A 142270-nucleotide genomic window follows, 5' to 3' on the forward strand; every position below is an offset into this window, starting at 1 on the left:
AGCCTTGACCATCTGACATTTCCTCCAAGCCTTGCTTCTGCCCTGTTTTATTATTTACCTAGCTGCCTTTCCGTAGCTTGAAGAAGTCAATGGTATTTCTGACAGATATGATGGTTTTTTCTGTGAAATGGTCAAAGTAACACATAAAGAAATAAAAACTGACTTTAGGATATGTCAGCCTTGACCTTCAGTAAAGGCCTGACACCAGTATTTGTGGGGGGTGGGGAAGGACCGTGATTGGAGTGGAAGTGAGTGTTTGGGTTCAAGGCCAGAGTCTTCTTGGGTACATTTGACTTTAGGTGCTCCATGCCCTTTGGCTAAAAGGGGGGACTGAACTTAGGGACTCTGAGCCCGTCCATCCCCCAATTCTGGAACCTTGAGAGTCCAAATGCCCACTCCTCAGGGTGGAAAATGGGCCCAGTGTGCCATCCCCTCTTCTAGCATTCAGGCCCCAGGACGTGCCTCAGTGTACCAGTTGTTTGGTATCCATCCAAGAGCCCCACACCACTTTAGCTGGACTCCTTCAGGGACAGGAACCCCCACACCACACAGAGGAGGACAGAGATGTCAGGCGTGGAAACCAACTGGCTGATCTGGGACTGAACCAACCGTCGTTCCCAATCTGTAGCTGCTACTGAACACTTTTTGTTTATTGCTACGTGTGATGAAGAGGAGATGCACACACCACAGCACTCACATGGAGGTCATGGGACGTCGGTGTGGAATCGGTTCTCAAACCTCAACATGGCACTGGGATTCGAACTCAGGTCGTCGGGCCTGGGCAGCAAGTGCTTTGCTGAGTGCTGAGCCATCTTGCCAGCCCCTACTGCTACTTTTTAATTTTTTTTTCAGAGCAGCAGCATAATACTGAGTAAGTGCATTGTTCTCACTTTACAGGTGAACAAGCCATGATTCTGGATACCCTCAGCCCGAAGGCTTTACTGTACAGGACCTATAAGAAGCCAGGCAAATGGCCAGCTAAGAAGCAGAACAACGGTTTGCCTATCAGGCTATCACACACTGTCTGCGTGCTGATGGCCCCTTTTGTAACTCAATTTTCTCATCTGTAGAATGGGAGTGTTTGTTCCAGAACCTCTAAGATCCCAGATGGGCCATTTCTAGTCCAGGTCCACACCCAGAAGCCCAGACCAGCATAATGAACTTGGGTGGGTAGGGGCAGGTGCAGACGTGATGGTCCAGCCAGGGGTGGGCGCAGCCGCCAGACACACACAAACAACCAAATAAATCGGGCCAAGGAACTCCTAATCCTTCCCGGCTGTGGCTGCTACTGCTCACAGGGCCTGGAAGCAGGGCACCGCATGGCCAAGAGCTCGGTCTAGCCAAGAGACTGGAGTGAAGTCGGGCCATCATGACTGCCTCTGCTCCCGCGGGGGATGCGAGAAAAGGCCCTCCGGGCTGGTGACTCAGACCTCCCTGACCCCCTCCTGGGTGGGCACTTTCCAGCGCCTATGTCTATTTTTAGAGCTGGCTCCAGGTCTGAGCACAGAATAGGAGGAAAGGGGGTGGAGGAAGCTTGAGACACCAGAGCCTGAACAGCTCCTCCTCTGGGGCTCAGGCCTTGAGGCCCTCCAGCTGTCCACCTAGAAATGGTAGAAGCACGGTGGGGGGCGGGGGAGGCGAGAGAGAGAGCGCGTCATCACCTTTGTAGAGGGTGCATTGCAGACACAGAGATGAGTCCCCTTCTCCCCTCCCACCAGGCCTGGCAGTTCCAAAGAGCTGGGTGTGGCCTCTGTTAAGTGGGGCCAGGAGCTTCCAGTTGCTGAGGTGTCTGTCTATTGGACTGGAGGCAAGGGCTGGAGGGCCTCTTGTGACTGAGCAGGCTAGAGAGCAGAGAGAGCTGCCAGGTTCACAAACCCAGATCCCACCCAGCTGTTGACCACGCCCCCAGCCTTACTTTAGCCACGCCCTTACTGACCACGCCCCCAAACGCTTTTGACTTCCCTTAGGGAAGGCGAGTCTTCCTCTCCGGGACCTCACGCTAGGTCCTGCCTCCAACTTGACCCTGCCCACCCTTGGTCAACTTTCCTCCCTGTCCCAAGGTTTTCGAGAGTCTGGATGCCGGGGGCTTGGGGCAAATGTGAAAGGAATGAGCGGCCACCTTCAACCCCTGCCCCAGTCCCTCCGCCCTGCATTAGCATCGGGGGTGGGGGTGGGGGATAGGAAGTCAGCAGTAGCCAGGTCACTGGACACCTAAGGTATAGGTCGCATCTGTTTGAGCCAGACAGACTTAGAGACTGGAGGGGTTGAGACAGCGCTGAGCACAAGAACAACCTTGTACAGACAGACCCGGAGTGCCACAGGATGGCACTTAGGCAGTGAGCGGTCTTTAGGCCAATGCCCCACCACTAAGCTGAGACCACATTTCTGAGGGATGAAGGGAGCTGAACGCACGTGGGACCTGGCTTTTGGTAGGTCCAAGTCGAGGACCATCCTTCTGGGGTGAGGGGCTGATGGTGGGAGGCGGAGCCCGTTCTCCCGGCACCATCTAGTGGGAAATTGAGGAATCGCGGGGGACAGATGGGGGGCGCTAAGCCTCCTTCCTCTCCCTCGATGCTCTTCCAGGACTTGCATATCACCCTTCTGGGGGATATCCTCATCAACAGGGTTTCCCTCACTGGAAACAGGAGCCATTCTCGTGGGTGTCTTCCAGCTCCAATCTCTGTCTCTTGTTGCTCAGGATCACTTCCAACCTGCTTTTTGACTATCCCAGCCACTGGTCCCTGAAGCACCTGCCAGCTGCTGCCTCTTCTCTTACTCTTGCTTCTGCTATTCCTGATAGACTCGCAGTGTTTCTACAACAGAAATCTAGCAGTGTAACTCTCGAGATTAAAACATCCCTATGGTTTCCCAGGGTCCAGATAAACAGCACACTTGGGACTTAGTGGCCTCTTGCCCATTAGCCCCACCTTCTGTGGACTTCATCCGTCTGATGGCTCCTTCTGTCTTTCCATCTCATTTGACCACTCCCTGAAATTGTCCTAGTCCTTGCCATTTGGGGGGGGGGGCATGAGTTCCCATGGCCCCCAGCACACCTCTGCTTACAGAGCAGTCTCCACCTAGGACTCTGGCTGCCCGTCATTCTGCAGGACAGCTTATGGAGACATTAATTGCTTTGCTCTTCCTGTCTCCCTCCTCCCACTTCCAAGCTGGTAGCCAAGGTCTTTGATTTTCCTAGCCTGGGGGAACTGTGCTGGGTAGCACACAGTGACTGCTTGAAAGTCTGATGGCTCCTGCCTACGTTTGAAAAAGCTAACCTTCTGGAAGCAACTGTGCCAGGTGTTCTCAAGGGATGAGCAGAAGAGGACAAAGACAGAAGAGATTGGCAACCAGTTGCCCAGGGAGCAGCAGTGTGTGTGTGTGTGGCTGGGCAGGTACCGTGAGTACAGATGGATGTCCTTGATAAATGACAAGATCTGAGGGGTGGTAATGCACCTGGGGAGACTGGGGCCTGGGTATTGAGATGCTGGCCTCACCACCTCCACCACCCCACCCCCCACGCCCACCAGGGGAAGAGCTGGGTCAGCAAAGCTCAAGAACCCTGCAGGGACCAGCACAGCAAGCCTCTCCCTGCGGCTAAGGTTTGCCAGGGCAGGAGGCAGCTCCTCCATGATACAGGCAAGAAGCATCAGATCCCTGCACAAGCCTATGAAGGAAGGGGAAGGGGAGGGAGTTCAGTGATGGTTGAGATGGAATTTTCTGCAAACTCGCAGGGCAAGGCTTAGAGTGAATCAGAGTAGAGGAGGTTTTAAGAAAATACACACACTGGGTGTTTCTAGGGCCAAGATTCCTGCCTACTATGCCTGCCTGTGTGCATCTCAGATACAGAGATGAGACCATGTGTGTTTCGTTCAAAATTGCCATCTCAGGATCCAGCGTTAGGTCTGGCTCATAATAAGTGCTCAAACTTTTGTTGTTATTGTTGAATTCACTTTTCCTCAGTCAAGTAAAAAAACTCAAGTCTGTTTCAATGGAGTACACAAGGGTACCCCTATGTCCTGCAGTGGGATGCATGAGGGTGCCCCTATGTCCTGCAGTGGGATGCATGAGGGTACCCCTATGTCCTGCAGTGGGATGCATGAGGTACCCCTATGTCCTGCAGTGGGATGCATGAGGGTACCCCTATGCACTGCAGTGGGATGCATGAGGGTACCCCTATGCCCTGCAGTGGGATGCATGAGGGTACCCCTATGTCCTGCAGTGGGATGCATGAGGGTACCCCTATGCACTGCAGTGGGATGCATGAGGGTACCCCTATGTCCTGCAGTGGGATGCATGAGGGTACCCCTATGTCCTGCAGTGGGATGCATGAGGGTACCCCTATGTCCTGCAGTGGGATGCATGAGGGTACCCCTATGTCCTGCAGTGGGATGCATGAGGGTACCCCTATGCCCTGCAGTGGGATGCATGAGGGTACCCCTATGCCCTGCAGTGGGATGCATGAGGGTACCCCTATGCCCTGCAGTGGGATGCATGAGGGTACCCCTATGTCCTGCAGTGGGATGCATGAGGGTACCCCTATGCCCTGCAGTGGGATGCATGAGGGCACCCCTGTACCCCGCAGTGGGATACATGAGGGTATTCCTATATCCTTGCAGTATAGTACACGAGGGTAACCCATAGTCCTGCAGTGGGATGCACAAGGGTACCCCTATAGCCCTGCAAATTAACTAATGTGCAATGCCCCCCTTGGCGCCCACCAAGCCTCCTGGGGTCGTAGCCCACCTCCCTCCCAGCCTGTCTCTACTCCCGCCCTCCATGCAGACTCCTCTCCAGCCAAATGGTACTGTTTGTAATTCTCCAAACTTGCCAGGTTGTTTCATGCCTCCATGCCTTTGCTTATGCGGCATCTCCGCCTCTGGTGCCCTTTCCCCTCTCTCTGCCTGCTGAGCTTTCAATTAGTATAAGTTCAGCACAAGTCTTCCCTTCCCTGTCTTCTCTAACAATGCCCCCCCACACACACACACACATACACACCAGCAAGGCAGAGCAGATCCTGCCTGCCTGCTCTGGAACTGATTGTCCATACCCGTGCCTGTCTCCGCCAAAGGCTGTAGCCTGGGCTTCTCTGGCATAGCGAGTCCTCTGTGCCTAGCATAGTGATGCAGCTTCCTGTCCCCCTTGGACTATTGGTGTGACCTCAGCATTCCTTCTGGCCTCTGTTTCCTTCTCTCTGCCAATGGAGGGGATGGAACTCAATGGTCCCTGGGTTCCTCATTTGAACTTGGCAGTGATGGCATGTAAGACCCAATTCACCTGCATCCCTGCAGGCCAGCTGAAAGCCGTGCGTGCTCAGACATGCAGATGCACATAGCCACCTGGGAGCAAGCCCCTGCTAAGCAGTTGCATGTGACCCACACATAAAAGTATGTAGTCCTCTGGATGCAGGTGCTTGCTTGGACCTCCCAACCCCCCATCCCCAGTCAGCTACTAGCCTTGACAGTGAAAAATTCAGAAGCAGTCAGGGCTGCCAGTCCAGCAGCAAGTTAATATTCAAGGAATGAGCCTTCTGCAATAGGCATGCCCCAAGGCTGGTGTCCTGTGGGGCTCCCCTCTTCTGAGGCCTGCATGGGCTTTGGCCTCTTACCCCACCCACCCCAGCTATAGACCCAGACAGTCTGCCAGTAGCGGGCCAGCCACCAAGACCCAGACCCTTAGTTCCATTTGCTTTCTTCCTTCCCAGTGTCTCCTCAGTCCTTCATTTAGGATTGTCTCAAATTCCTCCGGTGTGCCAGGCAAACAACATTCGTGTCAGCGACTATGACCCTGTTCTTTACTCAGGAGCTCAAAGGCCAGTGGGGGAGACAAGAAGAACAAACTAGATATAATTTCACATCGAAAGAAATAGTACTAAGGAAAGAGTAAAAAAATGATTGATTCAGGACCAGTGGAATGGCTCAGTGGGTAAGGGCATTCATTACCCAGCCTGACCTCCTGGTTCAGTGCTGGGGCCCATATTGTGCAAAGAGAGATCTGACTCCCACGGGTTGTTCTCCGATCTCCACACGCACATAATGATATGTGCGTGTCTACACACACGTGTGTGCATGCTCACACATGCACACAGTAAATTACATATATAATTGTTATTATTGTTTTTAATGATTCTCAGAGGGAAAGAGATAACCACGGCCCTTCTGGGGAACACTGTAGCTGTCATCAAGAGTATGTCAGGGAGCTGGAGGGAGCTGGAGAGATAGCTTAGTGGTTAAGAATTCTTATTCTTACAGAGAACCCTGGTCTTGGTTCCTAGCGCCTGCATGGTTCATAACCATCTGTAACTCCACTTCCAAGGGATCCAGTGCCTTCTTCTGACCTCCATGGGTACCATGAAGGCATGTAATACACATTCATACACACAGGGAAAACATTCGTACACATAAAATAAATGAATCTTATTTATTTATCTTAACTTCCTTACTAAAATTTTTCACACGATTTATTTTGATCACGTTTTTCCCTCCCCCAATTCCTCCCAGATCCTCCCCACTTCCCTACTCACCCAACTTTATGTTCTTTTTCTTTCTCTTTCTTTAAAAATAAGCAAAAGCAAAACAAAAATACAAGAAACACATAAATCCTACAGAAATGAAAATAAAAATAAACAAGAGAAGACCAATAAGACAAAAAGATGCCCAAACAAAGCAAAATGACACAAAAGTCTACAAAAACACCATTGAGTTTGTTCTGTTCGGTCCATCTGCTCCTGGGGGAGGAGCCTGCCCTGAAGTGTGGTTAATATACCCAGTGAAACTCCACTGGCCAAAACTGACCTTTCCTTTATCATAAGGTACCAGTTGCACATACCTTCTTGGTTAGGGGTGGGACTCTGTGTTGGCTTCACTGTCTCAGTCCTGGGACTCTGTGTGGTTTGAACTTGTGCGGGCCTTGTGCATGCTGCCAGTGTCTGTGAGTTCACATGTGCATCAGTGGAAGACACTGTTTCCGTGAAGTCATCCATCACCTCTGACTCTTACAATCCCTCCACCTCCTCTTCCACAGAGATGCCAGAGCCTCGAGGGAAGGGCTTTTATGAAAACATCCCGTCTAGGACTGAGTGCTCCAAAGTGTCTCACTCTGCACATCGTCCAGTTGTGGGTCTCTATGTTAGTTCCCGTTTACTACAGGAAGAAGCTTCTCTGATGAGAGCTGAGTGAGGCATTGAGGTATGGTGTAGCAGAACGTCATTAGCAGTCATTTTATTGTTCTGTTCCTTTAGCAGAATAACAGTATTAGATTTTGCTGCAGGCCTACGACCTGTCTATTCTCAAGCCCTTGGCCACTTTAGCAGTGTTAGGTATGTGTTCCATCTCATGGAGTGGGCCTTAACTCCAACCAGAAAGTGGCTGGTTACTCCTGCAACCTGTGTGCCACTGTTCACCAGTGAGTCTTTGCAGGCAGGTCACAGTTCTAGATTAGGGGAATTGTAGGTGGGAGATACTGATGATCACCTTCCTCCTCTGGGAGTGTGCAGAGTACCATGAATCCAGTAGGAGTGAAGCTACTGGTTAGGCACAAGCAAGCTTGACTTCTCTGTGGTCAGTAACATATGTAAGTGTTGTCTTCAGCATTAGGACTTTACCATCAGGTTGTGGAGAGTAACTAATAGCCTTGGCTATTAGTTAGTCTGTGATGTTTGGAGTTTCCATGGAGCCCTTTTGGCCAATGGGTTACAACATGTAACCCATTCCTGGCACTGGAGGTTTAATTTGGTGGCATAAGATGTCCAGTTGGGGCAGAATCCTCTTCTTTTATTTGGTGGCTCCATTTAGATTCTTTTCTAGATGTAAATATTTTATGATGCTTCTACAGCATTAGGTTTCTATACGGTTTTTCAAATGCCCTTTAGAATTAGTTGTCCCTCCCCGTATTCCCTCATTTACCCCTTTCAACCATCCCCTTCCCTATCTAACCCATCTAACCCTAGTTTCCCCTTTGTCTCTCTCTGACAGTGGATTCTATTTCCCCTTACTTGAGAGATCCTCTTCTCTTCTCTAGTCCCTTACTAAGTAACTAGCCTCTGTGGTTATTCAGATTGGAAGGCTTGAAATCTAACATCCACATATAAGAGAAAACAAATATTTGTCTCTTGGTGTCTGGGTTACCTCACTCAGGATTTTCTCTAGCTCCATTCATTTACCTGAAGATGTCATGATAATTTGTTAATAATAACTAACAGTTGAATATATTCCATTGTGCAAGTGTATCACAATCTCATTCTCATTCATTAGCTGATGGATATCTAGGCTGTTTCCAGTTTCTGGTTATTGTGAATACAGCAGCAATGAACATGATTGGACAACTGTCTATGTAGTAGGGTGTAGAGTCCTTTGGGTATACACCCAAGAGTGGTATAGCTGGATTTTGAGCTACATCAATTCCCAGCTTCCTAAAGAACCAGCATACTCATTTCCATAGAGGCTGTACCAGTTTACACTCCCACCACCAATAAATAAGTGTTCCCCTTTCCCTGCATCCTTGCCAGCATGAACTGTCATTTGCAGCAAATGTATAAAAAACCAAAGGATGGCCTGAGCATCGTGACACACACCTGTAATTACAGAATCTGGGAGGCTGAGGCAGGAAGATCACAATCAAGGCTACCCAGGGTTCCAAAGTATGACCTGTCTCTAAAACAACAAAATATCAGGAAGCAGGGCAAAGGAAGAAGTAGGAAGTCTTTGGAGCAGAGGCTATAGCAAATCCAAAGGCCTTGGCAGGAGACAAACCGTGAAACAAGTTCCAGGAGCCGCTAAGGGAGCCACAGTTGGGTCTGAGAAGAGCAACAGACACTGCTGAGCAGTGGTGGTGGGGACTGACTCCTGCTTGGTGAGTGAGAGAAGGCTTACACTCATTCAAAGAGCAATCTGAGGCCCCTGGAAAGACTATCTATGGTTTTCTCCAGCTTCCTCACCTTGATATCCTTCTTACAGACTATACCTTCCTCATCTTTATGTTTCCAACACCCCACTTGTGACCCCGCACAGACAGTGTTTACCAGATGGCCAAGTCACATTCTCCTAGCCCAAAGCTTGACTAAGAGGCCCATAGTAGATCATCGGAGCTATTGAGTCCTTGGATAGCTCAGGATAGGGGTCATCTGGACCAGACAAACACGTGTAGATGTCCTATCCGTTTAGAAGAGTCTGGCCTTTCCATTCAGAACCATAATGAAATCACACTAGTGCGTGAGGTGTAGCATATCCACTTATCTGAAATAAAAATAACCTCTTTGGGATTTTCAATAGTAAAATTTGGATATGTTCATCAAAGAGTAATTTTATACATTGTGGTTGCCTGGCTGACGAGTTTCAAGTTGGACACAGACTGCCCACCAAGTCACCCAAGGCTAGGTGGCCCTGACAATGCCCTCAGTGATACGGTATTGCTCTGAGAGGCACAGCACACCATCTGATCCACAGAAGTGATAAAAACAAAGTGGAGGGGTTGGAAATGTAGTTGGTAGAGTGTTTATCTCACATACAGGGAACCCTGGGTTCAATCCCCAGCACCACTTGGTAACTCACACCTATAATTTTAATACTGCGGAGGCAAAGGCAGGAAGGTCAGAAGTTCAAGGTCATCTTTTGCTACCAGGGAACAGACAGACATGGGTATGAGCAACCAGTTCCAGAGCAGGAGGGGTCCATGTAGTAAGATCAAAGCCCATCTGGGCTACATAAAAGCCTGTGTTGGTGTGCAGGGGAGAATAGCCCAGCCTTAAAGGGAGCCCTGCCTTTGCTCCAGCTTCCTTTTCCTCTTTCTTTGTTTCCTTGTTCCTCCCCCACCCCCCACCCCCACCCCGCTTTTGTTTTGTTTTTTTTTGGTTTGTATGGTTTTTGTTTTTTTTTTTGTTTTTTGTTTTTTGTTTTTTTTTGCTGCTGGACTGGGTTCTAGGATCTAGAGACAAACCCTCATCTCAGGGTCTTCATGTGGGTTCCGACAGCATCACATAACTGTATATGGACCCTAAGGGAATTAGACCCAAGTCCCCAGCTAGGAGAAAAGCTGACACACCCCCAGGCCCCTTCCCAACCTCATTGTCCTCTCAGGAAACCCCAAGTCCAATGCTGACTCTCAGTGGAGACAGGAAGCAGGGTGTCTCAGAACAGCACCCCATACAGGCCAGGCTCTCCCAGCCAACTCCAAGCTGAGCTGAGCCTCCACTGTATTCTAGCATCCCACCCCAGAGCAGGCAGTGAGTAGGAAGAGACAAACAAGCCAGAGGAAGCGGGGGTGGGGGGTGGGGGGGTGCCGATCGATGGCATTAACATGGTGCCCAAATTAAATATTGACTTTCCTGGTTGACTCTAGGGACTCCTGGATTGATGGCTGGAGCTGTGCAGTGCCACCATGGTGGTAGGGGACAAACCAACCAGGAGTAAGCACTATGGGAAGCTGAGCTCTGTGGGGAGGATGCCCCTGGCTCTTGCCTGTTTAGGAGGTGCAGAAGCAGGAGCTATAGGGTATTGAACTTGTTCCTCTTCTGCCTAGGCTTCCCTGTGGAGCCCAGCGCCCTCCTCCCACAAGCCTTAGACCCCAGGCTTTATCAATTGCCCCAACCACAGCACTCCCTTCCTCCCCTCTCCAGGAACTGTGGCTGGCCTACAGCCTAACCAATGAGCTTAAATCGATCTCTGTGATGAGCCCCATTACTGGGCCTCAGGACCCTGCCTCAGCATGGTAGGGCTGGTTATTTCTCATTATGTAGGAACTTGGCAGGGAGTTGGGGGCGGGGGAACAACACCCTCTCCAGAGAATTCACCTTCAGCATCTACAGCAGGCCCTGAGTGTTCTCTCGCCTTTTCAAAGCTTTTCATCAAGAACTGTCTACATCACTTTCATTTCTTGCCCTCCTACTTGCTCAACAGCCCACTCCAACTCAGCTCCCTGCCAGGTCACTGTCTCTAGCCCTCCTGAGTTCCAGCCCTGTGTGTCCAAGTGCCTACTTTCTCCTGATGTTTCCCCCCCTTAAGTATGCTAAAGTTAGCGTGTCCAAGGCCAAATTCACGATTGTCTTTCCCAAAGCAAGTATTTATTTATTTATTTATTTATTATGTATACAGTGTTCTGTCTGCATGTATGCCTGCACATGAGAAGAAGGCAACTAGATCTCATTACAGATGATTGGGAATTGAACTCAGGACCTCTGGAAGAGCATCCAGTGTTCTTAACCTCTGAGCCATCTCTCCAGCCCCTGAAACAGGTCTTCTTGGGCTCCTAAACCAGTGATATGGTGGGTAAGAGAGAAGCCTGAGAGCCATCACTCCTTTCCTCATCCCATCCACAGGAAGGGGCACACACACCAGTAGCAATCTCTATAAAGTCTCCTTCCTGTGGGTAGCTTCCTTGCTGGTCCCTCTGCAGCTGCCCCCGCTCTTCTCCCACCCACCCAGAGAACCCTGTTAATACACAAGTTTTGTCATATTGGGCCTCTCTGTTCACATCCTCCTTGGCTTCCCACTCAGTCCCAAACCCTCAGCGGGGCTCCTCTTGTCCTACTGAGCCCTATGTGTCTTCAGGGATTAAGAGGTTAGTGATTTCACTGGAGCCTTAGGAGAGCGAGAGGAGGGATATGGAAGTACTGGGGACTGGCTTTAGAAAGCCCCCATGAGGTAGCCAATGTGAAAACGAGAAAACAGAGTCCAGAGGCAGAAGTCACCAGCAACTGCCATAGGTCTTCCCTCAGGCCACCTAATTTCCTTTTAATTGGTACCTAATGAAAGAAAATTGAACCCAATTGAGTTTTAATGTGTGTATTCAAACACCAGCCCTAACTTGTTTGCTTTCTTCCAGGACCTGGGGTTTCAGGTGATAGGCAGGGAGAGGGCTGGGAGAATGGGTACCCTTCCCCACCCCCAAGGCAGGCAGATCCCAGCCTGCAGGTGTCCTCTGGACTGTCTCCTACTGTCCCACATCACCTCTTCCCATACCCAAATCTCCAGGACACCAGATTCCATGAACACTGACTTGGAACCTCCTTCAAGCTGGCACTGTGTTAGGAACTTATCAACGCATCACCTCCTGGGATCCTCCCTGGTCCCAGTGGGGCATGTCACAGTAAAGTTCCTCCTTTTCAGAGGCTACCATATGGACTTGCCCAAGGGTACTGTCTCTGCTCTGCCTATGCTATGCTGCACCGTGTAACGAGCACCAGCCACATGTGGGTACTGTCTGAGCAGAGTGTATTATGGCATTGAGATGTGTGGCACACAGTCATGAGTATCCAAGAATGAAAAAGAAATATGTGAGGTAGAGGGTTGTGAGTTCAAGGCCAGTCTGAGTTATGTAGCAAGACCCTGTTCTCGCTAAAAATAAATAAATAAATAAATAAAGGCAAACTTCCGCCGGGCGTTGGCGGCACTCGCCTTTAATCCCAGCATTCAGGAGGCAGAGGCAGGTGGATCTCTGTGAGTTCGAGGCCAGCCTGGTCTCCAGATCGAGTGCCAGGATAGGCTCCAAAGCTACACAGAGAAACCCTGTCTCGAAAAATAAAAAAAAAAAAAGCAAACTTCCTTGATTTGACTTTATGTTTAAAACAGAAGATGTTTAGGTGAGTTATAATGGCACATACCTGTAATTCTAGCACTTGGAAGATGAAGACAGAAGGATCAAGAGTTCAAAGCCAGCCTCAGCCTTTTAGCAATTTTGAGACCAGCCTGAGCTACCTGAGACTAGGTCTCAAAATAAAGAAATAATTGTAATATATTGTGTTAAATATATGGTTATAGTTACTCTCACCTTTTTAAAACATTGTCTTTTCAGACAGAGTCTCATTTTTTTGTCCTGGCTGGCCTCAAAGTCATGGTAATCTTGTACCAGTCTCTTGTTGGGGGATTACAGGTATGAGCCACCATGCCTGGCTTAACTTAAAAAAAACAAAACATTCTTTAAATAGCTATCTGAACACTGTAGAAAGGATGTATCATATCCAGGGCCTTCTCTCGGTGGAAGTAGGTGTGGTGTGTCTGCCCTAGAAGTGCCCCACGTCTGCAAGGTAAAGAGAGTGGCAAAGCTCAAGGGGCAGGAAGTCTTGCCTGTATGTCTTGACCTAGGAAGTCCCTTCAGCACCATGGGCAGAGTCCCACTTGGGGTCCTGAAGACCCTGCAGAGGTCCAAGGACAGCTAAAGGAATACTGACTGCCTACAAAACATTCCCCAACTTCCCTCCTCACTCCAACCTCCCACCACTCAACACTACCCAAGCCACACGCCCCGCTGGTTAGAATGCTTGCCTAGTATGCACAGGATCTGGGTTTGATCCCTTTAAAAACCTGTAGGGTAGATGAGGAGCACAGGGCTCAGCAAGCTCTATGAATTCTGTCCTCTTTTTTTATCTAGTTTTTGGTTCTTCAGGACAGGGTTTCTCTGTGTAACAGTCCTGGCTGCCCTAGAATTCACTCTGTAGGCCAGGCTGGCCTTAAACTCACAGAGATCCTCCTGCCTCTGCCTGAGTGCTGGACCACCCCCTTAAAAATTCCATCCCCCTTAAAAATCTGCTTAGGTCTGCTTTCTGTTCCTTGACTGAGTACACATGCCTGAACCAGGTGGATGCACATGGTAGCCATACTATGTGATCATGGCAACAGTAATAATGCACACAGGCAGTAGGGGCCCAATGAGTGGTGTTCGCTGAGCCCAAGCGCTCAGGGACAGCATCACAGACAAGAAGAATGGAATTTTCCAATTCAGTAGAGGCATGGCGGTGAGAGAAATGTCAGGAGAGACGGGAAATAGCCATGTCCCTGAGGGCTTTGCCTTGCAGGCTGATCCTCAGACCACACAAGGCATTTGTACTGGGCAATGGACTGCCAGCTCTATGTTGCCATGAATGTGAAGAATTAGAGATGGAGGCAAAAAAACAACACACACACACACAAAAACAAACAAACAAACAAACAAACAAACAAAAAAACCATGAGGATGATGAAGGGACATTCAAGCCCAGAAAAGAAATGCAGAGTGTCAGAAGCCAGTGCAAACAGACTGGCTATCAGGCCAAGGATGGGAGCATGAGTCTGGCTGGGCAACTGGTTTGAGTGACAGTTTGCTTAAAAGCTCCGGCCTCACTCTACAGCCTCTCCCTGCAAAACAAAGGAACTTCAGACAAGGTCCAGTCACCTGCCGCGGTCATAAGGCAGACCTGTGCCTGCGGAAGTAGGGAGTGGGTGTCAGGCAGGGGCACAGCCCCAACCTAGCAAAGCTCAGCCCCTGCCCATGGATCTGGTAAATCTCAAAACTGCCAGGAGCCTCTCCTGGCAGCTATGGCTGTTGATGGAGCAGAGTCAGCAAGGTGGACCCAATTTCAATGAGAAGAAAGCAAGCATGGGGGCAGGGGATTGCACCTCACAGATCAGCCCAGAGAGCCCACAGGAGGTGACAGCTGGTTCAGCCCAGGGCTGGAAAAGAAGAAACAGGAGCAGAGGGAAAGGCTGTAAGAAATCCATTAGAGGTGGCAGGGGCAGCTGAGGAGGGACTGGCAAGGGTGTGATGAAGCAGGATTTGTTGGCACAGGTGCAGGCATTTGTGCAACCCTACCGCCCCCTTCTAGGAACAAGCTCTCCTCCCCCCATTTGGAGACTAGTTTCCCTCACCAGGGCTCCTAAAGAGCTGCTAATCACAGTGCACAGGACCAATCAAATTTTTCCTTCCTTGGACGTTTTCTAATTGGAATTCAAGAGAAAAATTTCTTCCCCTTTGGGGCCAAGGCAGAGTGATGGCAGGGGGAAGTCTTGTTTGGCCCAGGAGGTGAGAAAAACTGCCTAAGAGAATGGAGCAAGCAGGGAGGGAATGAAGCACTCTGAGACTCAGCCCATCACCACAGCCAGACTTGTACACCCGCATCTGTCCTTGCCCTGTATGCATATCCCTGAGTGAGCGAAGCTCCCCTGTGTCAGTCGCTGGCACTAACCTCCTCCCCACCACATCCCAGTTAGTCACTCACAAGCTGTGAGAGATTGGTTTCCTCCTCCCTCCCCCAGCCTCCCTCGGTGGCCAGGGAGCAAAGCCAGTGTCCCTGGTAAACTGGGGAAGTTGGGGAGAATTCCAACTCTCTGAGCCTCGGTCTGTAAAACAGGGAACTTAAACACCTGTCTGGAACTCAATCGATGCCCCAGCAAACACTTTGTATAACTAAACACTGGGGAGAGGACAAGGTAAATAGGGCTAGGAGCACAGTCCTGGGAGGACTCTGTTCCCACACCTCCTCTGACCAGGACCTACATCAGGCAGGGTTCCAATGGCACTGAGAAGCCTGTGATGAAGCCTACAGAGTGGAAAAAAGTGTTCCACACCCTTCCTCCAGCCAGTCTGAGGCCATCAGCTTCGATAACCCACCCCAGCGACCAGCCCTTTCTTCCTGTATTCCCATCCAATTCCCAACTCCCAATTCCCACGGCAGCTGCAGCTGTTCCCCCCAGGGCCTGGATTTGTGTCTCAAGAGCCCCCTAAGGGTCCAGAGGTGGTCGTGTTACTAAATGACCAGGCCGGCAAGCAATGCCTGTGGCCACTGCTGCGTCTTTAGCTGCTGCCTGCCTGGAAGAATAACAGCACGCACCACGAGACCTTCCACGTGCTGATCCCGTGCCCTCTTGTACTGGTGCCCAGGAGCTCAGATGCATGAAGAATACAATCCAGCAGTGAGCCTCAGAGCCACGCCCTCCAACACTAATTCAGCCTTGCTTTTCCACGCCAGAGGATCCATACCACGCCAGAAAGATCCACCACGATCCAGCTCCTCATAGCTCCACCGCCACCGCCATGAAGGTCAAGTCTCAAAAAGCTGAGCTGAAATGCTCCCTCTGCCAGGCCTGGGTGTGAACACAGGCTCTACCTTTGACCGTGGCCCTGAACACATTACTTCTAATCTTTTAACTTCATTTTGTAACCACATTTGTAACCACAAAATGTGCACACTTTCTAGCATGGGTGCTTCGAAGAACTGGGGACATGTGTGCAGTGCGCCTAACACTCACATAAGATCCTGTTCCCTGACTATAACCCAGTGCAAGCAGCCTGGGCCCTGCCCCAGTGAAAGGCAGCCATGACCGGGACAATCAGTCACAGGGTGTCCATCCCACATTGTCCCCATCAGGTAAGGGGTGTGTATAAAGGGAGCCAGGGCCAAAGTCAGGTTCAGCATGCAGCTAGCCCCTCTCAGTCAGGCCTGGCCTGACCCCATTATACAACTAAAGAGCTGGAGGGACAAAGCTGGGGTCCCAGGACTGGGCTCTGCCTAGGGGCAGCAAACAATACAGCAGCCAAATCCACAGAGTGAAGTTTATTCCCAACAAAGTTTCCCTCCCCCCTCCCCAGCCCAGGACAGGGACAGACAGGCTGGGGCAAAGAGGCTCCAGCAGGTGGCTGAGGGACTTCTGAGAACAAAGAGGGTCCTGCCAGTCTGGCTGCCCCCAGCCAGGCTGAGTCCTCTGCACCTCCTGCCCAGCCTCGGGAGGGGGAGGGGCGCTGGCTCCTGGTAGTTCCAAAGTGGAGTGTGAAAATAGATATATATTTCTGTGCAGTGGGCAGTCCGGTGTGGCACTCACACCTCTGTCTGGAAGTCACCGTCTGGAGGTTCTGTGGGCTCCCAGGCTGCTGTCCGGTGCAGGGCCAGCCGTTCTCGGGGCTTGGGGGGCAGTGAGCCCAGTGTCATGGATTTGAAGGTGCTCCAGCTCTGATGCCTCCTGTGCTGAGACAGGCCAGGGCGTTCCCCAGGGCTGGGTTTCTCCTGTGGACAGAGCAGGGTGAGCCTGGGCTCCCCTCGTATCCACTGTACACAGCAAACGAAGGCTGTCCCAGGAGAACTGAGACTGCTCCAACATCACAGAGTAACCAGCTATCAGGCTAGCTTCTGACCCTTATTGACTGCTACTGCAGTGGTGTTCCTGAGGTCATGTCTCCTGTTTACGTACCCTTCTTTTCCAATTGTGGGGGACCCTGTTAGTGTGTTTGCTCTCCACGGCACCTTCCCACCCCCATGCAACCCTAAAACTGATGCTTATGGCAAGCAGGCCCTTGGTGAGGCAAGCTGCAGTTACCCAGGCAGTGAGGCGAGCAGGACAGGAGCCCCTCAGAGCCTACCTCACCCCCTAGCCCAGGAACACTTTAGCAGGACATGTACCATTCTGCCCAAGGATACACTGTGCCACACCTCCTTCTACCAACAGGGACAATGTGTCAGGGCCCCACCTCAGGGACCATGCACTTGGTGCTGTGGGCTGGGGCAGCAACAGAGGGACCCTCACCTTGCCTGAGGACTGGCTACGGTAGCGGTCAAAAGTGTGGAACTTCTGGTTGAGTTCGTGGTAGAGTTCCGAGTGCCGTTTCCGGGTGTGCATCACCTTCTAGGGGTCACTTGGGTGTCAGAGGAGTGCTCCTCTGGGCAGCACTGTAGACACCCCTCAGTCCCCTCTGCCCTGGGCCTGCTGGCCCCTCTGGGGCAAGGCTAGTGTGTATTCTCTCTCCCTTTCCCTCTCCCTCCTTGCTCTCCTCTATTTCTGCCCCAGAGCAATGGGTGTGGACGGTGGGGAGATCCCAGGGAATCCAGAGGCTTGGTGGCCCAGGACTGGGCTCCACAGTGCAGTGGGGCTTGGGGTACTTTTAGGAATCAGCCATCTGGGGACACACCCAGCCTTCTGGGGACACGCCCCTCCCAGTGCCAGCACTCACCTCAAAGTCCAAGTCTGAATACCGAAGCTTCTTTCGCTACGGAGCAACAAGCAGGCCATGAGAGAGGAGCTTTGCACAGGGGCCTTTGGGCCCCAGGACTCTATGACACCTTCTCCCACCCAGACCTTAGAGTTGAGAATCATTATCTTATGAGTTAGCCCTTGGGGTCACAGCACAGCGACAGAGCTCTGTCATACATATCTGTGGTGCAATGTGCTGCTGGAAGCACACACAGATGTAAACACAGGTCAGCTGTGAAGAGGCAGGGATAGCACCATGTAGGATCATACAGCCCAGGCTTGTTCGGTGCCCTGGATTCTAGCCTTCTCTCCTACCCCGAGCTCCCTCCCCTCTCCTTGGAATCCTACACTTGCCCTGCAAAGAGAATGTTGGGCTTTCCATGCCCAGCCTATCTGCCCCAACCTTGCCTCTTTTGACTCACCTGGCCAAGACCACCTTCAAGGCCCCAACAAGCTCGGTGACATCCAGTGCCACTCAAGACCTCAGAATCTTAGAATGCTGGGTTTGGGAGGCCTCATGATACCCAAGCCAACTGTCTCAGTGAGATGGGGAAACTGAGACCCAGAAAGGGAAAGAAAAGGGACTGGCCACTCGCTCCAGACCCTCAGAAGTGATGTTAAGACCATGATGTGGGTTTCCTGAGATCCAATCTGAAGAGACAGCTGTCGGTGACTCATGCCTTTAATCCCAGCACTTGGGAGGCAGAGGCAGGTGCATCTCTGTGAGGTCAAGACCTGCCTGTTCTACAAGAGCTAGTTCCAGGACAGCCTCCAAAGCTACACAGGGAAACCCTGTCTTGAAAAAAAAAAAAAAAAAAAAAAAAAAAAAAAAATCCAACCTGACTGCACTCTCTTCATTTTTCCTCCTACCTTCTGACCTTCTCTGCCTATTTCTCCATCACGAAGCCCTGCCCCATCCCCAGCCACGTCTCTCTTTCTACAGGTAACAGCTCCGCTAGCCCTACCCACAGTGCTCCAGAGGCATAGCAGACCCATGCCCATACTTCCCCTGGGCTCATACTATTCTGGACACCATCTTTGACCCTTCAGGCTCCTGCCACATTTATTACTACCTCCTACACAAGAAGCCCGCCCGGCACTGGTCCCTCCCCAGTGGTCCAGCCACGGGCAGGTGTCCACAGAACAAAGCCTACCCCAATGCTGAGCACACTGCCTCCCCATCACTGATGTCATCTTTTCTGTCTTTGTTAACGCCTTCCTGTTTTGTTGCCATCTGTGGCGGGAGCAGGCACCAAATGTTCAAGGAACGTTTTAGGCACAAAGCTAAACTTGTGACCCCTCTAGCTACTAACTTGTGTTTGTAGAGGACAGAGAGCAGCTTTTCCAAGCTAGTTCCAAGCAGCTAATTGTGTATAAGCTGCAACTTCAACCTCTATCCTAAGCTGGGTACTAAGCTTCTGAGCTTGGGCAATGAAGGAAACTGAGTTCTGGGGAGGGGCTTGGTACCCTTCTGTATACAAGAGGGACCAGGAAGACAAGTGGCTCATGGGCCCAAGGGATGGAGGTTGGCGAGCCAACCTCCCTCCAGTTAGAGTTCTAGAATGTCCTAGAGTTTGACTTTGGGTCTCTACTAATATGTGTGTTCCCAGAGATGGTCTGCAGGGGGGCAGGCCAGAGGAGACAGAGGGGCTTCCATTTTCCCATCAGAAGTCGAGGGCAGCAGTCAGAGCCAATTTCGGATAACAGCATCTTCCAGCTTCCCAGCACTTCCTACTTATTCCACACAGAAGTACAAGGCTTGTATCATTCCATTCTCCAAACAATACTACACAGGTGCCATTCCCACTTTGCATACAAGGAGGCCAAGGCCCAGAGAGACCGTACAATGTGCTCAGTATCTCCTTGCTGGTCAGTGAGTCCAGACCACACTCATGTCTGCGTGCTGCAGAGGCCCAGGCTCAACCTCCTTCTTACCAATTGGGCACCTGAGCCACGGTTGCCTTAATAGAGGGTTCATCCTGACCAGTCACCCCAGAGTGGGCAGAAGAGCACTAATGAGTGAATTCATGAAGTTTCACCCATTTGAGGCATTCAGACACCCCAGAGTTTCCTTGGAGCTGAGCTCTGTGAACCCCAGTAGGAGGAGGGATGCACACGGTATGAGCTCCCAGTACTGCTCTGGGGATGGATGACAGCTGTCCCTTCCTGGCTGCAGCCTATGACTTAGACACAGTCTCAGGCATACAATAGGTAGACTCCCTCCCCACTCTCTACAGCCCCTCACCTCAAGGGAGCCCAGCTTCATGGTGGAGCCAGGTACTGTACGGGGCATGGTCCGGCTTCGTTCCCCTGGCTCAGGTACTTGGCGGGCGCTGGGTGTTGGTGGTGGTGGTTGGAAGGTCATCCCATATGGGTTCTGGAGAGACCCATAGGCAGGGCCCAGCCCTAGACCTGAGTGCTCCACAGACAGGAAGCTGGGGTAGCCTTCAGTGTGGGCCACTGTCTTGGCAGCCCGCCGGGGAGTCCCCTCAGGCCGGGCCCTTGGGGCCTCCTCACCCCCTGTGCCCCCACCACCAGGCTGCAGGCTCAAAGTCCGCCGGGGCAGCACCATGTAGTCCCCCTCAGAGCCTGGCTCGCTTGGTCGTAGCCATGTAAGGTCCAACTGCCGCAGACCACCCTCCCCGCACATGTACACAGGGTTGGTCTCTTGGGGTGGTGGTGGCTCCCCTAGACCTGGTGAAGCTGCCATGGGCACTAGGATGTTCCCAGGCAGTGGTGAGAAGCTGAGGCCACCCTCAGGACCCACAAGACAGGACTTGGGCTCCTCATCCTCATCCAGGGACAGGCGGGACAGAGTGCCAGTGATGGTGGACGGGTTGCAAGTGTTGACCTCCTTGAACAAAACTGGAGATAGAAGTGGGAGAGATAGATAAGCCCTAAGGAAGAGACCCTGGGATGCTGTTGCCCAGGTTTGGGTGGGTACTAAGCTTCTGAGCTTGGGCAATGAAGGAAACTGAGTTCTGGGGAGGTGGTTGGTACCCTTCTGTATACAAGAGGGACCAGGAAGACAAGTGGCTCATGGGCCCAAGGGATGGAGGTTGGCGAGCCAAGGCTGAGTTCCCATGAGTGCCCTGGTACATGGTCTAACTTCTACTCCACAGCCCCAAGGCTGTCAACAGGCCTTGCTCTACCCTGTACCCCAGGAAGCATATACCTTAGAGAAAGGTCTGGAAAGAGCTGCCACGGAAAGCCATTGAAGAGATGGAAGAATGTAGCAGCCAACATATGCCAAGGCCCCTACTGTAACCGTGATGTCCCCTCATTCATGTAGGCCCTAGGCCTTCTACCTGCCCCAGACAATGCTATGTTCTCCTTTATAAGTGTGTGTACAGCCGAGACTTAGAGAGGGGAGATTTTTGCCCAGAGGCAAGTGGTAATTGGCCATCCCAGATGTAAATCTAACCTGCCCCTGGCTAATATCAAAGCAGGACATTGGCAGCCTGGTCCCCATCAGGGCTGCTATGACACAGTATGGGGCTCCTGTCATAGCCATGCCTAAGGCTTTGTGGCTCAACCCGACAGACTCACCTGTCTGACAAGCCAGGTCCACATCCTTTTCAAAGTCTGACTATAAGTCGAGAGGGAGAGAGAGAGCAGGTTGGCAGAGGGAAGAGAGCCGTGTCAGGATAGGGGAGGCTCAGGCACCTCCCCCCACCCAGCTCTTCAGTCCTCTATGAGGGTCCCCCAACAGAGCCTCAAACTGTAAGGAAGAAGCTGAATGAGGGAAACCTTTGCCCAGTGCCACCCTGTAGCCAACAGTGGAGTCTGAATTAAAACCAGGCTCCGTCTCCTTCCTGTCTCAGATGGGATGGGAAAGGGAAGGACCTTGTGTCAGGAGGGGTCTACCCAGGCCTCCTCACTCACCAGGATCTGCAGCTGCCCATTCTTGCACGAATCAGGGGAGTCTTCACTCTCATCGGCCCGACACACACCCATCTGGCACTTTACCACGTCCTGGACCTGGGAACGGGAAGGACCTGCTGGGTCTGTGACCTCCATAATACCTCCACCATAGTGGGCTGGGTGTCCCACCCTGGGTAACCAGAGTAGGAGTAGGAAGAGACAAGCATTGAGCCTGAAGGTGGTGCCAACTGGACTGGGATATTGGACAGGGGCTAAAGAAGGCCCAGGCCTTCAAGGCTGTCCAAAACAGACGTGCCCACACCAGGGGCCTGAAGCCCCCTGGTCACCCTGTACCACACAGTGGGGAGAAGCCAGAGTCCAGCACGGGGTGGGCAAGCAAGAAGAGCCGAGGCACCTCCCGGCGCAGGAAGCAGTGCACAGCAGTGATGACAAAGCCTTGTGCAGAGTTGAAAACGGCGAACAGCGCCTGGAAGAGGACCGAGCGGCGGTCTGTCATGGCCAGGACAGCAGACATCCAGGTAAGCGCCAGCAGAGGCAGTACCACGCAGGAGCTCCAGAGTGAGGCCCTGAGAGGGACAGCAGCAGAAAGTCTGTCAGAGTGACACTCTGCAGGACAGGGTGGCAGGAGCCTGGGCTCCTCAGCTTGGGGAATGGCAAAGCCCCAAACTCCAGGATCTTAGGAGTGTTTCCAAGCAGAGAGGAGGCAAGGAACTGGAGGAGAAACAGGACAAAGACAGAACTATAGGGCCAGAGCAGGGGCCATGAGAGGTAGGAGGGAAGGACACATAGACACAGTGGGACCCAGCAGAACAGAGGCAATACTAGGAAGCAGGGGTGAAGAAAGAAGAGACAGGAGGGAAGCGGGGCAGACAGAGGCAAACACGGGGAGCTTCAGGCCCAGCTTGCACAGAAGCATCTTGGAAGCTTTGGAAAAAGACCACTGGCCAGAACTACAATCCCAAAGACCCTAAGACAGTAGGCTGGAGAGAGAAGGAGAGGAAGAACAAAGAAAGATGACTGCCACAGTGAAAGGAGCGAGACAGACAGACCCCCAGACAGGAAGACTGAACAGGTAGAGCATGTGGAGGACACCACAGCACAAATCCTTGCAGAGAAGATGGGGTCCAGCCCTGCCAGGTTGAGGCCTGGAGGAACCTCTGGCTCCTGGTGGTTGCTCAGAACCCAGGGCAATAGGATCATAGCTGGGTCAGAACCAAGCCTATGTTTTCCTGGACTCCATGCAGAGACAAAAGGTAGACAGGCCATGCATGGCCAACAGACTGATCTCCATCCCCAACAATTGCTATAGCCCATGAGGAACAGGAGCTGGAAGCCCACTCTGCCCTACCCCCAGGACCCCAGTGGAGAGTCAGGCACAGCTCCAGACAGGGCAGGGTGGTAACCATTCTGCAGAGACAGCCAGAGGCTAAGGCAGAAAGATGGGCAGGCAGGGGGCCAAGACCTATCCTGTGAAGAGAGGTTCATGGCTGTTGAGCCAGGCAAGGTGGGGGTGAAGGCACAGTGTCTCTGAAACCCTGGAGGAGGAGCCAAGAGCCAGAGAGGCTCTAATCACAGTAATAAGAGCTGCCATTGATTAACTAGCAATTCTCTGCCAGGCCCTCCACTGAACACTTTACATAGATTATTTCAAATTGTGATCAAAACAACTCCAACAAACAGGCCTGGGGACTAGTCTCCCAATTGACAGATGAGGGGACTGGAGTGTGCCCAGCTGGACAGGGAGAGGGGAGCTGGGACACAAATCCAGCTTGGTGGACAGACTCTGAGGCCTACACTTTGATCTGGTTCAGCAGACTGGGCACAGGGAGGTGGTGGTCCAGAGCAGAGGATGCTCACTGTTCCTTGAGTGTCATGGAGCCCTGCAATGATGGCACAGGTCCCCTGAGGCGTGTGACAAGGCTGTGCCCTCTCTCATTAAGGTGACTCAGGTGGACTTCCAGTCCTGGTAGGAGGTTTGGGCCTGCGGCCTTTCTACTCTTGCATATCTGGGGTCTTAAGATTCTTAGCTGCAAGGTTGGGGTGTCAATTGTCTTCCTCCATGACTCTGTCTCTGATTGTGAGGTTCAAGGCCTCTGGAATGTAAGGCAGATTCTACAACACCAAAGAGTGTATTTCCGTCCTTCTCACACCCTCAAGTTTCTGGTTATTTATTCTAAGGTTCCACCACTTTAATCTGAAGGCTTTAATAGCTCAAAAATTCTAAGGGCCTAGGATTCTTAGGACCTTCAGGTTGGTGGTGAGAGGAGGAGTCTGCAGCTGTGCCTGTATGGATAATTAAGCCACAGCAAGGACAGGGACCAGAGGGAAGGGCGAGCAGGGCTCTGCAGCACCTTGTGGAGGGTGTCACTCCTATCGCCTTCAGCCACCTCAACCCTGAACTTCAGAGAGCATGTAGCAGTTAGGAGGGCGGGGGCAAGGCGAGCTCTCCAGGGCACTGGGCTGGTATCCCTCCCAATCCCCACCATGGGCACTGCCCTCCCATTCCTTAGCCCCTGCCCGCCCCCACCGCCCCCCCAGGGGGCACGACTAACATGGCATTCCTGGCCGAGGCTGAGCTGAGCAGGGGGCTGGGGACCGCTCCACACGATGAGCAGGGGAGGAGCAGGCTGGCCCAGGGGCACCGCTCCGACCTCGGGGGATGGCACAGACATGGGAGAAGGGGGAGACACATGGGAGGCCGGGAGATGGGGCAGAGTGAGCCCCGAGAAGGGTGGGAGGGGAGGGCAGATGAGAGAGAGAGAGCTGGGTTAGGGTGGGCGAGGGGCTAAAGCTGAGCACTCGAGTGCCCACCTTGCCTGCAACCCTTGATGCCCCAAGGTGGGGGAGCCTGGGTTGGCATGAGCAAGCCCTGAGTCTCCGAGGTGCACTCGGCTCCCCCTCCCTGCTCATTTCCCGGAAAGGCGGAGTTGCAGAGACCCTCCCCTTACCCGGCCCTCTGCTTCTTAGATTTGTCTGACACGCCATCTCGAGCCATGAGCTTGTTGAAGACGATGATCCCGATGAGCATGTTCACCTGGGGGCCCGGTGGAGCCAAGTGGGAAAGACAGGATCACCAGGTGCCCTGGGGCAAGGACACCCCCAGGGGGCAGCTGGAGGCCAGGGACAAGGCAGAAGGAAATGATGACCCCCTGGGGCCATATCCCTCCCTGGATGCTTGAAGGGGGCACGTACCAGGACAATGACTGCAGCTGGACCCACAAAGGCATAGAGCAGTCCACCCTCTAGGGAAAGCCAGCAGCTGGGAGAGGAGAGAAAAGAAACGATCAGACACCCAGCAAGCCCTTCTTCCCTTCATCTACCACCTCAGGCCCTAGGCGGCCACGCCCGCCCACATCTCCATCCAGCCAAGGAGAAACACAGCCGTGTCTTAATGAGCCTGTTTCCTCTCCCACAAAGATTTCCATCAGGCCCCCATAGAAATAAAAGTAAGCTGACCCCTGAGAGCAATGGTGCTTAGAACTGACCCAACCTAACGTGGCCTTTTACAGCCAGGGAAACTGAGGCTCAGAGAGAAGAAAGTTTACCCAAAGATCTTCAATAACACAGGTCAAGGCCTCAGCCTGAGAAGACCTAATGTCCAGTCCAACTCCCCCAACAGACCCACAAACCCCTCCACCCCCACCCTCGCCACAGGAGGTACACGTACTAGCTGGATGTACCGTATCCTTTGGTGCGTGTAAAGCCAACAGACACAGCCACCACCAGGGCAGGCAGACCTGGGGAGTGCAGGGTCACAGGTGAAAAGGCTGCAGGTGCTGGGGGGGGACCCCTCCCTGTTACCCTCCGGCCCGGCTGCCCCCATCCCCAGAGAGCTGGACCAGTGTCCAGGTAGCACCTCCCTGACTTCCCCTGCCACTCCAGGCCCAGCAGCAGAGTCCAGCACCGGCCTTGCTCACCCCAGCCCAGGCAGAGGAAGCGCTTGCGAACCAGGCGGGTGCGCATCCGCCCGATGACAGCCAGATAGGATTGCCAGGCCTCTGTAAGCACCCAGCAAAAGGAGGACAGAAAGAAGAAGTGCAGGAAGGCAGCCGTCATGGTGCATACGCCCTGCGGGGAGAGGTAACAGGAGGGAGTGGCCCTGAGCAGTGGCCAGGGTGGGAGCTGCCAACTTCCCACACTGACTGCTGGGCCCAGGCGCTGCCTGGCCAGCCGCCTACCTGAGCCCCTCCCCCCAGAGCCCTGCCAGGCACCCCCGCCTTCCTGCACCCACACACAGCACGACACGGGCCTGGTGACATGCACACAGCACTAGGCATCCGGGGAGGCGGGCAGGCGGGCCACCCACGCACAGACAGGAGCACTTGCCACGTCATGGCCGAGCAAAACCCCACACCTGGCTCTCTTAGTGCTGGCACTGTACAGAGAAGGCCAAGGAGGGTAGGAGGGACAGTCAGCATGGAGCATCCGCAAGCAGATGGCAAAGGAGGACTCATAGACAAGAGGGGGGTCTAATGCCTCCCGCCCAACACACATGCACCAGGCACTCATGCACACACCCACTGATGTATACAAACACTCATTACTGAGTACACACACACCAACGCCTTCAAGTATGCCTGCACACTACTTCACTCTCTCTCTCTCTCTCTTTCTCTCTCTCTCTTCTCTCTCTCTCTCTCTCTCTCTCTCTCTCTCTCTCTCTCTCTCTCTCTCTCTCCCCAACTTGGGACTGAATACATCCATATCCACCCCTCAGGCCATCCATACAAACATCTACCCTCAGGGTGAGAGAGATGGCTCAAGTGGTTAAGAGCCCTGGCTGTTCTTCCAAATGACCAGGGTTCAATTCCCAGCACCCACATGGCAGCTCACAACTGTCTGTAACTCCAGTTCCAGGGGATCTGACACCCTTGTACAGACATACATGGAGGCAAAACACCAATGCACATGAAATAAAAATAATCATAAAAAACCCCACCCTCACTTGCAGGCACTCTCTACCTTCACCCCTCCTTTGGTACCCCTCCCCACACACCCCCAGGAGCCTGCACCTGCCTTGCTCAGCACCCGGGACTGGCCCACGAGGATCAAGATGTTGGAAGCCAGGATGGACAGGCAGAAGTTCAGCAAGATGATGGAACGTTCTGATTTTATAAACCTGACAGGGCACAGTGGGCAGAGGCAGAGGCATTGGCTGCCTGCCTACCCTGGATCGCTGGCCACCTCCCATCCTGCTCAACATCCAACTTACCTCCAGAAGGCTGCATAGATGGCAAGCAGTGTGAGCAGGGCCATGCAGGACACTGCACAGCCGATCACCAGGGGAACCGAGGGAGCACCTGCCAGCTCCAGGGTCTGTGGGAGATGGGTTGCTGGGAGATGGGGTTGCTGGGAGAGGGCAGGGGTAGGGCACCCAGTCTCCCCGTCTGATGCAAGCAGGCATGCGCCTCACATGCAGAAGGGCACCGAAGTATTTACACTCAGTCACCCACACTCTTCCAGATACAAACCAATGAACACACATGCCCACATATGCACACATGCTCTCACTCACCCACCGCCATATACTCCTGTGCGGGCGTCATGACTATGAACAACACCAGGCCCCCTTCCTCATGCAATCCCACGAGTATATCTGTGCAGAGCCACATTTGGGGTCACCTAGATGCCTTGACCAGCCCAGGCACCTGTCCCCTACTCACCAGGTCCTTGGGTGGTTGAGCCAGAACAGCAAAGGTGGACAAATGCTGGCACTGGCAGCGGGTGTGGGCTGCCTGGGTCTCCAAGGTCTGGCAGCTCTCAGTGTTCCAGTCCCCTGAGCTGGCATCTCTTGGATGAGGGAGAAGTGGCATGAACCTAGGGCCCATGTCTGGAGCCCCAAACCCAGTGCTGACTACTGCCCAGACTGGTGAAGACCAGGGCAAGGCTACATTCATGAGATGACAGCAGAGAGCCCCAATATGTGCTCTTGACCCCTCAGAACAAGGATGGCACCAAGGAACCCTTTGGCCTTCTAGGTGGGAGACCATTTCTGATGATGAGAGGGTCTAGGCTTGCCCCAACTCACGCTCTCGAGTAGTCCCAGCTGGCACAGTGGGGATCGGTGGTGCCCTGGAGAGCAGAAGACGTGCAGTCTAGGGTGAGTAGGGCACTGGGACTGGCCGTCATCTAGCCTAACACAGCAGCTCCCACACAGGTCAGACCCAACATCCAGCACAGACCACCTCCCTGAGATAGGCCTCAGGCCCTATGTGGGCAGATATCTGGGTCCCCACCTGGTGCCTCACTCACATTGATGATATAGGAGAGCTCCACTGTGATGAGGGGCTCGGCTGGAGGCTGGGTGGGGGGACGCACAGTCACTGTCATCACCCGGGAGGTGACAGCAAGCGGAGGCCTAGGGGACAAGTAATGAGGTCAGCTCCTGCTAGCAGATGTCCAGACTTAGAAACTTTAACCTGTCATGGCTGGGGGCTGCCAGGGCCAAGGTCCAAGGGAGGGTACAGAACTTGGTAGGGCCCAGCACTTAGTTTGCAAAGTCCTGGACATCAGCACAGCCTCTGGGAACTGCATAGGTGTTTTGTTTTTCTGTGGATTTGTATATGCCTATGTGCGTGTGTGCAGGTGGGTGTACATGTGTATTCATGAAGACAACCTCAGGTGTTGTTCCTTAGGTACTGTCCATCTTTCCTGCTTAAGACAGGCTCTTTCACTGGCCTACAACTTTCAAAGCAGGCTAGGCTGGCTGGCCTGCAAGTCCCAGGGATCTACCTCTTTCTGCCTTCCCAGCACCGCAAGTGCATTGCCAACATGCCAGGCCGTTTTACATAGGTCAGCAGTTCTCAACGTGTGGGTCATGACCCCCCAAAGACCATGAAAAAAACAGATATTTACATTCATAACAGCAAATTTAGTTATGAAGTAGTAACGGAAAATCATTTTATAGTGGGGGGGGTCACCACAACACGAGGAACTGCATTAAAGGGTTGCAGCATTAGAAAGGTTGAGAACCACTGTCCGAGGTCCTGATGCTTGCACGGCACTTTAACCTAGGCTCTCTTTCCAACCTTGGGTGACCATGTCCACAGCCAGGCATGGGGTCCCTCCAGGTGCGTGGGTGCAGGTGGACTCACCTGGGGGGTGGCAGGATGAGGCCGAGGGTGCGGTACAGCACAGCACCAATCACAAAATAGGAGGACTCATCTGGGTCAGCTGGGAGAAGGCGCTGGTGGGCGTGGCCTGGGCCAGGGGGCACCGTTCCTGGGCCCCTCCCCCTGCCCGGGCTGCCTGCTGTAGCTGCCCCAGGTGTGGCTGGCTTCCCTGGGGAGGACAGGCTGAGCACCTCCTTGGGTAGGAAGAGGCGATCCTCCGAGTGCCGCACCCAGTCCTTCATGCCCCTGCGGCCGCGCATGGGAAATGTGATGTCACTGGACACTGCTGAGATGGGCTCTCTCTGAATGCTGATCACTGCAGTGGAGGGAGGGTGGGCAGGGCACACCAAAGGCAGATGGGTAGACAGAGGAGGGGGGCATCCGGGGGAAGAGACAGACAAGAGGGCAACACACACCAGGGAAGACACACGGAAATTAGAACCAACACAGACGTGAGGTACACGGCCAGAGAGAATGGAGCGGAGGGGAGGAAGACGCAGAAAGACAGGAGCGTGGGATCACATGGAGGGAAAACAAGCCTGGTAAATAAAGGAGCAAAGCAAAAGTGCCCATCAATACCACCCCTCACCCAGGGAAGTACGGTCCTATGGTAACCGGTACCCGCCCCCCTCCCCGGCCTGCGGCCTTGTACCCAGATTGTCCGTGACGATAAGAGAACTCTGGAACGCCTTGAGGGCATCGCCCACCAGGTGAATGAAGTCTTCCACAACACGCAGCAGGTGCACAGAGCCAGGAGACACCTGGGAACAGAGAGGGCATGAGGGTCTGAGGCAGGGGTGGGTCAGGACAAGAGAAAGCTGGAGGCCTAGCCCCTCACCTGCTGAGCATCATCCCACTTGTCCTTATTCTCAGAATCCACCATAAAGCTCACCACCTGGAAGAAACGCTGGGGAAAGAGGGATGGGTCAGGAAGTGCGCCCCGCCTCGTGCCCCAGCAGACCCTGCCACTGTGGAGTAGTACCTGCACATCATCAGCGGAGGGGACATAGGTGGCCCTCTTGAAGGTGTCAGTGACATTCCTTAGAATGTCCACAGAGAAGAGCAGGTCCCCGCTATAGTAAGTGCGCCGTGCCAGCAGCTCCTGCAGGCTTCTTACCACCTGTGACATGCCCTCCCCTGCCAGCATGCGCTGGCCCTTAGCCAGGTGCTCCCGAAGCTGCAGACGACATACGTATGGCCCTGTCATTGGAGCATCAGAACCGGACACTGTCTCCTCCCATCTACCCACTAGGTGCATCCAGGAAGAGGGTATAGGAAATCAGAGAGACTCCCAGGAGACAGTCCGAGGAGGAGTCAGCAGTGATTTAGGAGGAACTCAGATGTGCAAATGTAGAATGATAAGCTTTTGGAGGGGTGGGGCTGAGTACCTGTCCCTAAGGGGCCTTGAAGATTCTGAAGCATCACACACAGGCTCTCTCAAACACGAGCTCTCAATGCAAACACACCACCGTTACCCAATTTGGTCAGAAACGTGTACCACAGGGCACATTTGCTGATACCATCCTTACTCCGTGCAAGTCCTGGGCTAGGAACTGGGGACATGAAGATAACCTCAACTCCATCCCTGCTTTCAAAGAGCTCCCAGTGTAGCAGAGCACACTTAATGCATTCTTTGTTTGTTTTGGTTTCTTGAGAAACCAAATAGGATCTACCTATTTAACCCTGACAGTCCTGGAGCTTGTTATGTAAACCAGGCTGGTCTCAACTCAGAGGTCCACCTGCCTCTGCCTCTCCAGTACAGGGTTAAAGGCATGTGCCACCATGCCCAGCTTCAATGCATTCTTAATTCTTCGTGTCTAAGAAGCTCAGGATGGGAAATTGTGGGTCGGAACCCAGAGGTATGTACCAGGGATAGAGAAAGATACCTGAGAGGCCCTGACATATAAGTAGGAGTTTGCCAGACAAAGAGAAACACAGCATATACCAAGGTATAGAGGAATGAACGAGCCTTAAGCTCATGCCACCCCCTACCAGGACTTGGGACACATCGTTTGGCTTCCCAACACAACCGAGCACACTCACTGACAGGTACAGGTAGCGGTATTCATGGGAGATGCAACGAGCAAAGCTGGGCAGTCCCCAGTATGCCACGCCCTGTGCACTGAGGAGACAGCGGCGGCTAGCAGACCCTGCAGAGAGAGAAGACAGGGATGGGCATTAAGGCTGAGCTCTCACCTACCCCCTGCACATCTCAGGATGCAGACCCAGAGGTGGGCAGCAGGGACGGCGGGGCAAGGATCTGCAGGGGCAGCTGTCCACCCTTACCCGAGGCGTTGGGGGGACACTTGTTGTAAATGATCTCGCCGGCCGCCGCCTTTTTCCACGTCATCAGCATCACGTACTCATCTCTACACATCTCGTGGAAGGCTACGGGGAAAGCACAGGGAGTGGGGCTCAGCTGGGCTCACAAACAGGACCCCAGCCCCAGGGCTGAATAAGCCATACCTGGACATCTCTTCTCACTGCAGGGCTTCACCTCCTCTCCTGTGCCCTCACAGGGGTAGCCCTGTGTGCCGGAAGCCTGGCACATGCGGAAGCGGCGCTGCCAACCCGTGTCACACGTCTTGGAGCACAGGCTCCATGCGTTCCACGGCCCCCACTTGCCATCAGTGGCTATGAGGAAAGGAAAGTCTGAGAGGCCATAGGGGCCTCCAAGGCCAGGGCTACCACCTGCTACCCTCACACCAAGGACTCACCGGGGCATTCGAGATTGCTGCAATCACGAGTGTCGGTCAGGGCACCTGTGCACGTGGCCCAGGCTGGACCAGCCACACTGCACTTCCGGCTGCGCTGCTGGGTTCCGTTGGCACAAGATGAAGAGCATGGGCCCCAGGGACCCCATTCTAGCCACTGGCCTTCCACTGCATGGGAGACACAAGCAGGGGTGGCCGTTGAGCAGAACCTGGCTGGTTAGTAGGGATACAGTTCCACGGGGAGATGGCAGAGCCTGATGGCCACTCAGAGTTGGGCCAAGTCAGACCATCTGAGCTGGGCATATGAAAGGGTCTGGAGTGAGAGAATGGTGACTGGGCCTCTTTCTGCCTGCCTGTCACCAGCTCCAGGAATACATGACACCTCTTCACAGCCTAAGGGCAAGCCTCAGAGGTGAGTTTTTTTGTGTGTGTGTGGGTTGTGATGGTTGATCTTTTCCTACACATAAGCCCAGCATTGTGTTCATGGTACCATGGACACCAAAGTGCTGTTTACAGCAAGGGCATCTGATGGCATGGAGGAATGGGCACTGGAAAGGAGGCCCTTGTGATGGGGTCACAGTGTGCCAACCCCAAGTCAGGGCTGGGTTTCACCACCCATTGGTTGCTAACAGATATGCTTCTCCAGTCTCCCCATGCGTGGTCAAAGTTATGGGAACCCCACCCTCCTCCCAGGGACGGGGCACTAGACCTGACTGCCTCCCCTAGGTCTCCCGATCCCCCCACCCGGCTGGGCAGCGCCTGCCTAGAAGCCCCTTGGCGCTACTGACCCGGGCAGGCGGCCATACTGCAGAGTTTAGTCTGCAGCTCGGGACCCTCGCAGGCCTTGCCGCCGTGCTGGGGGGGCACGCAGGTCCGCATCCGGCTCCGGGACCCCCGCCCGCAGCTGCGGGAGCACAGGCTCCAGGACCCCCACTCCTCCCACACGCCGTGCACTGCAAGGAAGCACGTGGCCGGTGGCTGGGCGGCACCTTGGCTCCGCCCACAGCCAGCGCCTGCCCATCCACCCACCAATCAGGAGTTCCGCAATTCTACGACCACTCCTTATTGGCTCCGCCCTGGATTCTGTTGCCAGGGACAGCCGGCTTAGGGTCCCAGGATAACCACCCTTTATGGGGATGTGGTCCCAAATCATACAGGGCAGATTCTGTGGACACCCCAATAGGGTGAGCAGGACCAGCCTGAGGAGCCAATTGCCTTCCTCTCCTGGGGGGGACAGGAAAACCCAGGAAAGGATCCAAGATCCATCCTTCTCTTCCCTTCCCACCCCCAGACCCAGAGCCTGAGTCCAACAGGGCAGGCCTGGGGCAACAGAAGTGCCCCCTCCCAGCCCCAATCGCATAGACACACAGACAGACACGAACCTCTACATAGACACTGACGACACAACAAGCTCACAAGCGGGAACACAGCTTTGTCCCGGTGCTCCACAAGCCCCTGCTACACCCCCGAGAACCGAGAGCCTTCTCCAATGAAGCCCTACTCTAAATCCACTGCCAGCGCTTCACCCCGGGGAAGCAGAGAGCAGAACTGGTTGACACTGCCCTGTCACCAACTGACCCAGACAGACATGCATTTCCTCAGTACCTGCCTGAAGTACCTGCGCGTTCAACTGATTTCAACCTAATGGTCTATCAGAGGCCCCCAAGGGAGTGGAAGGGGAACCCGGAGCAAAGTGGGAACCATCAGGGAAGGCTTCATTTTCAAAACAGAGTGGCATCTCTCTTAGATCTAAGGGCCGGCTGGATGCTTTAGCCAAGATGGGGGAGGGGCAGGGAAAGACTAAGCAAATGCAGAGAGCTAGGATGCTGCAAGAGGTGCTGGTGAGGTCAGGACTAAGGGAAAGTGGAGGAGGCAATGTGCAAAGAACAGTCTTGACTACCAAGATGGAGGCATCAGGGAAGCAGCACGCCAAAAGCAAACCCCAGATGTGGTCTGATACTTCCATAACCCCAGTGCTTCATGCCAGGTTGGCACTGTGCCTGGGTAAGGAATGGGGAGTGTGTGTGTGTGTGTGTGTGTGTGTGTGTGTGTGTGTGTGTGAGAGAGAGAGAGAGGGGGGGGGGCAGGCAAGTTTGTTGAAGGCAGGGAAAAGGTAACCAAACATCTAGGGGAGCTGTAAGCTTTGTGTCCTGTCACAGACAGGACCTGACTCCGCTGGCAGATGGGGCAGGGAGGAGGACGCCTACCTGGGCAGGTGGCTGAATTGTTGCAAGGCCGGGTCTCCCGAAGGGGCCCGCTGCACAGGGTCCCATAGGGGGAGGACACGCAGGAGCGGGTCCGCACCTGCAGACCCTGACCACACGTCAGGGAACACACGCTCCACGGGGACCACTCCTCAGCTGCCGGGTCGCCTACGAGAGAGGGACAGCGTCGGCGGCAAGGGACACCTCCCAGAGAGTTGCATGGGAGCATGGAAGGATCAGAAAGATGGGAGTAGGCACCAAAGGGACCCTCCTACCCTAACCCCAAGTGGCAGGCTCTTTGGAAAACAACCCATCCCTACCCACAGGCTTCACATGGCAACATAACTGAGCTCCAGGACATAGACACAGACAGGCACACGCCAGCACACATGCCACCAGACGCCACAGTCGGGCCCCGCCACAGAAGAAGGGAGGCGGGCCCGGGTTACCTGTCTGCGCCATGTATAGCCCAGGCTCATCTGCAGACCTTGGCCACTGGGTTTTCACCTTCGGTTCCTCTTCCGGCTCCTCACCTGGAACACGGAGGTGGTGGCAAGGGGCTTAGCAAAATCCAGCTCAGTGCTGCCACCGTAGTACAGAGGGCAGCCTTGCTGGTCCTTGGCCCGAGGGCTTGGAACCAACTGTAGGCGATGCAGAGAGAGCATCACATTCTGCCCCCTGCCCCACCACCACCATTTTACAGATAAGGAAACTGAGGCTCAGAAGGCCACAGGGGACTCATAACCACCTTGCCCACCTCTTGCCTCAGCCGGATGGGCCGTGATCAACATACTGAGTTCTGGCGAGGTGTCTGTGCTATCCCAAGCCATGCCCACACCTATCTCCTTAACTCTCTCCCTGGGAACATGTGACTGTCATCTCTGTTGAGAGGTGAGGAACTAAGGACTAGAGCAATGGCTTGCCCAGAAGTACGCAACCCATTGAACCTGCAGCTTGACAGTTTCTCCTCCCAGGACTGACTCGAAGCAGCCCGGCTGCTTGAAACCTGCTCTTAGGTCACAGTTTGCATGGGGTGAACCATGGGCTTGGCATTCAGCCTAGAACAGTAATGGACCCTAGCTCACCTGAGATCTGGGGTGGGGCGGTATGCTCAGGCAGAAGCCTATTCCCCACAGACCCTAGAGGACTGGTCTAGGTCTTGGCAGCCCCACTGGGCCTGGAAGCTTGAGCCTGCCCTGCTTTTGGCAGCAGCTCCTACAGTCTGTGCCCCTGCTGCAGTGTCCTCCAAAGGCCTATGTATTTAAGGTTTAGTCCTCAGTTAGACACTACTGGGAGGTGACACTATTGGGTAGAGCTTAGAAGGTCTTGTGGCTACTGGGGACAAGAAGGGATAAGTAGACCTTTGTCCCTTCTTTGTCTCCTTTTCATTCCTAGCCATGTGATGGTGGCATGACACATTCCCATACCGACGTGCTGTCCTACCATAGCCCCCAAACAACGGAAAACAGACTGAATCCTCCAAGCTATGAGCCAAAATAACCTCTCCCACAAAGTAGATAACCTTTTTTCTTTATAAGCCGATCTCTTGAGCCCTTGTTACAGTAAAGGCAACGCTGACAGTCTCAACTGGGTCATCAGGCGAGGACAAGCGGGAATGCACAAGGGAAAGCGACGCCCATAGTGGGGTCTCTGGACAGATGACTGGAAAAGCATGTAGGGATAGGGCTCAGCCCATAGTGTGTCCCTGACTAGAAAGACTTGCTCTCCTTTCCTAGATCTCTTTCTTCAGTTTCATAAAAGCTGGGTCAGCACCAAGCAGGCACTGTGGCCTGAGAGCTGCGCTCTTCCTGCCCCCTGCTGCTCGGTCAAGCCACTGCACCTGAGGGAAAGCTGACCAGGCCAGGAAAGTAGCCACCTTCCGAAAACGCACAACCTGGGTGTGAACTGCCTCCAGCACTGCATCCAGGGCTTGCTATCACCATCAGCCTCATGGCCTGAGTTACTTCCCCTAACTTCTGCACCATCGGAAGCGTGGGCACCACAGGGGCATCACTGGATCTCACAGCTCACAGGCACAGGGAGCTGACACTAGCCAGCTACGAAGCTCGGGGCAGTCCCTTCCTACCTCCCATCCCGACTTTCTCTGGAAAACGGTGCTTGTAGCACCCTACCTTCAGGACTCCTGACGGTAAGCCCCCCTCCCCTCAGGAAGCCCAGCTGAAATTGCGTGAGCTGTGGCATCGTCTAATTCCCCGCTGCCCTTCCATGCTTCCTAGAGCCCTCAAACAGTCTCAGTCTGCGCTGGTTGTTTTTTGTCAACTCGGCACAAACCTCCCAGACATACAAGAGGAAATCTTAATTGAGAAAATGCTTCCATCAGATGGGCCTGTAGGCTAGCCTGAAGAGCATTTTCTTGATTAATAATCGAAAGGGGAGGGCCTGGCCCACTGTGGGTGGCCACCCTGAGCAGGTGGGTTGTATAAGAAAGCAGACTGAGCTGGGCGTGGTGGCACACGCCTTCAATCCAGAGGCAGGAGGATCTCTATGAGTTCCAGGACAGCCAGGGATATTCAGAGAGACCCTGTCTCCATAAATAAATATAAATAAATAAATAAATACGAAAGCAGAAAGAGGAAGCGACGAGTAAGAGCTCACCAGTAAGCGTGTTCCTCCATGCTCTGCAAGAGTACCTACCCTGACTTCCTAGATATGGACAAGCTAGGAGAGGAAATAAGCCCTGTATCCCTGGAGTTGACTTTGGCCACGATCTCAACCACTGCAATAGAAACACTAACTAAGACACCATCTCCTACAGCCTTCAGAGGTGCTGGAGCCAAGCCAGCAGCTGTTCAGTCCCCTTTACCCAGCTCTTCTGACACACTTGCTCCGCCATCCCAGCCTAGAGCCTTGTGACAAGCCACTTTCTCCACGCCCACTCCCAGGCTGCTGAAGGCCCTAGAGGGAAGCCAGCTGGCCCTGTGACAGGTTTGGGGCTCTGCGTCTGCTAGTCACCCAGGCTTTTCAGAGGCCCTTGTGGGCCTCATTCTTTCCTCCTTCCCCTGTGTGGTCCCACTGGCTCTTATCCACTCTCCCCCTCAAGCCCACCTCATCCACTCCTCTAGCCACAGACTCCTTCACAGGGAAGGGGGGAGCTGGGGCACAGAGCCCTGACTTGTGGCCACCCTTGTCCACCTTCCCAGAAGGCCCCATCCATTCTCTGTCCCTCTTGCAAGCATGCCCTCAGCAACCTCCCCTTGTAGCAAGTGACTGACCCAGGCCTTCTCTGTTCTAGGGGGCTCTCCCTGCACCCCCCCCCACACACACACTTTCTCCTCTAGTGGCTGCTGCCACTTGGCTTCCATCCAATCCTACTGAGTGGTCCCCAGCTGACACTCCACTTTCTCACCTGCCACTCACTTCCTGGCTGGAATGTCACCTCCCCCGTGGATCCACCGCAGTCTTGCTGCCGCCGCCCACATCTTTCTATTGAAACAGGTCTTGACAAAGTCATCAGTGTCCTCACTGCTGATAAATCCTGGGGACACTTTGCAGGCCTCATCTCGCTGGACCCTCAACATCGTTGGCCCCGTTGATCTTTCCTGACCTCTGCCTCCTTCCTCACCTTACTCTGCCAGTCTACCTGCCTGTCACTTCTCACAGCAGGCATCCATGCCTTGTGCTACCACTACCACAATCGCCCTGAAAGCTTAAGGAATCCCTCTGAGCCAGCACTCCCATCATCCTGCCCAGACCCTGCCTGCCCACCCTCCACAGCTAGGTGACCTCCTGAACCCTTCACGTCAGATCCTATTCAATGCATCATCTCCAACCTCTCCTCTCAGGTCCTCACCTTCTTTACTTAGAAAACTCTGACTCAACCTTCAAACCCTCATCTCCAGTAACCTCTCGTCTCAGAAGCCTTCCTTATTGGAAGATGCTCCCAGGCAGTAGCTGTTTCCTTTCCTATGTCCTTTTCATCATAGATGGTTCCATTCCCATCTTTTTAATTATTTATTTTTATGTGTATGGGTGTTTTGTCTGCATATATGTCTTGTGCACCTGGAGGCCAGAGGAGGTTGTCTGGTCCCCTGGTACCAGACTTTTAGACAACTGTGAGCAGCCATGTGGGTGCTGGGAAGCAAACCCAGGTCCTCTGGAAGAATAGCCAGTGCTCTTAACCACTGAGCCATGTCTCCAGGTTCTGGTTCTATCTTCTATCTGCAATGCCCACCTCTCCTTTTGAGCCTTTTGAAGTTGTATGTAGTTCCCCCCAAACCTCATGAACACCAGCCCCCCACTGGGACCACCCTTAAGGCCAGCACCAATCACAGACCATATTCTAGAGATACTGTGCAACTGATCCTAAGTGCCATAGAACACTCTGGGTCCTGCTCTGATTACACCTTGTGCCATCTCTGGGTCCCAGCCTGGCATTCAGTAAACCACAACTCAGGTCATGTCAGAGGCCTTCTGACCTGTGTGTTGTGGGCTTGGCTTGCTCCCTGTGGAGCCCACGTCCCCCAACCAACTCACCAGCCATGTGCTGGCCAGCCCCGTAGTAAAACCAGTGGTGAGCTAGTGGCTTCTGGAGTCTATCCTATTTGAAATCAGATTTCCCAAACCTAGGTTTGGAGTCCTCTCAATCTCCTTAGCTGGGCCAGATTGGTGAAAGAACGAGCCTGCAGCTGCACAGCTGGGGCCGATTCCTGCAACCTTCCCTTTCCTGCACTGCCTCACCTCCCTCAGGAGTAACCAGCAATTCATCTCCCCGCTCGGGAAAGCCAGTTGTCCCTGAAGGGGACAAAGACAGATAAGACCAGCTGGCATTTGCTGCCAGGAACATCTATTCACCATGCATGTGCAGGCCCAGAACACGACAGGTTTATGGTGAGGCTGAGGCAGGCAGATTCCAAGAGGACAAAGAGGACCCAAGAAGGGGGTTTGTGCCCCCATGATCCCCAATGTCCCACCCATGTGAGCGTGTGTGTGTGTGTGTGTGTGTGTGTGTGTGTGTGTGTGTGTGTGTGTGTGTGCTTGGCACGTTTGAGTGCAGGTTTGTGCATGCCACAGCACACATATGGAGGACAGGGACAGAGGACAACCACAAGTGTAAGCCCACACCTTCCATCTTGTTTGGGACAGGATCTCTTGTTGTTCACCACCGAATTTGCCAGGCTAGCTGGCCAGCAAGCTTCTGGAGTCTTCTATCCCACCTCCCACTTTATTGCAAGATCACAGGGATTACAAATATGTCCTACCATGCCTGGCTTTTACACAGGTTCTTGGACTCCGAACTCAAGTCCTCTGGCTTGTATGGCAAACACCACCCACCGAGCCATCTCCCCAGCCCTACAATGTCATTTATTAAATAGTTCCAGGTACCCATCACCATGCACTCCCCAGTACCTCACTCAGTCCCCTTGGGGTCAAGTTCAACCACTTCCCTAATGAGGAATGAGAGAGGCTGAGCGGGGCTCACCGCCAGGCCTGCCTGACTTGGATTTCCTCTACAGAACGGCACTGCCCTGACAGGAGGATGCTTAGCCAGAACCTTCTTGGGTTTTCCTGCCTAATGCCCATGGGGCAGGTCCTCACCTGCCCATGCTAACCCCCTCCCTGAAACACTACCCCCTGCCACCATAAAGGCCTAGCTCTCCTCCGTGGCTTCCAATGACACTTTGGAATCCCTCTCCAGCCACATGACTCCCCTCCTGAGGGGGCCTTCAATAGCTCCCCGCTATTATGTCTGCACTATAAACCTCTGGCTCCTGTTGGCTTGGCCAGTCCTGTTTTCACCTTCCCGCCAGATAATCCAGCACATAGCCAGACTGGACCACCGAGAAGGACACTGATTCTGGAGCTGAACAGGTGTGAGTATGACTTGCAGCTCTGTCTTGCTGTATGCTCTCAGTCAAGTAACCTGATCTCTCTGAGCTTCGGATTCTTCAGCTAAATGTTAAGGATAACGCCTACCACGCCTCCAAAGAGAGAATTAGAGATGTGGACTGTCTAGCGCACAATTCAAAAGGGACACTGTACCCCTTCTTATGGGTCAGTCACACAAATACTTTATTCTCTCGATGCTTCTGTTCTCTCCTTGCAAAAATGCCCTTCCCTCCATCTCAGTCTGCCAAGTCCATAGTAAATGTGGCCTCTTCCAGGAAGCCCTTCCAGACTGGCCACACAGGAATTTGGGTGTGCTGACTCCCTTTCTGTGGCTTAGTTCTTAGATCATCTTACACTAGCTGTCAATCTCCTGTACCCACAACTCCCATGGCACCACAGTCTCGGTCCTCAGTGCCCTCTGGCATGGAAGGCCTAGACTCCAGACAGCCACAAGGAAACCATCCAGTAAGCACAGGCCAGATCATCCTGGGGGTCCCTCCATCCCAGCCACCAGGGGCTACTCTCAGCTCACCTTGACTCCATAGGCAGGGGCTCTGTTGCTGGACTACAACAGCCTGCTATGCTGTGCCCCCAGGTTCCACATGGTTCGGCACCCAAGACCTCTATGTTATGAGTGTGTTTTTAAAAAACCAACCATAATAATCACTTCCTTGGAGAGACGGCTGTGGTTTCCAAAGCAAATCCTTCCCAAGGCTCTCAGTACCCTTCCTCACACTGGCCCCAGAGCCTTGGTGGCACAAGCTAGCCCCTGATGTGTCCTTCCATGCCTGGCTCCAGGGGTTCAGAGAAGGAAGTGAAGTGGCTTTTGAGAATTCCAGGCTCTCCCTGCAGCCTGATATAACTGGGTCTCCCTATGAGGCCAGGTACCTGCCAGGATGCCAGGCCCCCTTGGGGATCCCTCTTCCTATGAACCTATGAACCCAGACTGCCACCTGAGCAGGGTCTCTGCTACTTCCCCATGTGGTCACATCCTCCTGGAGAGCCAGGACCACAACTGATTCAACCTGTCTCCTCCACAATGCCCTGCTTCTCGCTCCCTCCAAGCCACTAACTAACAGGATGAGGTCCACAAGCAAGGCACATCTTGCTTGGGATGGCATGGGGCAGCAGTCAGAGCCCTGGTCCTGGCTCCCTTCACAGCCAGCAGCTCTGCTCCCTATAGCTCTTCCCTCCACGTGATATTTCACACTTCCGCCCAGGCTGCTCCCTCGGCTAGCAAGGCCCTTCCAGGGGCCTTCACAAAGTGCCAGCAGAATGACTGTGGTGGCTGGGGCCTTATGGACAAGGGAAGTTGCCCTTTTACCTCTAGGTGTCTTCTAGAACAATTTGCTGGTTTGTTGGGACAATCCTGTTGGTGCCTGTTGTCTTCCTGAAGGGCATAACTCCTCCTGGTTACGTCAAATGCCCTTCCAGCTGCACTAAGGATAAAGTCTCATGAGCCCCAGACTTTCACACGTATCCACCCAGTGCCAATTTCTCTTTCTAACAAATGAAGAAGCAGGAGAGCAGAAGGCTAGAATTTAATACCACCGCTTTGTTTTCACTGTGGTTGTTGCTTTTGTTATCTTCTCTTTCGGATAAGTGATAACTCTTTCCATTTGTGATATGAAATCTCTTTTTAATATATTAAATTTAAAAGGCAATTCAATTTAAGGAGAAATTTCACAGGCTAGTGAGTTCCTATTCACTCCTCAAAACCCACCTCGGAGTCACCTTCTTTACCTAACTTCCCACTCCTTCACAGCTTGACCCTCTGCTCTCCCTCCCCACCCTTTGTGAAGACCAGAAACTAAATTATGATAACACACCAACTGTTTACTGGCCTGCACTGTGTTTTAGTGAGTTCCAAGGGTTCATGTATAGAAACTTAGTTCCCATTGTGAGGTATTAAGATGGTGGAAATTAGCCAGGCGGTGGTGGCGCACACCTTTAATCCCAGCACTCCGGAGGCAGAGGCTCATGGATCTCTGTGAGTTCAAGGCCAGCCTGCCTGGTCTACAGAGTGAGTTCCAGGACAGGTTCTAAAGCTACAGAGAAACCCTGTCTCAAAAAAAAAAAAAAAAAAAAACAGTGGAAATTTAGAGCCAGGCATGGTGACACAGGCCTGTAATCCCAGCGGTCTAAAAATGGAGACTGGAGGACCAGAAGTTCAAGGTCATCCCCAGCTGTGAGTTTGAGGCCAACCTAGACTACATGAGACCCTATCTCAAAAAGAAAAAAAAAAGATGTACTCAATTGGTAGAGTACTTTCCTAGCTTGCACAAAGCCCTGTCTTTAATCCCCAGCACTGCATAAAACTGGACATGGTAATCCCAAAACTCAGGAGGCGGAGGCAGGAGGATTGCAGTTCAAGGTCCTGCTCAACTACATAGCAAGTCTGAGGCCAGCCTGAACTACATGAGAACCTGTCTTAAAAAGAGTAGAAACTTGACTTGAATATAGGATTATGAGGAAGGTTTGGGGAGGTCACTGGGGTTAGTCCTGGTGGCTTTATACAGATTGAGAGATGTCAGGTACAGTGGTGCACACCTTTAATCTCAGCTATCAGGCAAATCTCTGTGAGTTTGCGGCCAGCCTGGTTTACACAGCAAGCTCAGGCCTGCCCTGGCTTTAACAAAGAATGGATTAAGAGAGAGGAGACACATGGTCCCTCTCTTGCCATGTGATACTGTATACTGCCTAAGGTATACAGTATTCTTGCCAGCGAGAAGGTCATCACCAGACACAGGCCCTTGACAATGGATCAGAATCATGAGCCAAAATAAACCTCTTTTCTTTAGAACATGCCTAGTCTGTGGTATTGCAACTTTAGTAGCAGGAAAAGAAGCTTAATGGAGCCAGGTGCCACACTGAGCTCTTACAGCTCTGCAGGGCATAGCTCTCCTATCCTCACTTCACAGATCACTTGTCCATGTCAGGACAGGGCGACTTCAGTCTGTGGTCTTGAATATCACTGTATACCAGCAGCCACTCTTTAACACAAGAGTACACAAAGAGTACCTCCCTCCCCTCTGATCTCACTCAGAGCCAGCCCCAGATTTGGCAGGAAGTCCACGGATAAAGACAGTGATGAGGGGTGGGTGGTGGTGGTACATTTCTTTAATCCCAGCATTTGGGAGACAGAAGCAGGCAGATCTCTGTGAGTTCAAGGCCAGCCTGGTCTACAGAGTGGAGTTCCAGGACAGCCAGGGCTGTTACACAGAGAAACCCTGTCTTGAAAAACCAAAAGAAAAAAATTAAAAAGACACAGTGATGTGCATGAGGGATTGGCAGGCTGTGTTGAAAGGCCTGAAAATTCTGGGATGTACTGACAGGACCCCTGGGCTGGGTCTTTCCCACTGTGTAGAGGGAGGACCTGCCTTCTTACTATGGGAGCCTTAGGGAAGCAGGTAAGACCCCATTTCCTGCCAACTCAGAAGACCGGAACTTGAGCCCTGAGGGAGGGAGCTTCCTCACTCTCAGGACTGGTTGGGGCAGGCTGGTGTTCTCCCTAGCAGCTACAGGGTGGTGATACACATGTCTGAGACCTAGTAGGATGGGAGAGATCTGGTCACCAAGGGTGGACGGTAACCTGGGGAGGGGAACACTCAAGCAGAGGTAGGGAGGTAGAAAGCAGGGATCTAAGGACAATGAGGGGGTCAGTGAGCGGGCAGGAAGGAGGTGGAGGGAGGGCTGAAAAGAGTGACGGCTGTGCCCAACAGAGGGTTCAAACACCAGGGAAGGGGTGCTTGGGTAGAGCTGGGAGCTCAGGCACTAGGTTGGGAAAGATCTGGGGTTCCTGAGGCCTTCTAGGAGGGACAGTGACTTGTTCAAGGGACATAGTGGCAGAGGCAGGATAGGGATCTGAAACCACTCTTGCCTCCCAGGAGTCCACAGCCTCCCCTGATGGCTAGGCCTCAGATATGGAGTACAGATGACGGGGAGGGTGGAGCCGGCCCAGGAGGGAAAGTGCCCTGAGGGAAGAGAGTTGTGCAGCAGAGGAGGGAGGAAGTTGCAAGGGGGAGGGGGGGCTTTTCCAAGTGTCACCCAACACAGCCATCCCTGTGTACAAGTGGCCCCTAGCCCCGGAGGATTCGTGGGCAAGCAGGACCCAGCAGCAGCAGCTGGGCCCTGCAGTGGGCACCAGTTCTGTGACTCACCTCCCAGCTCTGGCCTCAGCCAGCCTCTATGCCAGCCTTCTGAGAGCTCCTTCCTGCCTGCCTTCTTTCTTCCTCTCCCCACACTTAACAGATTGCGGCAGCAAGATGGCACAAATTTATGGCTCAACTCACCAAAAATAACAAGAGATCTATCAAAGGCAGTTTGCGTGAAATTAACAGGCGCCTGTACCCTCTTGTCAAACGCACTCAGCTCTGAGGCGGGCCAAGGCACCCCAATGCCCCTAACCTCCTTATCCTCTGGTGCCACCCTAGGTCCATCCTGTTTTGTCTTCTGCTGACTCCTGTCAAGGATGTCCCAAAGAGGGTGAGCCCAGCTTCCTTCCCTGCCCCAGTTCCTGGCAGAGGGTCTCTTTCTGCTCACCATCCCACAAACCTTGCTCTCTGTCTGGCAGCTCCTTGTGCCAGCCTATCCTGAATTCTAGGGTGTGGCATAGAGGATGGTGTGGAGGAGGCCCAAGGCCTTGGTGAGAAGAGCAGTGTGTTCTGAGCCCTGACAATGCCTCTGACCACTAGACACGCCCTGACACGTGAAATGAACTGAGTCATGTACCCGCTGTCTCTCACACCAGAAAGGTTGGGCAGGAGGGAGGAGGTGGCAGAGCGGAAGAGCCTTCTGCCTGCTTTGGGGAGAGGAAGGGGCTGTGCCAGCCAGCTCTGGGTACCAGTATTCTGGGTAAGTTCAGCTCACTTATGTCAGCTGATGCTACATCCCCCATGCCAGCTCTCCACAGGAGCCCTCCCTGCAGAGCAACCACCACCTGAACAGGTGCCAAATGGGGCAAGGGGCAGAGCACAGGCTGGGCCTGAAAACAGCTAGGACCTCCTGATCAGGAGTCTCTGCTCCAAGAGCCTCAAAAACAACCACCCATCCAACCTCCATCAGTCTCAAACTCAAGGGTCCTGGCAGGGGCTCTGATAATAGTACACTTTCAGTCACCAACCCTTTCTGACTCCTGAAGATGCCCTAGCTACCAACCAAATCCTGCTTCCGGCTTCAACCAAGCCCAGCTGGCTGCTCCTGGCTCTGTGCTCCACATGGCAGCCTGCCCAGCCAGTGCCCATCCAGGAGGGCAAAGCCTTGCTCCGTCCACTCCAAACCACTGGGCTGATGGACCACAGGCAAAGCCAGACAAAAGAACCTGCCCTTAGCTGAGCAGAATGGGGGAGGCCCTACAGAGTGACAGCAGTGGTGGCCATGCCGGAAGAGCCATAAACCTACTGATATACGCCTGGCGCTCTCCGCTGATGTTCGACAAAAGAAGCAAAATTCAATTTCTTCCTGCAGGCACTAAATCCCAGGCCAGCCTCCAGGGCCCGTAACCTGCCCACGGCCTGGCTGTCACATGGATGGCTTCATCGACCGCTGTTAGAGGCCAAACTAGCCTGGGAGAGAGGCCACAGCAAGGCCACTGGGTGCTTACTGTGCCCATGTGGGCACGATGCCACATGTTTTATGGGGGAGGCCAAGAAGGTCCCCCTGTAAAGCACTGGGAGAGGCCACTGTCATAATCCCCTTCTAACTAATTCCGAGACACCTCCCAGTTTTACAAAGAAACCAATGCCTTTGTTAATGATGCTAACAATCAAAGACAGTGTCCAGCCCCTGGGCTCTACTCTCCAAAGCAGGGATACGGGAAGGCAAGCCCTCCAGTGACCTCACATGAGGCTTCTTCCTCCTGTATAAATACTCAGTGAGACCTAGATGCACCCCCCATCCTTTCCAGGGTACACCAGCATTCGGGGAAACTGGGGCCCAGAGAGGCAAAGACCTACCTCTCTCCCATCCACCTAGCTTTGGTGCCTGTTCCCCACTGACCCCTAAGTCAGTCCTTGGCTCAGCACTGGTCACCAGGCATGGAAGGCTAGAAGCTGCAGGAGGCAGGGCAGTGGAAGGTGCTCGTGGCTGTGAAGCTGGGGAGGGCGTGAGCGCAGGCAGGCAAAGGGACTCGAGGAGCTTCTGCCCAGTCAGCAGGAAGCACCAGCAGCTGGCGGCCTTGGTCTCAGAAGACATGGGCCCAGTGGGGGAGATGGGACACTGGGAGTCGAGCCAGCCCAGCCCTCCAAGGCATCTCAGAGCCGGGGCCTCTTCACCCAAGCACACTCTTCCTCACCTCCTTCTGCCCTGACCCTGGGGCACTGCCAAAAATCACTGACCCGTGTGGGCAGGAACATATCTCTGCTCCCTGCCTACTCCAGCTTCCAGGCAAATTTGTCAACTCACAGTGCCAGGGTCTGCCATGGCCACTCCAGCTTTGGGTTTCAGTGCACTCTGCTGGGATGCCCTCACCCCTCCTGTGGCCTGTCACCTCCTCAACTGTTCTACAGGTCTGTGCCCCTGCACCCGTCTCATCAGGGAGCTCCCCTGGCCAGATACTAGAGCATTCTGCACTCACTCATCAGCATCCCACTCAGGTAAAATCTGATTCTGATGACCTTTACATCTGGACAGGGCTGAGCACAGAGGTGACATCCATGAATGACTCTGCAAATGGCTGGGACTGACCAGGATGGACACCAGCAGACACTGTCGGTCCCCTCGATGCCCCCACCCCACTCAGACCCTGCTCACACTCACCATATCTCATCTCGGTGGTGAACAGGTCATTGCTGCTCCCCGAGTGCAAGTCAGCCTCAGCAGGCGGGGCCGGGCCCCCAGGCACGAGGGCATTGGATAAGGTGTGGGCAGCTGGAGGCCCTGGAGGTGTGGTGGTGGCAGGGCTGGCCCCGGCCTCCCCAGGGCAGCTGCACCCTGGCTGAGCAAAGCCACAAGCCCTGCCTGCGGCCCGACCACACTCTTCACTCCAGCGGCAGAGCACACCACAGGTGAACTGGCTGGAGTTGTTGTTGTTGATAAGTAAAACCTCCACAAAGCGGAAGGCTAGGGCAGCAGGCGCTAGCAGCCGCGGGGCCTCTGAGGGCTCAGCCGACAGGCACAGCTGCACAAAGTTCTTGTCGAAATGCAGAAAGGTAAAGGGGCCTGAGCCACCACACAGCTCCAACCCCGAAGCTGCCTCCTCCTCCTCCTCTGGCCGCCCCACCTCTGATTCCGCCTGGGCTGCCGCTTCCTCCGGACCAGGCCGCAGGCAGGTAAAGTTGACCAGGTAGTGGTCCAGGGGCAGCAGGCGTGGGGCAAAGTGGGCGCACACCTGCTCCTGTCGGTTGAAACGCAGATAGAGGGAGTACTTGGTGGGGTCAGGGTTCTCCAGGGTCCAGGAGCAGCCCGAGGCGATGGTAGGAAAGAGGTCCTGCAGCGAGAAGGCCCCGTAGAGCACACCCGAGGCCAGGGCGGAGCAGGCACTGGGGGCGGGGTCGAAGGCCGTGGCCAGGCGCAGGGACAGAATCACAGACAGTAAGAGGGGACAGGCTGGGGTCATCCTATGTCCCTTGCCCTGTGGAAGAAAACAGAGGTCAGCAGAGCCCCGGGTCAGTCAGCAAGTGCTCTGAGGTGCTAGTGTCCAGTTGCAAGCAGTGGGCTGGTGGTTCTAACCTCGTTCTTTTAAGTCATGTGGGTCTGTCTGTGTGACCTTAGACCAGGCAGATGACTCCTCTGTGCCCTGGTTTTCTTGCCTGTAAAATGGCTGTGCTTATCTCATGCTATCCTACAAAATTACCTATCCCATCTATCCTACAAGGGCAATATGAGGTAACTTAGGGAAGAGTTCCAGGAGGCTTGGAATCTTGTTCCTAAGAGCCTTGGTTATCACTACCCCCTATACAGCCCACCAACCAGAGGTGTCTGGGCCTGACAGCTCTGCCACCCTTTATCCTCCAGAGCTGCTGCTCTCAGCCAGTGTGTCGTGATCAGCTGTGAGGAGTGCCGTGTGTAATCCAGCAGTCAAAGTGGTGATGTTTGACAACCATTTGCTGTTTTATAAATCAGTGCAATTCAAGGTTATTCCCGGAACAATGTTCTCACTCACTCCCTTCCCTGAGCAAGAGAGGAAGAGTGGAGTTTCTGCCAGGTGCCAGGAACTGTACCTAACCCTGCCATGCCCATGGAAGAGACGTTAGTGCCACCAGTGTGGATGTCATGGGTACCGCTGCTATGGGAATGAGGAGAGGAGGCACCAGGCATCAGCCCAGCTCAGCCAGCCACTTGCTGGCTGGGTGAGTCTCATGAACCTCAGTTACCTAATCTACAAAATGGGCACAGGACTTCCAATCATAGCCCCCTCTTCACATCTTTTCCACAGGATCAGCTTCCAAGGCCCGGCAAAGGGCCTGCCACCCTCAGTAAGCTCTCCCTGTGGCTCATCTCAAGGCCCAAAGAGTGAAGCCTAGTCTGTTGGCTTCCTTCGCTCAAAGTGCTATGATCAACTGATCTCCTAGCAAGTGTGAATGCACTCCTGGCATATGGGACCCAAGAGCCACTTTGCAGGGCACTGAGGCTAGAAGGTTGCAACCACCTTCCTACCCATCAGACCAGAGCAGAACCACTGACATTCCCACCCAGCTTCTACCCCAATTCCCAAAAAAAGCAGACTGGTACAAATCTAGATTAACCTCACTCCCAGGCAATTCTAATGCAACCACACAGCCTCCCTCCTCCTCCCTGCGGCCACACAGCCCAAAGGCCAGCATGGACCCGTCTAATTCAGGTCTTCCATGTTACAGAAAACATAAGGCCACCTGCTCAAGATCACACGAAGATGGACTGGTTAGGACTGGAATTCAGGACCTCAACTCCCCATCCCAACCCCACCCGAGCTTCTTGTGCCTTCCCTTTGCCTATTGCTTGGGATTCAGGACAATTGAACAAGTGATTCCTTCTGGGAAGTCAAATCACAACCACAGGACAGCTCATAGGTGTGGCTAGGTTTTCTAAGATACTGCTGCTCCCTGGGGACAATTTTCTCCAGGACTGTTCTAAATAGTTTCAAGAGCAGGGGACAGGAATCAGAACCCAATGCTCCAACCCTGCTGCAGCACGCACAGACCTTCCAATGCGACTTTCCCACATGGGGCAACTTTCCGGCCTGGGGTACCTCTGAGCCCAAGTCCCAGTCCCAGACATGCACCTGTCCTTCCTCAACCCTCCTGGAAAGGATGGAGGCATCACCAGGCTCACCCACTGAAGAGGAGCAGCCTCACCCTCCTCCAAATACCAGCAGAAGCCAGAAGAGGCTCCTGTCTCTGCCCTACCCTCCTCTGCAGAGCTGAAAAGGCGTTGGAGCCCTGGCCTTCCCCCTGCAATCATGTCTGTCCCAAACTATTCAGCCCGCCCAGGCTGCCGCGGCAACCAGCAAAACCAGCAGCTGATGATGAGTGACATCCAATCCCCCCCGCTGCCCCCAATTATTTTTAAGCAGGCTGCAAAATTCAGGCCATGGCTGCAGCTCAGCAGAGGGGAGGTGGGGGCTCATTATAACTGGCCTCCCTTCCCCCACCTAGAGCAAGGCAGGGATCCTCTTCCTGGTATATACCTCCACAGACCTAGGCTTAACAGACTTGGGCCCAGAGACACACACATACACAAAAGCATGCATGCACAGACGTGTGTGCAGACAAGCATTCACAGTGTTCTCCACAGGAAGACACGCATGCATGCAGGTCTGCGACAAGCTCGGCGTTGTGACCTCATATGTACACAGGGTGCACACACCACACACACACAGTGAAGTCAGACCACTGCAAACATACAGAGATGCATTCGTTCCCACGTGTGGACACACACAGGTGCTTGGCCTCGGCATGGTATATGACAGCTAAGTATTGGGCAGGACTGCCTCTAGCCCCATCCCTGTGTTTTTAAAGCTGGGGCATCACAGGGCCCTGGTCCCATCTCCTGGACCTCTGCTGCTCCCAGTTCATCAAGAAACACTAAGTCTAAACTGGTCCCTGCCAAGGTCTGGCTTCTCTAGAAGGGAGCCACCTGTACACACTGGCCAATCCCCAAGTCCACTCAGGCTCCTTCAGACCCATCTCGGGATTTTACCTTGCCCTCAGGGTATGGCTTCACGGCTCCATAGCTCCTGCTTCGAAGTGGGATAGAGGATGAGGGTAAGCATTTTACCTTTCTACCCTTCTTCATATTAAGGGAAAGACTCAACTGAAGCTGGCCCACAGCCATGGCCTTATTCAAGATCTTGAAGTGTGTGGCTGTGGCCTGTCCTCCGATGGGTATTGACCCAGAGCCTGCTCCCAGGGAGGGGTCTTGAAAGGATCCCAGCTTCCCAGGCAGCCAAGTGCTTATTAGCCATGCATAACTACCTGGGCCTCAGTTTCCCTCTCTGGGGAATATGGAGTGTCAACACTAGCATCAGAATGGCACATGGCTTCTTCTCCTGTAGCCTCCCCAACACACAGCCCACCCCAGGCTGAAGGGCTCTCTGTTCCTGGTCTCTTAGAGCCACACAGACACTCCTCTCACCTAAGGGAAAAGGCCCTGCACCAGGGAATGCTCTCTGAGTTAAGCCAAGAGTGGCATTGTCACCTCAAAGCCCAGGAAGACCACAGACCCTTCCAAGGTACAAGTACTAGAAAGTAGAGGCCAAGGTCAGCTCTAAGGCAGAACTTCAGGGGTCAGAAAAGGCTGGGGAAGAGGATCAGAAGGCTTCAGGACCTTTCCGGGTTGAGATGGGAGAGGAGCTGCCTGGAATAGTTTCAGTCTCAGGGACCCAGGCCTCAGCTAAGCCCCCATCCCACCCCCCGCGCGCGCGCGCCCCAGAATTCCCAGGAGTTTCTCTCTGCCTAGGTTCAGGGGAGAATGGGGATCCCCGAAGACCCCACAGGCCTGCCCAGCCTCGGGGCATATATTCTGCACCACAAAAGGACCCCAATATTTTCTCGGCAGCTGGAGTGGAGGGTGAAGATCGGCGGGGGTGGGGCACCTCCGGGCGGCCTGTCAGGGGTTCCCCGGATCAGGGATCAGATCGACTCTTGTCTACCAGGGGCCAACTGTGAACTTGGACACTGGGTGGAAAGTCGGGAGCCCTGGCCCTGGGCGGGGGAGGGGCGACGAGCGGGGGAGGGGGTGCGGCAGCGACGAGCACATCCGTCGCGTTTATCCACCTGGCAGCTCCAATTCGCGCGCCCGTCACTCATCCTCAGCCTCACCGGTGCCTGCCACGGGGCCTCCGGGTCCCCTGCCCGTGCTCCGAGCTGGGGGCAGGGCGCTCGAGGACCCCTCTCCAAGAGCTCTGACACCCAGTGAGCCGCTCACCCTCCCTCCCTCCAACCTCTCGAGCTAGGGGGGCGGGACCGAAGGAACGGGCGACCCGGGTGCGGCCCTCCCGGACCGATGGCAGAGGGGGTCGCTCCGGAGGCCTGCTCGCACACGCCGAGGGAAAGGCTAGATGAGCAGACCGGGACGAAGGGCGGCCCCCGGGAGCGCGCGGGTGGCAGGGGAGGGGGCGGTGACTCAGCCGCCCTCCGCCCGCCTCCCCGGAACTTTGCAGCAGCTGGAGCGGTTGCTACAGGAACCGAAAGCTTTTGTTCCCCAGTGTCAGGGCTGCCCCGGCGGGAGGATAGCTCGGAGGTTGCCACTCCCGGATGGAACCTAGGTCGGGCCACACCGCTAGAAGATGAATAGCCGACCAGAACGCCACGGGTTCGTGTCTTTCCTCCTTCTGCTAGCCCTTCACTGAAGCACTCGCATCAACGCTAGGTTTGTCCAAACTCCATGGCTTGCTCAGGCCAGGTTGCCCCTAACTCTGACCCGCAGCACTAACTAACCTGGAAAGTTCCTGACAATGTCTGATCGCCAAGGGTTGGGAAGAGGGAAAGGCTCTGTATCGCAGAGTGGTTGGTTTTCCATGTGGGCCACCTCTAACGGACTGCCCACCTTTGAGCGGCTTGTCTCTTCGGTACTGATTCCACTTCCCTAACCTCTTATACTTGAATCTAGACCTCAGAGCCCTTGGCTTGGCCTCCATTCCTGCCCCTATGACCAGGGAGGACCAGATATTGCAGAACCAGAGAGGAAGAGGAGGAAACTAAGTCACAAGCTTCCTAGACCCTTCTGGGGTGAGAGGGGTTAAGGTATTTTCTGTCTTTATTATTCTGAAGGTTATAGTGAAGGAAGTAAAACTGTTATGTGTTCCTCCTTACGATTAGTAGTAGCTAGGGCCCTGACCTTGGCTTTGAAGGGAAACAGCACAAGACATCATTATTGAGTATTGATAGGTGCTCCATAGTACAATCTGATTTCACTCCCCAGCAACTCTATGGGGCAGTGGTTACTGACCCATTTTACAGAGGATCAACTGAGGCTCGGAAGGTTAAGGAGCTTGGCCAGGTAACACAGGTTTTGAACCCAGGTCACCTGATCAAAAGCTGAGTCTCAGCTACTTACCTCCAATGGCTGAGGGCTGGGAGGAAGGGAGGAGACCAGAAACTAACTAGAACCTCCCTTTGTGTTACAGAAATGCCCACCGCTGACACACACCCTAAATGAGACCTGTCCCTTTCTGAAAAGAGATGGGGAGACGACAGAATGAGGGAGTGAGGAGGCAGAAGGGGAGAGAGGAAGATTCCCTCTGTCAGTCTTGGTCCCTCATCTCCCCACCGACATCTCCAGGGCATACCCTGTGCGGTGTCCATGCTGACCCCCACTCTCCAGGTGCCTGTTCTGTCCCTGGGTCAGGTGGATTTGCTCACAGCCTTCTTCACGCCCAAGCCGGATAGAGTCCACCTTTGCCCCTATCTTGTGAGGAATGTGATGGGGGTAGACAGTCAGAAGCTCCCTAGGGACACCTACTCAAGCCCAAGAAGCGACCAGATCATGCTGAAAACGGGGGCTAGTCCAGCTGTGCCTGCTGCTCAGAGGGCTCCTGGCTTGCTGCTGGGATGAGCCCTCCATCCAACACCATCCCTCGCCATCCCCCAAGCACGTAGCCTTAGAACCAGCGTTTGGGCACCTGGCCTCGCCCACCAACCTCATCTCCCCAGGGACTTCCCAGCGTCAGTCCCGCAGACACCTAACGCTTGGGTTGCGGAAACCCGGGGCTGTCCGCGAGAGAAGGGGCGGTGGGTCCCGGGCTGCGGGCAGGGGGCGCCAGAGGACGCCCAGGGGCCGGGCAGGCAGCTGGCAAGGCGGGCAAGCAGGCGGCATCTCTCGGCCCGGGCGCCCCTCCCCCGCGCGGGCAACAGACTGGTCGCCGGTTCTGCACTGGCCGTGGCGCGGAGGATTTCCCGCGGCTGTGCCCTCGGATCAAGCCGACTGCGGGAGTAGCCGCCAACTTCACAGCCTACAGCCCCCCAAATCGTGCCAGCCCCCAGGGTTGCAGAAGAGTGCGTCTGGTGCCTGGCTCTAAGACCGGTGGTGGGAGGACAGGGATGGGGGTGCCGGGGTGCCGGCCAAAGACGAACGCGGGAGTCCGCTGAGGGTCCGAGGGAGACCTCGGCCTGAGGAAAGGGGCTTGGAGGAGCAAAGGGGACACGGCCCCAATTCCAGGCTGAGGGGGAGGGGACTTGCAGCAGAGATTGGAAAGGGAAGGCGGGACTCCGGGCAGATATGGGGGAAGGGGTACTCGGGGCAGAAATAGAGGGGAAGCATGGTCGCCGTGCAGGCGCGGGGGAGGGCAGCAACAGACATGGTTGGGGACCGGAACGACTACGGGCGGAGTGGAAGAGAGGTCCAGAGTCCGGCGGCCAGACTAAGGAGGGGAGATGGGGGAGGGGGACAGCCGAGCTGCAGGTTGGAGAGGGGCTCGAATCAAGACCGGGGGCGCACTGCCGGGATCTTGGCCGAGACAGGGCAAGACTCGCGAGGGCGGTGTGGCAGTCTGGGTCAGGATTCTAAAGGTGGGGGACTTTGACATAGACGGCAAGGGGTCGGTCCAGGCTGGGGGAGGGGGGCAGCAAAGGGGCTCGCGGGAGACCAAGGGGGCTTTGGCCCAGGGCTGGGGAGTCCCTTCTAAGACCGGGGTTGAGTGAGCGCCGGACAGACTCAGCTCGGGCCGGAGAATTGAGCAGAGATGGGCAAGCGGAGCACCCCGAGTGCGGGCTGGTGCGGAAACTCGGGACCGCGCGCGAGGGCTCGGTGCGGGGCGAACCGGGGTCTGGGGCCGAGCACTCACCTGGGCGCCGTCAGCAGCAGGAGCGGGGGCCGGCACTGGTGGAGGCGGCCGCGGGGCGCAAGTTTGCCATCCCTAAGGCGGGGGCCGGGCCGGGCGCAGGGCAGCTCGCCGCAGCCGCGCCGAGGCCCGAGGCTCCGGCTCCGCCGAGCGGCGGGTGCAGAGCAGGCGCCGCGGAGCTGCACGGGGCGCGGGCGGCGCCGGGGCGGCCGGGCCGCGGGCTCCTGCCGCCGCCGCCGCCGCCGCGCCGCCGTCCTCGCCGCGCCGCCCCCGCTCCCGCCCCGAGCACCGCCGCCGCCGCGCCGCGCCGCGCCGCGCCGCCTCCTATTCGCGGGCGGCGGCCGCAGCCCCAGGCTCTGATCGCCCGTGCCGCATCCTCCTCTCTGTCTCCTAGCGCCGCCGCTGCCACCGAACCGGATTCCTCCGGCCGCTCCGGCCGCTGCCCGCAGCGCGCGCCGGGCCGAGTGACGGCCGAGGCGGGACGCGGCGCCTGCGCGGGCCAGGCCCGGGAGGGGCGCGCGCCGGGCCGGGCGCGAGGAGCCGCGGGAGAAGGGGCGGGGGCGGGGGCGACGCGCGCCGCCTCCTGTTAAAGGGGGAGCAGCGCCAGCCGAGCCAAGCGCGCCCTCCCCCTCCTCACCCTGGGCCCCAGGCGCCGGCGCGGGAGAAGCCCGGGGTAAGCCCCCGCCCTGCCCGTGACCGCCTGGACCGCAGAGTGAGCCTAACCGCGATAACCCCTCCAGAGATACCCCAGGCCAGTGGCGTGTAGCGCAGCCAGGGTCTCCCGATCTGTGGAGGCTAAAGCATTTTCTCCCCCTCCCCAATATACAGTGCACATTGCGTGTCCCTGTGCATGCAGGTGCCACTCGTGCACTGAACTTTGCATATGCATACAGGTGCCCTGCGTGTACACTGCAATATTGCCCGGCTGGGTGCATGCAAACGCTGCTCATGTGCATAGTGCATTGACATGAGCTCGGGTCCTGAATGCATGCTGCTTCTTCCCTGTGCCTTAAGAATACTGTGTGTGTAGAAGCTCACAGGTGCCATATGTGTGCAGAACGCTGTGGGTAATTCGTATGTAGAAGCAACACACGTACCCCGCAGCGTGGCATGTTTACTGCATACTCTGGTGTTAATCGCTGTAGTGTTGCATGTCCCTAGGCACGGGGATGTTACACGTGTGCAGTATGTTACATGTTTTCCCAAGTCTCTTCTCCCACAAGTGCCTTTCTCTGTGCCAGGGGCGCCCCCATGTTGCATCTGTTTATGTAGAAGCCACAGAGATGCACAGACCCACCCCATCCTGGCCATGTGCCCAGGAACAGTTGGGTGGGGCCTAAGCCCACAGGGCTCAGGCGGTACCCAGAGTGATGCCCGTGGCTCAGGGCTCTAGTCAGGAGGCTTGTGGCCTGGGCGTGTTGCCACCAGGAAGGTGGGCCGACTGGGGACACACCACAGCAGCCAAAACAAGTAGGTTAATCCTATGACTCTGGCAGAGAAGCCAGCAGGGGGCAGCTTTGCAACGAGGGTGGGATGATTTCGGGACATACTTTGGAAGGTTCACACACGTGGAGGGGCCCGTCCTGTAAGGACAAGGTTGTCCTCAGCCCATTCATTGCTAACTACACCTTTCCCCCTACAGACTGTCACCTACAGACTGGCAAGATGAGGAAAGCCCACATCTTCCCAGATGGGTTACCAGAAAGAGGCAGAGAACTTCCCTCTGTCCCTTCCCGCTGAAGCAGTCTGGTGACATTTGTTGTGAGTGATTGGGAGACATTATCGACTTTAATGGAAGGAGGTAATAAGGGGTGATGAAGGAATCTCACCAGTCACCTTAAGGGAATTTATGAGGCTGTGTGAAGTAGGGAGGGGGTCTGGGCTTACACCTTCCCTTTCCCTGTGGAAGCCCTGAGAAGGCCAATGCCTTAGGCCTAGCACTGGCAGGCAGAGCTCCCAGATTCTTGCCAGGCACCCTCAGCCATACCCTGGCATAGTTAGAAGGCTCGGTTACCACTGTGAACGCTGAACTAGGCAGTCATTGCCATCTGCAAAGCTTTGACAGCCACTGGATACCGCGGGAAATCCTGGGCTCCTTCCTTATTCCACTCCTGGGAGAAGCAATAGAGTTGATGGGAGCCTTGAGGAGGTGGACAGAAGTGGGGAAAGCCATCAAGACATGGACTGCCCACAAGGATGCAAGGACCAATAGTCTTCCTGCCCTCCAGAGCACGAGCCCCTTCCTCTCCTATACTGAGCCCGTCTCCCTCTTTATGAATATCCATGTCATTTGCATGCTAGAGAAACACAGGCAGGTCTCTTACAGATGTGATGCAGCTGGATGTCTAAAGCCACCCTCTTCCTCTGCTCTGAGAGATCCAGCTGGGTAAGGGGTGATGGGAGGGGCCGCTTCTGGAGAGATAGGGATGTTATTTATCTGTTTCTTTGTTCCTTGATAGTGTTATGACTTCTTGATCCCAAGCACTAGGGGAAATGTGATGAAGGACTGTTAAATCGTTGATACTCCATACCCTAGGGACTCACAGGGCAGACTCACAGGAAGAAGCTAGGTAAACTGAGTAAAGTCAGTGGGACTTGTCAGCAGCTATACAGAAGCTGTCTGGACTAGGACAGATGTTGGGAAGACTCTCCCTGTATCAGAGCTTCTGCCACCTGCTTTCCCAGGAGTCCCTGCCCTTCCAGACTCACTCTGGTGATAATGCCACCGCCTGCCTGCCTGCCTTGCCTGCCTGCCTGCCCGCCGCCCGCCCAGGAGGACTTGGAGTAATTACAAATTGTTTCCATATTCAAATCCAGCTGGTTGAAGAGAAATTACTTCTCTGAACAGCCCAGGCGGGGGTGAGAAGAGTGCATCTTAGCCCCAGGAGGGACACCCCCTCCCCCAGGGAGCCTGGGGCTGAGACAACCTGGGAAGAGACACCACGCAGAGCTCAGTAACAGACAGCTTGGGCAGAGTGGAGGGCCAACCCTCTATTCTTACACTCTGAGCAAAAAACAGTGAGCCCAGCTCTTGTGTCCCATGAGGGTCTGTTCTTGAACCTGTAATGAGATGAAGGGGGCCAAGCACATGTGGACAGTAGGGAGCTAGTCTTCCTACCCTGATCTACTGCTATGCTGGGTGACCTTGAGAAAATCCCTTCAGCTTTCTGGGCCTCTGTCTTCTCATCTGTGGAACAGTGTAAAGCATACACCATCTCAGCCTAGGGTCCAGGAAGGTCCGAAAAAATGGATTAGCAAGTACTAGGGCCTGAGGAGGGACCTTTTTACAATAATAATCTTATTTGCAATTAATTAATATTTTTGTTAAGAATAACCACTACCAATACCCCAGCTAAGAGTCAGTACACCGTTAAAGCCAAGGCCATCAGGGCAGCTCATGAGAGGACGAGGGTCAAGCAAGGGAGCTTCCTGACCTCACCCGCCTGGCCTCAGCCTCGCCTCCCGCTGGGCCAGAGCTGCTATGCTTCGTTGCCCTTTAAACAGATGAGAAAATGTTCTTCTTCCTTTCCCAATGATTTATTTGGCCCAGAGCCTAGGCAGGTTTCCTTACAGCCGATGAGACCTAGAGTGCCCCTCACTCAGCCCCTGCTCACCCTTTGCCACTCAGCCAGGCATCCCAGGGCCACTCATGTCCAGGACACCAAAGTCTTCTGCCAATTCCACAACCACATGAGACACCTTTAAGGAGCTCACATGTTCCCCAAAATACCCAAATCCGTTCAACAATCTCATCCCCAAGGTCTGCCCCAGCGCTCATGTTCATAACACCCCCATGCTGTGTGTGTTTGGGTGGGGGGTGTAATAGGTCCTGAAGAGCTATGCTATGAAAGGCAGACTGTCTGTCCTCTTGCTTGCAGGAAGTCCTGCGAGTCTAACTTAACGGTCTTAGGGTTCATGGGTCATCTGGGCTAGATGTTTGTCATTTCCTTGGTGTTGGAGACTGGGGAGAGAAGGGGGGAATTAGATGCTCCCTCACCAAATCCTCCCAGAGGCTCGATGCCTGGTTGTGTGCCGTGTATTCTCACAGTGTGTGCATTCTCTGGCCCCAGGGGTAGAAGTCCTTTAGGGTCCTGGGTGATCATCTGTGTCTCAAACTAGAGGGCAACTGTGAGAGACTGTAAAGCCTGGTACCAGGCAGGTTTCTTTTTAAATTATTCATCCAACAAATACGTTTTGAATGTTTGCTGTCTTCTAGGCACTGGGAACCAGCCTATCAGCAAGTTCATGTCTTCCTCTACCTCCAAAATTATCCCCAGTGTACCCACTCTCCACAGCATCTCTGCCAACAACAGAGTCCAAGTGTGCGGACTCTCAGACCACACCCCTGGGTTCCTACTCCTACCTCCCTCATGCCAGGACACTCTCTCAGGGCCCACTGAACCACTTCTTCAATGTAAACACAAGTGCCTCTTCTTACAGTTCCAAACTATGCATGTCCTTGTCCCTGTTGGCCTTTGCAGACCCATCCTCCTCCTCCCACTCCACATGCCCTGAGCCCCAACTGGTCCCAGTTGGAGCTCATGTTTATGGAAATGTCCGAGCTATTCCCTAGCAGTTCCCATGGCTCACCCCTTCTGATGAGCCTTCATGTTACTTTCCTGACTACCCCCATTGTTCATATCATGCCTCAGTTGAACTTTCTTGGTAGCATTCATCACTCTGAAATGTACTTTTTTCTTTGTACATACATTCCCTGTCTCTGTGCCTATCAACTGTAAACGGTGAATCCCATAATGGCAGGACATTGTCTATTCATAGCTGGATCCCCTGACACCCAGCAATACACCAGGCACAAGGTGGGTACTCAGGAAGTACTTGCTGAGTGACTGAATGATAAAAGAGCCAAGACAACTGGCTCCACCAGAGCTTTTGAGCTATGACCCTGGACCCATGCTCCCCAGACATAAATCTTCCTTTCTTGTGGGATGAAATAGAAACTTCCATCTGTCACTAACTGTGTGATCCTAGACAGGTCACTTATGTGCTCCAAGGCTCATTTTTTTCTTCTGTAAAATAGAAATAATGACTTGGACTTATCAGTCATAGAGATGACAAGGACAAGGTGCCTAGCATGGTGCTGTGCCCAGGTGGGCTCATCTGTGTGACTGTAGGTTCCTTTCAGATTTACTCAAGGCCCAGGGTTGGCCTAGATTCTGAGGACATGGAAATGACCCAGAATTTGGGTCCTAAATATGACCCCTTCCTAGTGCCCTCCACAATAGAAAGACCTAGCAGCTGGACCCATAAAGAGAAGAACCCAGGGAAGCCCAAGTGTGAGACACCAAGTGGGAGCTGCCAGCATGGTTGTGTTCTGCACTCGATCACTCTCTCTCTCTATCTCTTTCTCTCTCTCTCTCTCTCTCTCTCTCTCTCTGTGTGTGTGTGTGTGTGTGTGTGTGTGTCTGTCTGTCTGTCTGTCTTTCTCTCTCGTCTCTGTCTCTGTGTATGTGTCTGTTTGTCTCTCTTGTCTCTGTGTGTCTCTCTCTCTGTGTCTGTCTGTCTGTCTGTCTCTCTCGTCTGTCTCTGTGTGTGTGTGTCTATCTCTCTCATCTGTGTGTGTGTGTGTGTCTCTCTCTCTTTGTGTGTGTGTGTGTGTGTGTGTGTGTGTGTGTGTGTATGTGTGTCTCTGGTGTGTCTCTCTGTGTGTGTATGTGTGTGTGTGTATGTGTGTGTATGTGTGTGTCTCTGTGTGTCTTTGTGTGTGTGTGTGTGTGTGTGTGTGTCTCTGTGTGTATGTGTGTATGCACTAAGTCTGTGTTCTTTTCCCTGCAGAACCCTCCTCTATCCTCTCCCCTGCAGGTCTGTGATGAAACACAGGCATATGACTAAAATGCATCCCCTAGTCCCCCGATCCCATTTTTCTGGTCTAGAGGGTACTCGTCTACTTATGTTCTCACCCATTGCGCTAGGCTGGGGTCAGGAATCACACACAGTTCCTCAAAGGAAGCAGCCCAGACATTCTCTTGATAATTTCTTCCCCTAGTCTAATCCCACAATTCCCTACTTCAGGCCTTAAGGACTGGCCCTGGTAACCATCCCGGGCGTGTGCTGAATGCGGGGAATACCATGTCCATCTGCACACAGCCCCAGTTACACACAAACCCTGCTCTGTCCACACAAACCACATTCACTCAGACTCTGAGTAGATAGATATACAAACCCCAGCATTGTACACACGTGTTTTCTACACCACATATACAACACAAACAGGAAAAGGAAATGCATGGAAATACAAACATAACACACACAGAGAGACACATAACACACACACAGAGACACAGCAGCAGATCTCAGAGCAAGAAGCAGCTCCTGACGTACAAGGCCTAGGCAGACACACACAAAGATTGTACCCAGGCACACCATACACACACAGATTCTCCCCCTACACATTGACGCACACAACCACCCACTCATGTACCCGCAGCCCCACTCACTCCCACTCTGATATGCAGAACACGGGATTAGCCAGGCACTCTGAGCCCCGCCCCCTCTGACCATAACCTTCAGGAACCTCTTCTCCCTCTTCATTCCTTCCACGGGCCTTACCCCCCAGCCTGGAGCAGACTATCCTAGGGATGGTGGAGAAACAGAAGGCCCACTCCTTCTCCCAGCAGTGACAGCAATACTCCAAGGGATGAATGTCCTCCTGGGGTGTGTGGGTGGGGTGTGTGGTCTGGCTTGCCAGGGAAGTGTGTGGGCGTTAGTGGTCCTGTACCTTGTTCTCAGTAATCCTCACCAGCTCTGATCACCTGTCCTCAAAGCTGGTGGCCAGCTTCTTCCAGGATCCAGTGCCAGGAGTCAAGCCCTCCAAGGCTGTCACCCTGAGGGAGCAGGTCTTCTTGGGAAGATCAACTCTAATCCAGAAATAAATCGTTTTCCACAGCTGGTGCTTGGTCTGTCCTCTGGGGGAGGTGGCAAGGAGGACGAAGGCAGGGCAGGGCTGAGGCAAGGTCTTGCACAGACCCTGGATGAGGCAGAGACATGGTTCCTGTCTGCCTCAGTCTCTCATCTGTGAAATGGGGTGGGCATGGAGATTTCAGGGTGGGCCTGAGGTTCTTTTACGGTAAACGAAAAGCATCTGGCCTAGTGTCTGCCCCAGAGGGGTTCAGCAGCGTGAGCTGGTGCCCTGACTCCCTAGGTGTCCCCACCCTCCCTCTCTGCCCATTGTGTCCTGCTTGGCACAAGCCCATTTGGCAGGATCCAGATGGTACAAAGCCCAGGGGAGAGGACTCAGGGCAGCCTAGACGGATAGATGCATCAGTTCCCCAGGCCTGCCTAGAGTCCCTGTCCTTCTGGAGGGAGTCTCCTGTCCCTCCCTGGACCAGAATCTGGGAGCTGCTTCACAGGCACCTCCATCCCCTTGCATGCTCACACCCCTTCCCTCTGCCTCTGTGTTTATCTTTCTCTCTGTGTCTCTGTCTTTGTCTGTGTGTGTGTGTGTGTGTGTGTGTGTGTGTGTGTGTGTGTGTGTGTAGACAGTGTTATCGGGTCTTTGTGTGTTTGGCCTTTGGTAAGTCAGGGTGTGGCAGGGATCTGATATATCCAGTGGGTTCAGTGTACACCTTTGCCAGCTTCATTATGTGTGCTTCAAGATGCAAGCAAGTCTCCAGCTTCCAGGGGGGTCCACATATGACACTATTGGTATATGCCTGAAGGTTCGTTCCTAGGTCTGGGACATGAGTACATGCATGATGTGTGTCTGCAGATATGCAGGGTAGATCTTGATTCTTACCTTCAGGGATGTGTGGAACAATTCTCTGGGAAGCACCCTCCCTCTGGGGCTGAAACCTCAGCCATGACTGGCCAGCCAACATGGTTAGCTCTGCACTGGCCTTCCCCAGAGGTCCCTTTTCTGTGGGAACTCTGAGGCAACTGGACAGCAGATTGGTTGAAGGTCATACATTAGAGAAGACATCTTCTTCTCTGGTGTCCCGCACCTCTTCCTGCTCATAAAGGGACCCACCCCTGGGGCTGCTTGCACCCCATGCTGTGCTGGATCTCCCCTGGAATGAATTTTAATTTCCACTTCTCAAGGCGGGCAGACACAGTGAGCTCTGAGCTGCTAGCTGGGTTGGCAGCAGGGGTGCTGGGGCTGACAGCAAGGCCACGGGGTGGAGGAAGGGAGTGAGGATTTGAATTTCAAAGGCAGCTTGGGCTCCAGTCGCGGCTGGGTGGGCACGCTGGTTAGCTGTGTGTGCATATGTACCCATCCATTGGTGTGCCTACAGATGTGCATTTGCAAATGTGGTGTGTGTCTGGATGAAAGCTTGTTTGTGATTGCCCCTCTGTGACCCTGTGTCAGTGTTTGCATGGGGCAATGTGTCAGTGCACTGAGACCGAGAGTTTGTGACCTGCCAAAGGGATGTTCCTGCCAGCCTGTTGCATGTGAGTGGTGACTCTGGGCATTTGGTCTCTGTGAGTGTGTCAGTGTCTTTATGTGCTCCTCTTTAGAGTCCTGAGTTCATGCTGGCACATGTCTGTAGGCACGGATGTGTATGCTGTGTCCCTGATCCAGTGTGTTTGGCCTCTGTATCACTGAGTGTATCTCCAAGTGTCTGTGCCAGTGAGTGTGTGAGTGTGCCGTGGGGTTGAAGACCATGGAAGTACTGGAACAAGTACAAGAAGCGGCCAACACCACACTCATCACCGCCCTCTCTGGGCACTGAATGGATACCAGCCCTGGGCACACCCCTCCTCCAGGGGCTGGGAACTGACCCATGGGTACTCAATGGGCTTTTGGGAGGCAACAGCCGGAGAGGATGGGCTGTTAGTGGGAGGGGCCCCTGGCACTTGTTTCTCCACCTTGCCAGCTGAGGGCTTGGGGGCAGCTCATCTGTCTTAAGCAATGGGCCTTCACTGCTGTTAGATCTTTGCTGACTATGACTATGCTGGAGACTGCATAGACAACACAGGAAGGACCACTCGGAGCAGACACAAATCACCTGTGGGCATGTGCCCAGAGAGAACACAGCATCCCCAAGCACTGCTGACAAACTACCCAAGAGTGCAAACACACACACTCACACCAGAAGACTGGGGCCACTCTATGTATACACTTCAGTCATTTGATACTCACCCACCCACCCCACCCCTGCCCCAAGCAAGGTCTGACTGAGTCTTTGAGGAAGAAGAGGGCCAAGGCTCAAAGTCCCAGCAAACAAGACAGCCTTGAGTCACTCAACGGCCCCTCCACTCAGTCATGCTCTGTCCTGGGCCTTGGGGACCCGAACAAGGGATGGAAGCAAGGGCAGATCCAAATCCAGCCTTTTCTATAGGGTATCAATCCACAGCTAGACACAGGCTAAGGGCAGGGGCTGCCTCTATGTAGGAGCCCCCAGAGATCTGGCTGGACCCATTGAAGGAACATCAGAATGACCAGGAACAAGAAGGGAGGCCCTAGAGATGGAACAGTGGCTTCAAGTCTCCCTCCCTGACAGACCGGAAACACTTGGAGAAGAGGGAGAGAGTCACTGCTCCCCCGAGGGCTCAGCACAGGGCTGGCCCCTAGGCTCTGCTCTAGAAACAGTCACTGCTTAGAGAAGTTCTCAACTTGTGGGTTGTGACCCCTTTAGCAAGTCTCTGTCTCCAAAAAAATATATATTTAAGGTTCACAATAGTAACAAAATTACAGTTATGAAATAGCAACATAATTATTTTATGGTTAGGGATCACCACAACATGAGAAACTGTGTCAAGGGTCATAGCATTAGGAAGGGCTAAATGAAGGAAAAACATGAACATACAGGGCCACAGAAGTGAGGGAGTACTAAACAAAAGACAGAAATTGTACACCCGGCTCTGAATGCTGAGTGTGTGTGTGTGTGTGTGTGTGTGTGTGTGTGTGTGTGTGTGTGTGTGCGTGCGCGAGCTCGCACACGCACATGCATTTGGAGGAGTCTATACGAAGCAAGGTTCAACAGGAAACACATTATGGAGGGCCTTGTAAGCAAAACCCAAGGTGGGCTTTATCCTGAAAGCAAAGAAGAAACTACGAATGGTTTTGGACAGAACAGGATCACAGTCAAATTTGTTTAAAAGATAGCTCGGTAGACAAAGCACTTGCAAATATGAGGATTAGAACTCAGATCCCCAGCATCCAGGTAAATGTTGGGTAGGCATGGGAGCCCGTCTGTAATTTCAAGCACCAGGAAAGACAAAGCAGGGCTCCTAGAATAAGCTGGCTAACTAGAGTAGCCCTCAGTTGCTCTGGGTTTACCTGAGAGACCTTGCTTCAATGAGCAAAGTGGAGAGGGACTGAGGAAGACGCCCACTGTCAGCCTTGGGCCTCTCTATGCATACGAATACACATGTATCCACAAGCACATATCTGCCCACACAAACACAAACATGCATACAATCAAACACACAGACACAAGAAAAAAAAAGTAAAACAAAAATTTGTTAGGAGACAAGTAGAATCTGGGTGTGGTGGCGCCCCTTTTTAATCCCAGCACTTAGAAGATAGAGATAGATGGATCACTTGGAGTTCCATGCCAGCCTGGTCTACACGGAAAGTTCTAGGGCACACAGAGCAACATAGGAGACTCTGTCTCAAAACCAAACAAAAAGGCGGTTGGAGAGTTGGTGCAGTAAAGAGTTGGCTCACAAGTGGAACCTGTGTGGTAAGGACAAAGGAAAAGAGGCGGGAGAGATGGGGCACAGGGAGCTGCCTGGGGAAAGTTCTTAAGGAAGCTGTTTCTGAGAAGGTGACATCTAAGCTGACACCTGAGGGAAGAGAGGAAGGAAGAGCTGTTCAAATACGGGGAAACGGCAGGTGCAAAGGCCCTGGGGAGGAGTGTGCCATTTACTCAGATGGGGAAAGGCTGTGGGAAGTCGATCTTTCTATTTTGGACTTGCTGCATTGAGGCATCTTCAGGACACTGAAGGGACAGTGACCAGGAAACAGCCGAGATAGGAAAGTTAGGACTTAAAGAGAAAGGACTCCTGGGCACTGGTGCAGAGGAGAACTTTGGGGACAACAGTGACTGGAGGCAGAAGAGTCGATTGTGAGGAGATGGGTTGCTCAGGCGGGGACAATGTAATTAAATGATAGGACCAGCTCAGCCTCTTCCAATGCCCTTGGTCTGCTGAGAGAGAGAGAGAGAGAGAGAGAGAGAGAGAGAGAGAGAGAGAGATATGCAGGCCAGGTTGTTGACAGAAGACTCTTTCTAGATGGCCTCCAAGGGGCCTGCTGCTCTCATCCCAGCCATCAGAGCCAGTCTGCCTACCAGCTGAAGCAGATTCCCATATAGTCCCTGTTTCAATTGCTCTCAAACCTTGGAATAGGGGAGCCCAACTGAAAGTTAAGAGGTCTGGCCTCTAAGCCTGCTTCCCCTGCTGTTGGTATTTGGGGTGATACCTAAGCCTGACCTTCCAGCCAGAGTGTGATCAGGACCTTTGGGAAGAGGCCCTTGTGTTCAGATGGGTCCTGTAGGACGCTGGTATCTGTTCAGGGACGACAGACAGCTGGGGAGCTCTGTTCTGTAGCGTTTGCCAGTTCTCATGGTACCAATGCCCAGGATAGACAATTTAAACCACCAATGGGAAGCCAATTGCCTGCATGGCTCCAGAAAAGCTAGAGAGCAATAGTGCCAGGCCGAGAGGCGTCAGCTCCAGCTCCTTCTCCAAGACCCTTTCCAGAAAGATGGGGAGAGGCGGGGAGCCTGGTGTTTAGACAGGGAATCCACCAGTTGGCAGGGGAGGGAGGAAAAGCTAGGTTCCTGGTCCCAACTTCTCTCTCACCCACACCCCAGGGAGAAACTCCCTGAACCTCATGGGCCCAATTGTTCCTCTAATTCTAACTACTTAGCATCTTTGCCAAGCTCTGTACCTAACCTATTAATGGGGGTGGGCCCACTTCCCCTGCCTTTGGAAACAGAGGCCAGAAAGTCAGGGTTCTTAACCACCCTGGCCCCCAGCTATGGTCGCTGTAGACTAATAACCTGGACGCCAGACCCAGCTCTGCCACTAGCTCCCAGGAGGTTCCCTCGCCCTCAGTTTCCCCATCTGTAAGATGGGCAGCAAGTGCTGTCATCTCCAAAGCCGTTTCACCTATGAGATGCTGCCATTTCTACCACCCTTTGCTCAGCCCCGATGGCAGCTCAGGGACTCTGCTCTCAAACATGTCCCCAGCCTCTTAGACCCTCCATGTTGTAGCGGCCCCTCACTGCCTCTGGCTCCCCAGGCTCCCCGATAAGGGGCCCAACTAATTACATTAGGATTTCATGCCAATTAGCAAACAATTACACGGGCAAATTGGTGCCTAATTTGGAGCAGTAACAACAGCTCCATTGGCTGGAGAGAAAGATGGCTGCAGATGAGACAGTTCACCCCATCCTGGCCCTGAGGACCCTGGGAAGATGGAACTTTCCATCACACCCAGACAAGGACTGTGCTCTTCTTTTAGGGACACTTAAGCAACTGTTGGTGATGGTTACATTGTCCACCCAGGCCTGTGCTAAGAGAGGAAAGAACTGAACAGACAGGGCAGGCTTCATGGAGGAGGTGGGGCGGCAGGAGGGTATATGGCCTGGGTGGGGTTGGGGAAGGGACAATAATGAATGTGAGCAGAAGTCTGGACGCTGAAGTGAGTCAATGCACTCAACATTAATGGGGACACAGTGGGCCAGAGTACAGGATGGAGGGGGCGAGACTTCAGAGGTCTCGAGGAACAGCTGGAGGACATTGCTACAGGACATTTTCTTAGAGGCCTCTGGGAGCCAATGAGGGTTCAAAGGTGGAGGAAGGGGCTGTGCAGACTCGTCTTGCATCACCAGCAATCATACAATCCATCCCCAGACTCATAGAACATGGTCTAGTCTCCCATCTTACCATCTCCACAGCTTACCAGCCCTACCCAACCTCTAGAGACCATCACTGTGCTTCCCCTGCTACACACACTGGAGAGTGTGTGTGTGTGTGTGTGTGTGTGTGTGTGTGTGTGTAAGAGAGAGAGAGAGTGCAAGTGTGTGTCTGTATGTGAGAGACAGAGTGTGAGAGAGTATTGTGTGAGTGTGTGAAGAGTGTGTGAGTATGTGTGTTTGTGCGCATGTGTGTGTGTGGTATGTGTGTGTTAGAGAGTGTGTGTGTGGTATGTGTGTGTGGTGTGTGTGCATGTGTGTGTGGTGTGTGTGTGTGGTATGTGTGTGTGAGAGAGCATGTGTGAGTGTGTGTGTGTGGTATGTGTGTGTGAGAGAGTATGTGTGTGTGTGTGTGTGTGTGTGGTATGTGTGTGGTATGTGTGTGTGGTATATGTGTGTGAGGTATGTGTGTGAGTGTGTGTGTGTGGTAGGTGTGTGTGGTATGTGTGTGTGAGAGAGCATGTGTGTGGTGTGTGTGTGTGTGTGTATGTGTGTGAGTGTGTGTGTGAGAGAGAGCATGTGTATGTGTGGTGTGTGTATATGTGTGTGAGTGTGTGTGTGTGGTTTGTGTGTGTAGTATGTGTGTGTGTGGTATGTGTGTGTGAGAGAGCATGTGTGTGTGTGGTGTGTGTGTATGTGTGTGAGTGTGTGTGTGTGTGTGTATGTGTGGTATGTGTGTGAGTGTGTGTGTGGTATGTGTGTGTGGTTGGTATGTGTGTGTGTGAGAGAGCATATGTGTGTGTGTGGTATGTGTGTGTGTGTGTGGTATGTGTGTGTGGTGTGTGTGTGAGAGAGCATATGTGTGTGTGTGGTATGTGTGTGTGAGAGTGTGTGTGTGGTATGTGTGTGTGTGAGAGCGTGTGTGTGTGTGTGTGTGTGTGTGTGTGGTGTGTGTGTGTGTGTGTGTTTGTGGTATATGTGTGTGTGAGAGAGCATGTGTGTGTGTGGTGTGTGTGTATGTGTGTGAGTGTGTCTGTGTGTGTGTGTGTGGTATGTGTGTGAGTGTGTGTGTGTGGTATGTGTGTTTGTGAGAGTATGTGTGTGTGGTGTGTGTGTGTGAGAGCATGTGTGGTGTGTGTGTGTGTGTGGTATGTGTGAGTGAGAGAGAGCGTGTGTGTGTGTGGTGTGTGTGTATGTGTGTGAGTGTGTCTGTGCGTGTTCGTGTGTGCGTGCGTGCGTGCGTGCGTGCGTGCGTGCGTGCGTGTGTGTGTGTGTGTGTGTGTGGTATGTGTGTGAGTGTGTGTGTGGTATGTGTGTGGTATGTGTGTGTGGTATATGTGTGTGTGGTATGTGTGTGAGTGTGTGTGTGTGGTATGTGTGTTTGTGAGAGTATGTGATGTGTGTGTGGTGTGTGTGTGAGAGAGCATGTGTGGTGTGTGTGTGTGTGTGTGTGTGTGTGTGGTATGTGTGTGTGAGAGAGAGCGTGTGTGTGTGTGTGTGGTGTGTGTGTATGTGTGTGAGTGTGTCTGTGCGTGTTCGTGTGTGCGTGCGTGCGTGCGTGCGTGCGTGCGTGTGTGTGTGTGTGTGTGTGTGTGTGTGTGTGTGTGTGTGTGTCTTGCCACAGAGTGCATGTCGTATGCGGAAGTGAGAGGACAACTCTCAAAAGCCGGTTCTCAACTTCCACCTCACTGAGGTGTCTCTCTTGTCTCAGTTGCTGTGCTGTGTCCTCCAGGGTAGCTGGCCAGTGAGCTTCCAGGAGAATCTCCTGTCTCCACCTCTCATTTACCCATTAGAGTGCTGAGACAAACGTGGACTATGGCATTAGGCTTTTTATATAGGTTCTGGGAATCCAAACTCAGGTGATCAGGCTTGCACGGCAAGCACTTTTACCCACTAAGCCATTTACCCCCACCACCACCAACACCACCCCCGCCCCCACACTGATTCTTACCCATGTCACTTCAGGTCCAAACCCAACTGTATTCTTCTTTGGCTTAAATCCCCTATGGCTCCCTGGTGCTGTCAGAATAAAGTTCAAGTCTTCACCCTCTGCATGGCTGATTTCCACCGTCTGACCCCGAGGGACTTCCAGCATTCCCCTCTCCCCACCTCCCATCCTCTCCTGTGCCCCAGGAAGGATGCCATGTACAAATGGGGCCAGGCCCATGCTCCCCTTCAAGCCCTTGCTGCCCCCATACCCAGGCTGTTTGCCAACAGCACTTTCTCGCCAGCAAGTGAAGCTTCCTGGCCCCTCCTCCAGCTACACCCGCTTCAGCAAGGTCCACTGGATCTTGGTCACTGTGCAGCTGACCTGTGTGCTCTGGGCTACCCCAAGTCCCTAGAGTTGAGCTGTTCAGGGGCAAAGTGTGGAGCTAATATTATTATCTCTGATGCACCCAGCATTAAGGACAGCAAGTGACTAAAGAAGACAATGAGGGGATGAATCTCAGAGTGTCCTCCTGAGGACCATGGGGACACTGAGGCAGAACTCCAGAGAAAATGTCACAGTCAAGTTTCACTTAGAAAAGCCAGGGCAACTCTCAGCCCTCTGCCCACCCCTGCCTCCAACCCCTCCCTCTAGACTTATTCCTGAACATGCTCACAAGCCTGCTGGAACCACTTCCTCTCACTCCCACCCAGACACTTTCACCTCAGTAAATACAGAAGGAAAAACAAAAACAAAAACTCTACAGGGCCTGAGGAGATGACTCAGTAGACAAAGTACCTTCTGTGGAAGTTCGAGGACCTGAGTTCAGATCCCCAGCACACACAGGAAAATTGAGTGGTTGTGGTGCTTCCCCCCCACACGGGATCCCTACAATTGAGGATCCCCAAAAGTCACAGCAATTCCCCTGGGGCAGTGGAAAAATGTGAACTGCGGCATGAAGGACTGTGGGCAGCCTTAAGGAAGAAACTCTTGTCTATCTTAGTACTTAATGGTTCTTGGAGGAATCGCCAACAAGCGGCCGGGGGGTTGGGGGGGGAGAACACAGCTAGAACACAGACCTTCCTTGAAGCAGGGGGATGACCCAGCTGACTTTCCTGAGATCTTGGTTCTCTCACTTGGGGGGCTACTGCTCCATCTCAGGGCCCATCACTCACGTTAATTACCGAGAAAAAGCCGATTTCTCCTCATTCCCAGACTCAAAACGACAGTATCATTAGGCTGGTAATGTGCAGAGAAATTGTGCGTGTCTGTCTTGGAACATGTCCTGAGCCAGAATGGGTGAGGGCACCCTGGCCGAGGTTTGCCTCCAAGATGTTCCCTGTGGCAGAGGGCCAACTCCTCAAGAGATGCTGTGCCACCCAGGGAGAGGTACTCTCCTTCTCTGTTCTGTGGGCACCAAAGATAGTAATTAAATCCTTCCAGCCAAAGGCTTAGATGAAAAAGTACACAACACACAAAAGCTTGTTGATTTCAGCAGAGCTGCGCCTGGTTTTACACAAAGACATAGACCTCTTTGTCTCAGCTAAACTTGAACTGAGGCCTGATTACTGCCACAGCCTTTCCAAGTCATGCCTGCCCATTTTCTCTGCACTCCTGACCACCTCAGACGCAAGAGGCATTTGAGAACCTTCTGGCCTCTGGAAGGGAAGAACTAGCTATTCTTACACCTTGCTTCCTTACTGGGGAAGCCGTATCTGTGACTACTACTAGCACAAGCAGTCTCTCCCTGCAACACTAGCTGCTGTTCACACACCTATTCCTACATTCAAACCTGCTCAACACGTGAGGAAACCCAGGCCCACATAGGTGGAGGGAGTCATCCATGTTCAAGCCTCATAGCTAAACTATTCTGCTGGCAGAATCTCAATCACCTCTGTCCACCAGGTAATCCAGGAACATGGTGCCCCTCCTGCTTCAGTCCTCGAGCTGAGGAGGGCGTGGCTGAGGCCAGGAGAACAGATATAATTACAGTTCCTATGTGCTTGCCTACTAGGGAGGAGTACAAAGGGCTTGTCTCACCAGGAGCCAAAGAAATGCAAATCAGAACACAGTACAATACCTGTTTCCATCGACTGAAATTAATACAGGTTTTGTTTTTGCTTTGTTTTGTGTTCTTAAAGACAGCTGCAGTGTCGATGAGACCTGAAATCCAGGCACTTAGGCTCTGTGGATGGAGGGGATTTAGAACAACTTTCCTGGAAGGCCACTGGGCAGTTGGTAACAAGAGCTTTAAAAACCTACAGATCTTTTCACCCCATTAGTCTGCTTTAGGGACTCAATCTAAGAATTAACCAGAGATATTTAAAAAAAAATAAATAAGAGAGAGCCAAGTACAAGGATATTCAGTGCTGTTATTTATAACTGTGAAAAATTATAGCTGACAAAAATGTCTATTGGTGGAGGGCTGGTTAAATAAATTATGATCCATCCATATAGAAGAATATTATGCAAACATTAAAAGTCATGTTTGAAGAATCTCTAATCACCTGAGGTGGGGAATGCTTGCTGTATAGGCAAAACAAAGCAAGAAGCAAAACTGCGTGAAGGGAAGGGCACTGGTTGCACAAAGAAAATAGATAATCAAATGAAGGAAAGTCTGTAAGAAATGAACTCAGTTGATCTGAAAGGATTAAGGGTGATTTCTTTGTTCCAACTTATACTTTTATCTTTCCTCCAAATCGTCTACAGGTGTCCAGTGGAAATGTCATTAGAAATCCATGCAGGCTGGGGAGATGGTGGTGACAAGCGCTCACTGCTCAAGCACAAAGGTCTGAGTTCGAGTCCCAGGAATGTACTGTAAAAAGCTTGGTGCAGTGGTACCTGCCTGTATTCTCAAAAGAAAGGAAACAGAGACCAGAAAATGCCTGGAGCTTGCTGGTCAGGCAGGCTGCCAAGTCAGGAGAGACTCTGTCTCAAAAAACAAGGTAGAAAAATAAAATAAGAAGAAAAAAAATAAGATAGAGAGCCATTAAAAAAATACACCTAGCTCGGCGGTGGTGGCGTACACCTTTAATCCCAGCACTTGGGAGGCAGAGGCAGGCGGATCTCGTGAGCTCGAGACCAGCATGATCTATAGGAGCTAGTTCCAGGACAGCCTCCAAAGCCACAGAGAAACCCTGTCTAGAAAAACAAAAACAAACAAACAAACAAAACACACCTGATGTCACCTTTGGTCTCTGAACACACAAACACGCAAGGCTGCACACACACTGCATACACACACACACACACACCCTTGACCAGGCCTAGAATTTCAGCTACTCAGGAGGCTGAAGTAAAAGGATTCAAAGTGCAAGCCCTGCCTAGGTTACAGGGGGATTTCAAGACCAGATTGGGCAATTTAGTAAAAGTGTATCTCAAAAAAAAAGAAAGAAAATTAAAAAAGGACCGGGGGTACAGCTCAGTGATAGAATGCACAAGGCCCTGGGTTCAATCCCCATAAAGAGAAAGAGGCACAGACATTGTATTCGGACAGAGGGAGCCAGTCTGTAAGGAAACCGCGAGTGGGAACAGGTGCCATCTACCCTGAGTCCCTAAGTGAGTAGCCTTGGCTAGCACAGGAAGGTTCAGTGTTCTAGGCAAGGTGGTCACGAGCAAAGGCCCAGAGACAAGAGCTGTCCTGACCACTCCTGGAAGCCCTCAGTAGCTCAAGCGACAAGAAGCTGGGAGAAGAATCTCGAGTGGAGAGGCCTAAAGGCCAGGCTGAAGAGGCGCATTTGGCCCTGACAGAAAGTCAAGTGTGAATGGGTCTTGCAGGGAGTTGGAAGAGTGCACAGGGATGTGAGAGATGGGTGTGACAACACATGGAGCCTCGAAACCAGCCTGAGTGAGAGTGAGGTGGACTTGGTCTGGCTGTGGTGGCTGAGAGGAAAACAGGAGGGGCCTCTGGGACACTAATTACAGCAGCTTTGACAAGATTTGGTGATTGATTGGAGAGGGGAGCTGGTCTGGGGGAGGAGGGCTGGGCCTCTGACTGACTGTAGCAGACACTTACACACAGACACATGCATGTGTGCATGAACACAGTCACTCGCTCCGAGGTTTAGTTTGCACACTTGGAGCATTCCCCCTCTATCGCTCCCATATGGAGAAGACTGGAGTTTATGTGGTATTTGATAACAGGTCCTAGGAGAAGTTAGCCCTGTCACCATGTCCTGCCGACCTCTGGCTTACTCTAGTTACCTCTGTACTAGGGACTCCTCTCTCCTTCCAACCTACAACCCCAGAAGGTGAGGGACAAGGCAGGGACATTCCCAGGAAGCCATGGCCAGTTCCCCACCTCAGCACACACACACACACACACACACACACACACACGGTCACACATGGGTGCAGGGCCATAGAGACAAAACAGTCGTCCACAGGGACTCTGACAGTCAAGTCACAGGCTTTGATGGACATCCAGGGAAAAGCCCAACAGAGGCCATCACACAGTCACACACACCACTGTCACAGCCTCCACATAAGCAAAACCAGCCTAGGTCTCACACACAGGCCATTGTGCTCTGTCAGAGTTCCCAAGGTCCTCCCGTCCGTGCCACCCCGCCCCACACCTGCTCCCCCCCCCCATCAAGGAAGATAGGACAGAGGGCTGGCTGACAGAGGGGCCAGCACAGGGGGACTGGCACGGAGACCTGCAGCCAAACGGGGCAGCCCAGCCAGGAGGGAGGCCTCTGAGAAGGGTTGCCACGGCAACAGGCTCCCACAGAACCAACCAGAGGCTTCAATCCTCGGCTCTTATTTTTAGAAGTTGGGCCTGGACTGGTTGGGCCTGCCAGGGGCCAGGTTCCCACAGGCACAGACACCAGCCAGAACCTCCAAGGGCTCTGGTAGACACTGCCCACATTGGTCTGCTTCCCCAGGGTCATGCCCAGGGGAGGGGTTTCTTGCTTACCTGTCTTCACCCTAACTAGTAGCCTTCTATCAGGAGTACCTTTCACCCTCTGGTCCCAGCGAGGGGACACGGCCTGATGACCCACTGCACTGCGCCTGTGGAAGACTGCGGCTTAATTTATAGTGTGTCAGGGGAAGGAAGGGCCAGGGACTTGGACTGATTTATATAGTAAAATGGGCAAGGCTGTGGGTGTAATTGGGTCTGAATGAGTGTGTTTGTGTGTACTTAGCGGGGATTCTTCTACCGTGTATGTGTGTGTGTGTGAGAGAGAGAGAGAGAGAGAGAGAGAGAGAGAGAGAGAGAGAGAGAGAGAGAGAGAGAGAGAAATTCCCTCTTCCACAAGAAACAAAATTTGGAAACACCACTAACTGGCACTCCTACCATGATCTGGTAAATGTAGGGGAGAGGCTGGAAAGGTGGAGGCCTTTCAACCCCTCCCCCCAAGACCCTTCCTATGTCTGAGCAGACAGCTTTTAGAGTAGTGGTTCTCAACCTAGGCATCGCTTGAACCTAAGGGGTAGCCTAAGACCATCTGAAAACACAGATATTTGCTTACAATTCATAACAGTAGCAAAATTACAGTTATGAAAATAATTTTATGATTAGGGCTCACCACATGAGGAACTGTATTAAAGGGCCGCAGCACTAGGAAGGTTGAGAACCACTGTTGTAGAGTGTAGATGGATACAAGGATGGTGGCCCTGGCAGATCCAGGTGGATAAAGCCTGAGGGAGGGGGGTAATAGGGAAGCTAGAGCAAGCTGATTTTGTGGTGACTCCTCCAGCTGCTGGGGATTTCTCTGTTAATCTGGGACTGCTCTGTTTGCATCTCATTTGCCTACATTTGCATAACAAGGGCCGGGCTGGCACCAGGGATCGAAATTCCTGGCCTGGGTAATTGTGTGAAAAAAGCCTCTGGAGACTGAGCAGGAATCCTGGGGCCCTAGAAGAAGAGGACTGGGAGTTTTGCCTGTGGACAGAGGGTCTTCAGCTGATCCACCCAGGGAAACCCACTTCCTCCCTAACCCCTGGGGCAGGAGGGATAGGGATGAAGTCCAAGAGATGACAAGATTAGGAATTAAGTCATTCTTGAGAGATCCACCATGGTTTGCAGCATGGACCCGGACCCAAAGTGTTTTTTCTGGGGGTAAGTAGCCTGAACTTGGCAAGGTCCGGATGAGATGGGAGAGGGGCACTCAGCCACTTGTGCATTCTCCACCCACTCCTGCAGAATGAGTGATTCTTTGGTTACATCCTGGACCAATCACTTTCGACCTACCTCCAGGACTCTGAGACCCAGGCAACAGACATCTCTTTCCTTTAGATGACCCCACTTTAGCCCTTTTCTGCCAGAGTTAGAATTCATAGGTCCACAAGATCAAAGGGCTATGTGACCCAGGACTCCAGCCAGCCTCTTATAGCCTGCACCTCAACCTAGGACCCCAGAGTTCCCTACCCAAACAGCCAGAAGCCAGTCACTAGAGCTTGTGGGGTCATCTCCCCTCCTCAAGAGGTGGCTATTCGCCCGGAATGGGGACCAAGCAATGAGCTGGAATACTAAGGGGTCCATGGCATATGTAAGAGGTCCCTGGAGCTTCAGGACAGGGAGGGGCTGGAGGGGCTGGAGGGGCTGGAGGGGCTGGAGGGCTAGCTGCCTTCTTTGGAACGCCTTAAACACTTGGGGTGGTTTTGACAAGCTATTTGACCTTGGCCAAGTTACTTAACCTCCATGTGACCACAAATGGGGTTAATAATAGTAGCTGCCTCTGCGGGTTGTTGTGGGATGTACTGAGCTAATTCATGTAAAGCACTTAGAACTGGGCCTGGCATGGCATACTAGGCCTATCACCCATCAATCACCTGGAAGTTGGTGCCTTTTCCCTCCAGCTGAGGAAGCAGCGTCTCCTCTTTCATTTCAAGAAACTGAGGAAGTCACAGGGTCTGGGATACCCCTGCACTCCAGACTGCCTCTGCTCCTCACCCACTCTGTATTCCCAGCATCCAGAAAAGCAGAGGCACTAAATGTCATGGTCTCTTTATTGTCTTTATTGGCTGAATAAATGAGAAGTCAAAAAAATGAAACCTGAGACTAAGTTGAGTCAAAGAAAGCATGCTGGACTGGGAGGGCGAACCCGACAGGCAGAGGTTTGGAGGTAGATGTGTGGGGCCCCAGATCCATTTCTCTCAACTATCACTTTCTGTTGGCTTCCATTAGATGGTGGTCAGCAGGGGAGCAGCAGGCTACTGTGGTCTCTGCAAGCCAGTCCTGGCTTTGGGAGGTGGCTCTCCCCTATGGGAGTTAGTGTTCACCTATGCTCTGGTCCTTTTGTGTAGGGGGTGGCTCTGAGCCAACTTGTCCATCTTGGTGTGTGGCAGCGAGACTGGAGGAGATGCTCGTGGGCCTTGTTACCTCCTTATTTGCACTGCACCCCCTCGGCACAGCCAGGCCTCGGTGCACCTGCCTGTCAGCAGGCAGGCTGGCAGTGATGGACAACCCTCTTGGGATTCATCAGCTTCCACCATCTGGCCAGTCTGAGGTTGATGAAGGTGGGGGAACCTGTCAAATGACACCCTCTGCTCTCCTAGCCCTAGGCTCACTTCAGATGGTGTGTGGGCCTATGGGAGTGATATTGTGTGTGCCCAGGCATGGTGGTAAGGCCCTGGTGCACCTGTGAGGACATTCCATATGTCTATACATGACTTTCTATGTTTACATGTTGATCTGTGTCCTTTTACAGTAGGGTTTTGGGGTATGATGGCAAGTTTCCCAGACTGGAGACTTAGTATAGAGATTTTCTTTGGGGGGAGGTATTAGTTTGTGCGTGTGTGCGGGTGTGCGTGTGTGTGTGTGTGTGTGTGTGTGTGTGTGTGTGTGTGTGTGGGTATGTGTATGCATATAAAGGTCAGAGGGCAAGATTGGATATTGTTTGTCAGAAACTGTCCACTTTGTTTTAGTATTTTGTTTGTTTTGAAACAAGGCAGGGTCTCTCATTGGAATATGGAACTTGCAGATTATTGGAGGCTAGCTGGCCAGTGAGGCCAGGGATCTTCCTGTCCCTGCCTCTCCCACAGTGGGATTACAAGCTTGTGCCATGTGGCTCCTGAAGGTTGAACTCAGGTCCTCATTGAGGGCACAGCAAGTATTTGACTAATTTAACTACCTTCCCAGCCTTGGATATTAGTTTTGTTTGCATAATTTTGGCCTAGAATTTATTCTGTAACCTAGGTGGCCTCAAACTTGCCATCTGCAATGGCTAGTTTTATGTCAGCTTGACACAAGTTAGAGTTATCTGGAAGGAGGGAACCTCAATTGAGAAAATTTCTCTATAAGATCCAACTGTAGTTCTTTTTTTTTTTAATTGGTGATTTAGGAGGGGAGGGCCCAGACCATTGTGGGCTGATGTTCCTTAGTTCTATAACAAATCAGGCTGACCAAGCCAGTAAGCAGTACCCCTCCATGGCCTCTTCATCAGGTCCTGACTCCAGGTTCCTGCCTGGTTTAAGTTCCTTTCCTGACTTCCTTCAGTGATGGACTATGATGTGGAAGTGTAAGCCTTTAAGCCCTTTCCTCTCCAACTTGGTTTTGGTCATGAGATTTCATCACAGCAATGGACACCCTAACTAAGATACCATCCTTCTGTCCCAGATTCCCAGTCAGGGGGTTTCCATGGGGACCTCTCTCAGATCAGGAGAAACTTAAAACTTCTGGTCCATTTCTTTCTCTTTTTTTCCCCTCTGTGTAGCTTTTGGAGCCTGTCCTGGAACTAGCTCCACCAGGCTGGTCTTGAACTCACAGAGATCCTCCTGCCTCTTCCTCCCAAGTTCTGGGATTAAAGCTGTGTGCCACCACTACCCAGCTTCAAGTCCATTTATTTAGAGTGACTGAAAGATGCTACAAGGAAATCCAAGTCAGCTGAGGAGCCCTAAGGCACCCTAACTCTCATGAGCCCCACTCCCTGGAGGTGAGCTCTAGCTTCATGGATCCACAGATCACCAGAGTTCCTGGGTTCCTTAAGGCATCATCCCCTCACCCCCCCACACACACACAGAGGTCACATGTAAATGTACAGTGGTATAATGTGTAGAACTAAGTATGAGTCAAACACACACACACAAGAGTCCCAGACCCATCAGACCCAGATATGATGAGTACACAATGGTGTTTATATCATGACACACCAATATAGCTTAATATAAATGTAAACTTAGAGGTGCAGGCATGTTTACATGTTGGAACATATCTACAAACTAATAATACACATGCATGCACACACAGATGTGAGTGCTTAGAACCCTAAGTGTGCATCACTGTTACATATGTGTTCATGTACACTCTGCCCCTTCATGTCCCTCCCTACCCTCACTCCACTTTCCATATGCTTTAGCTCTCACCAAGATAACCCCCACACAGGGTGGACATCAGAAGATGGCAAACATGGTACCCAAATATGACCCCGTGTGTATGAAGCTGTGTTTATATGTCTATGTTTAGATCATCATATGTCTCATCATCTGTGTAATTCTAGCTCTGTATGACATGTGAGCGCCTCTTTGTGACACTGGGTATTTTTCTGCATGTCTGTGCTTATTTCTGGAAGGACTTACGTGTGTCTGTATCTATCCATCTGTGTGAACGTGAGTTTTATGGTTGGGGTTTGTCTGTGTAACTATGTCCTATTGGTCATCTCCCTGTGTGCCTGGATGTATATGCCTATGTGTACATATCTGGGCGTACCCCATGTGTCCAAGCTCTACAGGCTAGCTCAAGTGTCTCCACTGCCAGCAGAGGCTATGGCCAGGGTGGGGCCAGGTGAGACTGGACTGAATTCCCCAGCGGTTGACAGTCGTATTTACAGAGCTCCAAGTAGGACATAATTGCTTCTATTAATCTTTCTCCGGTTGTTAATTGCTCACTTATCGGGTTGTGTATTATGCCGACTGTTGCTCTTAATTCGCCTCCATAGCTGCAGGTGTTTGCTGCCTTATTAACTGTTAATCGGCGCGGCTAGGGATAGAGGCTTAATTGGCCCCTAGAGTGGGACACAGGCGGGCCAGCCGGGCACTGCCAGGCTCTCAGCCTGTCCCTGGAACTCTCACCTGTGGAGCACAGGTGGCTACAGGGAAAGGGCTGGCCTATTGCCAGCAGAGAGTTGTCCTGTATACAGCAGTCAGAATGACAACCACCAAGTGTCCTCCTCATATAGTCCTTCCTCCTCCCAGAAGCCAACTGACCAATCAAAGCCAAGCTCCCTATGCCTTTCTTCATCACCAACAACCATATCCTATCCCAAACAAGAGGCAATCCCATTTATTTTAATCAAGCCTAATGAGAGTTCTCCCCAGCACAGAATGGAATTGGGTTTTGCTCTTTAATGCCTCTTTTGCCTCCTTGTGGCTCTAGCAATTGAGGCTGTTAAAGTTAGAAGGATACTGGGAGAAAGAAAGGCAAGAAAAAGAGCCTTCACCAGAACATGAAGGGCAGAAATCAGACCCAGGAATGACTCCCCACCTTTCAAGGAGGCAGCTTCCAGAAAGTTCTGTTTCATTCCAGCCACACTTCTGCTTGCATAGTTCCAAGAATGGGGAACTCACTCCCTGCACTGCTGCTGCAGACACACACACACACACACACACACACACACACACACACACACACACACACACACGTTCCTCCTGTGTTGCAGCAGAGACTTCCAAGTGTCCTCAGTAGGGAAACTGAGGTCCGAGAAGGGCAAGGGAGTTGCCCCAGAGCTCCTCAATCCTCTCTGGTGAAAGCTCAGACATGCAACTCTCTGAGCAAAGTTCCTGCTCTCTTTTCCCTACCACATCACAAGCATCTTAGTGTGGCCGCCCAGTCAGCTGCTGCTGCTGCTGCTGCTGCTGCCCCCTTAGGCTCCAGTGTCTGGATAGGAATTCATGGCTTCCTGACACAGTGAACTCCTGAGAGCACCAGTGGAGTGGCAGGACAGGGTCCATGGTACACTAACCTGGCTTGGCCAATAATTCTCATCCCATGCCTGGAATTTAATCTACCCTGACATATGGAAGTTCTTCCTGTCATGTCTGGAGCTGCAAAGGAAGTTCATTTGCATTAGCTGGGTTCTGAGTGGATGAAACCGGGTTCTAAGGAAGGAGGCAGGGAACAACCATATACTGCCTGCTGCCCACCAGAGCATCAACGCGTATCTGCCCAAGTGGTATCCCGTGAACCCTCGCATGACCTAGTCAGTTAGAGATTAGTACCCCTATGAACAGAGAAGGCAACTGAGTCACAGAGAAGGGCACCAACCAGGAAAGGCAGAACTGGGGTCCAACAAGTCTCTGTTGCTTAGAGAACTGAGTCTTCGGTTAGGATGTTTCTGTAAGGGCGTGAGTGGACCAGAGCTGATGGTCACTGTCAGAGGTCTCCCACCCACCTCAAATCCGAGAACACGGAGACGCAAAACACTCACGCATGCGCAGTCCAGGTGGCCATCGGACGGGATGAAAGCAAAGCGAGGGGAACTGTCCAGGGATAGTTGCCCAAACAAGTTCCGGCTCCGCCTCTATGTTAATGACATGCAGATATATGTAAATTTGCACACGTAACTGCTTAAACCTTTGGGAGCAATAGGGTGACACGGGAGCAGTTGCTATGGAAATTCAAAAGAGACATTCTCCCCCCACCCCCCGCACCAGCAGGCGCACAGACACGTGTATAAAGACCCAGGGTTCCTCGCTCTGGAGCCCAGAGGATCACGGAGTAACAGAGGGTGTGAACCGGAAGGAGCCCGGAGACTGCATCCAGCCTGGGGGTGCCGGCGCGGGTCCCGGTTGGGGGCGGGTGGCGCCCGCTAAAACCCTTTGGGCAGCGGGCGACTCCTCGGCCTAGCAACCAGGGCCCCGCCCGGCGTTGCATAGCAACATTCCTAGAACCTAGCAACCGCCGATCACACCCCCTAGCAACGTCATGCCAAGCTGCGTTCCTGGTCCCTATCAAGAGATAAGCAAAGGGCTTGTGAACTTGGAGCAGAAGGTGGATGGGGGTCATATGCCCAGCCCCCACCCCCGAGGCAGGATACAGGGTTTTGAGGGCGAGTTGTCAGAAGGCGGCGTTTGCACCCCCACCTAGGGAAGGGTGTGCTGAAGCTCTAATGGCAGGCCCCGGAGGAGGGCAGAGGCTAGCTCTTCCCCAATGCCTCTCCTGTCTCCCCAGGAGAAAGCTGCAGTCACGGAGGTGTGCGCCGCGGTGTCCGCAGCCCCGCTGCGTTAGGAAAGCCACCCAAGTTGCAGGCTCCAAGAGGAGCTGCAGGTTTGCATAGTAATTTACAAAATTTGCATTCAGCGCTGAGGCTGCGGCATTCCCGTGCCCTCTGAGCCAGAGGAGTTCCCTCAAGAGCCCCGTTCTTTCCCCTGGTTCGTCTATCCAGAACCTTCTCCATGCTCCCACTTACAACCCACCCTCGCCCACCATCCCCGCTTCCAGCCCCTCCCACTTTCTCTCACCCGCCCCCAGCTCAGCCTGGGTCCTGCCAGCCCCGACCTCCATCCCAAGGCAGAGGGCCCCCTCTGCTGTCGGCTGGGGGTAGGGCAGCCGCAGAGCTCTTGGGGCAGAAAGCGGGGCTCCTCTTATTAATCATCTCCTCTCCCTTTCCAGTCCAGCAGGCTCCAGAATGAGGCATGCTTCGGATGCTGCAGCGAAGGACGGGGGTGGGGGGAGGTGAATCAGTTTGGGGCAGCTAGCTCACAAGTCAGTCCCCAGACTCACAGCTACTATGAGAAGCTCACTCCAGCTCCAAGGCAAAGCAGCCAAATACCACCTCGCCAGGCTTGAATGTCTTCTCAGGCCTAGACCCTGGCTGTCTCTGGGAGTTGGCAGGACCTGCAAACAGCAGTCACCTTCAACAGAGACTCTCACACAGACCTTCAGTCACACGCATGTACTGAGAGGCCCTCACATATGTACCGGTCACAGACACCTAGGGAACATTGGTATTAAGTGCCATGCCCGGCTTATCCGAAAGAAAAATTATTGACTTCAGAAATTTAAAATCACTCCCGCAGAAGAGAAAGTCCAAATGGTGAAGAGCCTATTAACACCAGCATTAGAGGGACGGGGGTAGCAACTAGCTAATTTGTAAAGCTCGATGGCTAGCCAGCCAGCCTAGCCAAAATGGTGAGCTTCTGGCTCCAGGAGAGACCCTATCTCAAAGGAGTAAGGTGATAGAAGAAGACGCCAAAGCTCTGCTCTGGCCTCCCTGACTCACAGCAATGCTCGAATACCATAACTAAATGAATAAAAACAAAGCCACTCCTTTCAATTTCCTAACTCCTCTACTTTCTTGTGCCCTTTGTCTGTCTCTCTCCTCCAACCCCAGTCTGTCTTCTGTCCCACTACTGATTATTTCCCTAATTCAGTTTTTTTTTTTAGGACAGTGTTTTAGTCAGAGTTCTCTAGAGGAACAGAACTTACAGAATAAATATATATCATATGTTTATTAGGACAGCTTACAAGCTGTGGTCTGGCTAGACTAACAATGGCTCTCTACCAATGAAGAGTCCAAGAATCCAGTAGTTGCTTAGTCTACAAGGCATGATGTCTCGGCTAGTCTTCAGTATATGCCAAAATCCCTAAGAGGTAGGCTCTAGATGCCAGTGAAGGAATGGACTTACTGTAAGGACTCAGGCATTAAGCTGGCCTGCCCGTCCCCTGGCAGAATGCACTCAGGCAGTACCCTGGTCAGTCCAGGGTTCCATGACTAGTAGTCTGCACGCAAGAGCAAAGGACCTCTTTATAAGAAAGACCCCAGCTGACTTACATTCTCTTTCTTCCCACTGTTCCCCTGGGGCAGACAGGACTTTTCCTGTCTCCCTAGTCTGCCCTCTCTCTGTCTCTGTCTCTGTCTCTTTACCTCTGTTCTCTTTCCTTCCCCCTTCCCTCCCCTTTCTAATAAGACTTCTCACTTTAGCTCTGTCTGCCTGGCATGTTTGTCCCTCAGCCTCAGTCACCCTCGCCTGCCATGGAATCTGCCAAGGTTCCCCCCGGAGCTTTATCCTAACACTTACTAGCAAGAACAGGCAAAGAGCAAGCTTCCTTCTTCCATGTCCTTTCTATAGGCTGCCAGCAGAAGGTGTGGCCAGTTTAAAGGTGGCTCTGCCCCCATCAAAAGGTCAAAATTAGAAGTGAACCATCCCACTTCAAATGATTTAATTAAGGGGGAGGGAATCCTCACAAGGTGTGCCCAGCCATTCCAGATGCAGTCAAGTTGACAGGCAAGAATAGCCATCACGGGCTGAGCAATGGTGGCACATGTCTTTAATCCCAACACTCACGAGGTAGAGTCGGGCGGATCTCTGAGTTCAAGGCCAACCTGGTCTACAGAGCAAGTTCCCAGGCAGCCAGGGTTATACACAGAAACCTTGTCTCCCAAAATCAAAATAGAAAGATAAATAAATCAGTAAATTAGCTATCACAGTCAGGATTTCACTGTGTAACACTGGCTGGCCTGGAACTTGCTATGTGCAACAACCTGGACGCAAACTCAAGAGATCTACCTGCCTCTGCCTCCAGACTGCTGAGATTAAATGTGTGCATGCCCACACCCAACTCAGAATATTTTTCAAAACATAACTCCAGAAGCCACATAGCAAAACCTTTGTCCTGGGACAAATTGATGATTCATGACCCCCCCCCTCCAATCAGCAACGGGGGATGTCATGCATTTGTGGGGAAAAAATTCCAAGACACTTCAAGTCACACCTGGATGGGACTAGAGACGCTCCTACACAGCCATCAGATGCAATTCTTATTTTGCCAAGTTTTTATTGAACCAAAAACCAACATCAAACAGGTTGCAGAACGGATACAAACTGGGCAGGTGGGGAGAGCTGATTCGCCCTCCCTGTCTTTCAGCTTTGGTAAGGGGATGAACACTCCTGTTCTGGTGGGTCCAAAGGGTCAGGCCTCTCTGGCCAGGGACACTCAGAGCCACCTCCATCCATAGGGCCCAGAGAAGGCTTTGGGATTGGCCCAGGGGGACGTGGAACTGCAGATACTGGTGAGGATGGGAGGAGGGGCTCCTGTCCTGGGGGCCACAGCGAGGCCTGGAACTGGTGACTCATGGTCACTAGGACCTTGAGGTGCTGGAGGAGGCCTTGGTGGAAGCAGGAGGCCCTATGGCGGTGCTGCCCATGACCAATGCCAGGGAAAACTGGTCCACCTGAATTGGGACGTTTAGGGTAGCACCAGCTTGCTTCTGGGGACTGCTGTCCCCATCCATGCTCCTGCCTCCCCCTGCCTCTGGGGAGACTCTGCCAAGCACAAACACTTGGAGCCAGGCTGCCCTTGACCAAGCTCTGCTTTGGGGCCTCCTCATGGGAAGGTGATCCTCCCAGGGTGGCCTCTGAAGTCCTGTCTTCTGGATGGTAGCATCTCCTCTCCACTTTTTTGCTGAAGGAAACAGTCTTTGGCACCTTGTTCCACAGAGGGCTAGACAGAGCTGTGTCTGGAAGCCCATCCTTCGGGAACAAGACCGCCAGTAACAGGCTCGTATGCGTGGTTTCAAGACCTGAGGAGAGAAGAAGGAAGGGTCCCAAGACCTAGAGGAACTCAACATGGATTCCCCCAAAAGCTGCCATGGGTCTGGAAGTTTGATCATGAGAACTTCCTGGCCATGAGATTGGGGAAGAGCAAGCAGGTGAGCCTGCTTGGTCTAGGTGATCAAGTGTCATCTGGAAGAAGGCAGAGCATGAATGGCTTGACCTCAAGGCTTAATGAAAACAGTCTACACCATCCCATGGGTTGGTGTGTCATCTGTCCTTGTGCCTACCACAGAGCAAGGCAATGATTACTGTAAAATGAATGAACGAGAGGCAAAGGACTGTGGGCCAGGCAGTATCATTGAGGGAGACCTTGTGAACAAAGAAGGTGTACCTGAACTAGATGGCAGCTATGTCCCAAGACAAGGTGGGCTTTTGCCCAGAACTGCCTGATGGAGGACTTGTTACTCTGCCTCCTACTGGGAACTGCAGCTCAGAAAGGGCTTACAGCTGCTCTTGAGTTCCTAAAGTCCTCTTCCAGAGGTGCTTCCTGGGCCACGCTCAGACCGCCACAGGCCCATGCCTAGACCCTTGCCCTGAAGCCAGGCCTGACTAAAGCAGCTGCAGGGTCACACCTAGTCCTCCTGGCTACCATGACTGTTTTAGTCAGCTGTCTGCATCTGCCTCTATCCTGTTATGCTTGGGCCAAATGTGTCTGCTCTATTCCAGTATATACGTGGGTCTCACCTGGGCCCCCCAGAGGGCGCAGTCTGGCTGGCAGAGGCTGGAAGGCGGGCAGGGGCATCAGGACCGTCTTCACATGCTGCACAGTCGCCAGGCAGTGGCGCTGCTTGTTGTTGAGGTAGGAATAGAGCAGGCGGTAGTTCTGGATGTCCCGAGACCCACGGGGACACAGTCTGACCACACAGATGTCCTGGGAGGCAGAGGGATGTACAAAAGGAGCTATTCTCCTCTTGGCCTGCAGGAACACTCAGATTCAACAGACCCCTGTGAGCCCATTTCCTGTAGGACAACGGTTCTCAACCTTCCTGATGCTTCGACCCTTTAATACAGTTCCTCGTGTGGTGACCCCCCAACCATAAAATTTGTTTTTGTTGCTACTTCTTAACTGCAATTCTTGCAATCTGTTGTGACCCACAGATTGAAGACCACTGTTCTAGGAAGAAGCCAAAGAGGGGAGAACTTACCAGAGTCACTGGTGAGCCAGGGAACTAGGTGGGGAGAAAAAGAGCTGAGAAGGAGAGGCAAAAAGAGAGGGTGCCCAAAGAGCAGGCGGTTTACCTTGACTCTGGCTGGGGACATGCTATCTAGAAGATCCCAGAGGTCATTTGGAGGGAGGCAGCCTGCTGAGCGAATGACTTCCGGCAGAGCCTGGGGGCAGGTGATTGGTCAGCACCCAGCTTTCCACCCTTGTAGGGCTGTTTCATTTCCCATGACCTCAGGCCAAAGCCTGAGAAGGGCACACAAGGTATCCAGACCCTCAGGGACTCCCTGGAGAGCTCTAACTGCTCTAACTAATTGTCCTGGCCAAAGTCTCAAGGGCCCTCACTCATTCCCCACCTAACAGTTTAGCTCATCAGTTAGTTATTCAACAATTACTCCTAACCCCTCTCATGATCTGAGAGGCCCCCAGGATGCTCTCCCAGAGCCTCTCTTGCCTCATGCCTTGAGGTAGAGAAAGCTATGGCATTCAGTGTGTCTCAGAATCAGGCTAGCGTGTCATGTGCCCTCACACGTAGTTAACACAAGGCTCGCTGGTGATTTGTAGACCCTATGGATGAATTACCAACTGGGCTGAGCAGTATGGTGAGGGAGTCCCTAGAAGCAGAAGTGGAGTACCTGGACAAGCTGACAGCTGTGTCCTGAGATCAGCTGGGCCTTGGCCCGGAATTGCTTGATAGAGAACATGTCTAGTGAGCCCTCCCAGGGCGGAGGACTGGGTGGGACATTTTTGGGCCCAGCAGGCATCTGGAGCCTAGAAGGAGGGAGAGGGCAGGGCCAGGCAGAGTCATTCATTAGGATGTCCCCATCACCCCCTTCCTTTACAGAGTCAATACGGCATTCTCATTGCAGAGACCTGAGCAATGATCCAAGTATGGCCTCATGCAGGAGGTAACCAGAAAGCTGCAGGAGTTGCATTTCACAGATAGAAAAACAGGCTCTCAGACATGGGAAGGCTTAAGGCCATAAAGGAAGGAGGCTCCTGCAGCTTGTGTACATTGAGCTCCCCAGCTGGTGGCCTCTCCCACCCATGCTGCTGAGTTGCTTACCTCACCTGTTACTAGCATAGAGCCCTAAAGGTTCCCAGTCCCATACCTGTCCCGTGGTTCCTTGGAAGGTGTCTCCCCAGTCTTGAGCATCTCTGGAGAGGATACAGGAGCTGGACCTGGGGCTTTCTGGATGACATTTTCCTCTTTATTCACAATGGCTTCGGAGAAGGCTGGAAGTTTAGTTGAGGATTTCCAATCTGCAAAGAACAGAAGCAAGAACTCAACAACCAGGCCGGGACAGAAGCCAGCCCACAGCCTGATGGCCAAGACTTGAGCCAGCTTCATTCCAAGGTGATCTGTTGCACAGGCTCTCCCATTCTGCCTCCTTCAAAGTGAGTCACCCACCCATGTTGTGGCTGATGTCCACATGTGACTCCAGCCCCCTACTGCTGACATCCGTCCTGCCTTCCTTCCCATCCTTGCAGGTGTGGCAGTTTGAGTCCCAGAAATGGTGCTGGTGCTGCTCTGTAGTGTCCTCCAGGGGGAATGTCAGGGCCTGTGGGCTGAACTCTCGGGGTATCATGGGTTCCTGGAAAGCATGGGGGCAGAGAGGGACAGATGGCAATGTGGCCAGGTAGATCAGGAGTCCTCTAGGGGTAGAGAGCCTCAAGAATGTGGTTTATTTTTTCTAAATATGCTTTTTTTTTTAAATATTCCAAAACCTGGAAATTTGTAAAGAAGACCTGGGAAATAAAACAATTGAAAAATTATGCCAAGTGGTGCTGATGTATGCCCCCAATCCCAGCACTCGGGAGGCAGAAGCAGGTGGATCTCTGTGAGTTCAAAGCCACTGGTCTACAGAAATAATTACAGGGCAGCTAAGGCTGTTACACAGAGAAACCCTGTCTTGAACAAAAAATAAAAAAATTGTAACTGAAAAACACCCCACTCTTTGTTCAGACAACTATTGAGACTCTGGGAGCTCTTTATTGTAAGTTTTTTGTTTTGTTTTCTTTGGGGGGGTTGTTTTTTCGGGGGGGTTCAAGGCAGGGTTTCTCTGTGGCTTTGGAGGATGTCCTAGAACTAGCTCTTGTAGACCAGACTGGTCTCAAACTCACAGAGATCCGCCTGCCTCTGTCTCCTTAGTGCTGGGATTAAAGGTGTGCACCATCACCACCCAGCCTTTTCTATGCAGAAGGTCTGGGGTCCCTTCTGTATTAGCTGTGTTCAAATAGTCTTTGTACCCCCATTTTGGCCATTAATTGCAATAGAGACATTTTCCCTCTTCTCAAGACCTTGTGGGCAACCTATAGGGCAGACTGTCACCTCTGTTGCTAGACGTTTTCCGGTCACCTCCAGTTGTCACTAGCATGGAGCCCTGAAGGCATCCTCATGCACAAAATGTTTTCCTAAATTTCTGCCACCTTTCCTTAGGTCAAGTTCTCAGAAACAGATGTCGGAATCCAGAAAAACAAACCTTTTTATCACCTTCCCCCTCATAATAGAAATCCCTTTCAGTACAGACACAGACTGCCTCTGGAGGGTTTGGAGGGCTCCTCAAAACGCTACCAGGTTCACATCTCCGTTCCACTCCTGCCTACCACACTAAGCTGAGTCAACGGTTCGGGTTCCAGAAAGGCTCCGACTGTGTAGGTAATTGCCATGTTCAAATGGGGTGCTGTTTGTAAAAGGGGCATGTGGCAAGTACTCAATATGGCGTAAAGATTGCTTTTCTCTGTCACCTCCCCTTCTCTTCTGCCACCTCCTCTCTTCTCCTGACGCTTTTCTCTCTCCAGTGCTGACATTCATCCTCTTGAGGGAATGTGGCTGGAGTGGGCTGGGGAGCAGCTGTGCCCCTGAGGGCTCCTCTCTGCACAAGCACTGATTCTTCTTGGCTTGGGTGGGGGACGGTGAGGTGGGGAACCTGGAGTTTGTCTTGCCACACCCACTGCCATTTCCTCCAGGGCCTAGCACCCAAGAGGAGTACAAGTCTGTACCAAGGGAACGAACATAAGCTAAGGGATTTGCCTGCCTTCCACCCATTTCCTGATCAGAAAAACACACAACCAGGTGAAACTGACTCATGGAGACTCCAACCAAACCAGAGCAGCCTTCTGAGAGTGAAGGATGTGGGGCAAGGGGAAGGGCCTGCTGGCCACAGGACACTGAGATACCGGTTAACCAAGCAGGGACAGAAGAGCCACTATACTAATCAGGCTTTGGGCAAGATGGAGGCGCTCCGCTCCGATGCAGGGTGGTACAGGATGTGCCAGGGAATGGAGCTGACCCATCAATGACCCGCTTAGATATTGGGACTCCTCTAGATACAAGAGCAAGGTCAAGAGGTCCTCTGGCTGGACTGCCCAGGGTGTGGGGTCATTCCCTGCCTGTGACAACTCCAAGCAAATAAACTCACTAACAAAATAAGTCTCTGTCTTTCATACCTAGAAAAGCTACTGCCTGAAGCCAGAAAAGCTGGGACTGGGGTGACTGCAATGACAAGCCTTAGTGCCACTCATGTAAAAGTTCTGGAGTTAGGCTAAAAGAAGAGAGACCAGCCCCAGGCTGATTGCCACCACCCATTCTCATGCTTCACGATGAACGGCCAAGATCGTAGTCCCTGCTAAACCCTGAACATGGGGCCCATGGAGTAGGCAGTGGCCTTGCTCAGGGCCCCACAGGAGTGGGGTACCTATGCCTAAGTCAGCTTGTCCCTTACCATCAGGTCCTCTAGGGTCAGCATCTGGTCTGAGTCCCGTGGGATCTCTACCTCACCCTTGTGAGTCAGTTTGGAGGTGGGAAGTCTATACAGCTCCTTCTGTTGTTGCTCAATGATGTCCAGGCCCTGAAGAGGCAAAGCAAACTCAGCCAGGGCCTCAGGCCATCGAGCACCCCACCACTCCCTTCCCCCACCTTCAAGGTTCTTCCCTTGGTGGCTCCTCTCTTTGCTGACTTAAAAAGCCAGCCCCCTCAGCCCCACCCCGTCCAGGTTCCACTCACTGAAGCCCCACTAGGAAGAGTTTCCTGGACTTGGCCTTCACCCAAGTCAATTATGCCTCTGGCTGCCCCACCCATCTCTGCCCCAGGGAGGTTGTGATATCTGGAACAAGTGTACAGGCTGAGTCCCAGATGGGCCATTAATAAAGATTTAAGGATTAGTTTGACTTTGGGCCACTACTTAGTGGCCCTAAGCCTCAGTTTATCTATTCTCTGGGGATTAGAACACGGTATTAAACAGCACATGGAGAAGGCCTAGCCTAGTCCGAGTTTACAGTAACCCCTAGCTAGCTGTCATTCTCCTGGTTGATCAATGCCACCTAAACTGGAGGCCTGTCCCTCCTTTTCTAACCGTGCAGGAAGACAGTGGCCCTGCACCCCACACCCAGGCAGATGGGCTCCATGACGAGGACATGAACGCTGGGCCTTGTATTCAAAAAGGCCCACACTTGGCTCAAGCTCTGTGTTCATTACCTTGAAATTCTTGACATGTGGGCACACACGTTAGAGGATGTCTGGATGCATGTTCGTGTGTACAAGTGCTCATGGAAGCCAGAGATTAATGTTGAATGCCCTTCTTCAGGGGCTGCCCACTTACTTTTTTTTTTTTTTTTTTTTTTTTTGGTTTTTCGAGACAGGGTTTCTCTGTATTGCTTTGGAGGCTGTCCTGGAACTAGCTCTGTAGACCTGACTGGCCTCGAACTCACAGAGATCAGCTTGCCTCTGCCTCCTGAGTGCTGGGATTAAAGGTGTGCACCACCAATTGCTGGCTCTACTTTACTTTTTGAGACAAGGTCTCTCGCTGGGTGAGGCTTGCCAGAAAGCCCCAGGGGTCTGCCCATCTCCACCTCCCCAGCCAGCACTGGGATTACAAAGGCATGTCATCATGCCAGACTTTTTACATGGATGCTACAGCTCAAACTCGAGGCATCATGCATGTGCAGCTAGCACTCTACTGACTGAGCTCCCTTTCCAGCTCGCCCCCCCCCCCCCCGCCCCCGGCTGCCGCCATAGGAATTCATAATGGCTTTGCACAGAGGCTGCACTAGCCTCTAAACTACGCAGCTGTTCCCACCCTATGGCACTTCTGGTGCTGGACAGAAACTTAGCTGAGAAAATGGAGTCTCTGGCTGGATTGGGGCTATTAGCTCTCTTGGAAGAGCACTTACTACCCTCTCCTCCTCAGCACTTAGCCCTGGACCAGTTCCATCTGCGTCTGACCACCAAGCATTAGGCCACCTTTCCAAAAGCCAGCTCAATGCCATGACTTCCCTGCTCCAAGGAATTCTATGCAGGGTGGGGCCATGGGCAGGGGCAGGGCACAGGAGGATTTGACTAAGGCGGGAGGGGCAGGGGGAGTAAGGACCTGTCCCCAGAGCCTGAGGTTGGGATAGGAAGAAGAGCACTGGTGACTTCCTCACAGGATCCTCCCACACAGCCCAATTCCACAGAAAAACACGCGTATGGCCTCTTTTCCTCCCTGTGTCCTGAGTGGCTCTCCCTCTGGCCTGCTTTCTGTTTTCCCCAGCTCCTTCCCTGACTGTCCATCCGATCTGCTTCCTCTGCTCCCATCTTTCATTGCGGGGTCACCCCCCTACCCATGCCCTCCCACCTCTTATGACTTGTCTACAAAGCTCACCCTTCTTTTTTTGTTTGGTTTTTCAAGACAGAGTTTCTCTGTGTAACAGTCCTGGCTATCCAGACTGGCCTCAACCTCACAGCGATCTACCTGCCTTTGCCTCCTGAGTGCTGGGATTACAGGTGCGAACCACTGCAAAGCACGGCTCACCCTTCTTTCCTCCTGGTCCCGCCAGCGGGACAGCTCCTTGGGGGCCAGCTGGATTGAGCTCATCTGTACCAGGTCCTGAGGGCTGACATCACACTGAGCCACTTTGAGAATCAGGTCCTGTGGGGGAAGAGAATGTACCATTTCACCCTGAGAGCACCCACTCCAACCTGCTGTCTTCTCCGGTGTCCCCAGGGGAGGGCTGGGCAGGCTGCACCTCCCCCAGCTCACAGAGTTTCGGGGATCTTTCAGGTTGAAGAGCAGGCTTCGGTACTTGGTCTTGTAGCGAAGGTTGGTGTCTTGGGTCAGATGGAAAAGGGCTGCTTCAATGTCCTCTGCAATGCTGGCTACTTCTTCCTTCCTCAGTGGCAGGTCCGGAAGCTCCTGGACGCTATGGGGACAAGCAAGCCCTGAGCAGGGAAGCTGTCCACTCACTTAGCCCCAGGAAGAAATGCAGGGGCAGGGGACAGGGGACAGGCTACCTCCATTCTACTATCAGTGTTTCCCTATGGACCTGGTGACTCCCTGCCCAGCTCTGTGAAGAAACAGTATATCTTCCATTTACATAGGGAGAGCTCAGAGTCCAGGGCTCACCTAAGGCTACACCATGGACCAGTGGCAATACACGTGTCAAGCCAGGCTCTGGGTCCGGCTAGAGGAGCTGGGTCTGTGTGGAGAAGATCAAGCCTGAGGCTGGGGGTTATGGAATCAAACCCAGCAAAGAACCAAGCTGGGGTGGGGGCAGTGAAACATTAACCAAGGGAAGGGCAGACAGAACCCTGATCTACTAGGGACTTGTGGTGTGGCCTCTGCCAACTCCTGCCTTCTCTGAGCTTGGTCTCACCAAAGTGAGAACCGTGGGCTCAGATCTTTGAGACCCTTCCAGCCCAGACTCTCACTGCAACTGAAGCCATGTATTACACACACCCAGGTTTACATTTCAGCTGACCACTCACTGGCTGTGTGAGTCAGTGACCTCCCTGTACCAAATATGTTTGGACACACACACAAACACACACACTCGCACACTCAAATGTGGCCTGACCCAGAGCTACACAGGCTAGCTGTCAGCACAGCTGGGAGGTAGGGAGCAAAGTCTTACCGAGTCCACAGCACCTCCTGCATGGTACGGACCACGGTGGATCGCACTCCAGCATCCAGAGGCATAGTGTCCTGCTCACCTGGGGTAGGGGGAATGTGTCATGCCATCCCAGGGGATTTCAAGGAGCATGAGGAGGGGCAGATTTGAGAGAGCTTGGATCCCCCCTCAAGGGCCTAGGACTCCAGGTCCTTTGGAGAACTTTGGGCTGATGGTGACTGAAGAAAAGAATCCCAGCCTCCCCAGGGCTCTGTGAACCATCATCACCTGGGTCCTCTGTACCCTGCTGAAGAGGCTCCTCACTCTCAGTTTCCATGAAGTCGCTCTGTGAAGAGAAATGAGCGTGGTAGAGTGGCCCACTCCAGCCAAAGCTGCCTTGTGCCAGGAGGGGCTCCATTTGCCCATGGCTGCTAGACTCTATGGAAAATCCCTAACGAGTGAAGGAGGCAAATAACAGCACTCCACAGTCCCATATCCAATAGATGGCTGGGAATCCTGGTGCAGCGGGACCTGTGGGTCAGCCAAGACCACAGTAGAACCTTTCCATACACAATGGAGGCCCAGCGTCCACAGGCCCCCAAACTCCCACACCTAGTAAGAAGAGCATCCACAGAGCCCAGGTCAGCAGCCAAGTGGGGCTGACTTACCTCCAAACACTGGTCTGTGTGACCTTGGCCAAGTCACCCCATCCTGGACCTCAGTGACATCATGTAGAAGGTACCCATGGAGGCAAGGTTAATCTCTAGCCCCTAGGCAAGAAAGCCAGCTGTGTACCTGACAACTGGCAGGGGGCGAAGTCGTGGGCTTTCTCTGCCTCCTGGTTGAGCTGACCTTCATCAAGTCCTCCAGAGTTTCAAGCTGTCCCCCTGGCTGTCTGTTGCTGAAGGCTCCCAGGAGCTGGATCACTGGCCCAGAGCAGACCTGCAGGGGCAGAACACGTCAATTAATTAGCCCCTCCTTGGCTTCAATTGTTTATTGTCTCTGGCCTCCACCAGCCAGTGACCTCCATAAAGACAGGGTCAGTACTATACGCCCCCCACTGTGTCCACAAAGACCCAGCACATAGTAGGGCTCACAAGTGTCTACTGCCTGGCCAGCCTCTGTCCCAGAAACAAAGTCACCTGTTTCTGCGCTCACCCTTTTCACTTCCCCTCTAACCTCCCAGCTCCATTCAGTATCAACAGGCTCTACACTAGGACCCTGGTCACCCTGCTCCTGAGCTCCATCAGGAAGGACACACCCGCCCTGCCTCCACTTGCTCCTGCTCACACATCTCTCATGCTCCTTTCAGGCACTGCCTGTGAAGTCAAAGCAACTATCACAATGTACTGTCCCTGAGAGAAATTCCTTCCTGGCTATTTAAAAGTGATGAGTAGTTTCAAAATGTGCAACATATTGCTCCCTTTTTACCACTACTGCCTGGAAACTCAGTGTTTCTTTGGAGCTTAGAAGGTGTGCCTTTTCAGGATTGGGGGGGGGGGTTAGGGGGTTGTTGTACAAGAAGATATCTAATGCGTTCTCCTTTTCTTGTTTCCTTTGGACTTTTCTCTGTTTTTAAAAAGTGAATTTTACATCTTTTCAGTATGTTACAAATCACAGGAAATGTGTTTGGAGGCGAGTGCGTGCGTGTGTGTGTGTGTGTGTGTGTGTGTGTGTGTGTGTGTGTGTGTGCATGTGTGTTGGGCTGAACTGTTTGAGAGAAACCGAAGTCTAAGCTTCAGCATCCCTGAGGTAAGGGGGTGGGGAGAGAGAGCTCAGAGCCTCTCTTGGGGAGGGACCAGCCCACCCACATCTCAGAGTAAAGTAGGATGAAGGATGTCGATGAAGAAAGGACACCTACGTAGTACACAAGCTTCACTCCGCAGGGCGCTCTCACCTTCTCCTTGAAGAAAGAAAATAAGAGTACAGAGATTAGCATCCAGAGGACCCCATAAGCCACCCTACCCCAGAGAATTCAAGGAATGATGTGCCAGCTAGATTGGCATTTGCAACAAAGACTACTAATGAGGGCATTGCTAACATATTATGACACATTCAGACTACAAGTTCTATGTAGTTATTAAACCGGGGAGGGAGTCATTTAAAAATTACCTTCTCCTGGGGGCCTGGAGGGCGACACCCGGCATGGACAAACTGCTGTCCCAGAACACCAGGAGGAGTACACTATGTTACTGCCTCACAGATGAGGAAGCTGTGGTTGCGACTGGCTGTAAAAAGTCCTACGCTACTGAGCTGTGCAGTTAATGTCGGAACTTAATTCTCCCTACGATGTGGGGCTACATGGAAAGATTCATGGGATGATGTCGTGATGTGTTATTGGGAAAAAAAGGGGGGAAAAATAGGTTAGAAAACAGTGTCTGTTGCATAAGCCCATTTATGTAAATATATATTTATAGATGCAAAATAGATGTTATCTCTAGGGAATGAATTCCAGGGAGACTTTCACTTTCTACATGTGTACACTTGGGAATTGATGTTATTCAAAATGAACACGTATTTCTTTCATAACCAGAAACATATTTTTTATTAAAAAGCAAGTGCAGAACAATATATGTAGCACGCTACCGTTTGCGTTACGGAGAGAATGAATTTTTAAATGTGTATTTTCTTGACTACACATAAAATATATCTGGAAGTCTCTGCAGATCCTAATAGTCCTGGCTGCTGGCGGGAAAGGCACTGGGTGCTGGGAGAGAGACTCTGCCCTTGGTTTCTTTTTCAAACCATGGGATGAATTGGCCTTAAAAAAAAAAAAAAAAAAGTAACTGAGAATGAGGGAGAAAAAAGGAACACAGGACATGGGGGGGGGAGCAGGAAAGGTACTAGCCCAGGCTTTCCTTCACAGCTGAAAGCCTTTTGGCTGGCTCTGGACTCAGGGGTCCTTCTGTCAGCCCCACGAGGCTCAGTCTTTGACACAGCAGACAGAACATAGAACAGGATGAATGTATAACATAGTTAAAGGGAGAGAAGACTGAAGGGGAAACAATGAAAACAATCAGAGCTAGTTGGGAACCAAACACAATTTCTGGAAGTAAAAACATAATTAAAATTAAAAACTCAGTGTATAGGTTTAATAGCCACATTAGACACAGCTGAAGCCAATTAATGAGCTGGGAGATAGATTTCAGGACATTATCGAGAATAGTCAGAGCACCGAGACTGTGGGGCAAGGCAAGATGTGGAGAATGGAGTGAGCGGGACTAATCCATCTATCTAATTAGGAGCGAGGAAAGGAAATTTGGTGGAAGCAACACTTAAGGTACACAGCTAAGAATTTTTCCAGAACTGATAAAAGATAACAATTCACGGTTTTAAAAAGTTCTGTGGAGTTCAAACAGGAAAATTAAAGGCATCTCACACCTATGACATCAATCTCCGGTAATAAGGGAATTCAAAAAGCATCAAAAGAGGGGCTGGGGAGGTGGTTTAGCTCTTCCAGAGGCCCCATGTCTAATGGCTCCCAACTGCCTGTAACTCCAGCTCCAAGGAGAGCTGATGCCCTCTTCTGACCTCCAAACGTTCTCGAGCACGCACACACACAAAATTTAAAAAGGGGGGCGGGGTGGCTAGTGAGATGGCTCTGGAGTCAAGAGTACTTAATGCTCTTGTAGAAGGCTGGGGTTCAGCAACTCACCAACCACCCGTAACTCCAGTTCCAGGGGGCCTGACACCCTTTCTGGCTCCATGGGCACCTGCACTCAAAGGGTAGTTAGTCGACACATAGTGTGTACATGCAGACATATAAATCTTTTCAAAATAAACACATAATTTTAAAAATCAAAAGGAAAAAAATAACGGCCAGCAAGAACACTAAAACAGTCCGCTATCTCAGAGAATGGTGTTGATGCCCTGAACCCCCTCCACCCTCCTTAGGTGGGCACTGATACTGTCATCAACACATTTGACACAAGAGGAAACTGAGGCACAGAGGTCAATTAGCTAGCAAACCAAAGATCTGACATTTAAACCCAGCCAGTCTGATTCTAGAAGTCAGCACCTTCACCCACTATGCTAAGACATTGACTAAACGACCCTGTGCCTGTGAAGGGAACAGGCACTTAGCCAAACAGCTGGCTCCCCAGTGTCAGCAAGGAGCCGCAGAAGACAGCAGGATATTATTTTCAAATAAAGCAATCATCCATAGTCCACTATAGACCAGGCAAAATCTTCTTTGAGCATAAAATGAGAAAAGGCACCATCGAGAAAAACAGAAGTTGCTTTTCTGGATAATTGTATGTTACTCAGTAAGCAAAATGTGCTTAAGGCAACACGAATCAAAAAGACCAAAACTTGCTAAATGCTGAAGGATGAACCTGAGTTGGAAGGAAAGACAAATTATCCCACATAGGAAAGACGAGCTGCAATGAGAAACTTTGAGCCAAGAAAAAGAAAAATATTATGTTGAACCTAAACATTGTCTAGAATTGCAATGATGGTGTGTAATTTGGGGGATTAAAAGCATAAGAAAGAACCAATTTACCGGATAACAATAGCACACAAACTGGGATGGCGCGTGTTTGGAATTAAAGCAATCCCAAGGCCTCCCTACTGTTCAGGGGAAGATGTATTCTTTGGTAAGTGAATTCTTAGTGTTAAAATTCCCAAGAGGTCCACTGAAAGGGTACAAGCAGAGCACAGTAAGGTGGGCAGAACAGATGCAGATGCAGATAAACCAGCAGTTGCAAGAATGTACTTGGGTATGGTAGCAAACGCCTGCCATCTCAGACACTGAGGCAAGAGGACCATGAGAAAAGGCCAACCTGGGTTATATAAAATCATGTCTCAAATGAAAAAAATAATACAAAGATGAATTAATAATTCAGACATTTAAAAAAAATACCAGATTTTTATTTTAGTTGTTTATTCTCTTATTAGAAAAGATGTTTATTTGCTCCATTGCAAGGAGTACAGCAGGCAGGGCAGAAGAAAGAAAATCCAGTCCAATGATGGTGGCACAAGCTTTTAATCCCAGCACTTGAGAGGCAAAGGCAGGCGGATCTCTGTGAGTTCGAGGCCAGCTTGGTCTACAGAGTGAGTTCCAGGACAGCCCAGGCTACATCCACAGAAACCTTGTTTCAATAAAAAAAAAAAGAAGGGAGGGAGGGAGGGAGGGAGTTAAGAAATCCAGTTATGAAGTATAAGTGCTATTTCTAAAATATTATAATGAAAAAAGCCAAGAGACAAAAATGGAATAACACGAGAACAGGAATATGCCAGGCCCAACAAAGAAAGTACTGGAGCAATATTAACAGTCAATGAGAGACTTCCAGAGCCAGAATAATATAAACCAACTTCACAATTCATCGATAACCAGGTCCACCACAGAGCTACAGCTTGAAACTTGTAAGCATCAAATAACATAATCTCAGAGGCCAGGAAGCGAAGGTTGACAGAACCACAGGGAAAAGACAAATTCACCATTACAACAAACATGTATCGATGAATCAAGCTGACAAAAAAAAGGTAGGAATAAAAAAGATCTGACAAAACAGACAACCGACTGCTTTAACCTACACAGATAATACTGCCCCTAGCAACTACAGGGCACACACTCTTTTCACACATACATGCAACATACGTGGATACACTATACAGATGGGCCAAACACCAAAGTTTAGTAAATTTCAAAAGATTGGTATTATTTATTTAATGAGTATTTATTTAATGAGTGTTTGCCTGCATGTAAGTGAACCATGTGTGTGCCTATTGCTTAAGATGGCCAGAAGATGGCGCTAGATTGTTTGAAACTGGAGTTAACAGGTAACTGTAAACCCCTATGTGGGTGCAGGGACCTGACCTTGGATCCTCTGCAAGAGCAGCTAGTGCTCTTAACACTAAACTCTCTATGGTTTGAGTGAGAATGGCCCCATAAGGTCATGTGTTTGAATACCTGGTCTCTAATTGGTCTGGGAAGGATTAGAAGGCGTGGCCTTGTTAGAGGAGGTGTGCCAGCTATAAGGTTTCAAAAGACTGGGATTCTGTGTGTCTCTCCCTCCTGGCTGCAAATCGAGTCGTGAACTTTCAACTGTTCCTTTGCTCCACCATCAATTCTTTTTGTTTATTTTGTTTTTTGAGGCAGGGTTTCTCTGTGTGGCTCTGGCTATCTTGGAACTTTCTCTGTAGACCAAGCTGGATTTGAACTCAGAGATACTCCCACCTCTGTCTCCCAGGTATTGGGATTAAAGGCGGGTGCCACTACCTGGTCCTATCATAGAATCTGAAGTCTCTGAAACCATAAACCAAAAGTAACACTTTATTTTGTAAGTTGCCTTGATCATGTTGCTTTCTCACGGAAACAGAAAAGTAATTAAGGGCTGGGGAAGGCTCAGTAGTTAAGTTCAGCTCTTGCAGAGGTCCTAGCACCCATATGGCGGTTCACAACTGTCTATAACACTCATTCTAATGTTTTATGCCCTCTTGTGGCCTCTGAAGGCACTGCACACACATAGTGTGCCTACGAACAACACAGGCAAAATACACACAAAACACCCCCAGAGAAGCTAAGAATCAAGGAGGACCCTAAGAGAGACATATATAGTCCCCAGGAGAAGGGGAAATGGAAAAGAGCTCCTGAAAAAAGAGGGAGCACGGGTGGGGGGGAGGCAGAAGAAAGAGGAGGGGAGAAGAGGAGGGGCGAGGACATGAGGGATCAGAAAGACTGAGTCAGGAGATTGAATAGAGGAGAGAAAGAAAAGAGATCCCTTAACAGTGGGAGCCGTTATAGCTTTAAAGAGAAATCTGGCACAAGGGAAATGTCCAAAAATCACAAGGATTACCTCAACAAAGAAACTAAGCAATAGGGGAGGGGCTACCTTAAATGCCCCTGCCCTATAATGAGACTGATGACTACTTTAAATGCCATCCTAGAGTCTTCATCCAGTAGCTGATGGAAGTAGGCACCCACAGCTAAACACTGAGCTGAACTCCCGGAATCCAACTGTAGAGAGAGAGGAGGGATGAGCAAAGGGGTCAAGACCATTCTGGGGAAACCCACAGAAACAGCTGACCTGTGGGAGCTCATGGACCCCAGCCAGACAACTGGGGAACCAGCATAGGACCCAACCAAGGCCCCTGAGCTTGGGTGACAGTTAGGAGGCCTGGGCAGTCTATGGGGCCTCTTGCAGTGGAGCCCATTCCCCATGGAGGAATAATCTCTCAGCCTAGATACAAAGGGGAGGGCCTAGGCCCTGCCCCAAATGATGAGACAGACTTTGATGATTCCCCCCCCACCATGAAAGGCCTCACTGTCCCTGGGGAGTGGAATGGGGGGGTTGGTGAGGGACATGGGAGGATGGGAGGGAGAGGGAACTGGGATTGATATGTAAAATAAGATTGTTTCTAATTTAAATTTTTTTTAAAAGTTCAAATAAATAAATAAATGTTTAAAAAGACCAGTGAGAAGGAGAATAAGGGAAACCTGGGAATCTGACTTCAAATGACACAAGACAATTTGTAATAAAGTTATAAAATATTGAGGCTGATGAAAAGGCTAAAGTCTGTGGGTGCTGCAAAAGTGATATTTAAAAGGCTCATTTATAGCTTTAAGTGGCTTTATTGGAAACAAAGGAACTTATGAAGTCAGTACCATTTTAAGGCGAAATGAAATAATGATGCTGAAGACAACATTGGAAACAGAGAACAGACCAACAAAACTGACATGGACTCTGAAGAAAAGAGTTCCCTGGTCAGGACGATTACGGCAGAGGTTGAATACAGCTGGACAGAGCTGAAATGAGCAACTACGAGCACACAACATTTAAGAGGCAAGACGCCATTGTGAAACACTACACCAATGGATCTGTGAACGCAGATAACATGGACACATATCTAGAAAAATAAAACTCAACAACCGTGATTCAGAGCACAATCGATGCACTGGAGACGCACGAGAGACTGACTTACTCTTCTACTGAAGCACTGGGCAGAGACAAGCAATGGTAAGGCACTGTTAAAATCTGTCCAAGTCACCATTAGTTTAGGGACAAGTTGGGAGTGTTTTAATTCTGTTACATCTATTTATTGAGGGAGGCATGCTGTGGAGGTGATGGCAACTTGTGTGTTATCTCCTTCTACCCTTTGGTTGTCCGGCATCAAACTGAGGTCCCTCAGGCTTGGTGGCAAGTGGCTTGACTGACTAAGCCATCTCATTGGCGCCATCTCCTATAAGTTTGTACTGTAAGTACCTCTTCTGAAGTTCATTTTCCTGTTATCAAGAAGCTGGTGTTGAGGCTACCTGACACCATAGTTAACAGCCGCTGGACTCTCGCTTGCTGCCTTGAGCAAACAGACTATCAGTACAACAGGCAGCCTGGCTGCTTCATGTCAGTACCAGAATACTCCATGAACATCTTTAAAAACAAAACAAAACAAAACAAAAACTACAGGATGAAAACCAGGCGGTGGTAGCACAGGCCTTTAATCCCAGCACTAGGGAGGCAGAGGCAGGCGGATCTCTGTGAGCTTGAGGCCAGCCTGGTCTACAGAGTGAGTTCCGGACGGCCAGGGCTACACAGTGAAACCCTGTCTCGGAAAAACAAACAAACAAACAAACAAAAAACCCTACAGGATGGTCTGGAGAGAGATCAGAGGCAAGAACACCAAATGCTCTCCCAGAGGACATGGGGGTTTGATTTCGAGCGCCCACACGGTGGCTCACAACCACCTATAACTTCAGTTCCAGAGGATCTCATGTGCTCATCCGGCCTCTATGGGAATCATGCGTACACATGGTGCACAGACATACATGCAAGCAAAATGGCATACACATAAAAAATGAATAAATCTTTAAAACAAACAAACCACAAGCTATGGCAGCTCACTGCTGAGGCCCTAAAATCACAGCCTCTATCAGACTCTAGCACTCACCTTAGTGAACTCTAGACCACCCTGCAACTATTTCCAGAAGGGAGCAATTTTCCCAGTGTGCTATCAGAAGGAGGGTTGTGACCAGTGCTAAGAAAGGCTGGGATTGGTTCAAAACAAACAGCTGTGATTGGTCCTCCCAAAAGTTGTAACGATTGTGATTGGTGGTAAGAGCCTCAACTGTGAGCATCCCAAAAAAGAAATGTTTGTGAATGGCCCAAAATGAACAGCTGTGATTGGTCTAAACACACTCTCCCCGGCTATAGATTCTAGATTCTCAGCCCCCAGAGAAATGACTGGGAGACACTAGCCTGTGCTGCCTCTCTGATGTTGTAACATTAGACATGATAAAGGCACCTCTCAGACGGTCTTTTTGTGTCGACCTTCAAAAGCATGGGCCAAGCTGGTAACACAGCAGAAGCTGCAGCAGCAACAGCAGCAGTTAGCATGCCCGGCTGCCTGGACTACACCAGTGGCCTGAACAACTCAAGACCAACCAGTCCAGAAAGAACAGGACAGTGGAGGCAGAAAGACAAGGAAGGGTTGAGAACAGAGGCTGAAGGAAGATAAAAGACTGAAAAGACCCAGAGAAAAGTAGCTATAGTCCCATGAAGCTGTCAAATCAAGCCTTAGGACCCAGGCCTCAGACCCAAGGCTGAGAGCCCTTAACACTGGATGCTGATCGTGTTAATGTCCAAGGAATCCTGCCTTCCTAGGCTTACAGAAGGGCTATATGCAAGTATACATACATACAGATATCGAGATTAAAGCTGAAGATCAGAGAAGCAAAGCTGCCAGCCACTAGAGAGTTCTTACCTCTACCAATGCTCAGACCGAAGGGGAGGTCCTGTCTTCAGAATGCATCTCCAGGCTGCACTGATCCTCAGACTGCAACTCCTGTCTCCTCTCACCTTATATTCCTGGGATAAAAATGCATGGGATCCCAAGTGCTGAGATTACCTTTGTGAGACTGTTTCTCTTTTAGACTGGATCAATTTCATGTAGCTCAGGGTGGCCTTGAACTAACAGAAATCCATTTGCCTGTGTTTGAGTGCTGGGATTAAAGGTGTGTACCACCATTGCCTGGTCTCTATTGCTATGGCTAGCTCTGCACTCTGATCTTCAGGCAAGGTTCATTTGTTAAATAATGAACAAAATATCACCACAGCTATAATCCTGGCTGTTGCCAAAGGCTGAGGAATCTCAACACCTAGGCCTGTCTAGGAGTTGCAAGCCCATTTGCAAGCAAGAGCCGAAGCATTCCAACATTTTTGGCCCATCATCCAGGAACAAAGAGTTCAATACTTGAGGCCTATAGGAGGACCCCAAGGCAGGTGCTACTTGCTGTGGCTTCCACCTGCCTACTGCCTCCAGAGACCAGCTACCAGAGACCAGCACTTGACCCACCAGTTTTTTCCGGTTTTTCAAGAGACCCACCATTTCCACCCAGATAGAAAGAAAGAACAGCCAGCGAGCTGACTCAAAACACAACTACAACCATAGGACACGTCAGATCCTCAGGGAGGAAGCATTTCTCCTGAAGAAAATACCATTCTCAGGGTTGGCTTTTGTTTTTTTTTATTTTTAATATTTGTATTTAAATTTATTTTATGTGCATTGGTAAGGTGTTGGATCCCCTGGAACTGGAGTTACAGACAGTTGTGAGCTGCCATGTGGGTTCTGAGAATTGAACCCTGGTCCTCTCAAGAGCAGCCAGTGCTCTTAACCACAGAGCCGTCTCTCCAGCCCGTTTGTTTGTTTTAAACCAATGTTCTGTTCCCACAATGTTCAAAAACCAAATAATTCCAACCTCACAGATCTGACTCCAGAAGACCACACAACCCACAGATCAGTCATTTCAGGACAGTTAACTCATCAACTGAAGTGCAAAAAATTACAAGCAAATTATTAATAAGAACTCAGAAGATAGGAAACACACACACACAAATACCCACCAGGACATTATCAAGCTGTGTTTGTTTCAGTGAGGCATGATAGGCTTAACATTTTAAAACTCATTATCTCTCCTACATTAATAAATTAGGGGGGTAAAAGTCATCTGATTATCTCCCCAAATGCACTGTGCATCCAGAATAATTAGTAACCCGGGAACAGAAGAAAGCTTCCCAGGCCCGCCAAAGAGCATCAGTAGGAAACCATGAACAATTTCATTAAGACTCAGAACAAACCAAAAGTCCCCGAAACCAGCTTTCCCCAGGTGAGAAAGAAGAAGGGATGGGGCAAAGGAGACACCACTGCCATCTGTCCACATGGAACTGTTTGTGTAGAACACAGAAGCCAAACAGATAAATTATATGAATTAGTAAGAGTTCAGCAAGATTCTTACATACAAATCAATAAGCAAAAATCAATCGCGCGCGCGTGTGTGTGTGTGTGTGTGTGTGTGTGTGTGTGTGTGTGTGTGTGTGTGTTGTGCTGGCTACAACCAGACACTGCAATTTTTAGGGTTGCCACATTAGAAAAGCATCAGAAGTCTAAAGTAGTACACGTGGATATTGTGGCCTCTCTGATGAAAAGCCCACACCACCACCTGGGGAGTGGCACAAGCCCCAGATGGCATCTGACTCTACCTGAACTTCTGATTCAAATACCATTTGTGGGAGCTCCGGGGAATGGAAGAGAGGGAGTTAGTTAGTTGACTGCAGCAAGACTGTATTGAGAGACACCAGGACACTTCTGAGAGGCCTATGAGGGGTCTCCTGGAGAAGATGAACTAACTGGGGGTAGGACCACCCTAAATGTAATCAGCAGCATCCCATTGGCTGAGAGCCTAGATGGAACAAAAGAGTAAGAGGAAGTCTGCAGCAAGGGTGATCCCTCCACTTCCTGGTCACAATGTGCCCATTCTGCTCCACCCTGACCTCCTAGTCATGGTGGACAAACACCAAAGAAATCACATGCCAAATAAACCCTCCCTGGGTTGTTACAGAACAACCTCATTTCTTCACCTTGCTAGAGGAAAAAAAAAAACAAAAACAAACAAACAAACAAAAGAACAAGTGGCAGGGAGAGCCTGTGGATTAAAGGAAACATGAAAGACTTATCAACCACTTAACATGTGTAGACTTTGTTTAGATTCAACATTACAAGGCAAACTACAAAAATAAATCAGGAGCCAGGCATGGTGGTGGTGCACACTTTTTTTTTTAATATTTTATTTATTTATTATGTATACAACATTCTGCTTCCGTGTATATCTGCACACCAGAAGAGGGCACCAGATCTCATAACGGATGGTTGTGAGCCACCATGTGGTTGCTGGGAATTGAACTCAGGACCTCTGGAAGAGCAGTCAGTGCTCTTAACCTCTGAGCCATCTCTCCAGCCCAGTGGTGGACACTTTTATCCTAGCACTTCGGGGGCAGAGGCAGGCGGAGTATGAGTTTGAGGCCAACCTGGATTACACAGGGAGACCCTATCTCAAAAATTATATGAGATTTAGGAGCTGGGGATGCAAGTCAGTAGGCAGAGCACTTACCTAGTATGCACAAAGCCCTGGGTTCAATCCCCAGCACCACATAAACTGGGTACAGAGATGCACACACAGAATCATAACAGGAGGAGGGAGAAGGAGGATGTGTGTTCAAGGTCAGACTGGGGATATAAGGTGCTTGCCCATCGTTCATGAAGCCCTGGGTTCAATCCCCAGCACCACATACACCACGCAGGCACAGTGAGTGGTACATTCGTGTAATCCCCGCACTTAGGAGCTTCAGGAGTTCAATGTCATCTTCACCAGTCTGGACTGCACAATTCCCTTGTCTCATTATTGGCTCTATACCAAGTTCAAGGCCAACCTGAGATACATAAAACTTTTTCTAAAATTAATAATTAAATAGAATAAATTATCATCGGCTGGGAGTCTCAGACTGGTTGAGTATTCAGTAGTTAATACTATTACAGAATTGTTGCCAGCTTGAAGGTAAAGTGACACTTGGTGGCTGTAGTTGGATAAGAGCACAGAGGAGTCAGAAACCATTTTCTGTCAAGGGCTACAGAGAAAACATGGCCAGTAACAAAGATTGTGTCCCCTTGACCAAACTCCATCCAGGTCCCTCGAGTACTCTTCTAAACTGGGTCTCAAAGTTATGTCTATAAGGACTTAAAAGCTCAAGACTACATCAGTAAGATGGCCCTAGACTCAAGTCACCTGCCTGAGGAAACCCTCAGGGGACCCTCAAGTTCACTGCTTATCTCTGCCACCATCTGAAGGGCCCAGCTCCTAGACTTGATATCTGTCATCTAGAAGAAAAATTACTCTGCTGACATTTATACCAATAAACACTTTGGGATTTTCACTCTCCTGACCAAGTCCCTGCCTGTCCCATCTCTATTTCTCATTCTTTAAAATGCACAATTGAAAATAGAATAAAATAAAATGCACAATTGCTTCTGAACAGAAAGGAGCTGAGCTCAGTGTACACTGTAGACTTCCTCTACTGAACTAGCCATCACTGACAAAAATGTGTACTGATCACCTAATCAGCACCAGATATTAAAAAAAAAAAAATGTTGATGTTGGCTACATGGTCTCTGTCAAAACTACTCAACTCTGACCCAATTTGTAAACATATAGCCATGTTTGCTTACATGCCAGGTAGCACAACCAATTCACAAACCAAAACACACCAGCCACCACTAACAACCTATGTTTATATGTATTGACAGGAGAGACGGCTCAGCAGTTAAGAGCACTGGCTGCTATTCTGGAGCACCTGGGTTCAATTCCCAGCACCCACATGGCAGCTCATGACAGTCTGTATCTCCAGTTCCAGGGAATCTGATATGCCCACACCCATGTACAGAAAACAAATTTTAAAAATCTGTATATGTATTGAGAATTTTCCATAATAAAAAGTTAGTTATAAATACTTTATCTAGGAATAAAACTGGAAAAAAAAATGATGTATAAGATTTTTTAAAAGGCCTGGTAGTGGTGGCACACACCTTTAGTCCCAGCACTTGGGAGACAGAGACAGGCAAATCTCTGTGAGTTCAATGCCAGCCTGGTCTACAGAATAAATTCCAGGACAGCCAGGACTGTTACAGCAAAACTCTGTCTTGAAAAGCTTAATTAATTAACTAGTTAATTGATAAAATTGTGCCAAAAGACAGTCCAGAAAACTCAAACAAATACAGAGATATACCATGTTCAAGGATACTATATGCTACTATGCTACTATGGAGATGTTATCTGTCTTCAAGCTGACTGACAGTTCAATGCAGCACCCACTGAAGTCCCAAGAGGTTCACAGGAGGCTATAAATGGACAAACTGATTCTAACAAGTATAACAAAGAGCCAACATGCTATAACATAGGCAGGGGCAGCATAGTAAACTGGAATTACAATCCTGCACACACACAGCAGTTTGATCTATGGAGGCGCTGTCATAGTGGGTAAGCAAGGAAAGACAGGGTCGGTCAGCAAGAGGTGCTAGCACAGCTGCATTTCCATACAAAGGATTTACCTAGTTCTTGTCGGTCAAAAATCAGTTCCAGATAGATTATCATCGCTAAACAAGGTGAAGCACATACTCACAGGAGCGTGCTATTCCTATATGTTGTGCAAAGTGAAGCTTGGTCAGTCTCCAAAGAACTATGAGGTATCTACTGTAATCAAATTCATGGAGATTGGAAGTAAAATGTGCCAGGTGGTGATGGCACATGCCTTTAAGCCCAGAGGCAGAGGCAGGATTTCTCTGTGTAGCTCTGGCTGTCCTGGAACTCACTCTATAGACCAGGCTGGCCTCGAACTCAAAAAGATCCATCTGCCTCAGCCTCTGCTTCCACCTCCTGAGGGCTGGGATTAAAGGCATGTGCCACCATCATCTGTCAGTTGTTCATATTTTACACACACACACATCAAGAATTTCTTTCAGCCAGGCGTTGGTGGCGCACGCCTTTAATCCCAGCACTCGGGAGGCAGAGGCAGGCAGATCTCTGTGAGTTCGAGGCCAGCCTGGTCTACAGAGTGAGTGCCAGGATAGGCTCCAAAGCTACACTGAGAAACCCTGTCTCGAAAAAAAAAAATCTTTCACCAACAGATACTGTAAGAAAAGCAAAATCGTGAGCTGGAGAGACATTGGCTCTGTGGCTAAGAAAGCTTGCTATTCTCATAGAGGTCCTGAGTTCAGTTCCCAGCACCCACGTGACATCCATGCTCATGTGCACAAACCCACACATAGATACAAACACATCCACAAAATGACAAACAAAACAAAACTTTCTCTTGAAGTGAAATCATGAGGTTTCACTCTAGGAGAATATATTTGTAAAACATAACTCAAAAGTAATGGTATCCAGAATATATGAAGAATTCCTAGGAGTTCATAAGAAGCTAACTAATACCAAAAACAAACAAACATCACACTTTTTGAACAACATTTCAACAGGGATGCCTAAAATAGATGACAAGTTTCTTGTGTTAGGGATTAACATGAAGACAAAATCAAGACCACAGAGACTGTCTCTGCTTTGGCAAAAATCACATCAAGAGTCAGTAAATATGTGAAATGACTAGAACATGCCGACACTGCTGGCAGGGGTGCACACGCCTCAATCACTCCACGGTCACAGCACCCTGAACACACCTGACAGCAGTCACTTTGGGGAGTGTACGACCTATAACCTAGAAATCCAACTCCAGAGATCATGCCCTCTGAAGGTACCCTTGAGCAACATGTGCTAAACTGTGCACAGTACCTCCACGTGTAACAGAAAAAAAAAAAAACACTATAAAGTCCAAAATGCTATAAATATAATGCTGGCATGTACATGCAGTGAGGACCAGCATTAAGGATCTGTGCAATCTTGAGAAATCCACTCAGTCTTTCTGTGCCTCAGTTTTCCCATCAGCAAAATGGGGACAATACCAGCATCTACCCCAGAATGTTGATGCAAAGATCATGATGCTGTAAGTTCCTGACTCCTGCCTTGGAAGGAGTGTCCCTCGTGACATGCACTTCTGTAATTCCTGCAATCAACGCTACCTCTGCAGATCTTTCTCACTCCTCCCCGACCCCACCTACCACTTCACCCTGTGACACTCCCAGCTGCCCTGCCTCAGTGCTTCTGCACACACGTTGCCCTCTTCCTGGCATATTCTTCCCACCTCCCCGGTGTGCTAAGCATCTATTTCCCTTGTCCAGACCCAGCTCTGACAGGCTGGCCCTCTGCCCTACTTCACCCTCTGGACATCCATTGTCTTCTAAACTTCAACTTTCTGAGTACCCTGCCCATTGCCATCCACTAGACTTCAAGATCCAGGTAGGAACACCCCACACACACACACTCTGCTCCAATCATATCCCTTATACTTATAAGCTGAACCCTTGATCCAGGCCTTTGGCAGCCTCTGAACTTGCACAGGCTCCACCCCTTGTGGCTGTGTAAGCTTGAGTGAGTCAATAACCTCCCAAAGCCAATTTTCTTCCATCGGTTGAATGGAGATATTAACTTTTTTTTTTTTTTTTTTGCTTTTCATGCTCTTGTGAGGATTAAATGAGACGATGATCTTGAAGCTCCAATAGAGCAAATAAATTCCCTAGTAAAAAGAGCTGGGGGCTGGGGCGTAACTTGGCCAGTAGAGTGTTTGCCCAGCTTCCACGAAGCCTTAGGTTCAGTCCCCAGCACCTCACAAACCAGACTCGGTATGCATGCCTGTAATCCTAACACATAGGAAGTAGGAGCAGGAGGATCAGAAGTTCACAGCCATCCTTGGCTCCACAGAGCATTTAAGGCCAGCCCGGATACATGAGACTGTAACACAAACACACACGAAAAGCTGAGTTGAGGAGGGGAGAGAGAAATTGGTTGGTTGGTTGGTTGGTTGTTTGCAGAGCTGGGAATTGAACCCAGGGCCTTATGTATGCTAGACCAGTACTCTACCCCTGAGCTATATTCCCAGATAAACAAGCTATTCTTAAGTCACCCACTGGGAACACTCTCTCTTCCCTCCCTGCCTCCTGACACTTGGCAGCTTCGGAATGCACCTTACACCAGGCTGTCAGGGTCAGGCCAGGGGAGCTCTGGGTGAGCAACCCAACGCCAGAGGGCAAACAGCCAAGCCACCCTCCCCATCCCTTCTTCTACCCCATCTTCAGAGCAGCTCCTGACCTCTCTGGATACTGCAGGGCTCCAGACAGAGAGGAGAGCGGCACCATGACACCCTCCTCCCTGTCCCACCCCCTTCAAGAGCCTCAGTTTCAAGGTAGAATACTGCATGGCCAAGCTCTCCTATCAGAGCTCAGTGGTCTTCGGGCTCAGTGGTCATTCTCTATCTCACAGAGAAGGTAATTACCACTCTGAAAAATCTCTACCTGGAATTTCTGTGTACTAAGAGCTTGACCTTGAACTCTTCAATCTACCCCTTGCTTCCACCCAGGCAACCTCCAGGCAAAAGTTCCGAGTCCCCCGAGGGACGCTGGTAGATGACTAGCTGGGCTCTGTGCCCATGCTTGTCCACACCCCACTCAGCCTTGTCCTTAGCCACCCACTGCCTGTCCCTGTCACAACCCAGCCCCAGTTCTTCTCCTGCAGCTGGCACCAGTTTCCATGGAAACGGGTTGTTTGGGCAGCTGTGCTGCAGTATCAAGGATAGTGCTTGGAGTAGCACACAGTTGTGGGCTGCATCCAGCCAGGCAGGAAACCTGGTTATGGCACTGCACTCCAACAAGCCCCCTGAAAATGCTGCAGCCCTAGCAATCCCAGTCCTGGCAACCAAGCCAAGTAAGTTGTCTGAAGTGGGGAGAAGCCAAATGTACCAGGAACCTCAACCCAGCATCGCTTACAGCTCAACAAAACTGCGTATTTCAGGAACATCCTGGCATCGAGTTAAATGCCAAATGTGTCATCACACTGACTCCTCACCACCACCCTACAAGGTAAGTATTATTAATACCCACGTGCTCCAAAGAAAAGAATGACATCCGGGAAGGCAAAGGCACTTGCTTGGGTCATCAGGCAAAGCGAGGCTGAGTGGCAGCTCTCAGTCCCTCCAGTGGCTGGAAATAAGAAAAGGAAGTCCCTACCCTTCCTCTCACCTCAGTGCCCATGGCCATGACAAATACAGCTATAGACAGACAGCTCTGATGCAGGGTCAGCAAAGGCAAACCAGTGAGCCCCAACCTGGAAAGGCTCGGGTTCAGATAGTACAGAGCCTAAAAACAACCACACCACAGTCTGAGCTCCTATTCATACACAAAAAGGTCAAGACCAAATAGTCACAAGTGTACACCACTCATGAAAAGAAACCTGAAGAGCACAAGCCTCCCTTGTCACTTCCCAACGACCATGGTCAGTCTCAGAGGCATCCAAAAAAACGTCTTACTCTACTAAAACATAAAGTATGAATTTTGTGTGTAGTATATGCAACCCCCCCCCACACACACACACACACCTTATTCCTGAGACAAGGACTCTCACTGAACCTGGACGTAAAGCTGACAATCTCCAGCAAGCCCTAGAGAGTCTCTTGCCCATCCCCGCAGCACGTGGGTGACACAGGCATACAAGTCCATACTCGGCTTCTTACTTGGTCTTCAAGCTTGCACAGCAAGTGCTCTCACCGGATGAGCCCATTTCTCCAGTTCTGGGTTTGGTTTGGTTTGGTTTGAGACAAGGTCTCTCACATTTCCCAGGATGGCTTCCAACTCACCCTGCAGCCAAGGAAAACCTTCAATTCCTTCCACCCCCCCAAGTACTGCAATTATAGGTTACCCCACTACACCCTGCTTCATGCAGCGTCCCCCAGTGGTGAAGCTAGGGCTTTGTGCATGGCAGACAAGCACTCTGCCAACTGATCTAAATCTTGCCCTAACTGTGAAACATTTTAAGTACCAAAAATAAAAATGAGACACAAGCATAGAAAAAAGATGCATGGAAGGCCTGCTCTAGATGTCTACAGGCAGCTGGACACTGCAGCACGCAGGGTTTTCATCTCCTCTTTCCTTCCTGGAATTTGCTCTGTAGTGTAGGCTGGCCTCGAACTCACAGAGATCCGCCTGCCTCTGCCTTCCCAGTGCTGGGATTAAAGGTGTGTGCCACCACTGCCTAGTTCCTCTTTATTGTCTAAGATCTATTAATATTACTTTTGAAACTAAAGATGAATGGTTTGGGGCCTGGAGAGATGCTCAGAGGTTAAGCGTGCTTGCTGCTCTTCCAGAGGTCCTGAGTTCGGTTCTCAGCACCCATTTCAAAGTTCACAACCACTTGTAACTCCAGCTCCAGAATCCAAAGGCCTCTTCTGGCCTCCTCCTGCTCCTTCTCTCATGTACACAAACCCCCACACAGACATATATGCAAAGTAAATGATAAAAACAAGTCTAAACAACAACAAAAGTTTCGAGTCAGGTGTAATGATACAATCCCACCACTCAGGAGGTGAAGGTTAGAAGGTCAGGAATTCAGGCCAGCCTTAGCTACATAGGGAATTTGAAGCTAACCTAGACCTACCACTTCAAATGCCACAATATAGATGCTTGCAAGAACAATGGCATAGTGTTGGGATGCAATAATCCTACAAATAGAGATAAACACACAGGCAGCTCATTGCCTCCTGTCTCAGTCTTAGTAATGAGCTGTTTGACCCTGATCAGTCATTTGATCTCTTAAAGCCTCTGTGACTACATCAGTGCAATGGGTATATCATCAGTGTCTGCCTCTGAGGTTGTTACAAAGACTGCAGATCAGGTACTCATTACCCAGCACCGGGAATGTTAACACCGGAAGTGCAGGAGCAGGCAGCACCGCAAGCTACCTGGCTTTGTGATCCCCTTTTCATTTCCTGTCTTCTCTATGCTTCCTATAATTACATCAAAACACCTAGCACACAAAACGCATTCAACAAATGTAAAAGCAATCAACTATGTGGGAAAAAATAATTGCCATCTTCCACCCTTAGTTTACAGACAAGAAATATGATTAATAACAAAATTAGTATCATAATTAAACAATGAATGCAAAAGAATAGTGACTAAAAGGACATGGTTAAGTACTGTCCATCACTGTGTGAGCCTCAGTTTCCCCATCTGGTAAAGCTGGGCTAATTCCTATCTTGAATGAGCCCCAAAGGGAGTGGCACTATTAGGAGGTGTGGCCTCGATGGAGAAAAGTGGGTCACTGTGGGGGTGGGTTTTAAGGTATCTTTTGCTCAAGCTTCCCTCAGTGTGACAGTCAGTCCACTTCCTGTTGCCTGCAGGATGTAGGACTCTCAGCTCCAGCACCGTGTCTGCCTGCACGCTGCCATTCTCCCCACCATGATAATGGACTGGACCTCTGAAACTGTAAGGGAGCCACCCCAATTCAATGTTTTCTTTATAAGAGTTGCCATGGTCACCAATCAGTGGTGGTGATGGCCTTTAAACCCAGCACTCGTGAGGCACAGGCAGGTGGATCTCTGTGAGTTTGAAGCCAGCCTGATCTACAGAGTTTTAGGATAGCCTGGACTATTTCACAGAGAAACCATCTCAGAAAGAAAGAGAAAGCGAGAGAGAGAGAGACAGAGAGAGAGAGAGAGAGAGAGAGAGAGAAGAGTTGCTGTGGTCATGGTGTCTCTTCATAGCAATAGTAAACACTAGTTAAGATAACCACCTCACCCAGGTTATCATGATTCCTATTTTTAAATGAAGGAAATTTTATTAAAAATAGTGGAAAGTGATTCCTTCGGGAAGTAAGCTGAAGCAAGATTTGAACCCAGGACTTGCTGCCTCCAAAAGATAATGACCCTCACAGGAGCTCAGTAGTATAGCTTATTTTTTCCTCTCCTGACTCCAGAATTTCAATGTACATCCTTTGGGAAGCTGAGTGTGGGGGCACACACCTGTGACCCCAGAACCTGAGTGAGTGAAGCATTAGCACCAAAAGTTCAAAGCTAGCACAGGCTACAGCAGTTCAAAGCCAGCCTAGGCAACTTAGTGAGGCAGTCTATCAAACTGAAATGTAAAAAGGGGGTTGGAAATATAGCTTAGTTGTAGCAAAGTGTCAGCCTCGTGTGCATGAGCACAGGTATGAGGGAAATAATTAGAAATAATTTACCGCTGTTAGGTGTCACGGCCTGAGAAGGAGGAGCTATCCATCCTGTTCTAAACTATCAGGCTCAACTTACCCCTCCAGGGCAGCCTCTTTGAAAGGCTTCCTCCGGGTGATCCTGGCTATAGGTGTCTGTTCGCTGTTTTTGGGCACAGGACACAGGACCTGTCCATCGTCGCTTTTTCACTTCCTTGGGTCTCCTCTGCCCCAGGGATGCACCTCTTAGGTCACCCAAGGGCTCAGCTGGGGCAGCCAGTCCTTGTCCCAGCCCCATCTTAGACACTGGTTGGGCCTCGACCTCTGGCCCCTCCGGGTCAGGTGGAGTGCCAGAACTGCCAACCATAAACACGGGGTGCGCTTCCTGCTGCTCTGTAGAACCCCCAGTCAGGACCCCTGGGTTCAGTGGTGGACTCTGGAGAGAGTCCTGTGTGGCCAGACTAAGGGACTCATCTCCAAAGAGCCCTGGGAATCCAAAAAGGTGATCGAGACTGCCTGGCTGAGCCACATTCTTAGAAAAGAGCATGCATTCAAACTCGGCACTGTCTATCCAACTTCCACCTGGATCTCCAGGACCTGTGTCCTTAGAAGAAATAAGCCATTGGGGACCTGCAGACGACACTGGAGGTGCACTCTGGGGAGGGCCTTCTGTAGGCCAGCAGTCCCCATCAAGGCTCTGACGAAGCCTCAAGAAAAAGCCTGCCTCCTCTTCATCCTGGGGACAGATGCCACACTTCTTGGATTTCCTCCGGACCCTCCGAGGGTGCCGGGCTGGAAAGACAGGCAGAACCTTTCCACTGAGTTTCTCCTTGGTGAGTGTAGGAACTGTTCCATCACCTTCTGGGAAACCCATTCCTTCAACCATGGTGCCTTCTCCAGGCCCGGGGCTGCTGGCCGCTTCCATTCCTGTTGGGCCCTCTGTGCAGACCGGGAGGTCCAGTGATCGCAAAGATGTCTGAAGCTTCCCGTAGCCAAGAAGTCATGCAGACAGTCCTGGAGCCTGAACAGGGTCCTCTGCGATAGTCCGACGGTCCTGCTAGCAACCTCACCTCTTAGAAGTGCCCCACCTCACCCCCTGCCAGAGCGAAGCGATCCAGGGGGGTGAAGGCGGCCCTCAGATAGAGCCAGCTCCTCTGAGCTTTCCCACACCTGCTTAAAAAGGATAGGGTATAAAAATAAATAAATAAAAATAAAATAAAAAGGATAGGGTAAAAATCACTACTTATCAGTGACACTGTTTAATATCTCACTTCATCCGAGCTAATTCAGAGACTGCCCAAGAGCACACAGAGAGCAGAAAAAGAGGGGACTCACCCTGAGATGCAAAGCCTAGCTCTAAACTCTGCATGGAGCAGAAAGCCATCACCCCTATACCCCACCCCTACAGACCTCATTCTGAATCAAGAATCCCAGACCTAAAACTCCAACTGCTCAAGCCTGGGGTGCTACAGCTCCCTCTCCTCCCACTCCTGGGGGGCGGGGGGAGGTGGTGAGTTAGGAGCACGTGATGCGGGGGAGAGGGTCCTTGATCCCGGGGTGGGGGTGGGAGTGAGGGTGGGGGCGGGGGGACGGGGCCTGGTGGTTCGCAGCAGCGGCTCGCTAGGGGTGCTGGCGCTCTTTTCCAGCAGGGGGCGCCCGCTCCCTGCCGAGGGCTTCTGGGAGGAGGTGCCGATCACTGTGGTTCACAGCAGTCCGCCAGTGCGTGGGCAAAGGCGTCCCAGACCCCCTGGATCCTGAAAGCTTCCTGAGAGCGTAAACAGAGTGGGGGAGGTGTCGGAGACCCTAGAGGGTTGTTAGACTCAAATCTGGTGCTTTTCCTAATTAGTTATTTTTATATTGTCTGGAATACAATCGATCTAGATGTACGTGTGCCTTGCAGCCCAAGAAATAGAAAGATTTAAACTTCCTCTCATTTCTCAGCCCTCCACTCTGGGGAACTTTGGGGTTTTTCTTGGATTTTTTGTTTTTTGGGGTTTTTTTTTTTTGGTTTTTGTTTTTTTTTTGTTTTTTTTTTTTTTGGTTTTTTGAGACAGGGTTTCTCTGTGTTTTGGGTGGCTGTCCTGGAACTAGCTCGTGTAGACCAGGCTGGTCTCGAACTCACAGAGATCCGCCTGCCTCTGCCTCCCGAGTGCTGGAATTAAAGACGTGTGCCACCAACGCCCGGCGTGGGGTTTTTCTTTTGTGGTCTATTTAGTTAACCTAATTTCATAACTGTAGGTAACATTCTTGTAACCATAAAAATTGGTTTTTAAATTTTAAGAGCATTTATTCCCACATGCGCCGAATTCACTTACCATTCTTCCCCCCTCCTACATTTTTTGGTATATTTTTTAATTTTTAAAAATAGCATTTATTGGACGTGATGACACACACTTTTAATCCCAGCACTCAGGAGGCAGAAACAGGCAGATCTCTGTGAGTTCGAGGCCGGTCTGGCTACATAGAAGCTAAGGCTATGTGGTGAGACCTGCCTCAAGTTTTCAAGAAAGAAAAAGTGAAGTTACCACAAGAACCCTTCGAGTTCAGAGGCCAACCTGGACGGATGAGCCCCTGACCTTAATTAAACAGATATGAATAAATAAAATACCAGTTTCAAGGGACTGGGAAGCCACTCCCACCTCCAGCCAGCCCTCTGAAGAGAGTGGGAAGGCACACTGGAAAAGGAGAATGGAAGCAATATTTGAAAATATTTTTCATCTAATTAATCTATCAATTTCTCTCTGGTGGCATTTTTGCTTGGATTTGGTTTGGGGTTGTTTGTTTAAACAGGGCCTCATGAATCTCAGGCTGGCTTAGAAACCAGTGAGGAGCCAAGGGTAACATTAAGTTTCTAACCTCCAGGGAGCCAGGATCCCAGTTCCAGACCACCACACCTGGGTTTATGCAGCACTAGGGTTTCAGGCGTGCTAAGCAAGCACTCTCCCTAGGCCCTCAGTGGGGTATTTTTAAATATCAGTCATGGGTTAAAAATACCCCATGTTAATGGGGGTTATTTTTAAATCTCACATTACAATTGTGAATTGATGTTGGTAAATTCCTGCTTTAGATATTTCATAACCATTTTTTTAGAAGCATACAAAACCATACTGTTTTTTAAAATGTGGAACCCAAGGATAATGTTTGTCCTAAAAGCTTATTCATTTCAGCATAATTTCCAGCTTGGAAAAAAAAAAGGCGCAAATGTATATATTTCTAAACACTCCATGCATGCCCCGCCTGTTCCCCGGCGTATTTGCACTGTGTGTTATCAAGGAACATTGGCCACGGCTAAGCAGCCAGCCACAGTGGAGGGCTATCTGCTAAACCCTGAATCCCCTCTGTCCTTTGGGTCCCAGGCGCCAGTGCAAGGCAGCAGGGTGCACTTAATCTCCTGTCTCCTGTTATGAAGTGTCCCAGTCATTCTTTGTTTCTCATGACCCTGACAGTTTTTGACAGGGAACCCCTGCACAGTGCTTATCAGCTGGGGTTCCTCTAATGGCTTCCTCCTGATTGAGATGATGTCAGGCATTTTCAGAGTGCTATTGAGGGGAGGTGTCTTCTGTCATGTCCTCCTGGGGCATGTGACAGCTACCAGGGACATTACCCTTCACCACGGCTAGAGAGTTTTCCAGATTTGGTCACAGCCAAGTTACTATTTTAAGAGTATTAAGACAGAGAGGGGTAGGATTTTCAAAGGCTGTTTCAAAGTGACATTCTGTGATGTCAAACAGGAAAACAACAGAAGAGCCATGTCTGGATGGATGACTCCATGCTGCCTGGCTCTTCCTAAGCTCTTCCTGTGGTCCTTTGGAGACGCCACACACATGGCTGAGCCTGAGTCCTGGGCAGCAGTGAAGGGACTGGACTCTTTGTGCCTCTGGGTTTGTAGTAGCTGTGGGCACAGCCAGGAACTTGGGGTCCTCATCCTGCAAGGACATTGACAATCACAGACAGCAGAAGGTGCTGCAGGTGGCTATGTGTGCACACATGACAGGTGGCCCTTTTCCAAGATGGCCAGGTGCGGCTGGCACCCTGACCAAGGCTGATAGAGGGCACATGTGACATTGATAGGACATCACTGTTGATGCTGCCCTGGATCACCTGGATGAGGTGGGATCATCATCGGCAGCCTTCTCCACTGAACAGGTGGCTCTTCTCCTACCCCTTCCTGCTGTGAACTGTGACGGGGAAGCCATCATGCAAGACCACGGGCTTCCACAATGGAGAATCCGTGTCCCACCTCCCCACACGTGCAGAAGCTGCACACATCATTTGGAATTTCATAGGCAAGCTCTATCCCAGTTCCTTGATGGCATCATTCGGTGATTTATCTCAATGTGGACTCGATGTTGTTTTATCTATGGGTCATAATTCAACACTACTTTATTTTGTGTTGAAAATAATCCAGTTTGGGGGCTGGAGGTTTAACTCGGTTAGCAGAGTACAGTGTTTGCCTAACATGCATGATACTTTGGGTTTGATCCCCAGCACATCATAAATTGGCTATGGTGTTTCTTGCCTGCAAACCAAACATTCAGGAGGTGGATGTCAGAGGCTCAGATATTCAAGGTCATCTTTGGTCACATAGCAAGTTTGAGGACACCATGGACTACATAAATTCTGTTTCAAAAACAAAGCAAGCAGCCGGGCATTGGTGGCACATACCTTTAATCCCAGCACTCGGGAAGCAGAGGCAGATCTCTGTGAGTTCGAGGCCATCCTGGTCTCCAGAGCAAGTGCCAGGATAGGCTCCAAAGCTACACAGAGAAACCCTGTCTCGAAAAACCAAAACCAAAACAAAACAAAACAAAAACAAAAAAAGCAAGCAAACAAACAAACAAACAAACAAACAAATTCTGTTTAGTTGACTCTCATCTCCTTGACATTTGTGCACAGCCCTGTGTGCAGTGTGAGAGAGACAGAGACAGAGATAGAGATTCCCTCCACGGAGACCTTTGATGTCACCCTCATGTTGAATACAGTTGAGAAAAAGAAAAGCCTGCTTTTCTCCTCTCATTCTCATGCTTACTATCTTATTCCTGGCTGCAGTTCTGGGGTGTGACTTCAGAGCTGGGGCTTCAGACCCTGCCCTTTCACCTCCTCCTCGCCCCTGTAGAAACAGCACCTTTCCCCTTGCTTGAGTGTTTCCTCCCTCTCAGCCCCAGGGAACTTTGTGTAACTGCCACCTTCTGAGGGTATGAACAAATTTATTTAACCCCAAATCCTAGGATTAAAAGTGTGCACCACCACCTCCTAGCTTCTGGCTGCTAGGATTAAAGGTATGTGCCTGGCTTCTGTGGCTTGTGGCTGACTTGGCTTTCTGAATCCTCAGGCAAGCTTTAATAAATCATAAATAACATATTACTACACACTAGACTGTTCCCTGTTACCGAGGTGTGTTGACGCATCTTACCTCTTCATCTTTGCCTTTGCTGTATTCTCCTGCCTCATACCACCAGGCTTCCTCCATCTGGGGACTCCAAGGTTTAGGCCAGTTGGAAACCCTTCCTAATCAGCCTGTGCCTCCTCCTGTGTGACAGGACCTTCTAAGAATTGTGACTCTTCACTGACCAGGCTGCCACTAGCCAGGGCCTATTTTGTTAGAGGCCCAATGAGGACCATGGGACATTGTCTCTGAGCCCTGAGTATGATCTGCATTTGGATCGTGGCTCAGTGCATAAGGCACACAGTCTCCAGCAACTTCCCCAACTCTTTGAGCCTCATGTTCCTTATGTGTACAGCATGATGAGGATTTTTCACGGCGACTACAGCAATGTTGTGCAGACGGGAGCCGACAGTCTACGAGACACCACATGATGTCCCACATGGGCACATTAATACATTAATAAATGATCCCCTCCCTCTTCTTCGTATCAGGCAACCAGGAGTCACTGACTCCACCAGGCTCCATTTATTGATGGATTTGAGGCTAAAAATAGAGCTGCTGCCTGGGGATCAGGTCCTTGTGAAGCACAGAATTGACAACCTCCACACCCTCGGTGCTGCGGCCGGAAGAGCTTCCTCCTTCCTCCAGAGACCTCTCGGATGTCTCCAGATTGTCCCCCACTGTTTCCCCAGTCTGAGTACAGAGGCCAGATGGCCCAGGAGGACAAGTTTTCTGGGCAAGGGTACAGCAACCCACATGCTGGCTTCTGCCCAGCTCTGCCATGCGCTGGCTGTGTGACCTTGAACAGAGAGCTTCCCTTCCCAAGTGATGGGTATAGCTTCCGGCTGCAGAACTGACAATGTTGAGAACAACTGACACTCACAGAGAGAGGCCTTGAGGCCAACAGAGCAGTTGCAGGTACCTCCTCTCCCAGCCTCAGTCTCCGTGTCTTTGAAATAGGCACTGGAGCCCTGACCTGCAAAGCACTGTGGTGATCCAGTGTACCAACCCGTACTGAGTTTTCTAGCAGTCCATCCTTCCATCTGAGGGTATGGGGAGCAGAGACAGAAATTTATTTTGGCTGTTTGTAGCTATTGATCCACCAGCCTTGGGAAATGCAGAGAAATATATCCGACAAAAAAGCCTTGCATCTCAGGCTGCTAACAGGCTGTGGACCAGTGGATAAACCAGTCTGTGCGATTGACTTCCCTAACACTCTCCTGGTTGTTTTATCCCCCAGGACATGAATCTGATTTCATTAAAACAGATCCAGTATGATGGGTGGGGCCCCTTTTATCTCTCCACAGCTGAGAAGCACAGTGATGTCAAGGGCACAAGTCTGGCTCCCAGGGGCACTGAGCCAGCCTTCAGCAAGACATGCTAGCACTGACAGCCTCAGCTCAGGGCCACAGCCTTGAATTGACTCTACTTGTCCTTTCTTCCTGGGACAGGTCCATCAGGCTTCAAACCCTAGCCCCTCATCCATTTATGATCCTTGGCCTGGATACAGGGTCACATGACAACATACACTGAACAGCAGTCCCTGCCAAAGATCCAGACCCTAGGGCCTGGGCACCACAAGCAGAGGCTCCTCCCAGCCAATGGCAGCCAGAGTGCCTCACAAAGGAAGATGGGAGCCTTGTTCTGAGCATCCATGATGGACATCAAAGAAGGGAGGCCCCAGGATCAGCTTAGGGTGGGGAGGGCTGGACCGAGCACACCCGGAAAGTGTCTACCCGGCAGCACCAGGGTGGGAGCACCTGTTCTCTGCATTCTAGTGGGTTGGGGTTCTGTGAATGGGACCAGGACCTAGCTCTCAACCCCTCCTCCGTTCCTCTGAGTATCTGAATAGATGCTTTCTTTCTTTCTTTCTTTCTTTCTTTCTTTTTTTTTTTCCGAGACAGGGTTTCTCTGTGGTTTCTCTGTGCCTCTGCCTCCCGAGTGCTGGGATTAAAGGCGTGCGCCACCACCGCCCAGCTTGATGCTTTCTTTCTTCACACACTTACACACTCCTTCTTGGGGGAAGCTGGTTTAAGCGAACATTTTGGGGATGTTAGTGTGACAGGCTGTATATGCAGCTTGGGAGAATCTCCCCAAGTCCAACACTGCCGGGACTCAAGGGAGAGCAACTGCTGATGCCACTGTGATTCCACAGCCGAGACGCCAGCCTACCAACCACAACCAAAATATCTCAGGTGGGTGATACAACTGGAGGAGCCTAGGTCACACGCCTGCATGCAGCAGCAAGAGAGGCTCACTTGGGCTTTGTTAAGGAGGAACTCAAGTTCCCAAGAATAATTCAAAATGCAGGAAGAAGAAATCTTTTTTTAATATTTAAAAATATTTTAAGGACAGCAGTGGTGCACATCTTTGATCCCAGTACTCAAGCAGCAGAGGCAGGCGGATCTCTGTGAGTTCGAGGCCAGCCTGGTCTCCAGAGTGAGTTCCAGGACAGGCTCCAAAGCTACACAGAGAAACCCTGTCTCAAACAAACAAACAAAAAAAATTAATTTTTAAAAGTTTCATGTGTAATGGGTGTTCTGCCTGCATGGATGTCTGTGTTCCATGTACATATCCAGTGCCTGCAGGTCTGGCCTGGGAGTCGAGTGACCGACTGTTGTGAACTGTTGTGTGGGGCTGGGAATCAAACTCTCAGGTCCTCTGGAACAGCATCCAGTGCTCCTAACTGCTGAGACATGTTGCCAGCCCCAGGAAGGAATATTAGAGTTTGGTGAGCATTGGTGAACTGCAAAGTATTCTAAACATCTTCCTTCTTGCCTCTTCCAAAATTGAACGGTGAACTCCATGCAGGCAGAGACTTTGAGTGTCTTGCTCACCTCCATGTCCCTAGTATCTCACACAGAACCTGTGGCGAATAAACCGGTAACCGAAAGATGGGCTACGATAGAGCTGATGGGACTCCACGGCCTCAGGCTACTCAGTGTCCCACAGGAAGGCTCGCCATGCCTTTGGGTGCCACTCCTGCCTTGTGTAACACCATTCCTCCCTGGGCCCTTGCCTGCTCCTGAAGTTCTATTCTGTTTTCCCCTTTCTCAGAACCAGAATCCCCACTCCCTGGAGGCTTTCCCACGCAGCAGCTCCTTTGTCAATGTCACCACTGTCACTGAGCTACTCATTCTTGCTAGTGAGATGGTAAAGAAAGCAAGCTCTGAAGTCCCCATGCTTGATTTCAAATGTGTTGGCTTAGCTGTGGCTTGATTTTGGAGCTTGGGGAAGCCATGTAACCACTCTCCTCCTCTACAAAACTGGGATAAATAAAAATAGCTGTTTAGTCACAGGACTTCTGTGAGGTTTTGAGGGGAGCTAAGGCATGCAAGTTCTTAGGGTGAGGCTGGCAGAGTCCCACGGCTCCCTGCGGCTGCTCCTCTAGATCTGCTAATCAGGCCACACTACAATGGTTTCCATGGCTGTACCCCCAGCCTTCAGCAAGTCAGAACCTGCCCTGTCTGTCTCCTCATCCCTCTTCATGCACCTGCCACACAGATTAGAAGTCTGTACGTCTGTTGGATAAACTCAATAAAAGGAACTATAAGCTAGGCCTGGGGGTGTAGCTCAGTTAATAGAGTGTTCATTTTTCCAGCACAAAGCACTGGGCTCAGCCCCCAGCCCTGCATGAACCAGGTGTGATGATGGTACATTCCTGTCTTCTGAGCACTCAGGAGGTAGAGGTGAAAGGATCAGAAGTTCAAGGTCATCTTCAGCCACACAAGTTTGAAGCCAGCATGGGATCAACAAGACCCACAAAGAAAGAGGAGAGGACTGGTGAAGGGAGAAGGAGGGAGAGACAGGTGGAAGGATATGGTGGTGCACACCTTTAATCCCAGCATTCAGGAGGCAGAGGCAGACAGATCTCCGTGAGGCCAGCCTCATCTACAAATTGTTTGAGATTGGGTAACGTTTAAAAAAACAGATACAGCCAGGCAGTGGTGCTGCATTCCTTTAATCCCTGCCCTTGAGATGCAGAGGCAGGTGGATCTCTGAGGTCGAGACCAGCCTGTTCTACAGAGAGAGTTCCAGGACAGCCAGGGCTACACTAAGAAACCCTCTTTCAAAAAACAAAACAAACTGGGGCTGGAGAGATGGCTCAGAGGTTAAGAGCACTGACTGCTCTTCAAGAGGCCCTGAGTTCAATTCCCAGCAACCACATGGTGGCTCACAACCATCCGTTATGAGATCTGGTGCCCTCTTCTGGTGTGCAGATATACATGGAAGCAGAATGTTGTATATGTAATAAATAAATAAAATCTTTTAAAAAAAAAAAGCCCTAACATGGAAATTCACCTGAGAATTAAACAAAGATTCTATACACCAGAAAAAAAAAAAAGAGAGAGAGAGAAAGAAAGATCTGAGATCTGAGTTGCTAAGAGATGTACATCCCAAGGCCATGAGCAGACAATTCCAGAAAGGAGATAGAAGCAATAACTAGGAATGGCAGAATAGTCCAGCATCAATAGAAGAGGTACAAACAATACAGGCGAAAGTATCACAAAATGATTTATAACTCCAGAAAAGTCCAGGAGTGGAAGAATGGCTGCATAAATAAGGACGGATCGATCCAGTGGCATGGTGTTCCACCACGAAATAATTATGAAAATGTCGAAGCTGTTGCCTTGGTATAAGCAAGGATAACTGCAAAGTTAAATTTAAAGCATGGCCACAGTGTGCAAAATGTTCCCCTGGACTTAATGAAAGCTTGGCAGAAAATATGAGAAAAATGAAAACAGTAGCCTTGATAAAAAAGAAACAGTACCAAGCACCCACCCTTGGCGGAGATCTCAGCCCAAGGCTCTCAAATGCACTGTCTCAGTTAATTCCCCAGCCCCTTCATATTCCTGTGCAGTCAGACAGGGGAGACAGCAAGGCACAGACATGGGCAGTAAAGTCTGCCAGAGGTGGCCAGGCAGGACCCGGCAGAGGGATGACAGTCTTGGTACTGGACTGCAGGTCCGAGGCTCTTCCCGACACATCAGATGTAGAGGACGGATGGGGTCAGTGGCTTTTCCTGCTTCTACATGTCTGTCTGTGTGAGGGTGTCAGATCCTCTGGAGCTGCAGTTACAGACTGCTGTGAGCTGCCATGTGAGTGCTAGGAACTGAATCCTGGTCTTTAGAAAAGCAACCAGTGCTCTTAACCACTTGAGCCATCTCTCCAACTCCCGCTTTCCTGCTTCTTAAACACAGCTTTTTGCTGCCTGAATGCCATTTGCACAATGAAAACATGATTTAAAAAAAAAAAAAATTGCTGTCTTCTGACTGGCCTTTCACCCTGTTCCCTCAGAGATCTCCCATGGCCACAGCCACACCTGACATTTCCACAGCCATGGTTAGGCCGGAACTATACTGTGAGGCAGCCCTGTGTTTACAGCCCTCAGAAAACAGGGAGGCTGAGGTAGAAAGACCATGAGTTCAAGGCCCACCTCGGCTACATTATAAGACCCTGTCCCTAAAAAAGAAACAAAAGATAGAAACTAAAGCTCATGGGAGACCGGGCAGTGCTTTAATTCCCTCACTCATCCACTCAGTAGCACTCTGCTGCCAGGAGCTGCCTGTGGGAACCCCAAGGCTACTGTCGGTTGATATTGGCCTTGTACTCTGAACACCACAGAGAAGAGGCCAGTCACTCCCTGGGTGGACACAGAGCCCTATGTGTCCTAACTCTGTGGGGACATTGGCAGGTGGCTAAGTCTTGCTGGGAGCTCTCTCTCCTGTCCCACCCCACCCCCATTCTCAGCTGAGCCCTCTCCCTTCTCAGCTGAGACCTGGAGGCTGAGCCAATCAGTCAGACAAAGCAGGGAAGAGGCACTGGGTAAAGCTGAGGCCGGAAGTGAAGGGAAGGATGTCAGTCAATGTAGACAGAGTGCAGCCCACAGAAAATGAAGCCAGAGAGGTCAACAGAGGGCAGAGTTATGTAGCCCCAAGGAAGACAATGGGAAGTCACTGAAGGAAACAGGATGGTGGGGAATTCCCCTCTCAGAGCAGGATGGGAGGGGACCTGGCTGCACGAAGTGGAAGCCCACCTAGGGTGTGGGGGCTTCCCAGGACCTGACCGGTTCTCATCAGAGGAACTAGAGCTGAATTCGGTACCTTGCACATTCTGGGCATGATAACCACACCTGTAATCCCAGCACTCAGTCTGAGGCAAGAATATTGTTGTAAATTCAAGGACAGCGTGAGCTACATAGAGAATTCCAGCTCAGCATGGCCGGCAGAGTAAAATGCTGTCTCAAAAAGCAAAAACGGGACCAGTAAAATGGCTCAGTGGTGCGTAGGGTGATGCTGGGCAGTGGTGGCGCACACCTTTAATCCCAGCACTCGGGAGGCAGAGGCAGGTGGATCTCTGTGAGTTCAAGGCCAGCCTGGTCTACAGAGAGAGTTCCAGAACAGCCAGGGCTACACAGAGAAATACTGTCTCATAAAACCAAAAATAAAAATCACACCGGCAACTGAGGCATGGGGAGGAGAAAGGTTCTCAACTGCAAGCAGTCATGACCTATGGGAAGCAAAGGCTCAGAATTCACACAGAAAAGGAAAATTCTATCCCGAAATAGCCCTGGTCCCTGCCTACCACAACCTCTTGCCAGTGCTTGCCTAGAGCACGTTCACATCACACAAATATTAGCAATCAACAGCGAACACCTCCAGATCTGAACACAGATACAAGAGCCAAGGAGGGCAAAGACAAGCAAGGAGATGAAAAGAGGAACCAACCAACCAAATAAACACGGGACACCATCACAAAAACAACAAAAGCCTAGATTGAAGCCCTTGATAGGAGAGCTCACTGAGATAATAACAAGATAACAAAGGGGCTCAGGAAAAGGCGGAAGGAAGATGACAGAGACTGCAGAATGGAAGTCAGCTTAAAAGTAGCACGAAATAAAACTGCCAAAACACAAGCGCAAAGGAGATAGGAAAAACAGGAAAGAGCCGGGAGGAAGTGGGCTGGAGGAAGGGTGCAGGGGCAGAGGGCTTGCGTAGCATGGGTGAGGCTCTGAGTTCAATCCCAGCCCTGAGGGGAACGGGGAAGGAAGTAGAACAGTTTTACGTTTAATTGATAAGAGAGAAAATGACTGCTGTGGCTGGGGAGCCCCGAGTATGTTGCACACCTGCTGGAGCCTGGCCCCCAGGGTAACACTGACGGGTGCTTGGTGGATGGCAATTGGGTTGTGGAGGACAGGACTCAGAAGATAGTGCTTACAAATGATTGACTTGTGAGCACAGGCTAGCAAGGGCAGCTTCCTCTTCCCCATGTTTACAGCCTGAGACCACTCAGCTACAGAGGCCACCGAGGTTTTGAGGTTGCGGATGCAGTGACAGCAGAACCACACCTGATCTTGTGTGTGGTGTGTGTGTGTGTGTGTGTGTGTGTGTGTGTGTGTGTGTGTGTGTGTGTTCGTCCTTTCTTCATTCTGTTGGCAGCTCTAGTCAAGGTTCAGGGACCCAAACTTCACAGGTGCTTGGCTACAGACACCTCCCCCACCATGGAGATGTCATCTACCATGAAGCTTTCCCCAGAGCCAGCAGACATCCGTGCCATGCTCTTGGCTCTTTAGAACATGAGCTAAACCAACTTCTTTTCTTTATCAAGTGCCCAGATTTGTATATTTTGTTCCAGCAGCACAGGACAACGATAGTAACAGGGACCATGAACTCAGGTAGGAGTTTAAGCCACAGTGTAGCAGGTTAATGGTATTAAGAGGGTAGAAACTCAGTCTATGTGTTCAGAGATGGGGGTCTGTGGCAAATGATTTGACTAGGTCATCTGGGTGAAATTCCATGACTGGATCGGAGTGACTTCACAAGGAGAGGTGACACAGAAGCAGAGATATATCAATGTTTCTCTCAGGATGTGACATATCCCAGGAGGACCCTCACCAGAGTCTCTGTCATGCTACTCAGAACTGTGAAATAAATAAATCTCTTTTCTCTGTAAAGTAGCCTGTCTTGGATATTTAGTTATGACAGAAACCTAACATGGATCATATATGCATAAGAAGCCTTTGAAGAAGTCGGCTAACGTAACATAAAATAAGTATTCTAAGATATAAAATGTTTTGTAGAGAAAAGAGAGGTGTATTGAAAAGTTAATGAGGCCAGGCGTTGGTGGTGCACACCTTTAATACCAGCACTCAGGAGGCAGAGGCAGGTGGATCTCTGTGAGTTCGAGGCCAGCCTGGTCTCCAGAGCGAGTGCCAGGATAGGCTCCAAAGCTACACAGAGAAACCCTGTCTCGAAAAAACAAAAAAAAAAAAAAAAAAAAAAGAAGAAAAAAGAAAAGTTAATAAGACCCAGGAAAATTGATTGTAATAAAGTTATGAGGTTGTAAAGCTAAGAAATAATCCTTTGGTCACCTAAACAAAAAGGAACAAGTGACAGGCAAGTGGGAAATCCACAGGCTGGCCTCTGATTCCTTCATGGTAGCATCTGGTGTTAGAAAACAATAGAGTAAAACCTACAAAGTCTGTGTGTGTGTGCTCGTGTGCGTGTGAGTGTGTGTGTGTGTGTGTGTGTGTGTGTGTGTGTGTGTGTGTGTGTGTACTTCATTTTCAGCCAAACTGTTGTTCAAGTGTAAAAGCAAAAGGCAAAATGTTTGAAGGTGTGCAGGAAGGCTAGAGCCTGGGGAACAGCCTGGCAAGGCTGTGATGGAAGAATTTGGCTTCTTCCTTACAGTAACCCAGTGATTTAGTCCAAGGTCCATCCCTGGATCTCTGTAATAGATGCTTGAAGATGTGAGTACGTGCCGGGCTCTGTGTCCAAGGCTGCAGACGAGTTCTTCTCTAAATGTTACCAAGGTAAGAAGTGAACTAGCTTGTGACTGAAGAGAAAGAAGTGGGAGGAAGGGTGGCCAGGCCAGGAAGAGATCATCTGACAAGGGAGGGAAGGAGGCATTAGACAGGTGCTTCTTTGGTGTATATAAAATCTATTTATTCACATATTTATTTGTGTGTGTGTGTGTGTGTGTGTGTGTGTGTGTGTGTGTGTGTGTGTGTGTGTGTAGGCCACAGGTCAACCTCTGGTGTTGTTTTTCAGAAGCCGTCCAGCTTGGTTTTTGAGTCAGGATCTCTCACTGGGACTGGAGCTCACTGATCAGGCTTGGCTACTGGTCTGCAAGTCCTGTCTCTGCCTGCCCAGTACTGGGATTACACGTGTGCACCACCATGCCCAGCTTTTTATGTGGGGGCTGAGGATAGAACTTGGTCTTCACAAATGATTGCAAACACCTTACTGCCTGGGCAAGCTCTTCTGCCCGTCCTCGACATTAATGACGGCAGAACCTTCTGACAACTCACCAACATTGCCACTCTTATTTCCATGTTACAGATGGAGGAGGCTGTGGGGCTGACAGGGTCCACAGCAGCACAGAGGGGGTCTGGGATTGTTACCTGACCTGTGGGATGAGTCTGACAGCCACCTACAAAGAGGGAATGTACACACTGGGGAAGGGAAAACACGAACACAGTGGGTGTGCATCAGTTTTTCAAACTCATCATGCTCCTAGACGGAGGACTGCTGCGGGAGTCCCAAGGGACACCTATTTGCTGGTAGTTCCATGGAAGACCAGTCACTCTGACTAATGTTCAGCTCTCCAGAGGTACCAAGAAGTTGTCATTCAGCCTTAGATCTTTTGTGTGTTTGTCCCCTAGTATAGAGTGCTCTTTGTTCATCAGAACCTAGTGCCTCCTCGTCCTTCAGCTGTGATATTCTTTCTACTTCTCTTTTGTTTGTTTGAGACAGTGTCTCTCTAAATAGCCCTGGCTACACTGGAACTCACTATGTAGACCAGACTGGCCTTGAACTCACAGATACCTGCCTTTGCCTCCCCAGGGTGGGGATTAAAGGTGTGTGCCCTACACCTGGCCTTCTTTCTACTAATCACACAGCCTCCCTCCCTGGGTGCTCTTTCAGACCGTGTCCCTGGACGGTTCCAAAGCTTTGTTAGCCCAGCTGGACTCCCACCTCACCGAAGTACACTCCACGGATGCTTCCATGTCCACTGTAAGTAGGAGCACCCATCCTGCCAGGTCATCAACATCCCTGGCCTCTGCAGAAATACATGCCATATAAAGGGCTTGGAGAGATGGCTCAACGGTTGAGAGCACTGTCTGCTCTTCCAAGGATCGGGGTTCAAGTCCCAGCATCTACATGGCAGCTCACACTTGTCTGTAACTCCAGTTCCAGGGTTTCTGACATCCTCAAACAGACAAAAATGCAGGCAGAATACCAATGAACATAGAATAAAAATAAATTTAAAAAAATACATGAAGTAGCTCATTCTGTAGATTGCAGGTCTAGCATGAATTCCTGGGCTTGGTCCCCAGCACCAACCACAGAAACTGGAAGGCTCAAAAGCTCAAGGCTGTCCTTGCCTCTGTAGTGAGTGAATGAAAAAAAAAAAAAAATTAAGGAAAGGACATGACTGGTCCCAGGTATGGTGGGGAAGAAAGTTTATTGTAGATAAAAGGGAGAGCATATCCAGAGCCAGAGATTTCTGGAACTGACTGACTGAGCTGGGCCATGTGATGAGAGGGGGAGGGGGATGTAGACGGGTAAGCAAAATGGCTGGATTCTATAGGGAAAGGCAGCTGGGGGAGGGCAGCCCGGCCCCTGGTTTAGGGTAGGGGGTGGGGTATGCCAACCAGGAGGGCCCTGTAACAGGTAGGGATTGAGCTACACTAACCACTGAACTCTTCACCTGGCCAGACACTATCTGCTTTGATATGTTAAATAGGGGCTTCAGTCATTTGTCCCAGTTTGAGACCTAACTGTGAGTTAGAGAACAGCCTGGGCTGCATGAGGAGTAAGCAGGGCACTTCCTTTGGAGCACAAGTTTGGATCCATCAGGGGGAAAAAAGAGACCCATTTGTGCCTCCAAAGCCCCACATCTAGTCATGTTTCTTGCACACTGCCCTACATACCACCCTGTGCTCAGCATGGGGGACACAGACTGTGTACTAGGTACCTGGCCCAAGAGTAAGTAGTGGTACAGTGCCAGACCTGTCATTTGCCAGGATGTGGACTCAGAGCCATCTCTGTCCGCTGGGGACCCTGCACAGGGATGAACCCAACTCACACAGTCCCTGTCACACACAGTGACAGCCCAGTGGGATCAGTGAAACCTACCCTTAGAATTCACCCTTATTTGCTGGTGAGGACAGTAGATTTCTGAGAAACTAAGAAACTTAGTGCATGACTGTGGTGAAATATTGTTTATGCTCTAATAAAGCCACTGAAGATCAGAATGCAAAGCTAGCAACAGCCATAGAAGCTGGGCAATGGTGGCCACACCTTTAATCCCAGGACTCAGGAGACAGAGGCAGATGAATCTCTGTGAGTTCAAGGCCACCCAGGGCTCTATGAGAGTGAATCAGTCTAAAAGAGAAACAGAGCTCATGCCTTTAATCCCAGCACTAGAGAGGTTTATAAGATAGGAGCAGGGCATTCAATAATCGGTCTTGGGCAATTAGTCTCCAGCCACGTTGAGGACGGGACCTTGGTAGCGGTAAGAGCAATCTGGTGACTGGCTCCTTTGCTTCTCTGATCTTCAGCTTGAACCCCAATATCTGTCTCTGGGTTTTTATTATTTGTGCTATACATGACGGGACCTCTTAGCCTCAAGGCCATGATGACTTTATAGCTTGAGAGGAATCTTGTCCAAATCTTCATTAGCATCAAGCAATATCTCCCATCTCTAGAACCTCAGTCCCCATCTCCTTCGTGACCCCTTTGATGACACATTCAGGTTCCTCTGACCTAGAAAATTCTTCCAGGAGGCCCTTCCTCTGGACCTTGCCAGCTCCTTCAGCTGAGCCCAGCAGTGTGAGCTTCCTGTCCCAGGTGCTGGCAGAGTGAGCCATGCATCCCCAGGCTGGACTGGAGTCACTGGAGCAAGAGCCCCTGTGCTGTATCCAAGATTCTAATCACAGAGGCCACTAAAACTGTCACATGGCTAAGAACATGCTGATAGGAATAAAATTACACAACTTTAGTGAAGGGCATAAAGAGAGATCCCAGTCAGTGGGGAGACGCTCCACCTAGGGGAAGGTTCAGGGCCATAAAAATGTCAGCTCTCCCCAAAGCAATCTATAAACTTGATGTAATTGCAGTAAAAATATCAAAGGGACTTTTAATAGAGTGGGACAAGCTGATTTTCAAGTTAATCTGGAAAGGGGGGAAAACACAAAGCTGATTACACAAAAATAAAACACACCAGAAAAATATATAGTGTTCTGTTATAGGAAAATACACATAACAATCACAATTTTAATCTTTTTAATTGTGTGAATCGGTGGCATCCAGCATTTTCCAAATGTCTTGTAGTTGTCAGCACCATAGTCTCCAGAACCAAATGAAAATTCTGTGCCTGCTAAACACTGACTCCCGTTCCACACTCCTCCTGCAAGAAAGGGAAAAAATTATTTTGTGTGTCTAATGTATGTCGGTGTGCTTGTATGCACTCTTGGATATGAGTGAGGTACACATGGGGGTTAGAGGATGACCTCATCTTCTGCCTTGTTCACCTGCTGTTTTGTGGCTGTGCATACTGGCTAGCTGTCCTTGATTATCTCTGTCTTGTTGTAGGAGTGTGTTACACACTAAAGACGGTGTGCTGGTTAGTTTCATCCACTTGGCACAACTAGGGTCACTTGGGAAGAGGGAACTGAAATTGAAGAATTACACCCATCAGCTTGTCCTGTAGGCATGTCTGTGAGGCATGTCCTTGATTACTGATTGGTGTGGGATGGGCCAGCTCACTGTGGTTAGACCTGAGTTCTCTAAGAAAGCAGGCTGAGCAAGCCAGGGCAGCAAGCCAGGAAGCAGCACCTCTGCAGGGTCTCTGCTTCAATTCTTGCCTCTAGGTTCCTGCCTTGAGTTCTTGTCTTAGCATCCCTCAATGGTGGATAGAGGACCGTGAGTCAAATGAACTCTTTCCTCTCAGGATGCTTTTGGTCATGGTATTTATCAGCAACAAAAGATAACAGGTGGCATGGGTTCTGAGGATTTGAACTCAGGTTCTCTACGAAGTGCTCTTACCCACTGAACTATCCAGCCCTATTTTTGTGTTTCGACACAGGGTTTGCTATGTAGTCCAGACTGGACTCAAAGTCACTATGTAGCCCTCAGTATATAAGCCTGGCTCAAATATGCTTTCTTTTGGTTTGGTTTGGTTTTTGAGACAGGGTTTCTCTGTGGCTTTGGAGGCTGTCCTGGAACTTGCTCTGTCGAGCAGACTGGTATTGAACTCACAGACACCGGCCTGCCTCTGCCTCCCAAGTGCTGGGATTTAAGGCTTTCGCCACCACTGCCCAGCTGCCTGACTCAAATTTTAACTCTCCCCTTACTCCAGATTTCAGAGTGGTAGTATTACAGGCATTAGCCACCATGCCCAACAAAAAAAGAAATTGAGTGAAACACTCAAGAGGCAGAAACAGGAAGATCTCTGTGAGTTCCAGGCCAGCATGGTCTACATAGTAAGTTCCAGGTAATACAGGGCTATGTAAAGACACCCCATCTCAAATATATATATATATATATATATATATATATATATATATATATATATTTACATTTTGCATGATGGGAGTTGGGGATGGAAAGATGGATCAGTAGTGGGTAAGAGTACTTGTTGTAAAAGCATGAAGGCAGGAGTGTGGATCTCAAACACACAGACAAAAAAATGGAGTGGCCACCTGTGCCTATAACCCTGGTGGCAGGGAGTGTCAGAGACAGGAAGTTAGCTGGGAGTAGCTGTCCACCTGGCCTAGATGGAAATAAAGGTGAGTGTTAGCCTCAGGGAAGACTGTCTCAAAGGAATGTGAGAGACTGTGTCAAGGAAATAAAGTAATAAGGCAGAGAGCTACAGAGGACATTGACCTCCTCCTCTAGCCTCCCACCCACCCATACACAAGGAAAAATGAGGAGCTAGTCAAGCCATAGATAAAAAATATTTTATAAAAACAAGACGAACTCCATCTGTCCATCTATGTACTGCAAGTAAAGGATACCTACTAGGCGGAGGTATTATTTAATAAACATGAGGATAATTCGAAAAGTACAAAATTTGAACTCCACCTCACGCTCGACACCCGTACAGAGTCCCTTTGATCTAAAGAACCAAACATAAAAAACAAAAATCCCAGAAAAAGCATTAGAAGAAAAAACAAGAAACACATCTAGACTTGACTACATAAAAACAGATAACTTGCAAATGACAGAAGAGTCTGTGAATAAAGTTAAAAGACCACAAGCACTAGGAACACAAACCCACCACAGACATTCGCGAACGCTGCGGAACACAACTTGAAATAATAATAATTTGGCTTTCATTTGCCCCGCTTCCACACGTCAATCAGAGGCACTCTACCTCAAGGAGAATTAGAGCTTTTACAGCAAGAAGATGAAGAGAGGGAAACAGTCAGCTTTCCCATGTCATTGTTTCTGTAACTTCCCAGCCAGTCCACTGAAGCCCACATCAGAAACCGCGCTTTAGAAAGGCGAAGCCTTTGATTCAGAAGGACTGCTTCGGCAGAGAAAAAATGTTCTTGAAATCAAAAGAGAAGGTCCTGGGGAAAGCAGGAGATAAATGTACGCCTTAACTAGAGATCGGACATGACTTGAGAAGACCCGGGCTGTGTGCCCCTGGGGAAGTGCACGGGCACTGGGCAGGGAGAGAGCAGCGACCTTGGTAGAGGTCGAGGAATGTGCGAGGAAGGAGTCACAGGTGGGGCATCAGTGCACAGAGGGCGCTAAACCCCCCCTCGGCGAGCATGTGAGCTTCTGGAATCCAGGCCACTGCCCCCCCCCACACACACACACACATCTGGCTTACCCGCTGTGGTTTCTCCACATCTGCAACAGACCACCTTGGCCGGAGAGCCACACTAACCACTGAGCCCTTCGGTATCTGCAGAGTGATACCCACCCACGACTCGGGAGCCCATCGACAAACAAACTCATCAGCCTCCCCTATCAGAGAGCAGAATTGTTGATATCCACAGAAGAAGCCATAGTATGGAAGTGAAAATCTCCCTGCAACCTGTACCTAGGTACAACAGGGTAGATGTGATAAAATCTACCCTGGCTAAACAGCTCTACAATTTAGAAAAAGTCCCCCCTGCTCAATGATAAAATCTTCAACCCAATAGAAAAATGAGCAGAAGATATGAAATAAAAACTTAATATTAAAAAAAAAAAAGGCCGGGCAGTGGTGGTGCACACTTTTAATTCCAGCATTCGGGAGGCAGAGGCAGGTGGATCTCGGTGAATTCGAGACTAGCCTGGTCTACAAGAGGTAGTTCCAGGACAGGCTCCAAAGCTACACAGAGAAACCCTGACTCGAAAAACATATATATATATATATATATATATATATATATATCAATTAAAAGCCAGTTGTGGTGGTCCAGGCCTTTAATCCCAGCACTCAAGAGGCAGAGGCAGATGGATCTCTGTAAGTTCAAGGCCAGCATAATCTCAGAGCAAATTCCAGGACAGCCAGAGCTACAAAGTGAAATCCTGTATTAAAAAAATAAATAAATAAAAAATAAATGCTTGTGCTTAGTGAGGGTCGAGGACCTGCCTGAGGTGTCCTGGCAGGTAGGTGCTGCACCTGGGTGCAGCAGCAGAGTTTCAAGCCCATGTGAGAATCTGTCAAGAAACTGCAGATGCTGGGAAACTATTGCTGGCCCCTTGCCTGAGCTCCACTTTGACTGTGGCCTGCAGTTCCCCTGGGATGGTTTTTCTGTATCAGGGCTTAACTGGGAAGCCACTCAACCTTGACTAGGCACAACTTGGAAACCAGGAAGTAGAGGCCTGGTCTGGAGTCCTGGAGGGGTGCCTCAGGTTCCTGACCTTGTGAAGGCTTTCTCTTGCACTCTTCAGAGAGGTCCCATTGGGATCAAGTCCAGTTGCTCATGGTGGGAACCAGCTCCGAGAACACCCTGTTGGAGGATCTTGTCTGTGTCCTGTAGGATGTCCCCCAACAGAGAGCACCTTTATTGCCCCCTCCTCTGTATTTCCAGGAACTAGAGGTCAGCCTGAGGTTCGGCCCTGTGACAGGATCCCACAGTGGTGTTGGCACTAGTGGCCTGAACACATGTCCTTGGTCATACCTGGAGGTCATTAGTAGACTCTCCCTGTGTATTCTGAGCCTGCCACTCCAGGGAATTCTGGTCCTGAGAAGTGCTGGGAGATTAGCATCCCTAGAGGACACTTAGATAAGGACAGAGTGAGAACCAGAGGCTAAATCCCCAACCTCCTTACTTTATAGGGGAGGCTTCTGGAATGTTCTGTAGTCTGAGCTCCAGTTGCTTGAGTGTAATCCACTCAATAGTTCATTTTTTTAAAACTTATTTTTGTGTATGTATCCAAGTTTGTGTGCATATGTAGTCACGTGTGTGTGTGTGTGTGTGTGTGTGTGTGTGTGTGTGTACACGTGAGTGCATGGCATGTAGAACCAGAGGTCAATGCTGGATGTCTTCCTCATTTGCTCTCCACCTTATTTTACTTAGCTATCTTTGAGACAATCTCTCCTAGAGCTCGTCTATATAGCTAGGCTGACTGTTGATGAGGTCCTTGGGTTCCCCAGTCTTCACCTCCACTGTGGTGTGATTACAGGCACATCCCATTGCACCGGGCTTTACATGTGTGCTGGAGATCTGAACTCAGAGCCTCATGGTCACATAGCAAGCTCCTTACAACTGAGCCACCCCAGACCTGATAAGTTTTTTTGTTGGCTTTCTTCCTCCCCACCATCACCATCCCTCTCCTTTAGCCCTAAAGATCGTCTCTCAAACTACGTGGACCCGTGGACCCGGATCCTTTCTCTAGGGTCCCTTGTTTGGGAAACACTTCACAGGCGGGGTGTTGTGTGTCACAGTGCCTCAAGGGACACACAAAGTTCTCAGATGTCCATGAGAACAGAAGTAATGACCCGATTCCCATTAGGAGACTACTTATCAACCTCTCCCATTAATTGGCCCATCCGTCAGTGATTATTGCCTGAATCAATTATTTTATTAAGGGATATAAAAAAGTGGTTTTCTAATCCTATCAATCCTTCTGCTTTTATTAGTTGGGATTTTTTTTATATATATATATAAAGAACTTTCCCCTGTAAGCCAGGACTTTGACATTGAGATGAAATAATGGAGGAATGACAGGCTAAAGGCCTGATTCTTTCCTTCCTCATTGCTAATTCTCAGGATGAGGAACTATGCCCTAGTTACTTCCAATGCCATTTACAATGACATTTGATGGGTGTGGGGCTCCCCCACCCCATGTTTCTATCAGTATTGTTCTGATTTGAATCTGATATGTTCCCCAAGGCTCCTGTGCTGAGTGTTTGCTTCCTGGCTGGTGGCTCAACATTGGGAGGCAGCAGAGTCTTCAGAAGGTAAGGCCTAGCTAATAGAAATAGGTCACTAGAGGCCTAGGAAGATGGTTCAGTCCATAAAATGCTTGCAAGCATGAGGGCCCAAGTTCAGTCCCCAGAACCCATGTACAGAAGTCTGGGACTGTGACACACAGTACCTGGGAGGCAGAGACAGGTGGCCACTGCTGGCCAACCAGCCTAGAATAATCTGAAAGCTCCAGGTCTGTGAGAGGACTTGTCTCAAAAATCAAGCTGGCCAAAAAAAAAAAAAAAAAAAAAAAAAAAAAAGTCAGGCAGTGGTGGCACAGTCCTTTAATCCCAGCACTTGGGAGGCAAAGGCAGGTGAATCTCTGTGAGTTTGAGACCAGCCTGATCTACAAGAGCTAGTTCCAGGACAGACTCCAAACCTACAAAGAGAAACCCTGTCTCAATAAAATAAAATAAAATAAAATAAAATCAAGCTGTATGGCTCCTAAGCAATGACATTTGGCTTCACAGGCACACACCCACACATCAGGTGTACCTCCCCTCCTCACATATGAACTCACAAAAAGAGGAGGAGCTAGCGAGATAGCTCGCTTTATAGAGCACTGGCCAGGCAAACCTGACAACCCGAGTTCAATCCCTGGGAACCAGTGGCCTAGTTTACTTTCTGTTGCTGTGATAAACGTGATCAAAAGGAACTTGGAGAGGAAAGGGTTAACTTGGCGTCCATGCCTCAGTCACAGTTGCTCACTGATAGACAGCATGCTCTCCACAGCTTGCTCAGCCTGCTTTCTTGTAACAACCCAAGACCACAGGCCCAGGTGTGGCACCGCCCACAGTGGTGAGCTGAGCCCTCTTACATCAACTGTCAATCAAGAACATGTCCTGCAGACTTGTCTATGGATCCATCTGACAGACACAACTCGGTTGAGGTTCCCCTTCTCGTATGACTTTAGTTTATGGGAAGCTGACAAAACTAACCAGTATACCAAGTCCAGGTGAACGGGGAAAACTGACCCCACAGAATTGGGGACCTTCACACATACACAGACACTTCAGACACACACAACAGAGGAGGAGGAGGGGGTCACTGGGACCAGGCCCTTGAAGGCTAGAGTCCAACCTTGGCTCTGATCAACACTGCTTCTGGATCAGCAGTGATGTGAACAGGTTCCTGCCACCATGGGCTCAGCCATTCCCCCGGGGACTTTTTGGTCATGATGGACTGTAACCTTCTAAAACAATGAGCCAAAATAAATCTTTCCTTCCATAAATTGTTTCTGCCAAGTATTTTGTCACAGCGACTCAGAAGGAACTAATACACAGGTGAACAGGTGAGTATGTACATGTTCGATGGAGTTCGGTGACCTCCAGTCACGCTTTCATCTTTCCCCAGTGGGCAGGCAGCCTTCCCCTTAGCTTCTTTGTCCTTCACATGTGGTTCTCTAAGCCTTGACCAGGGTCCTCACTCTCTGGCCCAAGGAGATTCCTTAAACTTCCATAGCCTATTTCCTGGCCCAGCCCTGGACTCGGCCATTCCTCTGAGGACCCCTGGCTCCTGGTGTTTGGAGAACACTCTGACCCAGGCTGTGCTCAGTGCCTGGATTTTCACTGCTTCTCAAGGTTGTGGGTGGATGGAGACAGCAAATCCATACTTTTGAACAGAAAAACCAAAAGAATGGTGCGCGCCTGCTGATCTCTCCAAGTCAAATATAGCATTTCAAGGTTTTATTTAGTCTCTTTGATCTTTTCCCCAGATCCTTTCTCAGACGCTGAGGCTCTTAGATTTCAGCATTAGCATAATCACTTATTTATATTACCCTGTGTTTTTTTTTTATAAAAGTTTCAAAAATAGTGACAATATTTTTTTTCTCTTACAGTAAGACTTTCAAATGAAGTTTTAAGTATCCTTTGGAGCTCTTTTTCTCTTCAGAAACATTTCTTTAAGGCTGTATGGTCCACAGGCTGTGAGGTAAAGCCACTCAGGCCAGCTATTTGCACCAAATGATTACATCACCCGCTTGCTTACTGTACATTTAAGGTCTTCCATTCCAGAGTGTCTTCAGACGATAGAGGCTGATTTCTTTTCCTCCTTCCCCTTTGATTTAATGTTATTTTGAATCTATTAAATATTTATATGATTCCAAAGTCAAAGCCACATAAAAGTATCTAGAGAGTTCCATTTCCATCACTCTCCCGCTACCCTGCTCCTTTCCTTGTAAGCAATCATTTTTACTGCTTTCTGCTTAGCTGTTTATCCTGACAGCGCTTTTTCTGGCAAATATAAACCATTTGTGTACACATTTATACCCCTCTGCTATGGGTTGTATCTCAAATGTTCCTCAAAGGCTGGTGTCTTAAAGGTTTGGTCCCCAGCTGATGGTATGGGGTGTGGGGGATCATTTGGAGGTGGAGCCTACTGGGAGGAAGTTAAGATTATTGGGCATATTGGAACCCTGGTCCTTTCTTTGCTGTAGAACAATCTTTGTACACTGTAAATATGTATTATTCTGATTGGTTAATAAAGAGCTGACTGGCCTATAGCTGGGCAGGAAGAGATTGGGCAGGAGAGCCAGACTAGGAGGACACCGGGGAGAAGAAGGGCAGAGTCAGAGGAGTCTCAAGCAAGATACAAAGGAAGAGATAAGCATGTTATACTGAAATAAGGTACCAAGTCATGTGGCAGAACATGGATAGAAATACGAGTTAGTTAAAGCTGTAAGAGCTAGTTAGTAATAAGCCTAAATTTTCAATCGAGCATTTATAATTAATATTAAGTCTCTGTGTGGCTATTTGGGAGCCAGCTGGAAGGACAGAAAAACTCTGCCTAGATCTCTTCTTTCAGTTTAAGCCCCCACAAGACAAACAACTAACTGTAGGCTCTGTTGTCCTTTTGTTTAAACTTCAAGGCTCGATGGAACAGAAACCAAGAGATTCATAAACACGTGGAGTTTTATGGGGGGGGAGAGCGAGAAGCAGAAAAGAGAAGTGGAGAAGGGAGAGCAAGAAAGAGAGAGAGAGAGGGGGGGGCAAAGGGAGAGCGCGGGGAGAGCAAGAGAGAGACGGAGGGTAAGAGGAAGTGGGTTTGGGGTATGAGAGAGCTAGAGGAGAGAGCAAAGATGAAGAGGCGAACACGCGGAGGTGCTTACTTACAAGGGGAAACTTGCACATGCGTACTGAGTCCTTACACAGCCCCCAAACGAGTGGCGTAGCCGTGATGTGGTCAAAAGTATCAGCCTGAATGCTGTATGCATGTCCCACCCACTGTCAGGGGGCAGGGCCAGCATGACACCAGGTTCTAACAGGCTCCATAGACATTCTCTACTGCAATGTTCCGCCTCCTCACAGGCCCCGAGCAACCATGGACTGAAACCTCTGAGTTGTGAGCCAGAATAAGCCTTTCCTTCCTTGAAGTATTTTTGTCTGAGGTATTTCGTCACAGTGGTGGGGAGCTGGCGCTCTCCCTCCCCGTTGTTTATGAGGACACCGTGCTGTGCGTTCCGAGGCGCGCTTCGTGCTTTCACTTCACAACACATCCCGGAAGGAGGGCATTGCACTGCACCTTCCATGTCCCTTTCCCGTGGATTCCGCTGAGTGAGTATATGACAGTTTATTCAGGTAATCTAACGGTGAGCATTTAGATTATTTATAATGTTTCGCTGTTTCAAATAATGCAGAACAAGCAACTCACGTGAAAGTCGTTTCAGTATTGTTTTCCCAGTGACCCTTCAGTTGAGAACACCGGAAGCAGGGTTACTGGGTCAAAGGGAAAATGCATAAACAATACAGTCTCTCTCTCTTTTAGAAAGCTTTAAGTTTCCCTCCAAATGAGTTATGCTATTTTACATTTGCAGCAGCAACCGTTTTTTAGCCATTCATTCAATAAACAGATATCATAAACCTACTAGGTGCCAGGCACTTATTTATGTCCTAAAGACATAATAGTGAAAGAGCCAGACATGATCTTTTCATTCAAGAATTCAGTGTGGGGAGGAAGTTCAAGTGAGCACATAATCACACAAATAGTCTCATATTCATTAAGAAGGGCTGGAGAGATGGCTCAGTGGTTAAGAACACTGGCTGCTCTTCCAAAGGGCCTGGGTTCAATTCCCAGCACCCACATGACAGCTCAGAACTGTCTGTAACCCCAAGATCTGACACCCTCACACAGAGGCACATGTAGGCAAAACACCAATGCATATAAAATAAAAATAAATAAAATATAAAAAAGAAAAGAAGAAGTATCAACTCTTTTTACAGTTCACAGTGAGAAGCTGGGCATAAATGGTACATTGTAGCCCCTGATGTGAAGGCAGGTAAACCAGATATTCAAGGCTAACCTCAGTGTCCTAGTTAGTTTTACTTGTCAACTTGACAGAGCCTAGGGTCATCTGAGAAGGGGTCCTCAATCCAGGGGTTCCCAGATCAGATTGGCGAGTGGGCATGTCTGAGGGAGATTGTCTTGATTTTTTAATCAAGGTGAGAGCCCAGCCAGCCCACTGTGGCAGCAAGGAAGATATCACTATCAAGAAAGGTGGTTTTCCCAGAAGGAGTCTTATCCATTGCACTCAAGGGGTCCTCATCCCTTCATTTTCTTCAAATTTGGGAAATTCAAACACATAATTTGTAGTAGTGGAAAACTGTCTTAGCTTTCCCCTAAAAAACAAATTATTTGGGGGCTAGAGAGATGGCTCAGTGGTTGAGAGCACTGACTGCTCTTCCAGAGGACCTGGGTTCAATTCCCAGCACACACAAGGCAGCTCACAACTGTCTGGAACTCCAGTTCCAGGGATCTGAGAGACACACATGCAGGCAGAAAACTTAAAATAAATTACTTAAAAAAATTTTAAAGGAAAACAAATCAGAAATTTAAATAATGACATTAATTAAAATGGAAATGCTTTATAAAATAAAACCTATAGAATCTATAGGAGTGATCAGTATTCAGAAGTTAATTTACATTTTCAAATTATTTCACTGTAAAAAATGCCAAAAATAAATAAACTAAATTTGTAACTTAAGAACATAGAAAAAAAGATTGAGTATGGTAATGCATGCCTTTAATACTAGCAGAGACAGGCAGATCTGTCCAAATTTGAGGCCAACCTGATCTACATAGTGAGTTCTAGGTCAGCCAAAGCCACATAGTGAGACCCTGTCTCCCTCCAAAACAAAACAACTAAAGAGGCTGGAAAGATGACTCAGTGACTAAGCGTCCTTGCTGCTCTTGCAGAAGACACAGTTTGATTCCCAGTGCCCACACCGGACAGTTCACAGCTTCTTGTAACTCTAGCTCCTGTGGTCTGTCACCCTCTTCTGGTCTCCACTGGCACCCACATGGATACACACATAGATAAACAATACGCCCATAATTAAAAACAATAAAAACAAGCCAGGTGGCATGCTCACCTTTAATCCCAGCAATGGGGAGGCAGAGGCAGGCAGATCTCTGTAAGTTCGAGACCAGCCTGGTCTACAGAGTGAGTTCCAAAGCTACACAGGGAAACCCTGTCTCGAAAAGCCAAAATAATAATAATAATAATAATAATAATAAATCATTTAAAAAAGAACCCTGAAAAAGACCAAGATAAACACAAGAGAGTAGAAGACAATGAACAAGGGATGAATAAGAAACCAGTAAAAGACCAGGGCATGGTGGTGCACACCGATGCCAGTACTTAGAAGGCCGAGGCAGGAAGATCCCTGAGTTCAAAGCCAGTCTAGTCCAACCCAGTGAGTTCTAGGATATCCAGGGCTACACAGAGAAACCCTGCCTTGAAAAAAGAAAGAAAGGAAGGAAAGAAGGAAGGAAGGAAGAAAAGAAACCAGTGGAAGAAATATATTTAGGAGGAAATCGAAACTAAAGTTCTTTGAGAATACTTTCTAATGTATACAATTACAAACAAGTTTAAATAAGAAAAAAGAAGGAAAGACATAGAAGGGATGAGCACAGAAGGAGATACAGCTGTATTACAGAAGTCACTACAGGGATGAAAAGGTAGCCATATGGCAGCAATGAGCAAGCCCACGTGAGCCTGACTATCATCCAAAATACGAATGATTAAAACTGACTCAAGAAGAAACAGAGACCCTAAAGAGCCTAACTAAAGAGAAGGCTTGAGAGCACAAGAGCCTATCAAAGCAAGGATGTTCCCCATCTTCCCCACTTTCATCTTCCAGGCTTCCTCTCTCCTAATTTGCACATTGGCTCCACCCTTCCAGTTACACAGATCCCATTGTGGTTTGCATGGATAGGATCCACCAACTCTGTGTGGTTGGAACCAAAGTCCCAAGAGACAGCACTGGGAAGTAAAGTCTTTTGGAGATGGTTAAGTTGTTCTGGCTCTAGGATCATTATCTTTATGAAAAGGTAGAGAGACAGCCACTAGGAGCCTCTTATTTCCTGTCCCTTCTGCCATGTGAGGGCCCATCATTAGGTTCCAAATAAACAAATCTTCAGTTTAATTTATTTGTTTTGAGACAGCATCTCTCTACAAAGCTAGAACTCACTCTGTAAACCAAGTTGGACTTGAACTCACAGAGATTCACCTGCCTCTGCATCCCAAGCAATGGGTTTAAAGGGTACTACTATGCCTGACTAATAAATCTTCTTTAAAACCCAAATAAGACAAAACAAAACAAAACAAAACAAAACCCCTGAAAA

At 50.8% G+C, this 142270-nt stretch overlaps 2 protein-coding genes across 16 annotated transcripts; both read right to left on the reverse strand.

Moving 5' to 3' along the window:
- Positions 1–16282: 16282 nt before the first annotated feature.
- Positions 16283–79857, reverse strand: Adgrb2 (adhesion G protein-coupled receptor B2). Of its 15 annotated transcripts, XM_035439586.1 has the most exons (31): positions 79779–79845; positions 60401–60694; positions 46224–47037; positions 34070–34153; positions 33624–33788; positions 32205–32369; positions 31420–31584; positions 31169–31336; positions 30989–31090; positions 30746–30852; positions 29685–29879; positions 29541–29609; positions 29355–29463; positions 28685–29018; positions 27843–27948; positions 27619–27662; positions 27254–27380; positions 26803–26906; positions 26607–26709; positions 25508–25658; positions 25258–25327; positions 24783–24849; positions 24539–24624; positions 24143–24241; positions 21985–22156; positions 21591–21686; positions 21255–21294; positions 19951–20570; positions 17686–17721; positions 17262–17360; positions 16283–16744 (listed from the first exon to the last, which is right to left on the reverse strand). In XM_035439586.1, the coding sequence occupies exons 3-31, from the start codon at positions 47020–47022 to the stop codon at positions 16559–16561; spliced, it is 4668 nt and encodes a 1555-aa protein (XP_035295477.1). In that variant the 5' UTR covers positions 47023–47037; positions 60401–60694; positions 79779–79845; the 3' UTR covers positions 16283–16558. The 15 variants fall into 15 exon arrangements, with proteins under 15 accessions (XP_035295477.1, XP_027255215.1, XP_027255208.1 ...); XM_027399414.2 differs by lacking the exon at positions 60401–60694 and having other exon boundaries at positions 17262–17357; positions 79779–79857; XM_027399407.2 differs by lacking the exon at positions 60401–60694 and having other exon boundaries at positions 79779–79857.
- Positions 79858–83125: 3268 nt separating this feature from the next.
- On the reverse strand, positions 83126–93898 carry Spocd1 (SPOC domain containing 1). Its single transcript, XM_035438906.1, has 13 exons — positions 93798–93898; positions 92732–92878; positions 92225–92282; positions 91961–92039; positions 91090–91249; positions 90862–90978; positions 88795–88920; positions 86481–86664; positions 86182–86332; positions 85705–85840; positions 85147–85236; positions 84592–84778; positions 83126–83873 (listed from the first exon to the last, which is right to left on the reverse strand). The coding sequence occupies exons 1-13, from the start codon at positions 93873–93875 to the stop codon at positions 83215–83217; spliced, it is 2172 nt and encodes a 723-aa protein (XP_035294797.1). The 5' UTR covers positions 93876–93898; the 3' UTR covers positions 83126–83214.
- Positions 93899–142270: the final 48372 nt, after the last annotated feature.

This window comes from Cricetulus griseus, chromosome 2 (assembly GCF_003668045.3).
Source record: "Cricetulus griseus strain 17A/GY chromosome 2, alternate assembly CriGri-PICRH-1.0, whole genome shotgun sequence".
Lineage (NCBI taxonomy): Eukaryota > Metazoa > Chordata > Mammalia > Rodentia > Cricetidae > Cricetulus > Cricetulus griseus.

Excerpts from the sequence above, each read along its gene's own strand:
- Spocd1 (XM_035438906.1), bottom strand. The coding sequence starts at position 93,875 with ATGCTAATCTCTGTACTCTTATTTTCTTTCTTCAAGGAGAAGGTGAGA. Across the intron at positions 86,333-86,480 it reads GGACATCAGCCACAACATGG|ATTGGAAATCCTCAACTAAA; the intron begins GTGGGTGACTCA and ends TGTTCTTTGCAG. Across the intron at positions 84,779-85,146 it reads TGTCCCCAGCCAGAGTCAAG|GACATCTGTGTGGTCAGACT; the intron begins GTAAACCGCCTG and ends TCTGCCTCCCAG.
- Adgrb2 (XM_027399407.2), bottom strand. The coding sequence starts at position 47,022 with ATGACCCCAGCCTGTCCCCTCTTACTGTCTGTGATTCTGTCCCTGCGC. Across the intron at positions 33,789-34,069 it reads GCTATACATGGCGCAGACAG|GCGACCCGGCAGCTGAGGAG; the intron begins GTAACCCGGGCC and ends CCTCTCTCGTAG. Across the intron at positions 26,907-27,253 it reads CTCAACCACCCAAGGACCTG|ACCCTGGAGCTGGCAGGTGC; the intron begins GTGAGTAGGGGA and ends CATCTCCCACAG.